The sequence below is a fragment of the Athene noctua genome, chromosome 26 (genome assembly GCF_965140245.1).
Source record: "Athene noctua chromosome 26, bAthNoc1.hap1.1, whole genome shotgun sequence".
NCBI lineage: Eukaryota > Metazoa > Chordata > Aves > Strigiformes > Strigidae > Athene > Athene noctua.
Window position 1 is genome coordinate 4,433,954 of NC_134062.1, and position 135,131 is coordinate 4,569,084.

At 46.2% G+C, this 135,131-nt stretch overlaps 2 protein-coding genes and 1 long non-coding RNA gene across 27 annotated transcripts; 1 reads left to right on the forward strand and 2 right to left on the reverse strand.

Moving 5' to 3' along the window:
• Positions 1-1,807: 1,807 nt before the first annotated feature.
• Positions 1,808-96,504, forward strand: GRAMD1B (GRAM domain containing 1B). Of its 24 annotated transcripts, XM_074927263.1 has the most exons (23): positions 1,902-2,278; positions 14,480-14,557; positions 65,339-65,549; positions 67,053-67,073; positions 70,369-70,392; positions 72,892-72,912; positions 73,919-73,942; positions 81,266-81,350; positions 82,221-82,324; positions 82,474-82,569; positions 83,014-83,094; positions 85,213-85,328; positions 85,797-85,953; positions 86,634-86,823; positions 87,207-87,350; positions 88,011-88,129; positions 89,591-89,733; positions 90,414-90,517; positions 90,923-91,126; positions 91,353-91,443; positions 93,460-93,567; positions 95,507-95,624; positions 96,316-96,504. In XM_074927263.1, exons 1-23 carry the CDS (start codon positions 1,917-1,919, stop codon positions 96,403-96,405), a joined length of 2,691 nt encoding a protein of 896 aa, XP_074783364.1. In that variant the 5' UTR covers positions 1,902-1,916; the 3' UTR covers positions 96,406-96,504. The 24 variants fall into 24 exon arrangements, 19 of the variants coding, with proteins under 19 accessions (XP_074783382.1, XP_074783380.1, XP_074783379.1 ...); XM_074927264.1 differs by lacking the exon at positions 73,919-73,942; XM_074927277.1 differs by lacking the exons at positions 1,902-2,278; positions 14,480-14,557 and adding an exon at positions 30,484-30,503.
• On the reverse strand, positions 32,311-38,096 carry LOC141970741 (uncharacterized). Its single transcript, XR_012635219.1, has 3 exons — positions 37,827-38,096; positions 34,682-34,794; positions 32,311-32,934 (listed from the first exon to the last, which is right to left on the reverse strand). It is a non-coding gene; the product is annotated as an uncharacterized LOC141970741 (long non-coding RNA).
• Positions 96,505-96,578: 74 nt separating the features above from the next.
• On the reverse strand, positions 96,579-111,993 carry SCN3B (sodium voltage-gated channel beta subunit 3). Of its 2 annotated transcripts, none has more exons than XM_074927283.1 (7): positions 111,489-111,993; positions 109,770-109,933; positions 108,031-108,256; positions 106,893-107,031; positions 106,259-106,355; positions 98,892-105,834; positions 96,579-98,103 (listed from the first exon to the last, which is right to left on the reverse strand). In XM_074927283.1, exons 1-5 carry the CDS (start codon positions 111,991-111,993, stop codon positions 106,292-106,294), a joined length of 1,098 nt encoding a protein of 365 aa, XP_074783384.1. In that variant the 3' UTR covers positions 96,579-98,103; positions 98,892-105,834; positions 106,259-106,291. The 2 variants fall into 2 exon arrangements, with proteins under 2 accessions (XP_074783384.1, XP_074783385.1); XM_074927284.1 differs by having other exon boundaries at positions 96,579-97,054; positions 97,945-105,834.
• Positions 111,994-135,131: the final 23,138 nt, after the last annotated feature.

Sequence of the window (135,131 nt, forward strand, 5' to 3'; positions counted from 1 at the left end):
TCTAATTTGTGTATTTTTGTTTCTTGGACTTGAAAAAACTTTAGTGGGTGTTTGTAGACTGTGTTCTGTGTGCACGCCTGATGTGTAGATACCAAGGTGACAGGTGCTCCATAAACTGAAGAATTGCTCAAGCTAATAATTTATGGGATGAGCAGAACAAAAAGGACGGTACAACGAAGTAGAAAATAGCAGCTGAGGATTAAGAAAAGCCCCCAAATTACTGAAACGTTTGTTCTTCTTGTTCCTGCTGTTATGAATCTTCATTTTCTGACATGTTTATCTGTCCTAGATGGCAGTGTTTGATGTTACAAGTTCTTGAAGCTTGTTTTTGAACACAGCTGAGGCAGTTCATGCAAGAAAAACTATTTAAATTTGGGTTAACAAATATTTTCTAACCTGAAATGAGTGTTTTCAAAGGTTCAGGCTGTTGAACAATGAAAACTAAAGCTGTGCCAGGTTCATTTAGAGATTGTTTTTCTGATCGCACACTTGAAATTCATACAGCTTGAATTTTATAGTCACTCCCTTAGAAAATTTAAGTTCTATGTCATTTGAAAGTACAGCTGCATTCAGTGACATCCAGGGGATCTTGATGGAGAATCTGTGACAGTTTGTTTTGCCTGATTTGGTGTCATTACCAGAATCCTGCAAGGCTTGTCCTGAGGCTGTTTTTCCTCCCAGTGCTTGACCTTTGGTTAGACCTTCTTCAGTGTACTGAAATGCCTGGGAACCGTCCATAGTGTGTGTATTTCTTCTGGTCTGAAATCTGTTCTGCATGTCTAATTGTCTTTATGTGGTGTCTTTGTCGGTTCCTGGACCTGAGACCATCCATCACCAACTGCCATTTTGGAAGCAGCGTTGCCCTCCAAGAACTCTTTTTATCAGCTTTTGCTCACGTGAACCTGAGCTAAAAAAAAAACCAAACCCAACCAGCTTCCCAGTTCTGGTGCCTGCTGCTGCTGCCTTTTTAGCTGTTCCTCAATCTTTCTCCTTCTTTACCTTCTCTGTGAGCAGTCAATGGGGGGGGGGGGGGGGGAAACACAAAAACAAACAAACCCTAGTCCTGGCAGAAAAGGCTGAAAGTCCAAGTTTGCTCCCTTGCTCTCCCTCCCTCCTCCCACGGGGTGGGCTGTCTGAGCAGGAAGGTGGGACAAGGGGAAAGCCTGCCCAATGGGCTCCTGCAGAGAGCTCTTATCCCTTATTACCCTTTTTCATTCGGCTGATTTGTAGCAGCAGCATATTTGGTAATATGAACCCCGTCTCTTGGGATTAAGAGTGCAGTTACACTTGCAACAGCTGCCTGTGTACGTCTTACCGGCTACAGAAACAGAACATGCTGCTCCTCCTACTCTTTCGCCTGATTTTATCTAGTATTGTTGCTTCCCTCCCTCTCTTTGTTTCTCTTTGACCTCCTCACAGCTCCAAGCCGCTCCACTCCATACTTGCTTCGTCTCTTGAGAAGACCACAGCTGGTTCCCTAGCACAGACCCAGGAGATTTTCTTTCCTGAGCCAACACTAAGCAAAGAGGACAGAAGGCAAAGGGGAGGTGCTGGTGGGGGGAAAAGCCGAGAGTGAGCCAAGCCCTTGCTGGCACCCCTTGTCTCGGTGCTGAACCTCCTGCTTTGAGAGCCACCAGGCAGGGGAGGGACTTTGTTTTGTAGAGAGGAGAAGGAGAAAAACTTGAAACTGGCTTCCCCTGTGGCATGTCTGCCCTGAACATCCCCTCCCCGCCCTGCTGTTCCTTAAATGAAAGCACGTGAAGAACATGAGGTTTCCTGCTTGAGAGGGAGGGAGGGCAGTGCTGGACTGGGTGAGGGAGGGAGGAGGAAGGCAAGTTGTGGTTTTGTGGTGTGATTTACACCGAGATCAGAGCTAGTGTGCCTGGGGGTGGGAGCAGAAAGAGAAAGGGCATCTGATGCCAGCTGCCAATATGACAGAAACCCTGCAGCTCCCGGCGTTGCAAGTCCCCGAGCAGCCGGTGGTGGAGGGTGGCCGTGCCTGGTCCAGCTCGTCCACCCCAACCCTGCGCAGGAAGCGCTTCAAGATGAGGCGGATGAAGAATGTGCAGGAGCAGAGCCTGGAGGCCGGCAGGTATCAGGATTCTCCTTCCTCCAGCAAGGAATACCTGCAGCTCCCATCCATTGAAATCACTCCCTCCAGTGATGAGGACACTCCATGGTCCAACTGCTCCACACCCAGTGCCTCCCCGCGGCGCAAGCGCTTCCTTCTTCGGAAGTGGCTGCGTGTGAGAGAGAAGAAGGAGTACAGTGAGAGCAGGTATGTGTTTTGGCCACTTCCCTTTCCCTGTTTCCGAGAGGGGCCAGTCCACACTAGGTAGGTAGGGTCTGTGCCCCTAGAAACCTTGGTGTGCTTCTCCCTGGGACCTTGTTCTCATCTGTTGGCCGGATTGGGGAATGTAGTTGACTGGGCTTGCTGATGCCAGACCAAATGGCCCGATCCTTTTGTAGGCATGTTAGAAACACCAGCGCTGGGATCTGTCCTTGTCCGTGGCCCTCTGTGTGCCTTCTACAGGTAATACAGGCCCAGCGTATAAAGAACTTGCTGCTGAGCGAGGGAGGCTGTCCTGAAAGAACGGGTGATAAGACTTAACTTCATTAAGGCATCCCGAAGAGACCTTTGAGAGAGAGGAGGTGACCTCTTCGGGATTATCAGGGCTGGGAGTGATGATGTCAAACCCTTGTCATTGGTGGGGTGGTTTTTTGTGATGGTCATACCTACTGCTGACGCCTTCTCTGAAATCCTTTCTTCAGCTGATCCTATTTTCAGCTGATAATGGGAGAATGTGAGGACAAGAGAAACCAAGTAGCCTTGTGGCTGGTAGGTAGCTCTCCATGTCAAGATGTCTGGGTTCAGTTCTTGGCTGCTTTCCAGACTTGAAAGTCACTCAGTCCTTTGTCTTAAAAGTGGATAAATAATTCATAAAGACCTCCAAGAGCTTGTCAACACAGGAAAATTAATACCTGGGGAGTTATTGTGTGACGGTACAAAGAAAGCTGTACCTCATGTAACCCTCTGCAGGTGCAATCAGGGTGTGCAACACGCAGTGTAGTGTACCTTTAATGGGAGAGTGGAACAATCTGCCTTTCCTGAAGGCCCAAAATACACAAGCTGCTTTAAAAGTTTCTCTGAGAAATTAGCACATTATAAATCCTTATACTGGCTTAGTGTGGGCCAATTTTTCTTTCGTTGCTTTGCAACTCCCATGCAGCCTATGTGTGGGTTTATGGCTGAAAGTATGTACTACATGTCCCTCCTGCATGCCACGTACCTTATGGACTCACTGACTGCTGTGTTGCATGTCTATAGGACAGAGCTTTTTCTTTTCCTAATACCTGCTCTGATTATGTGGTGACTCTTCCTGCGTGAGGTCCCTTTAGCAAGGCCACTCTGTCATGAAGTTTTGGGGAAGTTTCATCAATAAATGCATGCCATCAAAGATTTGATAATCTCTCTCAATTTGACACCGAAAAGCATCTCTTGGTTGAGAAATACTACTGGTTTTCATTTAGCTGGGGTGATACAAGTAGTGATTCAGTTATGGCATAAAAACGAGGGAACTTAACGAATAGGGCATATGCTAAAGTGTCGGAATTGTGAAGTTCAGGTCTGCAGCTCAACAGAGAGGATGGCTGCTCAGCTGAAGGATTTACAGCTTCCTACATATTCATCATTAAGACATTTCTGCCTTAACCCTGGTTATGTTTTTGAAGCTGTGACTGGAAAAAAGCTGAAGTGGTTGATGGATTAGGTGGCATTAGCATACCAGAGCCAGCATGGCACCTCCTTTCTTCATATGTAGCAGACTCCAAGTCTATCCCCTTTGCAATGGGAAACAGGAGTTTTCCAATGGATTTTTTTTCTCTTTCTAGTCCGGTGGAAAAAACCCTGTTTGCCAGTGATTTTGTGCTGAGCCCGTGGGTTTGCAGGATGCAGAGATAATCACTGGGCTTTGAAAATTTAGCAGACATGGAAACAACACAGAGAAAGAGTCTGTGGGGAGTTAGTCACAGAAAGTGATGAACTCGGGAGGATTTTGTGACATTTATTTGAAAGAGATTAGCAGCTACCACTGTGGGGTAAACCTTAGTGTGCCCTGATGCTGTTGCATGTTGTAAGATAGCAGGGCAGGAGCCTGGCTTTCTGTAAAGCAGACAGATCCTGCCTGTCTGCTCTCCTCTACCTTAGACCTGGTCATCTAGAGCACTGGCTCTTTCTTGCTGCTCTTTTATTAAGATGATGCTGTTTGTAACAGGTGCTACTACTGTCGATTTACTGTACTATTAATTCAAGGGTAATGGAGAGTTCTGTACTAGAGTAAAGGCCGGAGCATTTTGTCCAGTGGTCTTTCCAACCAAGCCCTGTCTTGGGGTTGAGCTACGGTGAGGATGGTTGAACTGTCCAGCTGGTTAACCCTAACACTGTTGTAACAGGGATTCTCACCATGGTCAGTGTGCCACACATCTGCTAGGAGCTCAGGTATGCTATTTAAGTACGCAGGTTCCCAAATTTGACCAGCTAAGGGCAGCAGCCATCAGTGTGTGGTTCCCACACCTGCAAAATGAATACAGCTTGCTCCCAGTAACTCCTCTTCTAGTTAAATTGTTAGCAAGCAGTTTGAAAATTTTTGGAGGCCAGTAACCTTTACCCCTATTATGTGGCCAGATGTCTGCCTGTTATAATGGCAAGGTTTTCCCAGGAAAGCTGGTAGTTGAGAGCAAACTGTGCACCAGCTGACTTATTCCAGTGATGCATGTGTTGCTCACATGCCCCTGAGCAAGAGCAATAGCTCTGTGACCATTAGCATACAGTAAGCATCCAAGTGAATAAACAAATGCTTTTAGGACTCGAAATGCTGTCTGTAATGCTCCAGGTCTGATGAAGGCTGGCTGCTTTTTTATCCGGAAACGCCAGCCTACAAAATGTTCTATATCACTCGTTAGTTTTTTACAGCCTGGATAATTTTAAGGTTTGTTTACCTGCTGGTTCTCTAAAAGCTGTTAAGTGGCTGATAGTAGAAGCAGAGGAGAGACTGTTTATTTCTTTCATTAAACAGCAGAGATGGTAAGAGCCTGGCTTGCCTACGACATGGTTTTGTTCAAGGTGGAAGCCGTTTCTTGGGGGCAGGAGTTTCCTTGTACACAATCCTCATGATCCAAACCACAAGTTTGGTGCTCTGGGAGCCTATACAGATGATAAGTAGAATGATTTTTTTGTAAGGGATGCAGATAGCTTCTTACCTATCCTCCTCATCCATCACATGCTACCCAGGTAATGATAGAAGTTATTTACCTGCCTACAACTTCATTAAGTATGAACCCTGTGCCCAAGTTTTTTATTAAGGCATGATGATGTTTCCTTCCTCACAGACTAATAGATGCAATCTGTTAGCATTTTGCTGTGCATGTAACGAGCATGCATTATTGATGTAGGGCTGTGAGAGTATATCTGCTTTAATTTATTATTTACCTCTTAAAGCCACCCTTGCTAGTAGTCTCTGGAACTGCAAGTGATTCTTGATGTGTGAGGCAACAACTGCTGCGAGGGTAAATCACTTGGGCTTAAAGGCCTGCTCTACGTTTGGCCTAAGGTCAGAATGACATCCCATGGTTCTATCTTTCCACTGGTAGAAGCTGAGCGTAGGTAGGTGAGCCCTGCAGTGACATTGCCTGACTTGGGCTCCTGTGTGAGTGCTCGGCAACAGGACATATGTCAAAGGTGAAGTATGGTAAGTCTTTCCTTCTTGAACAGCTTCCTGTAAGTCATTCATGCTGGTCAAAGATCATGCCAGTGGTAATCTGAATGGGCTCCCCTGCCTTGGGAAGGAAGAAGCCAGAATGCCAAGGACAGTAAAAGGTTTGAATCATCTCCCATTTGTTGTTATTCCCTGCTGAATTTCTTCCTGCAGGAGGTCCTGGAAAAGGTGGTGTCCTGATGCCTGCAGTCCGTTCCCAGAGCTTTCTTTCCCTTGAGCTCTCCAAGATCACCCAGTTTGTCTTCTGTTTATGCTTGTTTTACAGATAAATTTGTTTGTTCAGTTGCAGCACTCAGACTTCTTCACGAAATGCAGAACAGTGCTCCAAAGAATGTAAAACCTGATGTGGATTTAGTTGGATCGGTGAGAAATAGATTGTGCTGGATCTCTTGACATTTTAAAGGTGAAGGTACTCAGTTTGGTTTTCTGCTGGAAACTGACACTTAAGCTGTTAAAAAATAAGTATATTATTAGAAGCATTCCATCTCCTCTTAGAAAAGGATATATGCTTAGGAGATGGAGGTGGCTTGAGCTGCCGGTTACACAGCCATAAAAGTTTTTGAGACTAAATCCTCATAGCTTATCTGATAGTGTGATGAACAAATTACACCATTAGGAGAATCTTTAGCACTCTTCAGCAATGCTCTCTGTGCTGCTTCTGTTCACATTCTGCGGCAGAAAGAGGTAAAATTTCTATTTTCTTCTTCCTTAAGAAAAAGGTTCACTTGAAATCTCTTGGTCCCCCTGGTGAGACACATCAGTTACCAGTGGACTGCTGATTTGCTGGAACTTGTGATAAAAATATTATTTACAAATAAGTGTGCTAGGTACTTTGAACTCTATTAGAAAAAATACATGAATCTTTAGTTTCTAGTAGTTCACAATGCTTTTGCTGTCTTTAACAAAATTAAAAATTACTCTGAATGTTTCTGGGAATAAATAAAAGCTTGGTTCACCTCTCTTCCTTCCACATCTAGGAAGAAATATTGCGGCATTCTCTAGAGGAAAAAGCTCTTGTGAAGGCCTGAGACAATGATGTGATTTTTCTCCCATAAATAACTGCTAAATAAGAAAAAAAACAACCTCCAACGAACAACAACACAACAAAAAAAAAAAACCAACCCAGAATGCTACAAGAGTAAAGGCTGTAGAGCCTCTCACATTATGGAAATGCAATCCAAGACAACTACTGTCTTCAGATATTGGTAGCAGTATTTACTAACTGTGAAAAAATACTTGATTAAGAGAAAACTATTAAAACCCTGTGCTGCTTGTGATTACAGAAAGGACTGGAAGGACCCATCTCTTTTTAATCTTTTAAACTATCTTTAAAGCTTTGATTTCTGGAGAAAATTAATGTGAGTGACATTCCTGTAAATTGAATTTGCTACTTGATTACATAGTTGGTTATTTAGCTGGTATCTGTACGCTGTACATCTTTCAAAGGAAAAACAGGAAAGCGTTTTTTACGTAGATCTGTCATAAGCAGCCCATTTTCTCTCCTGTTGGTAGCTTTATAAAGTCTGTAAGTGCAAACTTCCATTATCTGATAATCTCTTCTAATCTGAAATGTGAGAGTGCATGAATGATGGTTTAGTAGCAACTAAATTACAGTTATGTAATCTCTTTCCTTTTTGAACCTGCAAGTTCCTATGAGATCTAATTTGTGCTTTCATTGAACTGATTTTTTAAAAAAATTGATGCATGCATATCTCTTATGAAGAGCACTGATCTGCTGTTCGTTGCAACTGCAGGTTTTTTGTCATTTGTTTATGATAATGTATGCCAAGTGGCTGTGAGTCCCACGAGCTCTGTTGTGGTGGTTTTTATTTTGGTGTTGTGGTTTTTTTTTTTTTTTACTGAATCTAATTGCCTTTTTGCAGTAGTTAGTGTTTTTCTTTTTTTTTTTTTTTAAATATTTGCCTTTCAGCATTTGTGTGGTTTAGGATGACCAGTCACACAAGAATATCAGAAGTGTCTGATTTACAAACAGCCTGGAATGTAAATGCTGTTGATCTTATCCAGTCAGCAAATATTTACCATTGGACTGAATTTGATGTCTTAGGCAGCACTGTCTGTCAATGGTATTTAACAATTAATCATAGTGTTCATTACCACAGTTGTTTTCCACTGGGTTGTGTTTTGAAATTCAAAATGTTGTTCACTGTTGAATATGATGTTGATGAAAGGGCTTGTCTTGACAGCTGTGAAGGCTGATGTTTTCATTTGTGAAACAAATGCAGTGAGAGGAGAAAACTTGCCCATCCTACCCCTTGTAACCCTTTCCAGCAGGGAGGGATGACTCTACTACACATTTCAACTCTGTCTCTCCGACTCGGGTTGTGACTGCAAAGGACACAATTAGTGCTAATTATGATGATGGTCTATATGATATATGCAACTGTCCCTTATCTCTTTTTTATCATCACTAATAGGTTTAGACTGTGTACATTGCTTTGCATCCCCCCATCCATGAATCCAAGAGTTATTAAGAAGGTAAGATGGTCTGGAGTAGGAAGTGTCCCTTTGGTTTTTGGGAATGCTAGCAGTATGTTAGGCTCCAGGTAGGGCATATTTTAAGTTTAGGTTAAAAAGACACTTGAAATTTCAGCTTCCAGCTCTGCCTTCCCTTTGTTGCCCTGATTGACTGCATGAGCTTGGGTGCAAATTTTCCTCTTGCCTCTGCATATCCCCATTCCTACTTCAGTGAAACGTGCACAGAAGCAGGGTGCTTGCCACCTATTTCTTAGAAAAAAAAACCAAAACAACACAAAACCCAAACAATCCCAAACTTCCTTCAGAGTCAGTCCTTAGATGGAGTAGGGCTGTATAAGCAGAAAGGCTGCTGTGATTCTTAAATGTTGTGGTACCTGCCTCCCATAGGACTCTGTATCAGTTCAGCAATTAGAGTTCGCTGAACATAAATCTTCCTTAACTTTTTCAATAAAGCCTTGATGTTAGCTCGCTGCCTTCAGTGTTGAGGATCTGTTTCCCCTGACAACTTTACACTTGTATGCTGAGAGTGTGAACTTGCAGCACTTGTGGGAGAGCCGTATTACTGAAGGTGCTTTGGATTTTAACTTCTAGATAAAGCCTTAGGTCTACCAAAGGACAGCCCGTCTTGATGAGGGAGACTGATGCCCCCTGGAACTCAGGTCAATGATTTCTCATTCATGTCCCTTATCCTCCATTCTCCTTCCCCTCCACCTGACAGTTCCTTGACATTTCTAATGGCAGTCATTTATGTATCCCTGCAACCATAGTAACACTGTGCTTTTGATGACAGGAATTTAATTTGAAAAGGATGATGAGGTGCTGTTAGGCAGCTGGGACTGGGAGGTTTACTTCTGCTGTTTCATGAGAGATAGGAGGGGGGCTCCGTTCTGGGAAGGGTGAGTAGAGCAGGAGGGTTGAAAGACAAAATTGTTGTTTAGTCTGACAAGCTCCTAAAGCCCTTGTGGGAAAACATTCAGAGGGGCCTTTTCTTCTGACACACCTGAGGCTTGAAATTCAATCTAGTTTTATTCTACTGTGTTGATGTTGCCAAGCAAAGACGAGCAAGAACACTTAGCAGAAGAGTTTTCAAATTAAGATTTTGCACATCATGGAATTCACTGTCTAAAATATTCCATTTTCATTACAAATATCTCAAATTAAGTTCTGGCTGCCGAAAATACAGATTTTTCACAATAACAATATAAAAATACCATTTCAAAAGCATGATGTATTCAGTTCCTTTGCCAGCTTGGAAGTAACTGTACCTTCAGATATTGGTACTCCTGTACTTTTTCTGGTGGCAGTTTTTCAGACATCCTGATGATGTTTGTGATCTATTTTAAGGCAGGTAGATTGAAGTCTTTGTGCTTGTAGCTGCGAGGATGAAAAGAACCCTGTAGTTGTTCAAACAGCCAGAAAGCTTTGTAAAGTTTAACAGCAACCTTGATGCAATTTAATTGTTGCACCGATTATAATCTGCATAGCTTTTAGTTAGTTTCCAAATCTATGTTGATCAAAATATGTGTGTCTTGTGAGAGTTCATAAACAGTAGCTTTTAGTCCCAAAAACTCTTGCCACAGTTGCTGGAAGCAATTGTAGAATATACGTATACCTGATTGTCAGTTGTCTATTATTTTTTTAAGTAAAGCTTAATAATGAACCCAAACCCTTATGAATATGAGGGTTAATTAAAATTAATACAAAATATTCACCTCAGTTCAGACTCGAAAATTTTACTAATAGCTGTGGATAACAATACCCTTCTGAAGGCCACAGAATTTTATGAATAATTAACTGATTCTGTCTTCCAGACATTTCTTTCCCATTTTGTTGCTTGCTCCATTCATCTAGTGCTGTTGAAAAGAATTCCTCTGAATAAAAATCTGCCAAACACACCTGCACATATAAAAGTGTGGTGGATTTATCACCCACATCTTGAGGGTATAGAAATCCTGGAAGACTCCTACTGTGAAAATACTGACCTGAGTGTCTGAACTTTGTGAAATCTGGACAAATGCCCTCTCTATTAGAAGACTTGCTTAGCTTCAACAGGCTATTCATGCATAAAATAAGTGATCTTAGCCCTGCCTGATAAATCAGAGACTGAAACCTCAGAATAAAATGAGACATTTAAAAAAGTAGAAGGGTAAGAGTAATACAAAATCTACTTTATAGCTCATAACTTTCCAAGACCAGGTGTGAGAGAAATCTTTAAATATTTAAGACAAAAAAGCAAATTTTGCACTTTTTAGTACCTGCAGTCTGTTTACATTCACTTCTGGCAAGATTTGGAAAAGATGATTATTCTGTGTAAGCGTCTTGCCTGTTCATCTAAGTATGTGTGTGTACATAGGTCACAAATTCAATAAAAATTAAGACTTAAATTACAGATAGTAGAAAAGAAAGGTAACAACATGATTCTCAGGAATGTATTTCTTCTATAGAACGGTGGTTGGGTGTTCTGATGCATTGGGAAGACGAACTGACAACTGAGCTGGTATTGTTAAGAAAATCAGAAATAGAACATTGAATACAAATTTGATTTTGAAGACGTTTGAGGATCTGTTTTGCTTTATACACCTACCAAGACATACTGTTGCTCAAACAATGTAGAGCTTCTTCCACTGCAAAATTTACTCTTATTTTTTCTTCAGTATACTGAAGTCTTGCGAGGAGTGCAAAATTGATTTTTTTTTTTTTTTTTTTTTTTTTTTTAAGTTTCCAGATACAAACTAAGTGAGGTGTGTGTGATCAGAAAACCTAGTTTTCAGTCAGCAGAAAAATGTTCCTTTTGTACTTGGGGTGCCTGGGTAAATTGCTTGGGAGCAGTGACGTGGAGGAGCAGTGGAAGAAGGCTCTTCAAAGATTTAATCGTTAAAAGGCATGGTTAATCTGTATTTAACCTCTTCATCAGTTCCTAAAGTAGTAAGTAATGTTATGAGTCTGAATGTTTGCATGAGAACTGAGGAAAAAACACAGGGTATAAGTCTTAAAGTAATTTTTAGATTCTTTGAAATAAAAGAAAGGGGAACATTGGGGCTGTGTACCCGGAGTTTTAAGCTTTGTCCAAATTCAGGTTTATCATTGCTGAGCTTTTGGGATGAGATAAGCTTGTTTTGCTGATTTCCTGAGCTTTTTTACCAGCTTTTGGCCTTCTCTGTAGATACAAAACTGACCTGACAATCTAAAAGCTTCCCCCGATATTACTCTTCAGTACAAACCCTACCTTTCTTATCTCCTCATGTTCTCTGCAGTATCACAACAGTAGCTTGTTCTTCCACCATCTCAAAGGAACACTGTCATATTAAAAGATCAACTTAAAATGGACTCAAAAGCATAATAAAACAGTAGGCTCTGCACTTCAAATGCTCTGTTTAGACAGTGCAGCTGTTAAATTCTTTATGTTCAGAATGCTGAAATTATTTGCAAAAGTTTGAGCTTTTCACAAAGACAAGCCCCTAGGCAAAACCCCTGTTTTAGTGAAATACAGCTCCTGTTGAATACCACCAGAAAGACACTGGATAAAAACTAATTTCTGTCTCTTGGTCTGAGTTTATTTCATTGCTTGTAACTTCGTGTTCACTAGTGACAAGGGGGTAAGGTGCTGTGTTGCAATGTGTTGCGATATCTGGATTCCATTAAACTTTAAACCTTGATTTGAAGGACTTTCTGAACGAGAAATTTAATGATGGGTGTGTTAGCATGAGAAGGTCTAAGGTTCATCTTCTATAGCTGTCCGAGAGTAAATTTTTACATGGGATTACCAGAATTGCAGGGGTTATTGTTGGGCTGTGGTACATTGTGAATTCTCCTTTGGTAAGTTCTGTTCTATCTGCTTGATCTGAAAGAAATGGCGAAGTTTTGTGGGAGGGTGTTTTATGGAGAAGGAAGTAGTTATAGAAATAGTCCCTGCCATGCTTTCTCATTATCAAAAGGATGATCATTCCTTTGAATTAGGAGGGAAAGTGTGGTTCCTTTTGCGCTCTTTCCAAACCAGTTCACTGGGCCATAATTAAACTCAGAAGTAGAGGACGGATGTTTCTTTGCTTTTTGGGGTATATTGTTCCTATCCAGCTGTTGATTTGGAGCGTGGAGCTAATATAGAATTCTTATTCTCTGATTATACTCTCTACATTGAGATGCTTAAGAATGACTAAGTATGTGGGTGTGGGAGCAGAAAATTAAATCTGTCCCCTTGCTGAGAGGCTTGTGCAAAAATGTTTACCTGTCTTGGGCTCTGATGGCAAAACTATATACTGTGCAACGGGGAAACAAGCAAAGTGTGCTCTGTGGGATTGTGTGTGTATGCCCACACAAGATGCATGCCTATGACTTCCATCCAATGTGCATAAATTAAATCTGTAGCTGAAGTTCATGAATATTGCATGAGTTTTGTGGGTTGGTACGTCCAACCTCAAAGGATAAGTTCTATATTTGTTGGAGGTTTTCATTAATACTGATCACTGACTGCTTTCTTCTGAAAGCTTCAGCCTCTCTCCTTGATGTTAACAGTAAGGAACAGTTTTCTGCCTCGTGTTCTGAACAGAGCAAAAAGAGTGGATGGTGCCAGGTGCATGATGCCTCTCAAATGCTAAGCGGGTCCCCCAGACAGCTTTTTTTTCCAGAAAGATCATGTTCAGTAAGATGGAGTCTTGATTTCATGGAAGCAGCTGGTCAAAATCAAGGTGGTTGATGAAAGTATTAGATGAAAGTAAGACTCTCTGGCTTTTTTGTTTGCAGAGGAAACTTCAAACCTCTTTGGCAAGAACACTTATCTCAAGAGGGAAGAGAAAGTACTTACACCCCCCCCCCCTTTTTTTTTTTTTTAAGAACAAAAATAAGGATGGTTATGTTAAAGGATTTTCTTATTCCTTGGAAGCAGGAAGAAAAGATTATAGATAAATTCATAAACTTTTTCAAGTACTTCCTCTGATAATATACTGTGGTGGTAGAGTAATACTTTTATTTGCATGGGACTTAAGTGTATTGACTTGAAGAAATTTTTACTTTTCTTGAGTTGTAAAGTTGTATGTATAGGTAAGAATAGCTGTAATTTCTTTATGCAAACAGAGTACATCTAGAGAGGAAAAAAATATTTCTGTTCGTGTTCTGTTGAGAAATTCAAGAGGGAGAGAGTATTGCTGAAATGGAAAGAGAAGTTCCAGAATGCATTTTGAACAGCAGAAGCAACTGTTTTCTTCCTATAGGTTAGGATCTTCCTTACAGTGGCTAAAAAGGTCCAGGCCAGGTAAAAAAAAAACAAAACAAAACAAAAAACAAAACCTAGTAGACTTCATGAAAGAATCCTGTTGCAACGTTTGGCTACTGTGTTTTTTTCCCCCAAAAATAGATGTTACTGGCTGAGTAGTATTCCTTTTTGGAATCGAAGTATGCAATTAGTCTTTTTTGATCCTGTATTCTTATTTCTGTGCCTTGGGCTATGTGATGTGCCAATTCGTGTGCGGTGCAGTAGAAGCTGCGAGTGCAAGCATGTGTACGTACACCTGAACTAGTTTTATTTGACCGGTTTATCCTACCAACAGTGAAACCACGGGATTTTAGCACTGCCGGTGTCCCAGGTGTGAGATAAGCCGGTGTTGCCATGACTGCCCAGGCAGTGGTACCCAGTCGGAGCAGATTAAAGCTAGCCTAGCATCATCCGCTCCTCCTGCAGCAGTCTTACCTGAAGGCAGAATTACATTGATCTACTAGGTTTCGCCAAGAAATGAAGCTGTAGAAATGAGAAGCAGGAACCCTGATGAGTCCCTGGAGCAGGTGGAGGCTGGTAGAAGGTAGTAAAGGCAAACTCCACACGATAGATGTACAGGGGACGGGGAAGAGGGGGAATCGCCCCCTAAAACACTCATTTAAAGGGGGAGAGTGACATCTTGTGGGCTCAGCATGCAACTCTCCACCAGAAATTTAGTGTTGGCCATCGTTAGTTTAAGAGTTCGTTTGAACTGCTGTTTCAGCAATGTGCAAGGTCACTTCTGTATGTTGCAAAGTTCTTAGGAAAGTGTCACTAAGGTTAAGAGGCTTCAAACCTGTCATGCCTGCTGTGAATCGGGTATTAACTTCCTTCTGTTTTTTCTTTGCACCCCCAAATACGAAGTGTGAACCTCACGTTGTTCTGTCTTTAAACCAGGCTCTTTCGTAGGGGCTTATACAAATCTCTCTAATTACTTCTGTTTTCTTGTCCGGTATTTCAGCAGCCAGCAGAGCAGCCAGCAGAGCAGTCATGATGATGACTCCTCCCGATTCCTGAGCCCTCGTGTGCGTGAGGACAGGTAAGTCTGCAGCTGACCTGGAGGAGTGCCTAGAATCACTCAGTGATCTTATATTGGCTGGCCTGGTTGGGGTCCTTATTTTTCTGTTTTTCTCAGAATTGTTAAGAAATGTGGTTTACCTTGGTCTTATCAATGTCTCAAAGGATGTGCTTTTCATCTACTTAAAAGTAGACCCTGTGGGACAAATGAATCCAACTTCTGAAGTAACCTGCATTTTCTTTTGAGACTTGCTCCCCAAAACTGTAGCTGGCATAGACAGCATCATCAGGCTTGCTGTCTACTGATGAGTAGCAGCTCTGATGCTTAAAAACGCATGAATGAAACTTTCTATGTGGTTCTTGCCCTCTGCAAAGACAATATTGAGCTTGGCTGTTGTATTTCACTTCGGATGTGCTGTGACAGTCCCGAGGTATCTAGATCTCGTGTAGCAGCAGAGTGAGAACTGCTGTGAAGTTCCAGAAGCAACTTAAGTTTCTTGTACTTGGGGTTGATTAATAACGGATTCAAATTGCAGCATTGGCACAAAAGCTGTTGAAAAATGAATGCTTATTTTTGTCCGTGATTTATTATTCTTGCATTGCTCAGAGCCATGTGATTAAGAGTTTTGCTGTATCTTGTAGTTCGTATCTTGAGTCTGAATCGGCTTCATTTTCTGCTGTGCGTGAACTACTGAGCTACTACCACCTTTCTATCCCAGGCCAACTTCAGTGGGCCTGTTTCCCTACTAACATCCTTGTGTTACATCTGGACTTTGGTTTCTGAAATTCCCATTACTTTGTTAGTGCATTGCGCAGTGGAGTTATGTTGCATCTTACTTACCTGATCCTGTGACTAGGGGTAGTAGCGAGCCCACAGGAGGGCGTATGCTGAATTTGGGAACTGCTTCCTCTGCACTCCTGTGTTGAGGATTACAAGAAGCATCTGAATGTGGTGTCTTCTACTCAGCATGTTTGTATCAGGGCGTGGTCCCTCAGGGCATTGTTTCACTCTGTTGTTTTACATAAACTGTCTCTGAGGTCAAAGGGCTTTCTTACTAACTGTGTAGCAGCAAATGCTTACTGAAATCAGATTCCCTGCTATGATGTTGAAGGCTAATGGACTGGGTAAGAACTGAGTAGCAGCTGAGTAGGCATCTGAGGAATTGACTCACTTGAGAGAACATCCTGACCCTGGAGGAGCTACCTAACATCCCAGGAGAGTTTGGCTCAGAAATAGCAGTTGGTAGTTGTAGCAGCTAACCTTTTCCTCCATATGTTTCCCTCCAATTATGAGTGTGTCTGGTGCTGCAGAGCCTAGTGCCATTGACTAGTGGGGAATGGTGTTTGCAACAAGGAAATAAAGAATCTGATGGCAAAATAGATGGGTGCTTAGGTCATACCTGGGCTTCCTCTGTGCAGTGCATGCTATTACGCCACCTGATCTGGGATTTTGTAGGTTAAACGGGGATAGGCTTCGTTAATACTCAGATGAGGGATTTGAGCAGAGCAAGAAGTGGGGATCATTTGCAAGTGCTGCCTGTTTCAGATACAGACTAAACTGGAACCTTTATGCTGGTGCTAGAGTATCTTCCTGGCTGGAAGGGACATGTTTTAGGTGCAACACAATCAGATCTCAGACCTATTTATGCAAAGCCAGGGTGGCGTTGAGCCTGCTGACCTCTCTTATCAGAGACCTCCAACATTCCTGCTGCCTAGATTTAATTACAAGTCATTTCCGTTTTATGGGGGATACTGATCCTAAAACGAGCCATACAAGTGCTAGGAAATTGCCTTTGCCACTGTTTTTTCTTTCACCTTTGCTAAGGTAATTGCATCAAGTTCCACTCGTATAGTCTTCCTTTAGATGACTGGTGGCTTGTGCTCATGAAACTTAACCAAAAAGTAATTCAAACACATATTGAGTCTCATGTAAGGTGTGAAGCTGGACATGAATTAGTGTGAAGGCTAACGAAACCTTTGAGAGCTTGCTATTTACTATTCCTATTAATGAAGTTGAAGGCTGTCTCTGAGCTGTCTTGAATCTGCTAGACTCTTGAAAACTGAATGAGGAGGATCAGTTTTACTGCTCTTGTGATGGTATTTTCGACCACTGACAGAGTCCTCCACCTGCAGGTTTGGAGCTCTGCTTCCGTTAGAGCTACAGGCAGCTCTGTTCACTTCATCAACTGACTGTTGTACAGCAGCTCTTAACCCCCCCAAAAGCCAAGCAAAACCACAACCACCCAGGGTTTCAGCAGTCCCTGTAAGTTGTGAGAAAAGCTGAGCAGAGCAGGGCAGAAGAGGGCAGAGCAAGAAACCATGTGGTATGTACCGAAAGGTGCACCTGCTCTTGGCATGCTGCCTCTGATATCACGGGCAGAAGGAGCCTGTGCTGCTCTTGAAGGATTAGAGCAGAGAGCAAGCGAGGATCTGCACCATTCTCAGTACATCTGGGAAAGTGCTGAAAGAAGCTACCCCAGCCAAAAGGAAAGGGATGCTGCGTTGCTAAGTTGACTCTGGGATAAAAAAAAGCAGAGGAATACATAGCTGAAGAAGGCTGAAATCTGGACTAAGCATAGCCAAGATCTTAACTGCATGCCTGCTCTTCCCGTAAAAGATGGTACCAGAGGGTGCTGCGAGTGGAGTTAATTTCTCCGTGACAGACTTCCAAGGACTGTACTCCAACCCTCAGGTCTTTCCAGAGAAGACTGAGAATTTTGTCCTGCTGCCGGCAGATGCATTTGGTGCTCCGTAGCAATTCTTTTTTTGAGGTGTGAGCACTGCTGTTGGCTTGTGCGTTGTGAAGTACTGCCATGGTCCAGAACCCGTACCCTGAAAAGGTGTCCTGCAGCACAGCGGTGAAGCAGGCCTGCCATCTGCGCGTGTCTTCTCTGAGGAAGAAGCTTTCCTTCCGCAGAGTCATGTAAGTTGTCATGTGTCTGTCATGCCTGGCTTATGCTGAGAGGGAGTCTATACAGATTTGATTTTGTCTTGGGGTAGCTATGTGCTTTACAGATATTTTTAGAGCCACGGAAAGGAGAAGTTAGTGGGATGGGCTAGGAAGAGTCAGGTTTATGCACTTAAGGCTTAGTTCCTTGCTCCCTGGTTGCCTGGGTGAGCTTGAGCTATTTAAGAAATAAGAATTTCTTTTTTTACTCCCCAAGAAAGTAGAGGGGGTGGATTAAGTCTGAGTTGCTCAGATAATGAAGGCACCACAACTGTGTAAGTACAAAGACAGGCAGAGTTTAGTTTCTGAGTGTTCAAGTAACTGCTCGCAGTAGCAGTTTATCTTAAAGTAATTAAGAGGGTGAGTAAGGTTGGGATAGAGACAGACTTGGGTGAGATGTGTGCACACAACAACCTCCAGAATCATTATAACGAGGCGAGGTTATGTATGAATTACCTTGAGCTTTCATCTAGATTAAGTCCAAGTTCATGATCTTGCCTTCTGCTTTCTCTGAGGACTTGTTCTTTGTTCTGACACGGAGGCACCTCTCAGGTTTAGGATGCAGAGTATGTTTTAATTAAAAGTTAAGCTACTGAACCAGAGGAGAAATCAGTCCTTAGACTTGTACTGAGTCTAAGGAGGAGTCAAACTGTTAGAGGGGGAAGCATGGGAAGTACAAGAATAGAAAGCAATAAGCTACAGGGAAATGAGGGGAGAGAATTGAGTGGCAGTTAACAAAAGATCATACAAAAATTATTTACATTAAAAATTAATAAAAATTATTTACATTAGAGATCATATCAAAATGGAGGAAGTGGGAAGAGCAATTAATTTTAAGATACCTGAGTCCTGTATCTTGGCTGAAGCTTAATTAGTCCCTTACGTTGTGCGGTACCTTATTTGGCTGGTTCCAGGGCTGCAGGGCTGGTTTTTCCTTTGTGTAGGCTAATAAGGGATTTCCCAAATAATAGATCGCAACTCACAATAGAGAGCTTGCAAGGAAATTAAGGAACAGCTTAAGATACAGATAAGTTTAAGAAATTCTGTTGGCTGCTTGTATTCTCAGGAACTTGTGTAAAGATCAGAAAAGAGGTCAGGCTTTGAAAATGTGCCAAAATGACATCCTTGGGGTATGTGTGAGAGGTCAGGAAAAATTCCGTACTTTATCAATGTACCCAGGGCTTGCTTATGCGGCATCTTCCTAGCCTGTGTCCCTTTCCCCTTGGTACAAAAGTTGCCACTAACGTACTGTGCCTGTTCCTGCAAGTGGAGGCACAGCAAAGATTGCTACCTCTGCAGCTTCGGGGAGAGGGGAAGGTTTTTTCCATTGCTTGGGGCAGCTGAAGAGGTGAGAACTGAAAGCAAAACATGGCCTGTTCTTGAAAGGGGAGGGTGGGGGCTAACAGAGACCCTTGTTTGTGTGTCTGGATGTGGTGATTCTGCAAGGAACAGCGTGCAATAGCTCACCGTGCCAGCCAGCTATGTGGCACGGTGCAGGCCTCCTGCGTTATTAAGGAGAAAAGGAGTAAGAGTGCATGGATGCTGTTTTAAAGGTGATGATTAAGTAGAAGCCAGCTGCCTTTTCCTAGTGTGAGTGTAAAATTTGGGAAGACTAGCTGAACTATTCTTTCCAACAGTGCTAGCTCTAAGGGATGCCTGAATTTTGAGTCCTTGGTAGGGAGGCTTGACTACTATTACGACCCTTTGAGTAGCTTTTATTCATCACATACGGGTGCTGCTGCATCAGCTTTATGGAGGTTTTCAAAAGTGGTGCTAAAGATCTTGTTGTGGAGCTTTAGAGGGTAATGAGCTCCCAGACCAGAACCCTCATGCTTTTGCAATAAATCTACAGTGAGTTTGGATTTGGATCTAGCTCCAAACTCCAAGTCAGTTGGACTTAAATAGAAAGTTTAACCAGAATGGCACAAGTCTCACTTTGTCACATAGGAAAGGTGGTTAATATTTAGATTCAGAGCTAGTATCCTTTTTCCCTTCTTACCTTCTGGATCCTGCTGCTTCCCAAGCCCCAGCATTGATTCCTTGCTGTAGAAGATAAGAGCAGTTTAAGATCAGCTCTTCCACTTGGGTTGCCAGGTTGGCTACTGTCGGCTACTACAGCAGTTACTGTGAAAGGAAATGCCACCCGCTCTCTGTTCCCCGTATGCCAACATTGTTTTTTTTCTTGAAGATGGGCTGTTGTTAACTGCGGAGTATGCCTCTGTTCTGCTGTCAGTGGAGGTAAGGCTGTTCTTTTTGTAGAAAGTCAGTATTGGATTTGATTCAGCAAAATTGTGCTACACTTTCAGTCTCTTCTCCTTTTATTTTAAGGAGACTGAATTGAGAGCACTTGGAAGCAAGGGGGGGGATAGTTCCTGTTGTTCTCTCCTCTGTGACTGTGAGGGGTATGGAAAGACAGATACCTCTCCTCTGTTTGTCTTGCTGGGGCCAGAGACAAGGAGGAGACCTGACAGGATTAATCAACTTTCTCGTGCCTTTTCCTGCACTCAGTGGTGGTTGCTCAGTGAATGGGAGCCTGGAGCTTTGAAGAGTTCAGAGCAAACTTGAGAACAGGGTAATTTTATTCTATCTATAGCAATGTAGTCAAATATCATACCTCTGGGCATTAGCTGGTTACCACTCGTGAGACAGCTGCATTGGTATCGTGGATAGTTTTTGTGCAGACGATAAGTAGATTGTGTGAATCCCCACCATCACTAAAAAGAAATAAATTATAAAATTTGGCCCAGTCTCAAGCTGTCATGGCAAAATGACACCTTCCTATTTCCCTTCTAAAAACAGTTAGCTGAGACAGAGCTTGTAGTGTGAGACCATACAGATCAGTGATGTAACTTTGCAGGAAAAGGCGCAATCTTATGCTAGCTGTAACAGCAGGACAAACTAGGATTTGGATCTTGCTTCACCATTTCCTGATCAGTTCTGTCTCTAGTGGACCAGCGTTAGTTAAGATTAGATAAACCCCAGCGTGCCTTGTGTATCACTGTCTGCAGGGGAGGTCTGACAGACCTCACAGGGCTGCGTCACTAGCTCGTGATGCTCAGGAACATGAGGAGGAGGTGAAGAGGCGTTTAATGTCCCTCTCTTATCTGAGACGCTGGGCAGACTCCTTACCCTTCCTTCCTGTTCCCAGGAGCAGAAGTTTGTTGTGTAACTGCACTTTACTTGCAGACCTGAAGTAATGGTCACCCCATTAGCTCTGTATCCTCTGGGAGCACTCTGATTCTCAAAATATTATGGCAGCTGTCTTGACAAGCATGTGAAGAAACAGCAGAGAAGGGGGTGGGAGGCTGGGATGTGTTATAATTAACCGTCCCCTTCCGTGTATCTCCAGTTCTGTATGTAAGCCTCCTTGGCCCTTGTCACAGGCTTTTTTGTGCAGTATGCTGTCAGCTGCCGAGCAGTTTGCACGGTCTCCCCTTGCAGCAAGGCATTCCCTGTGCCTCGGAGCCTTCCCTGGGTTGCTAACAGCAAGTCTGAGGGGGTGAGGCTTCCAACTGGATGCTGGAGAGCATCCTGGTACCTGTAGCTCAGTGTGAGCTAATCCAAGGTGTTTCCCTGTGGTCCTTGGACCGGGTTTCCTGCTGCAGCTAATCTGTTTACAAGTACCCAGGGGTTGCTAACCCACCTCTACCAATGAGCGCTGCAGTCAGGCAGTGCCTGTGGTGCAGAAAGTCTTGATCTTCCAGCTGTGTTTTTCTGCTCGCATCTTCTCCCCAGGACTTTAAGCAGCTATTGCTGTGAGATGCCAACTGGCTGTTGAGAGCAAGGCTGGTTGTTCAGAAGACTAATTCAGATTTGTTCTGCTTGTGTTTCCTTCCGTTTTGTACCAAATGTGGGCAAGGAGGGTGTTCTGGGGGGGTAAGTGTTGGCTTTAAGCCTGTTTTAGGGCCTCTTGAGATAGTCTGAAAACAGTCCAATTGTTGACCAAATGAATGGCAAGGTCAATAAAGACAGACAAGACTACTGTGGGCTTCTGTTTCAGCACTAAAACATCAATCCTACTATAAAATCGGCCACTGGAGATTCTCAGAGAACTTAACTGATTGCAACCTCTTGAGGCCAGAGCTAGGAGGTTTCAAAATGCAGAGAAGAGAGGGTTTTTCTGGGGAGTCTAATGATGAATTATGTCAGTGTGTGGCCAGTTTTATGCAATGATGCAGGGAGTGACTGCTATTGAACCTGTATTGCGGACTTCAAATGTCTAGGCCAGAGTTTCCCCAGGTGTAGAACACATCCCTTTTGATGGGGATGCCTTTTAAAGCTGGGGGGTGGCCTGGGACACATCTAGGGGCTATAACTGTCCTTACAGTTTTATTGCGTGTGCCCAAACTTGAAGGGTCTGGGAATCTTAACTGCACCAGTGATCTGTCCTCTTCTTGATAACGCTTGTAGAAACAAACTGATGCTAGAAACTGGTGCAGGGTTTCCTCAAAAAAAAAAAAAAAAGCACCATGTAGGCAGTACCTCTTTGTCTGCCTGTCAGAGAAACCCACCTTTCCTCATGCTGGGAACATTTTAACTGAGATGTCATGAGCCCAAGATGTACCTGTGAGTCATGTGGTGAATGTGACTGCAAAGAAAAGATCTGTAAGTATATTGTTCCTTGCTTCCATCGTATGGGGTGTGACTGATTAAGACAGTTCGGTAAAACAAAGGTGGTGATAAAATGTGATGGGACTGTGTACAGCTCTTCAGGTCTGCTTTTTCTAATCTCTTTTCCTTGTGAAGGGAAGGGGGATGTTTGGGAAACAGCTGGGCAAATGCTGAAAAAGTACATCTCAAAATATCATTCTGGAGTTCTGTGTTTCTTTTCCAGGCTTTAACCAGGTCTCTTCGTCTTTTGCCCCTCAGATAGAATAGCTGTAAATCTAGTTTGTCATGTGTTACTGAAATCTTTTGTTAATATTATTTGCATATAGCAATGCTTAGGATCCCTTGTCATAGTCTGGGACCTGGTGTGCTATTTAAGTGGAAGCAAAAGGTGATCATAGTTGCACAGTGCCCAAACTGTAAATCTAAGCAAACAGACGATAGGGAAGACAAATAGTATGGGAGAATGCAGCTAATAGAATTTGTCCTTTAGCTTCTCTGTGGCCTTTGGAGCCAGAAAGCCAGTTTGAAAGGGACTTTTCCCTCTTCAGAATACTCTGTGGGAGGTGGAAATGAGGCTTCTGCATCCACTTAACAAAAAGCAAAGACTAAAATGTGATGCCAAATGGGCATTCCAGCTGAAGAGGGGACAGCATCTCAGCTTGTGCTACTGCTGTTGGCTATTCAAGTCACCCGATTGAGGTGCTGCTGGTGGTGTCTGTAAGGAGTACCTAGCATCTCTTTTGCCGTCATTAGTACAGGGGCTTGTAATTCCAAACAGTGGGGTGAGAAGGGTGTCTCAAGGTAGCAGCCGCTTGAGCTGCTAGAGCTTTAATCTGCTTCAATTGTTAATTAACAAGAGCTCAAAGCTTTCAAGTTTTACCTAACAATCCTGGAGATGATGCGAAGTCTCCTAACTTGTAGTGACTTGTTTGGCATGTAGTAGACATAGAGAAGAAGATAAATGCTCAGGCGACGAGGTGAGGTGAAGTGTTGCAGGGATAAGCAAGTTAAAACCCACTTGTTGAGCCAATAAATTGATAGACGGGACGGGCATGTGTTAAAGGGCAGAAACCGAAGATATTTTTTTTCAGCATTTTCTTAATTCTACTACCTCAGTTTGTTGAGAATCTGGGACTATAGTATATGTCTACATTGGAGTTGGCATCATTTTTCATGGCCCTGGTTTTCTAGCTGTTTGCTTAGGGAAGCTGAACGTGGAGGGAGGCTGATGGTTCTGCCAAAGCTTCAGACTGCAGCTGGAGGAGAAAGTGCTGTTGACCCGTGATGCTGCCTCAGCTTCCCCTGAGACTCTGGCAGGTTCTACGACTGGTGGAAGGGGATCTGGGAATAGCTTTTTTCAGCTTGAACGTGCGTGCTTCTGCCCTTACAGAGACCTTTACCGGCCCTTGTTTACAGTGCAGCCATCAGCTGTTTCTGAAAGGCAGCTGCTCCATGCAGGATATTTCTTACTTTTCTGTAAGGACAGAGAAATTCTCCCCAAAACCTAAGGGCACTCTTCTGAACTGAGAATTCAAGTTATTTTGGATTTGCTTAGTGAAACATACTCCTACTCTAGAAGAGATCTGCTCTCTGTTGTACAGATTGCTCTCAGTGTGAGTCCCTGAACAAATCGGCTTTTTCCTAACTTTACAGTCAACACATAAACACTTTATCGTGGCCTCTTCCGTGCTTTTAGGGCTATGTTTCTTTGGTGTATGCAAGTATTTGCAATGGCTACCTTGGAAAATATGTGCATCTTTAGACGTTATAGTTGGCTGTCTAAATAGGGAAATACCGAGCATTCAAAATGAGTTGTAATACAAATTAAACAACGTGGGGTGGGGAGGAGGGGAATTACGTGGTGATGGTAAGTACGTACTTAATTCTTGCTGCATTCCATGACCATAGGAAGTAAGATGCTGTTTGGAAACGCAGTGCACAAAGAATAACTACTTAATGTAAGAGGTAGTTAAATGTTACATAACCTTACAAAGAGTTCCCTGGAACTTTTGTATTCTACCTGTCTCTTTTGCTATACCTTCCCTCCACCCTGAGATTCGAACTCTGTTTAGCAGAGCATTGGACGCAATAAGAGCTCATCTGTATCCCTGGGAAGAAGTGTTAATTGGTTCTGATTTCTTGGTGAGAGAAGGGGGGGGCACCTTAATCATCAAGCAGGAAGCGTACAGGGTCCCCTGTGGTGACCTGGTAGCTCAGACTGAGCTCCTCGGGCTACTCCATTTACCAGTGGATCAGAGAGTCCTGGCAGAAAAAGTTCCTTGTGATGGGTGAGATGGGCTTGGAACATCCTTTTATGGACCTCTGCAAGCTGTACCCTGGCTTCCTTCTGAGCTAATCCCCCATGCTTTTCAGCAAGAAGAAAACTGGTGGTGGTGTTGATGCCCAAGCCAGTTTTTCTCCCTTGTTTCAGGAGACTTGGGAAAAGTTGTGTTTTCACCTGGCAACGCACGGTCTAGTTCAAGAGAACTGGTAGTTAGTTCTGGCCTTGAGAATTTCATTCTGGTAATTATTAACCTCAAATTCTTTTTGTTTTAATAGTGTTCTTAATTTTCTCAGGGTTTTGCATCTTATCCCATAGTAACAGCATATCTGGCAGAGACTTCAAGGCGGCTGTACCTTTAAAATTGAATTGCCTGTGATGGAAGAAATCTGAGAGCAGAGAAAGGAGACCAGTGCCTCTTGCGCAGACCAAGCTCTTTGGAGATCTCTCCATAGCTCTGCCTTCTCATCAGCCTAGTCACTGCTCCTTCCCTCTGGGGCCAAACAGCAGTGACTACAATAATATCCTAACAGCCGTCCTAGAACTATCGTGGTGGTGGCATCACATCTTTCCACGGTGGATTCTGAGGTCACTGCTCTGTGCCGCTTTTTCCCCAAAACTACTCCGCGTGTGTAAACAAGCTGGGATTCTATCCTCTTTCAGTTCAACAGCGTTTTACTCCCTTGCTGCTGAAGTGACTCTTCCTCAGATTGCTGGGGAGCACGCTGGCACTTGGACAGACTTCCCCATTTCTGCAGATGACTGTAACTGTGTGAGTGCTCACTGACCTCTGCATTTCTTCTTTTCCTTTTCCTCTTTCCTTGTTTTTCTTCCCATCCATTTTTCTTGGCCTTTGCAGAGTATTTGTTGTGCCTTTCAGTGATAAGATGGCAGCATGCGTCTCCCCACCGCGTCATGCATCGTAACAAGGTCAGGCATTGTAACGGTACTGGCCAAGGTCTGTCCTTGAGTCCCTCTGCTTTTTCCCACTGTTATCCTGCAAGTTTGACCTAATATTTTTCCTTAAACCTTCTCTGCTGCTTGTTTTCCCTTCCCTCTTAAGCACCCTGTCCCAAATCTTAGGTTGTAGTATGTTATGTGCTCTCCCTCCCAACCCCCTTCCTCTTGTTTACATGGCAGGCCATATGTAATATCGCCCTGTTTGAGGGATGCGGGTCTAATGGTTTCCAGCATTGTAAGATTTTGTTACTTTTCTACTCTGAAAAAGATTATCTGCTTCAAGCTTAGACATGTAGGTGCTCAGTCTTTATTTGAGCTGGAGCAGGCTGTTGCTTTGTGCAGTACCTGCCATTCATCAGTTCTGTCGAACTAGGAATCTTTATTCTGGGTTCCCCAATGGCATGCAGCTTTGTGGTATGTGACACTGTAGGAAAACAGGTGTACTCTGTATTGTATTCCTATCTGCAGCCTACAGTCCTTTGTTCTACCTTGATGATGACACCACTGCTACTGTAAGACCCCTTGAATGTGCAAGAGGTAGGGAGTGACTTGTGCTGTGGGAGGGAAATCTGATGATTGAAATGATCTGAAATCAGATGATGAAAGCTGCTCATCTGAAGTGCCTCTCTGCAAACTGGAAGCTTGTGTTTAACATCTGGGTCTTGAGACCCTACTTCAGCTACTTCCTTCTGTCTCAGGCTTCAGACATGAAGGATTCGGGACCTCTGTCTTCTTTTCATGAGCTTGCAGTCATTTCTCTAGGGTTTTTATGCTTAAAGACAAAATATTGTGGTGTATGTTCTTGCTACAAGTTTTCACCCATTTATCTGACACATGAGGTTAGTTTTTTGCCCAGGATAGGATATTGCATTAGACACCCCACGGCTCCAGATGGGCACAGAAGGCTTTTGTTTCTCTGGTGTGCTACCTGTGTGTGTCTATGGATTATCCCTTTGACAGTGCCACCCCAAAGACTGAAGGTTTTTGGACTCCATATAAAGATTGATGTACTTGAAAGACTTTTACAAAGAGTCCAAAGTGTCTTGGTTGTTCGGCACTTTACTCTGATTTTTTGAGAGACTGGATACTTGGCATTATCCTGAGTGAAAATCTTGTTCTGTTAAGGTATTGGGCTGTGGCAGGACGTGACTTATTTCATGCTGTGAGTTCAGAATATCTTGATCTAAATGAAAAGGGAGATGATTAGGCCATAATATTTCTGCCCAAGATAATCTAAGTCTTACTGCCTCTTCACTGGTGGCTGCAAGTTATTTGCGAAGGAAGGTAGAAATTAAAGATGGCTTTTCATTTCCCGATGAATTCACATCAAGGAGGAATTTCTCTATGAACCATGCCATGAGTCATGAATTATTCTGTTAGCCTGCCACCTTTTCAGAGTGAATATGAGTCTTTTCTGGGGTGGGAGGGGTTATTGCACCATCTTAAGCAAATGGAAGGTTAAGAGTTCAAACATGCAAGACAATGAGGGGAAAAAGAGCCAAAGGACTGTGTGAGAGCAGCAGCCCTCTTTTGTTATAAATTGCTCAAGAAAGACACAGTAGCAATCTGAATCATCCCAGTGTCTCCACCCTCCTGATACCCTCTTCCTTCTTACACAATAGCCGTGTTCTTCCCGAGTCTCTACAGGGAATTATTTTTCTTCACTTCTTGATGGAGGGGAGCTTCTCTCCATTTTCTTCTTCTAGGGTAGCGGAAGGTACCGCTCTTCTGCTGTGATGCTGTTCTACCTTGTCCTCCCTTTCCAAGACCCGAAGTTCTGACTTGCGTGCCGTGACAAAACGCTGCATTCGCAAAGCTTGAAACGGATTACAGGCGCTCTCTGTTCTCTCCAGTGTGACTACAGCTCCCATGATGCCAAGAGTGTGAAATGCATATTTTCTTTCTGGAAATGAAGTCTCACGTGACTTCCCAGCTGATGCAGCAAAGAAGGGAGTCCCTTCTGAGATTGTTCTTTTTCCCAGAGAAATGGATGTGTGCCCTAGCTTGCAGATGCTGTGATTGCATATGCTGCTTTTTTTTTTTTTTTTTTTTTTTTTTTTTTTTTTCTGACAGCAGAGGCTGTAGAGCTGCAGAACACTGCTGACTTCAGGAAGGATTCAGTTTATCCATCTGGCACATTTTCCTGGGGATCTGTACCTCCTGTACACTAAGGTGCATAACAGTTAAACTATTTCTTCCTTACATTCTGGCATTCTTCATAGCAGTTCTTTCTCTCTCCCCATAACATTTCCTGATTTGCTTCGAGTTTTCCCTCCACTAGCTCTGTTACTAACAGGTTTTGTTTTGCATGCGTGTTTCGCTTCCCTTAAGAGCGAAGGGAAAACAAAACAGGTTTGTTTTACCGCTCCCCCAACTCCTGCGGACTCTCCTTTCTTGCCATATGGGAGAAGCAAACGGTAGCTGCAGTGGTGTCTCACAGGTAGCATGCTGCATTCGGTGCCTGCAGGTCACACACCTTTTTTAGTGAACTAATCTGAGCCTTCTAAGTCCCATGTTTCCACCACGGTGGGTACTTGAATCAGTAAATTTTTGTTACCGTGAGGTGAGTCTGCTCTGGTTAGTGTGAAGCTAGAACTGTAATGATGGGCAGTAGTATCTATATAGAGAATCCTTAATTGTAAGGTGTGGCTATTTGAAGGGCTGGTGAAACTTGCAGTTAGTGCTTATAATAAACAGTGTTCTCTAATTTGCAAGGTCTATGTGGAGGCAGTTACGAGCTCAAACCCTGAGCTAACATGACTATTCCTGTAGCTATTTATAGAGACTCGAATTCTTACCCAGACCTCAAGCGTCTAGTGGGTTGTTGCCTTCCGAAAAGCGGGCTTCCTCAGGAGATGTTTCCTGTTTGCTCTGAAGTTCATGAGCTATTGCATGCTGCTGGAACTACAGAGAGCCTCTGCCTGTAAAGAGACTGCAACATGGAAATTAAACTTTTTTTCGAGCTGCAAACTCAGACTTTACTGGTTCTCTAGCTTAGGATTTGCTGAAGGTCCTTCATGAGGCTGTTTTTTTTTTTTTTTTTTCACCCATGCTGTTGTGAATACTTGTAGCAAAATGCTACAAAAGGAGTGAGTAGACTGCCATTAAGGGACTTCAGTGGCTCCATAAGGGGGGCTGGAGTAAATGGTGCACAGTGTGGGCATTGGCTGTTTGGGTCTCTGTCTGCACTGGGTGTCTTAGGGTTACAGTTTGGACTGCTGTCATCGGTGTTACAGCAGAGGAGGCATTTGGAAATCCATCTAGTGTGCAGCAGGGATGACAATCCTCATCCTAGTGAGTGTAACTCAGGTGATGGGGTGGTGTCTTTCCTATGTGACAGTGGGTCAGGTATGGTGATGGAGATGGAAAAAATATATCTCGGTTCATAAGGGAGGCTTTGTCCCTGATAAGCAGGAGATTGGTGTGTTTGAATATGCAGGGTAAAAAGGTGAAATGTGCCAGCCTCGAGTTGGATGAGCAGGTGACCACAGGACTACAGCAATGCATACCAGAGGTACACCGTTCCTGTACGCCGAGACAGCGTTCTCTGGGTGCTGCAGGGTGATGGCCCTCTCTAGAGGTGGTTTGAGTGCCGACTGTTGTTGTCTGTCTGTGGACTGCTGGGCCCTCTTTACCGTTTACACTGCACATCAGCATACCAGTGACATCCGATATATATATATCTATCTGTATATCCCAGTGCATACTAATGGCAAGACAGCAAAATACTTCATAAAACCCCGTGGGTCTGCTCTGGGGGGGGGGGTGTGGGTGGGTGTGCATGCCTGTGCACGAGGGAATAGTAGTGTGGTTTTGCAGAGAGTACATAGCTGCCCTTCAGTGTGTATAAACTGTTCAGTGTGTTGTAAATTATTTGCCAGTGCCCCTGGTCTTTGTGTACTATACTGCGGTGCCTGCTGTGTGCCTGAGCACAGCGTGCTGCACTGTTGTATGAATAAGCACTTTCAAGCAGTGATGTTTCCAGCCCTCAGAGGCTCTTAATTTGACTGAGCTCTGCAGTGTTTTTTCTACCTCCCTCCCAGCCAGGATTGCTCATGTCTGTCTGGTTTGCCAGTGCCGGAGCGCGCTGAGGAGTTGCGTACAACGGTTCCTAGGCTGGCTAATAGGCTCCAGACTGATTTACTGTAGTAAAGTAGGCCAGGAGGAGCCTGCAGGACCGGGGAGGGAGAAGCTGAGTGATGAATGGGGCGGCGTGAAGTCACTCTGCTCCGCCAATCCGGGCTGGCCTCAGCCAGGCAGGGCCCCGGCAGCTACGGATGCTTCTTGATGCTGGGACAAATTTTACCTTAGATGATGATTTGATATTTTTTAGTCTGAGCTGAGAGCGTGCACCAAAGTGTTCCTAGTTTAGGCCCAGTCACTTCTGAGGGTTACTCTGAGGTGAGTGTTCTCAGTAGGGTGCAGATGACTAGCCTCTACCTTGTATTTTTCTCTGCACGTGTGAATCTCTCTCTCTTTAAATGATTTGTCTCTGGTATGATTATTTTGCACTGTTGCTTCCCTACCCATCTGGCTGACCCCTTTCACTCTTTGTCCTTTCAGAAGCTTGCCTCTTCCCTCCCTATTTCCACCTCCTCCTTTCTGATCACTCCTCCTTTACTTGTGCACTGCCCAGAACCCACTTGCTTTCTTCCTTTCTCTTGATTCCTAAAGTACCCGTTTTGGGGGGTGGTTGTGTTGCTCTCCCTTCCCAGAGCGCCAGAGGAGGAAGGAGCAGCACATCCAGGAGATGGGCTGCTTCTCTGCTCCCCGCAGAAGCTCAGACTTCCAGAGGAAGCTGGGAGGAGGGTCCTCTCTGTTCCTCAGCATCCTGCTGGACCTTTGGGTGGTGGCGGGGGGGGGGGGGGAGGAGTTGGGGGGTGGGGTGGTGGCAATGACTCAGGTCTTGTGCCAGACTCCAGTCAAGGATCTAAACTGGGTCCATCTGCCAGAGATGCTTTTTCTGCCCGTCTCTGGGGGCAGGAGGGGAAACTTGGGACTAGCTCTTAAGTGACCTTCTTATTGTTCTCCTCCTCCTGTCAAGTTGTTTGTCTTGTCTTCATCCTCTTTTGACTTTCCCTTTCTCTCCCCTCCCTTCTCCTTCGATGCTCTTGTTTACTGATAGGCCAAGCAGAAAACATGGAGACGTCTGATATGGCGACAGCAAAGGTAGGATGGAAATGCTGCCGGCCTCACTGTGCGTAAGTGGTTTCGCTTGGCAACTTCTTACTTTGTCTCAACCTTTTTACTTTCTCCTGACCCTTTTTCCTGATGCTGGGACTGATGCTAGTGCTGGGGTTGATGGTGGGTTTTGGGGTCTGGGAGGAAGTTACATTGTGTGGCCATAGTTTCTATATGTTGCTTGTCTGTTAGAACTGGGAAAAATCTTGAAATGTTTGATGCTGTGGGGTGAAGGTCGGGGGGGTGGGATGGAAATAGGGGAGTCTGCATTGCTGTCAGTGGCAGTCTGTCCGTGAAGCTGAGGGAGCTGGGATGCTGCTGTGTGAGAGGGACACTAGAGGGTGCTTTAGGGGCAGGTTTCCCACTCCCGGGGACTGCTGTGTGAGTAGAAATGCCTTTTGGCAGCTTTTTTTTTTTTTTTTTTTTTTTTTTTTTTTTTTGGAAAGGATCTCGGGGGAGTGCTGAAGGAGAAAGTAATTCGAGCTTATAGATGCATCCGCCCTTTTCTATGAGGTTTCTCTGCCTGGACTGCTCGCTTTTACCAGGTTGTAGGTTCTGCTTTCCTGTGGGCTGGCAGACTGGAAATCTGAGGGAATGGAGCTGGATGGATGGAGATGGGCTTGTGAGGTAGAAATGGGAGGTGTATATTGTGCTTCGGCACCGTTCGGTGAGACCTGCGAAGCACAAGACTCTCACCATCGAGTAGTTTGTCTTGTGGCAGGAACCACTGATTAAGTCTTTGTAGCAAACGGTTTGCTTTCTAGCACCAGCCTGCTGCCGGTGTGACTTCCCTTGCCATCAGAACAAGGTTAAAGTGCAGCAAACGTGTCTGCAGAATGGATCCTGTGCTTTTATCTCAGCAGGATCTGAAATTAAGCGTGGTTGAAAGAGCTGTAGCTTGGAAAGAGGGGGAAATGGCATTAGTAGTGATAAAACTCCTGCTTTTGAGCTTGGGCTGAACCGGCTGCTCTAGCGTGGTGATGGGTCAGGTTGTTCCAGGAGGTAACTTCTACCTGGAGGGTAGAGCCCATGGCTAACAAACACCCTGTGGTGCTGTTTGTTGGGTTTATTCTTAGGTCTCAGCTAGAGTTGAGCTGGAGTTTTTTCCTTTTCACATTTGTTTCGGCTAAATATACTTTTCAACAATGTTTCCCAGAAGCCTGGGTGACACTGAGCAGCTGCCCTGTTTCACCCTGGCACTGGCCTTTATGTCAGGGCAAGTTTTGAGTTTTTAGTGTCTGTCAATAAATTGTATGAAGTACTTCTGGATAAATGTTGCTTCATAAAGGTGAAGTCATCCTCCCTGTCATGTTTGCTCAAGCTTCAACTGCTTGTCACTGCAAAAACCCAGTTACAGCTGTAGTGCTTGAAAGAAATTACTCCTAGGAATGCTGAAGGGCCAGGGGCATTGGAGCGGATGGGAAAGGACACTCCAGTTACAGCTGTTGTGGCATTTTGGGGGACTCTAGCTTTTCTGTGTTGAAAACCAGACGTTTTCAAGCATAAAACCAAGAAAGTCACTTCAAAATTCTTTTTGGCTCCACCTGTTTTTATAGTTTCTTGGTTTTAATTAAAGGAAAGTGTGATCTACAGTGTTAAAGCACCATCTTGGTGTGAATGTACTGAAAACCTAATTATCTTTTCCTGAAAATCTTGAGGGAAAAACTGATTCTAGCTTGAACCTTCTGAAACAGATACATATTGGAAATAAGTTGATGCAAATATTACTTGAATGTATAGAGATTTATTTAGACTTACACCATGGCAAGTGCTGATGTCTAGTTCCCTGTTCTTTGGAATCCAAATTGATCCTGAATGGTCTGTTTCCTTTCCTGAATTGGGGTCAGTTATCCCTGTTATGGTTGGCATGGAGCCTCCAAGGGATGCTCTTCATTTTGCTTAATTTCTGTTGGGGTTAGCCTGGCAAAGAACTAGCGAAGACCTCTGGAGAAGATTTAACAGATTTATTTTCTCAGCCTGAGGTGATGCCAAAAGCGGCCATGGGATGTAAGATCAGGATGTGACTTATTTCCATGGCTGCTCTCCATTGTGTTGCACTGTTGCTTCCTTTTCTGCTGGGGCACTTTTCAGGGTATCTCAAGAATTGGCATTTCCTGACTTGCCAAAGAACAGTCCTGTATTTAGTGCATTAAAAATAGAGAGGAGTGTAGCTTTTACTACTTAGGGTTTTAATCCTAGGGTAATCAGTCATCCACTCTCATCTGGAGGCTTGTCAGTACTGTTTGTGGAATCAGAAAACTGTCTGTCCCTTGTAGGCTACAGGGCACCCTGCTTTGGTATCGAGACACGGTCCTGTGTCACCTCACAGCTTTGCTTACATGGTGCCCTGCTAAAAGTAGGAGCTGCGATTGGTTTGGTCCCTGTTCCTTGCTGAGTGCCAAGAGTAAAAGTAGTTAACCTGTTAGAGAGAGAGAGAAAAAAAAAAAAAGTCAGGCCAATATGAAGCTAGAATGTTTCCTGGGAAAGCATGAATCACTTTCCAGGTAATCAACTAGTGGAAATGAGGAACATAAATCAGTGAGCTGCCTTTCATTCTCCTGACACTGAAAGGTTCTTGTTCTCTGTACTGCAAGTACATAGATGAGAAGTCTTCAGACCTTTTAGCGTGGTGGTAGATATTTAAGCCCCCAGTTTACTTGTTCCATCTTGAAGGAAATGTGTTCCTCTTATAAACTGTAAAAGGAAAGATGAGTGAAGGCAGAGAAAATGCCTGTTTACAGTAATGCAGAGCTTTTGCTTAGAGACTATTTCCTTGGCTGTTATTAGATAGCACTTGCTCAGGCTGAGATTGCTTGGAGAAGTATATGTAAGAGGAAAAGGACAACAGGGCAATGCAAGATCGCTGGTATGTAAATGAAATAGTGTTAAATATTAAATACTGTTGTATGACTTTTCACTTCTGTAGTTGTCTCTGTGCTTCCAGCTTTCATCCAGGCCCTGACCAGGGAGGTGGTGGAACACCGTGTAGAATTGCCTGTTTCTTGCCACCTGACCAGAATGTGAGAGTGCACCACGAGTGAATTCGTTACTGCCCGTCACTTTGTTCTTGCCTGTGCAGAGGGCATGTAAAGCACTGTCTCATCTGGACAGTACTGTTCAGTATTCCTTTCATCTAAGTTGGAGGTCAGAAAAAAAGGAACTCTGGTTTTGTGTATTACAACCCTAACTTTTTTTAAACTCAAGTGGCCTTGGCAGTTTATAGTTACAGGTCAGGAAAACATCCGGTCTTTTTTTCTAACTCTTTTTTTTTTTTTTCTGCTGCTCGTAATCTCCAAGTCTTTCTTCAGCTTGAGAAAGTTCTGCACGGTTTTTACTTTGTTGCTGTTTTTAGTGATTGTGTGTGCTGTTTGACTTCCTCATCCTGACTGATGGTGGAAGCAACCAGAAGCCACAAGGGAGGCTCCATTCATGGTATTCTTGCTCTGGACCAGAAGGACTCAAAATGTTACTGGCAGTAGGCCAGGATCCAATTTATCTTGTTTAATCCTTTTTGAAGTTTATAAGAATTTTGCCTCGGGGGAGGGACGGAGGATGAGGCAGGACAATGTACACCTTATAAACTTGTCTCGTTACTTATTGTTTTTGCTTAGCAAGTGATGTACCTAATATTTTGCAATTAAAGAAGGAGGTCCCTTTCACAATCAAAATGCTATTGCAATAAAATTCTTTGACTAGATTTTATAGCTAGAGGGGCAAATTATGGACATCTGATCTGACATCCTGTACGAAGGGTGGTGGTTGGTGCAAATACACATATGGTACTCTGAAGAAAGATTGGTATGGGAAGAAATTATGAAAAAAACGTTGGGTTGAGAGACGGGGGTGAAAGGTGATCTGATGACTGAGATCTGAAAGGGAACCGAGAACAGAACACAGCGCTGAAAGATGTGAAGGCAGTCAGAAGAATGTTATGAAATAGCTGATGGAGGAGGCATATAAAGTACACAAGTAAAGGAGAGGAGAAGGAAGTAGGAGCAGGTGTAGAGAGAAGCGTCGTGTTTGGGAAGAGGCAAAAGATGCCGTTTTGATCTGGGCACAGAGGTGGCAGTCAGAGGGCTGTGAGAGCCCCCACTGCAGCATCCCGTACAGAGAGGTGTGTGCGTGAGGGAGGACGGACGGTGGCTGGTGAGAGGTGCGTTACAGACCTTGCAGGCATTCTGAACTTGGTTGATGATCCTGGTGCTTTAGTTCAGCCTTTGTGCTTTGGGGCTATTGCCTCTCGCAGCAGAAGGGAAGGGCACCTCCGTATCCTTCACAGCTGGTGTGGAATTTGGAGATTTTTGGTTAGGCAAGGGAGGAGAGGCATGAAGGAGAAATTGTTGGGGTGTTTTCAGGATTTTGTGACTAATGTTGGCCAAGACGACACCTGCTCTCAGAAATCTTTCTCTGTTTTCAACTATCATACTTGTCTTTATGAATCATGAAAACAGACTAAAAGGAAAACCAATGTTTATGGTTTTTATTACTGTTTTTGCTACTTTTTACTATTTATATGGAAAAATAATTATTACCAAAATAACAATGGCTTGGGAAAGCTGTTACCTTGAAAACATGATCATCAAAGATTATTTGTTGCTTATATTGACACTTATTCAATCCAAACCGATGTATCACTGATGCTTATTACAACCATATAATGTTTCCTTACCACCTGTAGGTACACGGGTGAGTGAAGAGACATGGATTACAGGGTTTACCCATTTTTAAAAAAGAGGTTTGTAGCAGAGCCAGAAGTGGGTTTGGATTTCTCAAGCCACAGTTCTGACTGTACTTTTTTCTACTTCCCCATTTTCCTGTTTTGTGGGATGGATGCTTGGGATGGAGTAGGTAGATAATTTATCTGGAATTCAACTTGCGTGTGACTTCTAAGTATTCTTAGCGCTGCGGAGGTGGACAGGGTGGCTGTGCGTAGCCTATCTCTTAGATATCTACATATGTTCTTTTGTTACCTTATTTAAAAGTTAATATCTTTTTTTTTTTTCCCCCTGGAGTGGTTATGGGCAAAGCATGGAGAAAAAAAGAAAGGGCTTGCCCATGTAGCATTAGCTGACACAAAAAGGCCAGTCAAGTGAATGTGGAATTGAGACTGTAAATGACAGTGGGGTCACCTGCTTGGGGTTCACTGAAGCTGGTGGGTGACCCACAGACTCTTCACCGAGGCTCCTGCTGTGAGGATTTCAGAGAGCAGATCCCAGCTGGACTGTAGCAGAGGTGCCTGTGCCTGCTGGCCGGATGCTTAAACAGACCCTTTCTTCTTCTAAGGGGTCTATCGCCTTTGATAATTTCCTAAAACTCATGTTATTTAGAAAAAAAGTACGTGATTGCTTATCTCTTAATACCTTTCTTGCCTGAGCTTTGATTTCTAAACATGTGACTCTGCAGCATTAGTCTGTCCCAGATTTGCCAAGCTTGCAGGTCTCCTGACCCATTTTACAGCAATGTGATTTGCTTCCCTCCTTGACAACCTGCAGGCTACAGATGCGAAGCATCTCACGGAGAAAAGCTGAGTCCAAGCCAGGCATCCAATATAGGTTGGACCTAAGGGCTGAATGTGTGACTATATGGAGTGAGATTTGAATGCATGTCTCACATTGTCATGTGGAAAGGTGTGTGCCCAGCTTTATGGTGAAGTTAATGCTTTTTGTCTGGAAATAAAAAGGCATGTTGCAAAGTTCATGTTGGAAACGAGTCTCAAAGCAGGTGTTTCAAATCTCTCGCCTAGCATGGGGTGCTCCTGCAGGGTATTGTCCATCCCTTTCCTTCCTAAAGGGAGTGGAGGTCAGTTCTACACAGGATCCAGTTTCACATTAGTTGCTTCCTTCTGCAGCTGCTGCCCCAAGCGTGATGGTATTTAATAATGAAGCAAAGAGTGCAACATGTGACAAGTGTGTGGAAAGCTGTTTGGAGGGACTTAGCACTAAGCTGAGTTTTCCCTTTGCGACTCAACTCCCCAACTTCAGTGTTACTTTGCACAGTGTCAGAAACTTCAGCCCCACAGCCATGATCCTGTTCCCTTTCACGTGCCCTGATATGACCAAAGCCCTGTGGCAGTGACTTTCTGCTGAATTCAGAAGGGGAACTTTGCTTCTGTCCATCTGTTCAGGATTTGGGAGAATCAGAAAAAAAGAGTTAGTGCCTTTATTAAGCAAAATATGAAAGTAGAGAAGCACCAGTTGGTTATTTCCCAAAGGTGATGCGGGTATCACAGTCTCAATGTTTTGTCAGGCAATAAGGACAAATTTCAGTCAGCTTTCTAAACCAGAACAGACTTTGAACTAGTGCCCTCAGCATGCCCTTGTCCAGTGAGAGGTGGACAGAATGGAGGTGATGATTTTACAAAAAATCTTGACCTGTATCATTCCCCTCAAAGACATCAGCTGCTGTTATTGGGACAGGAGTGTGTGTCAGGATGTGTGGACTGTGAGATTGGGTGCAAAAGAATGACAAATAGCAAAAAAAACCCCTCTTCAAGCTGGTAGAATATATTTTTTTTCCATAGATGTGACTCCTGTCTCTTCTCTATAGCGCTGCCATTGCTGAGTTCCTGGAGGGTTCATAAGCACTACTCTGTTTCTGTCCCAAGAACAAAGATGCTCAGAGTTCTCTGTATGCAGTGAGACTCCGTGTTCACCATTGGATCCTACCAAGCTTCGCTTTTAGAATTATTTTAGATGATCCTTTACTAAGCAGTAGTTCAGCTACAGGTTATTTGAAATATACTGCTACCTTCCCTCTTGATTCGTGTGCCTGGGCAGTGGAGCAGTAGTAGGCTGTGTTTAGATCCTGCAACATAGAGAAGAATTTCCAGGAGAAGTGTAGTGTAGTGCAGGAGATGAGGGGGGTGATGCAGTGACTCGTGCTTCTTCCCCCTTTTTGTAGAATCATGGACTAGTTTGGCCTGGAAGGGACTTTAAAGACCATCTCCCTGCACCCCCCTGCCATGGGCAGGGAATTTCCATGAGCCCAGGTTGCCCAAAGCCCTGTCCAGCCTCACCTTGAACCCTTTTTTTTTTTTGGGGGGGGGGCAACTACAGCTTCTCTGGGCAACCTGTGCCAGGGCCTCACCACCCTCACAGGGAAGAATTTATTCCTCAGATCTATTTTAAATCTCCCCTCTGTCAGTTTAACACCATCATCCTTTGCCCTCTTCTTACACCCCCCGATCCAAGGGTCCCTCTCCGGCTTCCCTGCACCCCCCTTTAGAAGGAAACTTTCGGTCGAGCTCAGCCCTGCAGAGGATCTTTATTACGGGGGGGGGGGGGGGGGGGGAGGTCTGGGCTCGCATCTTACCGACTCCTCTGTTGTGTCTGGGTGCGCGGCAGCAGCAGCACATCCTCACCGAGCCCCTGCGTCAGGGCCAGGGCAGGAGCTGGGCTCTTGCATTCCTTAAAATTCCCGTTTCCATCCCGCGCCTCCCGCCGCGGTTGTTACTCAGCGTTATTGGCGCGGTGCGTTCATCCCCCCCCGCGCTCCGGGGAGCCTTGGGGGGGGCCCTGGCCCAGCCCCAGCCCTGCAGGGCCGGGCCGGGAGGAGTTGGGAGCCCCCCTTTTTCCCGGCTGCTTGCGGCAGGGAGCTGCGGGGTGGGGTGGGGGGGCCCGGGGGCCGCCTCCGCGGGGCGGTGCGGCGCGGCGCGGCGCGGTGCGGGGGGCAGGCCCGGAGGCCATGGCGCGCTGTCCTGCCGGCGCCGCACATGCTCAGCAGCCAGCGGGGCGGCTCAGCCCTCGGCGGTGGTAGCGCGGGGAGCCCGGGGGGGTGGGGGGGGCTCTGCACCGCGCTCGGCGCTCCCCGGGGGACGCTCGGCGGCCGCGTCCCCTCCAATATGTCCTGGGACCTCTGGAGCTGTCGGTGGGCAGACAAGGACGCGGGCATCGGATTATCGCGACTGTACTAATGAAAGGGTTCAAGCTCGCCTGGTAAGCGGGGGGGGGGGGGGGGGGGGGGCGAGGCCGTGACACACACACAACCCCCCTCCCTCCCCTCTCTCTTTTCCCGAAATCTTCCTCCTTCCCAGCCCCGCGGCGGCGGGGGACGGGGATGCGCTCCGCTAAGTTGGCCGGTGCCTGCGCTGCAAAGCTGGGGCCGCTGCAGCCCCCCCCCGGGGGCACCCCCGCGGGCTACCGGCGCCAGCGGCTGGCCGGGAGCCGCCGGGCGAGTCACCGGGGATGGATGCGGCGCCGGGCCGTTCCTGTCCGGGTAGCTCTGCATCAGGACCGCGGTGCCGTGAGCCTCCCTCCGGGCTGGCTGCATCTTCCTCCCTGCTGCCGCCACCCCTCCTCCTCCTCCTCCTCCTCCTCTTCCCGGCTTTCGCGATGGTTGTGCATGAATTTGCATCCGTGTGGGCCCGCACGCAGCACCCGCACACCTGAGCGTCTGGACTCGGCATCTGTTTGCACACAGAGAATATAAACATGGGTATTTTTTTTATTTTATTTTTTTTTCCGAAGAAAGGTGCAGAAAACGTTTTGAGTCCGATGTGCAGGGAATGGCTCCCGCTCCTCCTGTCCTTTAAAGAGCTGCTTTTGGGGGTGCACCTTGTCGGCATGTTCCTGTAATAAGGTGTTAGAGTTGGGAGTCGGGGGGACTCACGGCTTCCTGGAAGGTACCAAAGCGCTTATCCATCCTTTGGTCGTTCCTGGGGGTTCTGGGGGAAAACTCTCCAGGTTTGGACAAGCGGGCAGTGAAAGAAAACGTTGTGTGGGTGAGAGTCGGTCAACAAAGCTGTGGGTGTATCTAAAATATTTGCACGTAAATATTTTTGTTCGTCAAGTTTGATATGCATAAGTAAATACATAACGTAATATACACAGATGCAATTATAGATGTATTTAATGTAAACTTGGCCAACAAAAATTTATATAAAATGAGTATATCGAAACTACTTTAAATCTCTAGTATGTCAAAATTACTTAGCTGGAATAAATAGTCTTTGAATTATTGTGATGAAATGGATTTAATCAGAACTTTATCAGATGGGAACGGTTCCATAGTTAATAGTGGAATGTGACTTTGTAATTTGGATTGAAATTGCAAAGTGGATGACAAGAGCAATGTGAAGGCCTGTTTCTTTTTCTTAATCCTTTTTCTCTGTAATGAAAAAGGAAGTAATCACAGAAATAACAGCCTCCCTCTCAAGTGTGCTGTTTTGCATCAGCATGAATTTATTACTTTGAGATTCTTGCCTGTAAAGTGTGAGAAAACAGAGAAGTGATTTTGCATTTGTTGTATTATTTTTATATTTTTTTCTGTGTGAAAAAAATAAAAGCGCTACAGCATAGCACTAGGAAGCATCTTGTACTGGGCCCCAGGGGACGGACTAGAGCCAGGGATGACTCAATAGGTCATCTCTTTTTCTAATTTCTGTAGTTTTGTCTTTTATTTAATTGCACTGAGAGCCTTTGAAATCTTGCTATGTGTACATGCCTGTGTGTAACATGGACTGTACAAATGAGATAGCTATTAGCATTTGGAAATATTACACAATTTTTTTTTTCATCTCTCTTTTTTTTTTTTTTTAAGTAAAGCCCAACTCTTGCACTGATTTGTTGCTTTTCGTGGTATGCAGTTGGGCTGATGAGTTGCATAATAGCTTAGCGTACTACCAGGAGAGCAAGGCGTGTGTTATAAATGCTGGGATCGTGTGTATCTGCAATAACATGGCACCTCACTGCATTCATTTCCGTACCTATCCCTGAGCAACACGGGACGTTTTTGTTAATCGTGGTAATTGGAGAGCTTTTGCATACCCACTTCTGTCACAGCATTTATAGCAAATTAAAGTTGAAGCTGGGCTGTTAATTTTGTCAGACTTCAGAGCCAGGCAAGGGAGGGTGGTAGATTCAGGAGCTGGATGGGGGACAGGATTGCCGGATGAAATGCCAGTGCTGTTTCAGTAGGTGACGCTCTTCCCTCTGAGTTTTCTCCGTCTCAGGGGCCAAGGGGCACCGTGCTGTGCTGGGGGGGGGTGTCGTGGTGAGGAGAGCGGTAAATAACGGGCTGTTCAGTTCCTCTGGCCCTCCTGGAAACCCCTGAAGGGTGCTAACCAAGCCCTGCTTGGGCTACCACTTCAGCATCCCCCCTTCATCTTCCTCTGAATCCCAAAGAGAAACAAAGTCAAATATTCTGAATGCTCCCTTTACTTAATAAAACTGTATACAGTGGTTTGGATCTTTGCGGTAGTTACTGTGTTCACCCTCTAGGATGTTTGTAGGCAGGTTTATTTATTTGAGTGTGCAGCAGTATCTAGGCACAGAAGAGTGAGTTAAGGATGTTATTTCAAGTCCTGTTTCACTTGGGTATGCGTTTGTCACTGTGGGACCGATTGGCACGGTTCTAGAGGAGTACAGAGCTAATTATAGAATACAGAGTTCCCTGCTCTTTGCTGTCTGTGAGACTTGGTTAGAGTACTTTACTGGGTCGCACAGCCTCCAGTATTGGCAGTGAAATGGCTTTACAGGGTTAGTATTTGTCTGAGGAAACAACCCCGCCAGGTGCGTGGCGTACAGACAGATCTTTTGGTCCTTGCTGTGGTGACTCCAGTTCTAGATGGCACTGCCGGGGTTAATGCAGATTTCCTTATGGAGCCCTTCTCCGAAAGACACATGATTTCTTTCTGTACCAGGAAGGGCAGTAGCACAGGGACAAATGCTGTCAGCAGGAGCAGCCCGCTCTGACCGTTCGGAAGAGGGCTCGCTCTTGCCTGTTTTTAGACTGCCCGTTCATTTCGTGCTGTCGGATTGCACGAAATAACATAATGTGTTTTATCAGGGAACCTCTGGCCACCTCGGAGTCTCACTGTGAGCTTGTTTTGGCACAAGACAACGTGCTGCTCTCTAATACGATGTCATGCGTTTTTGCAGCACGCCACCTAATTCTGCCTAAAATGATCTCATCACCATCTGGTACCATATCAGAGCCTAGCTGCACACCGTGGAGTCATTAGGTGGTCACCGTACGCTGCAGCACAGCAGAACCCTGAGGTGTAACCATCATGGCTCTGTGACATCAAAACGTGACTGTAGCGTATCGTGATGCAATGTCCTGATGTACCAGTGCAGCAGCATCCTGTTGTGGTACGACATCCTGGTATCAGAAATGATACTGCAGTCCCCTAGCACGTTGTTATTATCATGTGACAACATGTATTTGTCTCGTCGGGGCCTAGTATCTTGGTTTAATAGGTCACCTTCATGTCACAGTGTAATATTTTAATACCGTTGCGTACGTCTTTCTGTTTTGACACGGCGTTGTGAGAGAGAACTTTTGCTTCCAGTCTTACATCACCGTTATCTCATAGATCCTCAGGGACTATCATGAGCCAGGCCCTGAGCTTTAAATTTCAGAAAGGCAGGAACTGCAACAGCAGGGCTTTCCCTCCCCTCAAATCTTGGGCAGTGCTGCTTGCTGTTAGCATTCCTCCCTGCTAGGAGTTTTGCGGAGCTCCTAATCCAGCATAGAAGGATACTAATTTGGATCTCTTGCGGAAAATGAGAATCGAAGAGTCCTGCAGGGACTAACGTAAGCCGGTAGCTGAACTTGATGTCCTATAAACGGGATACTGAGCAAAACTCCGTGCATCTCATTTTCCTTCTTCTGTGGTTCTTTCTGCATCGCTTGTGCTGATTTGATGATTGGAATAGTTCTGAGCCATAGAACTCGCTATATGGAACCTACAGAGAAAATAAGGGCCAAAGGCTCTACCTAAAAATAAATCTGCAATTCATTTTTCTGCTAGTGCCTGTGGGTGAGGAAAAAACTCTCAATGTTCCAACACCCTACTTATCTGAAGGAAGGATCTATTATATAGTTGTGGGGGTGGGATGGGAACTAGGTAGGGTTACAGAACAGCAGAGCTAAAATTAGAAGTTGTTTGATGTCAGGGAGCAGTGAAGATTAACATTAGGCAGTTTCAGTTATGCGTGCCTTACAAGGCTGCGACTTCAGGGCTTCTTTGTACCTCGACCAGGCTAAGGACACCCCTTTTCAACTGATGTGTCAGTGTCTCAGGGCCACAAGTATCTACGAGGGGAGGGAGGGGGTTCATGAGCTATCACACTAGTCCTACATAGCTCTGTCCTTACAGTCTAGTCCTGCGACTACTCTGAAGTCGAAAATAACAGCTTAGTGAAAAAGGGACAGGAGGAACGCGTGCTGCCCTCAGTTGTAGAGAATTAGTACTTGCTGTAATACAGAAAGGTGACATACGTGGGTGTTTGGGATTCTTGCCTCCTTAATTACATAGGGAAACGATGAAGCCATTTAAATCGCTTTCAATTTCGTATCAATACTGCAGAGACTTAAAGACCTGCTGCGTGCAGCGGAAATGAACTTCGTTCTATTACGTTGCGAATGGAAGATGAATTTCCAAATCAATTCTTCCTCACTTTTTTAGGGAAGGCTGGCAAAATAGTTCCGTAGAAGTTACATAATTGTGCTGTTGTGCATATTGTGCTGTTCGACCTTCACGTTACGGGTTAAAATGTTATGTTTCGGTGTTCTTTCCTCCTCTGTTCTTATTGATTTTTCTGCGTCTACATCTTTCTTCTTTGTGCTTTTTATTCGAAAGGAAGAAATAGGTGCTGATAATCCTTCGCTAAAAACCATCAAAGATGACCCACATACATATAAATATGGTTCTAGCATTTTGGAAAGAAGAGGCTTTCGCTCCTTATAAATTCTGCAGATGGATTTTAGGAATCAGAACGTTCCCGTTTGCTGTCGATGTGGTAGGAAGAGGAAACCATATTAATAGGTCACTCGTCTCTCCTTGCATCCAGAATATTCTGAACATTTTGACTGAACCTCTATCCATAAAGTACTGTTTCTATTCTTTTTCTTTCAACAGGAAGAAACATTATGGTGTTGTGTAGGGTAACCCGGAGAACAACTTTGAGCAATATTGGGAGATTTGTAAATGGTTTTGTAGTACAGTGAAGTGGTTAGTAGCAGATTTTGTGCTAATTTATCTGGGCTTTTCAGTAGTGGGAAGTGATAGTAAGCAGTTAGGAGCCTAATCCAAGTGCACTAATGTCAAGGAAAAAATCTTCCATGCAATTTGCTTGGCCAGACTGTGCTTATAGTCACTAAGTGAGCCAGAAATAGAACCAAGATCAGCTCATTACCAGTTTTTCTCCTGGACTGCACACTGCTACACTGAATTAATACCTTCAGTGGTAATATGGTATAAAGTACAAGTGAAGTGACTATTTTAGTAAAAAAAAAAATATATATATATATATAAAATTACGGTGGAAGGAGTGTATTTGAACTAAAACTGACTGTCATTGTGAAGCCCTTGATCTGAGATTTGGTTTGCTGTAGCCCTATGGGATGATAGACTGGGAAAAGTGCCCCTTTAGTGTTTTTTGTTTGGTATCTGGTGTGCTTTTTGGCCTCAATTTTGGATTTCAAATTGGATAAACATCCATCTCTTTATTCTCTCATATATATGTGCTTATGGAAACCTCTCTGAGGCAACCAGACAGAAGAGTTGACTTATGCCATGAAGATGCTGTGCTCGGGGGAGTTTGCTGCCAACACCCAGAATCTCTCCTTCAGATCTCTCCTTGGGCTGCAGAGCATTTTGGCTAATTGAATCCTAATCATTTGTTTTGCTCTGAAATTGGCTTTTCTGCTTATCAGATGGTAAAAATCACCTTGCTCTTTCTCTAGTCCTCCAGCAGCCTCACAAATGTCAAGTGAAGGGCAAACTGCTCAGGACCGTTCTGGAATTTTGCAGCTGTTGCTTGTTCAGGGCCTTGCAGTGAGATGTATGGGGCTGCAGAGAGGCTCCTCCAGAGAGTCTTTTCCTCGTGTGTGCAGGAGGAAAAAGCATGATAAGAGGCAAATTCAGTCAAGAAGAGGCCGTAGATAAAATTTAGCCGATGCTGCTATTCTCTCTCAAAGCCGAAGTGTGGAGCTGAGACTGTTGGGTGCTGTTTAGCTGTTTGGTCCCTTCAGCTGAGCAGCAGGGTCCTGGCTGTCGGAGCTGGAAGTCACGAGAGGGCACCTTTATGCCTGGATCTGCCATTGCCCGGCTCTGTCGTGGTCGTGCCTCTGCCCTGGTTTCCCAGTCTGCAGTTGTACCGTTCATCTCTTCCTTCTCCCCTTGTGCTCCCTCTCGCTGAGGCAGTGTGATGCTTGGTGTAACACGTGCCGGAGGGGGTATGTTGAGCAGCCTTCACAGTTTGTGTGCGTGTGATTTACCCTGCGTGCGTTAATAGTTCTGTTGAACTAAATGGAAACACTCACATACTTAAAATTTCTGCTCGATCAGGGCTGTTCTGCTCAGAAAGAGCCATTTGGCTCTGAAAGAGCTAAATGTTGACATGGAAGCTCTTGTGGCACATTGTGCAAGACTTGCTGTGTCCTGGTCAAGATCTCTTTTGCTTAATTGCATTTGCCAACTGCACTTCCCTTTGGGAATGGGATGACTCTTTGCTCTCTCTTCTAAACTAGTTAGTGGTGTTCCTTTGGTTGATTAAGCAGCTCCTGTGTTTGTGCTTGCGTCTTCCCTCACGTGCCTCTGATTTCAGTCCTGGTGGGAAAGTGCATCTTAATGGCAGACTGCCTTATTATTGTAATTGATACTATGAATGGTAACTTCTAATGTCGGTATTTTGACTCTGGTGGAAGTAAATTATATAAATTGAGATATAATGACATTAATAGTAGGCAAGTACAAAATATCTAAGTTCAGGAAATAGAGAGACCAGAACAAATGCTGCCTGTAAATCAGAAGCTTTTCTTTTCCTTCTGTGATTTCTGTATGCTCTTGCAGAGCCACAAGCCAGTTACAATATGGTGGAATGTTCTCTGAGCTTCTCCTTTACTGAAGTTTTCCATTTGGCCAGCTTTAGGTCTGTGCTGTTGATTACACTTTATATTTTCCAGTGGTTTATTCTCTGTAATAATTTTTCCTTCACAGAATGCTCTCTGTGGTGCTCTGTGGTCACAGCCAAGTGATCTGGGGGTAGATGCTCTGCTTTTTTTCAACTAACACAAGATGTAAAATGCTGCCATTCTCATTTGACAGTGTCACAGCCTTTACATGTGGCAAAGGAGCAGAGAAGGAGGAATTTGTTGGTTTGGGGCTTTTTTTTTGTGGGAAGGGGAGATATATATTTGGGGTACATATTTTGAATCATTTTCAAACCACTTGGAATACCAGGTTTGGAAGAATGTGGCTTGACCACACCTAATTTCAGGCCTTGGAACTGGAAAAAGGAAAATGGAGGAGAAAATAAGTTGAATGAAAAAGACTCGTGGGGGAAGATGGAGTTATATATTCAGGAGTATAAAAGGTTTAATAACAGAAAAAAATGTCTGTATATGCACATAATATAAGGCACCAAATTAGGGGGGGGGGGAAGAATGACTTGTTTCTTTTTAGTGTAAGAACAGCTCTCTTTAACTAGCTAGAATCATTCCTTTAATGAAAAACTAAGCAAACAAGCCTGTATTTAAATGACAGGACAAGAGATGGCAAGGTCTGAGGATTCCAGAGAAATCGTTTGCCAGGTCTCATCCTTTGTGCAGCGATGACACACGAAGTGCTGGGAATTAGAACGTTTGCACTGGAGACAGAGGCATTTTAAAAAGCTGGTGGAAAGTTAGAGCTGTAATTTGGGTGTATTTCTGACCTTGTCGGAATAGAAATAGAGCAGCTATAGAGGTCTGAAAGAAGTGCCCTCTGCTCATGAGGAGATTGGGTTGTGGCTGTGCAGCCCTCAAAACTGGAATTTTTTTTTTTTTTTTTTTTTTCAGAGCTGTCAGCTATTAAGAAATACTGTACTCATGTGTTGGCCTTCAATCTGATGTCCATTTTATGAGTAAGGTTTGGGAGTTGAGCTATTGCTCAGCTGTAGGCCATGAAAGAAGGTATGTGTCTAGGGGCTGGAGCTTAGAGAATCTGAGCAACATTCAGTGGCTGTATCAAGGCAGTAAAACTACATCATTGCTTCAAATGCCTGTGAAATTATTTTTCCAACCTTTCCAACAGGAAGAATAGGTTCCCCATTGATTCTTCAGAGTTTCTGTTTCAAAGACAGGTGATAGCACAACTGATTTTGGAAATGGATCTATGATTGTGTTGTTTTGCAGCAAGAGAGGCTCTTAAAAGAAGGGCCTTGCTGTGCCAGGAGATTTTCATGCGCACCTCCAGAGACAGTTTGTGTCCTGAAGAGCTTACATCCTAAATAGTCAAGATAGACAAAGGATAGAAGAAAGGAAGTGCTATTAGCTTGGTTTGCAGATGAGGCACACAGAGATCAAAGGTGGTTTTGCTCATAACATGTTTATTAATAGAGGTGTACTGGAAAACTTCCCTACTGGAAGCTTGGCTTAGGTGAAAATTGTTAGAGCTTAAAACAGCTCTTTAAAGAAAGCAAACTACATTGATGTAAGGGGTAGATTCAGAAATACAAACCGGCCAGCCACATCCCCTGTGCTTCTCATAGGTGACTTGTCTAAAATCACCAGCTGAATCCACGTAATTGCCTCGAAGCAATCATATATCTTGCTCGTACTTGGAAATACCATAATGGTGGTAAGGACATTTGTTCTGTCAAGGATCACAGCCCAGATTAAGAACTTCAGATAACTTAGATGTCGCTTTGCAACATTTTCCACATAAACTCAAAATCAGATGGATGTGTTTCAGTTGGAGGTTTTGGGAAGAAAAATACAGTAAGTTGAAACAGTTCTCTAAATTGTAACAGTCAAACAGCTATAACACCAACCAGATACACACCTCTGACGAGTCTTGTATCGCTAGCAAACAGCAGAAACCAAGAAGTCCTTGGGTTGTGCTGCTGCCTATTAGGGAAATTAGAGACAGAAAAAATCTTCATGGATTTGAGGATTGATCCGTGCTCCTGCTAGTGTGGGACAGTTCCCTGTTTTGTCTTTACTAATGGTTACCTAACGCTGTTTATAAACATGACAAGTGAATAGGTTTATACCACTTCTCCCATGCTCTTGAATGCAAGGATTTGACTTCAGCCTAGTATTTTTCCCTCAACTTCATACAACCCTATTGTTTGTTGTTATAAAACCTTTTAGGACGGCTTCTCTTTGGTATTTACATTCTTGAAATATTTGTTGACCACTTCATTTACCCTTCAAATTTCTTCTCATAAATGAACCTCATGAATATTGTGATGTTTTTGTTGCTTTCCCTTAAACTTGCTGCTCTGTAAGAGCATCTTTCTGGTTATATGACACCCTTATAATAAAGTTCCTGGTAGAGATTAACTGATCACACAGAGCAAATATTTCCTTAGCTTCCATGAGGTGTGATTGATCAGACTATGCAGCTCTGAAATGCGTTAGTCTTTCCTGCTCCTCTATCCTGTTGCAAGAACGTGTCTGATTTGCTTTGCGCTCTTGTCCTGTGTGCTGTCAAGCCGCGCTGCTTTCTTGCTTTCTCGATTCTTTGGATTTGGACATGACTTTGTTTCCTCCGTTATAGCCGTTTAGAGCAGGTACAAAATCAAGGACAGTGGCTGGGTAGAGTTCTTCACTCTTTGCCCAGAAGAGAATCAGTCGCAGTCTCTTGTTCATTTTTCTTGGGAGACAGGTTTTTGTATCTGTGTTTATATACACTTTCACTGTGAGTCACATTGTTACCTTCTGCATTTTATAACCTCTCTGTAGAAGATGGCCTTTCAAAGACTTTCTATTTGGCAATATCCATGTGCTGAAGACAAATATTTCTCCTGTTGCTGGCTGTGCTGCCTGCTGTTGTATTAGGGAAATAGATGGTTTGTGCTGTGGCTGTTAAGGTTTAGAGGAGGGTGGTAGTTCCTCTAGCTCAGCAAGATGAAGAGTCGGTATTTCAGAGAAAAGTGCTTTGTTGGGAGGAAGGAAGTTGAATTTAGAGGTAATTGGGATGCTGAGGTCTGTGCTGACTGCTCTGCCTGTCATCACAGAAGTACTCCCTGGTGGTTTTCATAGTGGGGAGTACAGGGATATTTAATAAAGCTCTGCAAAAATGTTTGGGATGCCAGGGGCAGGCAACAACATGGAGCAGCTGTCCCAGGGCAGTAGAATAGGTCAGAAAGAGCAGGAGAAGAGACAAGTCCTGAAATTTCATAGCTGTCATCCGCGAACGGAGTGAGGAGCAGGCAGGGTTAACTGAGCTCTGGTGATGTGGGCTGCGGGGCATTCTTAAAGAGACAGAGGGTGCTTTGCTTTCTAGTGGGCAGCAGCCAGTTCAGATGCCAGAGCTGGGCAGCAAGTCGCAAAGGAGGCTTTGTTTCAGCCATGCCAAGCTGTTATCAGAGCGGGGAATCTTTTTGTCAACTACTTTTGAGAGCATAAAATGCATCGGAGCAGTAAGATTCTTGAATGGTTTAATGATCTCTCCCCCAGCAGAATTGCTTCTGTCTGCAGTTTAAATGGTGGTTTCGGAATCGGAGAGCAGAGGAGCAGGGAGGCGATGTGGTAGCAGGTGGCGATGCAATCATTTAGCTCTTCATTTTTCACCTCCCGGGCAGGCAGGAGGACTCCGTCCCGTGGGTGCAGGTTCCTTTGTGTTCCTGCCTTGTGAGGTCCGGCGGTTCCTCAGGAAAAAGGATGGAGATACAGAGGGTTCGACTGGGAAATGTGAAGTCGGGGTGGAAGGGATGGGGGTGCGGGGGGAGAAGCTGAACAAGACTCTACTGGAGCAGTGTTCTGTCTTCATGGGCGTAGGGGCTGGACTGAGTAGCAGTTTACTGGTGTTAGTGAGTTTCTGGGTGAGCTCAGCAGAAGATTACGGGGGATCTGCAACCAGTCTGGAAGAAAGGATCAAGCAAGGTTAAGAAAGTCAATCGGTGAGAGTGGGGGTGAATCCAATGTGTGCGAGTGGGTTTTGGGATTGAAAATCAGAGGTGGCTCAGGAGGAGTCTGGAGGGTAGAAATTGGGGTAGTGTGTTGGGGGAAAGCTTTAGGAGGCCGGCTTGGTTTGGATTAAACAGATTTGGAACAGTCTGGAGGAATGGAGAAGCTGGCGTAACTGTAACTGAATGATATGACGTAGAAGCTCACACTGCACCAGCCAGTGCTAAAGAAAGAGATCGGACCCTTTTAGTGCCCTTTTCCTCTTACTTCTCTTCATAAATCTACTCACGGGTCTGAGCTGTTCCAGCTCAGTGCAGTGTGGAACAGGGAGCGGAGGAGACCGAAGGAGTGGGGCATGTCTGTACCAGGAGACCGGGTGTAGCCCAGCCCCTGGCACAGAACAGCCGATGTGCATTTTGCTCTCTCCAATGGCGGCTATTGAAGCCTTATCCAGATGTTGGGGAATTCTCTCTTTGTGCCGAGCTTGCATAGGAACAGCATATAGGAGGGGTGCTGCCCAGTTACCGGGGGCAGAGCGGGATGTGGCTTTCATATTCCGAGTGGTATCCAAAGAATGTAATTTGTTTGTGTGGGGTTTGAGATGAAATTTTGCTGCTGCTTGTCCCCTGGTGGCTACCTTGCAATGTAACTGAAAGTATAATGGCGTGATATTTAACTCCATCCTGAAGGGATAAGAAAAGAAGGATACATCAGTAATGGAGGAGGTACTGTCATGATTCCCCAGGGACCTGTAACTAATGGGTGATCTGTTATTTTTTTGTTATTTTTTCTTTGTGTGTATGATAGTTTTCCCCCGGTCAAGCTGTTGTTTTGCCTTTCTTTCATCCTCTCTTAGCCTGGGCAGTGATTTTGCAGAGGGGATGCACTCAGACCTGGTGGTCAAAGGTAGGCTCCCTGGATTGCAGTAGGGTTTGAAATCAGTGCAGCCTCTTGTTTTCATGCCTTTCACAGCACGGTTGAGGTCTTGCACTGTAAGCTCCTCCAGGTGAGGGCCATGTCTGTCTGCAGGCTGCCCAGTCCTCAGCACGTTGCTGTAAAACAAATAAATGCGGGACTTACTTTTAGTAGTGCTCGATCTCAGAGACATCTGTTAGACTTATTGACGTTCTTGTTAATTTTTGAGTATGGGGACTGCTGTATACGTTATCAGTCAGTGCAGCGCAAGTGCTTCTGGGGTAAAATATGCACTAGCTTATCATCGATGCACTAGAACAGGACACATAATGGTTTCAGAGGAAAAAAGAGATGGATTTAGTATCAAGGGGAGACTGGCAGAGGACTTAAGGATTTGTAAGTGTCTTTGTAATGTATGATTAGACAGAGAATTTGTGGGAGGTCAGCTCAGCCAGCCTTTTCTGCTGCATTATCCCCAACTGGTGGTGTCCAGGCCAGGAGCTATTACCTGTCTGTGATCCATGATGCATTTGCTTTGTTCTCTCCATCCCAACTGGGATGCAATGCCTCACGCTGCTGGGGTGTGATTCCGTCGGTCTCAACCTATGGGGCAGAGTTGGGCCTAGAGAGCAAAATTGACTGGTTCCCCTTGTGCTATCCTTCCTTCTCATTTTCAGAGATCACATAGAATCGGAGAGGGCTGAAACTGCATTAAATATCCTCATGGATAATACCATTTATGAAAGCGATAGCTGTAGTTACCTCAGGGATCTTGGACAGTACCATGTGTGATGGCAGCCACTGCTGAAGAAACTGTCTAGAAAGATACTGGACATGCTCAAAATGCTTGTCCTGTGTGATGTAGGCTCTGGCTGTCACTCAAACACTTCACTTGTTGATGCTGAGCCTAACTCCCCGCAGCCTCTTTCCGAACATCGTTTCACCTTTCCTGCTTTTGGCTTTGCGTGTGCTGATTGTTTGAGCGTGGTGTTGAGGACAACAGGTAGGGCTCTGTTTCCTGGGTGAGGTGGGATCTGCTACTTGTGAATGTCTTTAATTCTGTGTGGTTTCTTTTGTGCAATTAAGGAGAGCTAATTAGCTCCTTTTAGTGCAGTCTCCTTGCGGAGGTAGCTGACCTCTTGTTAATCCTGGATTAAGTTCTTACTAAGAACTGGCTCTTTGTGTGTCCCAGTTAAGATGTTGACACTTTGTTCTCTCTCTCTCCTTGTTCTCCTCCTCCCCCTCTTCCTCCCCATGCCTTTGAGCACATGATTGCCTGCCTCCTCCATCCCCCACTACTGTAGGAATCCATGCACTCCTAGCAGCCACTGCATCTTTCTCCGTGAAAATGCCATTGTCTGTTCAGAGTACTCTCAAAAAATCGTTGTGTGATCTGGTACCTGTCTAGGAGCCCACTTTCTGCAAGGGAGAAGGAAGAGAAAAGCAGCTTCTGTGCTCCAACAGTGGCACGAGCAAGAAAATCAAATGTACAAAATATTAATTACCACTCAGATGCATCCGTTACCCACTAATGCTAATCCTACTTGCAGATCTTGAGGTTGTAGCACTACACTGAGTTTTCCCTGAGGACACGCTTTCTTGACATTCCTGGTATGTCTTTGAAGACAAGGCCAGAAGTACTGTGAAAGGCTAGGTGTCCCCTGGTTCTGTTCTGAACTTAGCTGAAAAGTGGAGATGATGAGAAATAATTGTATCATTGGCTTTTCGGTTTTCAGACCAGATTGTTTTGAAAGCGGACAAGGAATTATTGGGGAAGGTGAAGTGAGAAAGCGTATGTGTTTCCAAATCCAGGTGCTCATTGTTCCCAGACATTTGGCAGACAGACTTTTAAGACTGCTCTTTGTTTCCATATCCCTGGTGTGGCTTACAGAGAGGGTAAGATTGCTCTAGCTGGATACAGAGTTTATCTCAAACCCACCCGTTGCTCTGTAGGCCTGGACGTTCGGGCACCGGACTGTCCTGCGTGTATCTGTCGTCAGCTTCGGGCTTTAATTACTTGACAGTGCATCATTGCCTCCCACCTGAGGGATGCAATATGTATGAGTGTGCTTGTGTTACGGCTGGGTCTGAGACTGCAGGGCAGAAACCAGCCCTGCCACTCAGTCCAGCAGGCGGCAAAGGTAGAGCTGGCCCTGCCTGCGTGAACGCTGATGCGCCTGCTGCAGATAGGCGTGCTCTGACTTAGAGCATCCTTGGAGGGAGTGCTCCTGATGGATGACTTTTCCCCTTTCTCCAGGGCTTGGTAGTCCTGTGGTGTTCAGGCTGTGGTGTGTGACCATGTCATGCCATGAATAGCTCAGCAGTCAAGCTAAAGCTGTCCTTCACACATGGAGTAATGCCCTAGTATTTGTGTCGATTCTTTGACACCAGTATCAGGGCAAGGGCTGAGAGACGTGCAAATAAACCCAGTTGACCTAAAATATGTTCTGCGGCTCCTGAACAAAACAGGAACCGGTAGCTTTATGTTCAGAAGAGGTTTCTTAAAGGCCCCTAAAGATCCTCGTCTCAGTGCATTATCAAAGTATTATCACCATGAAACGAGCTGTCTTTATAGTGACATGACTGGTGCTGCAAAGACCCAAAAATGTAACGAGAGTGTTTGTCCTTCTGAGACTTCTGGGTTGAATTTTGCAGATCTGATGGAGTTTGCAAAGCATTTGAAGTGTCGCGTGATTTTTCAAATTACCCCTAACTTTGCCTTTTTTGCACACCATCCCACATAAGCCTAAGAAGCTTTTCTCTAAGTAATCCTTGCATTTTTACTATTGCTCTCGCAGTGCTTTTGGAAGCAGAACTTTCGTTTGATTCATCTTCTCTCCTGACAGTCTGAAGAGCGGGTAGGTCTTCAACTCATGTATTGAACCTGTCCTACCACTTCATAACCTGCTTTGAGCCTTTGTGTGTTCTCCATGGTTCCGGATCTGAAGTAGCCATTATACTGAGTTTCATCAAAGCCTTCGGGTCAGCGTAGCACTCATGTGACTATTGAAAAATAGTATCTTGTTCAAACTTTAATTCAGACAAAACATACCAAAATTTATAGAGGCTGAGATTCACACTTCCAGCTATTTTCATACATCTTTGAAAGTCATAAAGAAAAAAAACACTGAAAGATTCATAGACTGTAAAATGAAATGAAACCATTCAGATATCTCTTCCAAGTCTTATTGAATGCGAGGTATGAGGCTTGCCTGAATTGATCCTGGTTTGAGGTACAGAAGAGTATTTAGGAAAACACAAAACCTTGCATAATATTGTTTGTCACAGATGGATGAGCTAGCCTTGAATTAGTTACAGTGGTTAGTTTTGTTTACTTCCAAAAATGCATGTGTCTAGTCAGAATTTGTCTAGCTTCAGCTTTCAGCACTTGGTATTATTGTGCTTCCATCTGTTACCCAGTGTTATCAAACTTGTGTTCCAGATGATCATTTAGAGCTCGGCACTCCTTGACCTCCAGTCTCCATTGAATGGCTTCAGTGCCACAAATTGTTCGTTGCTCTTCTCTGAACCCTGTCCAGTTTATCCACATTCATACAGTGAGTCTAGATAGTCTAGACGTAGCGTTTCAGTGGGAATCACGATGTCCTGGGCTATGGAGGTACCTCTGCGTTGGACACAGGGAATAGGAAAGCTTGTATGTCCTATGCCTTTTCCTTTAAGCATGTTTGTAAATTCGGCGGTTCCCAGCCTTTTGTAATTCACAGCCTTTTGTAATTTACAGCCTTTTGTAAGCATTTGAAACTTTTAATGATCGCGTATGAAAATGAAAAGTCAAGGTGGAAGTTATAGTGGCTCTGCTGATTGCCTTGGTTTTTCTGACTGGATAATGAGATTTTGCTGTATTCTTAGGTTTGCGTTGGAGAAATACAGCAGTGTTTTTGGTGGGGACCCCAAGACTATTGCATATAGATATCTCCAGCTGCAAAACACTGAAACGTGGTCCAGTGAATTGAAGATTAAAGTCTCAAGGAGGCGTTGCAAAATTGAGAGAGTTCAGTGTTTAACAGAAGGTCAATGTGTGAGGACAAGATGGTGCAGGATTTGGCCCTAAGTCTTCGTTGCCAGTTGTTACTTTGCTTTACAACTTATCCTCTTAGAGACAATGCGTTTCCACGTCGGTAGAAAGCTCCACCTTTATGGGGACTTGCAGATTTAAAGCCCAAATTCAGCTATTATTGGGTGAGGTGACAAATATTGTTGTCAGCTCTTGTGCATGGGTTCATTTTGTTTGGTACTCTTTGTAAATCTCCACCACTTTTAAATATGTAACTATGAGAAACTTTCTCGTTTTAACAGAACTTTCTCCCATGTGAGAAACCTTGAAACTACAACCTGAATCAATGTGTGCTAGTGGAATTAGAGGAATAAAAACCAGGTTTGCTTTTATGAAATTATGAATTTTGAGCGCCAGGTTTTATGTTTGGGGTGAAAGTTGATGTGTGTTAGATGCTTGTGGTGGGCAGCACTGTAAATGGAGAAGGTGAAGAAAGAAGCTTGATCCCAAGAAGGATGTCACAAAATTGACATGGTGCTGATGGATCTCTGCATGGGGCAATGCATTTATTAAAACAGTGGCAGATACACAGTGAACTCATGTGCATCGATGGATATTCTTTGAGTAAGATTAAAAAAAAAAAAAAGATGGTGCTGTTGTACTATCTAGATGAAGGTACGCACGGTGATAACGTTTTTAATTTAGTCATGTGCAGCAATTGAATTGGATAGTGCCCTGAGTCTGCTGGAGCACTGGTTCTTCAGAGCAGAGCATCTCCTGCTCCCGCTGATTTTGATTATAGTGAAATGATGGGCAATCAGCCTTCTGGAAAGATGCTCTTTTGGAATGTTAGCACTGTGTTTCTAAAGAGAAGAGGAAACGGTCAACCCTGGGTATGGAATGGGTGAAAGGCAACAAAAGAAAGCAAAGGGCAGAGTAATGGGTATTTACATCGCTTAAGGCACAGCTCCTTCTGTTGCCAGGAAGTCCTTGAGGGGGTCATTTGCAGCATCTAGATTGGGTTATAGTCACACTCCTGACTTAGGTGCTCTGAATCATACTCTGGAGTTGCCTGCCTGGCTCAGATACCACAGGGAACTCCGAAAATAAACATCTAAGGGGGGTGATGTGAATGTAGACTGGAGACTGCTGAGGAATAAGAAGTGGTACAACGTGTAAATCTGTAAACTACTGTAGCCACACCTGTACAGGGGCTTCTCTGGATTCTCGTTCAGGTTTGTCTAGGCTGGAAAATTATTTCACATTTAAAGGCCTAAAATAACCCAGAGTCCTTCTACATGTGGACACTTGTGCTTCAGATCAAGGCTGATAGTACAGGAGGCTGTTTCAGATCAGTTCCCCGCTATTTTCTTGCACAGACAAGGTCTGATTTCATATACTGAGAGGAAAAGTGCAAGCTAGTTGATTGTTTTGCTCTCTTTTTCACCCTTCAGCCTGTGTAATTTATGTTGTACTGTGCGAGCCCTTGAAAGGGACTGAAACCCTTCTTGTTCTGGTGTAAAGACACGCATGAGCGAGTGTGTAGGGATGTAGCGGTGCGTATGCCCCCCAAATGCTGCTGTAGAGTTGTAAACTTCGCTCGATAACATTTCTTTAAAAATCCCGGGCCTGTTTACACAATAGGTAGGCATGAAAAATGAAACACAATTCTCTTCCGAGGTGAAGTAAGCTAAATTGCGTTGAGGTCACCTTAATTCTGAATATGTCCTCACAGCATTTAATTCAGGCTAGATAATCCACTTCGCCAGTTAAATGGGGTTTCATTTTCCTGACTGTTCTTGTATTGACACGCTTACAGGTTTCGAAACTTTCTCCCACGTGTGGATGATCTAGTGTGTACACAGAGAGGATAAATATGATTTTATTTATTATTTTTTTTTCCCCTTCTCCCAACCTGTAGGTTCTTAACCTGTGGCTTTTGTCAAACTTTATGAACAGCATCTGAAAGCGATGGGTATAATCAGGGGACCTTGGGAGGGGGGAAAAAAAAAAAAAATCATCACAGGAGCCTCTCCCCCCCCCGTTTCCTCCAGCAGATGCGGATACGGAGGGCGCGGAGGGGGTTCATTATGTAAAGCGGCAGCCCACAGGCAGCGTGCGCGCACGCGTGTGTCTGCGCGCACCCGGCCGGCAGCGCGTGTGGCAGAACCGGCAGCGAGGGCGAGAGCCGCGCAGGACCTCGGCCCGGCCGCACACACACACAAAAAAAATCATAATCACCAAGAGCGGGGTGCGGAGGGGGGGGGGAGGTGGGAGGGGGGAGAAGAGAGGCCGAGCCATGGCAGGAGCCCGGGCAGTATGCAGGGGAGCTGAGAGAGGGGGCTGTGGGTGCCCGTGAGGAGCCCCGGGCACCCCCGACTCACGCCCTCGTCCCTCCGGGAGGGGCTCGGCGATGGTGCAGGAGGTGAGTGTCCTCCCACCTCGGCGCTGGCCCACCCTCGCTCTCCCCCCACCACACACGAGTGCATGAATGAATGACTCCCTAGCCGCTCCGCGCCGCACTCCGGTCCCTAATGGCTACCAGGTTAGTGTTACTCTCCTGTTCCTTCTGCCGATGCTTCTCTCCCTCTCCCCTCCGCGTGTGCGTTGTGCTCTCCGCCGGCCCCCGGTGCGTGTGCCCACGCGTGCCGCTGCGCGGGTGGACGCCGGAGCCGCGGGCTGGCCGGGCTGTGCTCGGCGCGGGGTCGCCCAGCGGAGCGACCAGCCGAGACAGACGCTTGCAGGGCAGATTAAATGTGGAGTCCATGTTGGCTGCTGCTGCTGCTGCTGCTGCTGCTGCTCCTTTCTGTTTGGGGGACTTGCAAGCAGACAGCGTGACATCATGTTGCGGAGATGCTTCGTCTCTTTTCCCTTCCACAGGCTGATTCCTTTTTCCCTTGTTCTCCCCCATGCACGCGCCCTACCTCTCCTGCAGTGGAATTGCTAAAGCAGCCTTTTCGATTGTTTGAAACAACCGATGAGCGAATCTGATTTTTTTTTGTTGTTTGGGTTTTTTGTGTGTGTGTGGTTTTTTTTTTGTTTGTTTTTTTTTTTTTTAGCATTCCCCTCACCCCTCCTCCTTTTTTCCCTTTACGCCTCCTGCCTCCCCCACCCCCGAAGGGGCAGTTACTGCTCTCCTGACATCAGGGTACGTGGAGGGAGGCGGAAGGGGGTTGAAGTTGGATGAACTGGCAATGCGTCACCCGAGGGCAGCTGGAGCTGCTGCAGAAATATGGTGTATTTGTTTGCCCATGTGCTCCCTTTGCTCTTCAAAGGGCTCGGAGCATGCACACTGATGTCTTGGTTCTGCTTTGCATTCCTCTCTGTGTTTGTGTATTTGCAGTGATGGGGAGGGACAGAATTTGTTTTGTGCTGCTTTTTCAGGCTGTCCTCCAGAGTCCATAGAGGTGGCTTTTTATTTTTATTTTTGGCAGGGGAGAGCAGTAGGAAATCAGGGCTTATTGCACTGTGTGTGTTTATAGGCAGTGAGAATCTGATAAATCCCCATTCACTAAAAAATTGCTTTTTCTCACATTACTGATGACTAGCATTGTCCTGTCCATCATGGAAAGCCCTGATTCAGTGAAGAGGATCGATCCTGTTTCCTTGCTTTATTAAGTCACATGTATCTGCAGGAGAACTCTTTTTGAAGCTGGTAGATTTAGGATGGAGCTTGTGATTTTGGCTCAGTAGGATGAAAGGAAACTTCAAGCTGAATCTGGGGGAGATATTTTACATCAGTGCAGTAACTTTGGATGCCCAGTGTTCTGCCAAGGGAAGCCCCCAGCTGCCCATGCCACTGAAACCCAGAAAGCTGGATACAGCAAGAGAGAGTATCTCGTGGGGGGGGGAACAAACCTGAATCAGGTTGTCAGGAGAAATGACTGTGTATGACTCTTGCGCTGAGGGTGTCTGACTCTTCCCAGCATCAGCTGCAGCCCTTGGCCCTCTCTGGTTTTAACTTTCAGCTGGGCAGTGCTGCTGCGTGGAGGAGAGCACAGGGGAGAGATTGCGTGGAGGCTGTCAGGGTGAGGGGATGTGAGATTGATGCGTCGTCGTTTCCAGAATGGGAAAGGGATGAGCAAAAGGAATCACTTTGATCCCAGCTTTGAAGATCACGACATCTTCCATTAACTTATGAAAGCTGATGCTGATGAGCAGCAGGAGGGAGTGGGAAGATGTAAAGCTCTAGCTTTGTCTTCTGCTCCCGAGATACACAATATCCCTGTCCACCCCCGCTCTGCCGCTGAGAAGATGTGGTGTGAGGCTTCGTTAGACGTCGAATCTGTGGTTTGTGAGAACCCCTGCCACGAGATTGGAATGTGTTCAGGGGGACACTGCCAGTGCTGGGAATAAAGTCCTGGGATGCTCATAGCTTTGCTGATGTTGTAGCAGGAGATGGGCAGAAAGGAGGAGAGCTCGTGCTCTTCTTGAGGTGTTGTATCACACCTGTGTCCTCACCTGAAAATGAGTGTGGATCTTTATCACTCGCTATTCACTGCTATATTGCGTTTTTCTCACTCTCCCTTGAAACAGTGCACATGGTTTAATGTATGACAGCCACGTTGCATCTCCAAACAGAAAGATTTTGATGTTAGCTTAGAAATAATACGGTTTTAAAATAAAGGTGCTTGGATTTATTTTAATTTTATTTTTTATTCTTTGAGCTGTCAAATTTTATTCACATCAGAGATGGCTTAACAGTGTCCTTCATTATTATGTTTATTTTTTAAACAAGACTTGCAAGCTGTCTCAAGTTCTAGGCTCTGAGATTTTGAAAACAGCGTCAGATATTCCAGTTTTGTGGTTAATGACAAGAGCCATTGGTGTTGTGGTGGGGAGTTGAGGATAAAGGCCTGTATCTGTTCCTCCTTTGGAACTCCAGCCAGAGTCTGAGCGACCTGGAGGTGACCGTGATGGGGCAGTGTCTGAAACAGCCATGCCCTCAGCTTCAGAGGGATGTGAAATTATTATTTTGCATTATCTTCCCTTTATCGCTTCCCAGATTTCATTGTATTATCCATCAGACTTTGTTCCATGTGGTTTATCTTCCTCTGGAGCAAATGGAATGATACTAATTTATGAGCGATGGAAGGGTTTAGTGTGTGATTTGTAACACATGTTGGTTCTCTGCAGATTGATGGCCCTTTCTAAATTATGACTGTTGCGTTATTGGACAGAATTATTAAGATCTGTCTTGTTCCAGTTTGAAAACATTCTCCAACTTTTTCTTGGGTTTTTTGCAATAGCTCCAAGTAGGAAGGGAGCAGTGGAGGGATTGTTTCAAACACAGTACAGTGGGAGTTTCTGTAAGATATCAGACCATTTGTCCATCATTGTTGATAGTCTGTCTCTAGTGGTAACCAGTATCAGATGATTCAGAGAAAGACAATGACATTGTTAATAATACATTTGACCAACCTTGCACTGCTGTATATGGGCAGAAGGCAAATTCCTTCCTAATGCTTGCAGTGATTTGCTAATCCCCTGGAGCATAATAATTGCATTAATTTTATCACATGAATATGTAAGCATGCTAGTGACTATCATAGGAGGAGGACACTATTCCGTGAAATGTCAAAATGGTCAGAGTAAATCTTTGACAAGGATGGAGTTTTCTGTTAAAAACTAGTTGTTTAAAAAACATGCAGGAAGTATACGCTATTCTTACTCTTCTTTTTATAGCTGTTGTCATGAAACACTGCTCGGGTTTCTGAACAACTCTACAGGTATCATTGCTTTTTAATATAATGCTTTATTTTTTGTCTTTTTTACTGGGAGATGTAATGTAAGTATAGTATTTTGTTATTGCTTGTATTGCAATGGCAAGCCCAGGGAATTGCTTGAGGATATGTGGAGGTTTTCATTCTTGGATTATCAATTTGAAGTGAGTGTAGGTTGGTGCTGATCAAAAGTTGTTACCATCTGCTTGCTGTTTGGTAGACTGCATAATGAGTTTCTGAATCTCATCTTTTTCCACTGATGTCAGACTGTATCACAGAAAAGTATCTTTGTAGGCGTTTAATTAACCCCCTTACTAGCTGTTTCTGACAAGAATTAACTCATTTTGTACTACAGCCAGGCTTGAGGTGTCTTCTTGACCTTGTAGCTTCTGCTCTTTTCAAGACTTCACCAGTAGAGTTCTGTTGCGTGCTTGAGCATCTCCTTCATTGTTTAGAGAAGCATTTAAGCACAGGCCTGACTTTGCATAGCCCATAGACTTCAGACATACAGAGTTAAATATGTGCATAAATTCTTTTCTGGTTTGGGGACATAGTGCTCAGTGCTTTCCAGAGTTAAGCCCAAGGTTTACAATGCTGTCAGTAACCCCAGTTTTGGGCCTTGAAGAGCTTACTATTAAGTAGGTGCTATGGGCTGCAGGGAGATGTGAGCCACTTCAGCACATCTACTCTGGTAAATTCTGTTGAGAACTCTGGTGGACGTGGGGGCTGCCGGCTAACTTTCCAGATCAGAACTTTCTTGAAGTCCAAGGAATTAGAAATATAGTGCAGGAAATGGTGGCCTTGCTCTGTTCCTGCCATCTGAGAGGCTGGTGATCACAACAAATGTAGGAAGGACGGTGTGCCTGACGCTGCTACTTGTTTAGATGAGCTGCCCTCTTTATAAATCCTTTGAACAAAGTCAGGTTTCTTGTTGAGTTCTCCATTAGAGAATTGCAAAGAATCCTCAGGGTTCTTTCATAGCTGTAAGAATCCCAAGCTTGTGGGGTACAGACTGTACCTTTCCCAAAAACTACTGCTTACTGCAGTCTCCGTCCGTTCATCCAAATCTCCAAATCTTTACAGGAAAAACTCCGTTGGAGGAGGAAGTTTGGCCTTTTTGCATCTTTTCTTTGCTTTGTGGAACGTCCAAGGTAGGGTGTGACCAGGTAGCTTGTCCGTGCACGACCAAATGTTCGTTCTTTTTCCACCACGTCAAGAAAAGCTCAATTCTTCACTGTGAACATAAACCAAGATTACATACTGTGCCTTCTGTGCTTACATATACTCTATGCAGAGTTTTCACCTAGGAGCAAGGGGCTGCTGCTTAGGTGGGCTTGCTTGTGTTCTGTCCCAGACTTAATGTGTTGCCTCTACTAAAGGCTACGCTGCAGGGGTATGCGAGGCCCTGAATGCGCTCTGGTCAATTAGGTCTGTAAAGCATTATTTATTACTATTATTTTTTTTTTCAAAGTGGGTCAAGCCGTTTTGGCATTTCAGGCGTTGATTCCTGGTTCAATTGCAGGCCTTGGTCACTATGGCAACTGCAGAAAGCGTTCGTCATGGTTGTGCTTTGGGTCGGATTCAAACTTCAGGGACTGAGCAGGAGCAGCGAGAGGTTTGAGGGGCTCAGGGCAGGGGGAGGCGAGTGGGACGGAGTCGCGGGCTTGTGTTTTATCGTGCCTGTCCTTGTCGCGGTAGAGCTGAGAGACTGAATTAACAGACTTTTCATGTCCTTCATTGTGTGCCCACCCGTGGAGTCCTTCATGTGAGAAATACTCAGCAGTGCCCAGTCACCACATAGCATGAGGTGGGTTCAGACCTGAGTTTGATCAGCCCTCTGCCACTGCCTTAAGGGAGGGCCTAAGAAGGCGCCCCCGAAGCTGCCTTTTTTTCCCTATCTCTGCCAAGGTGATAATCCATACACAATATCTATGTATGGATTTAGCTTTTCAAGCACGCCAGAGGTGCAAAGTGACCGTAAAAGGAACTTGGAGGCCAGAGTCTGCCTGCGATTGTGCTAGGCAGAGCTGGCACCGAAACGTGTGGCTGCAGTGGTGTGAACTGAGCCCGGACAAAACATATACATGCTGGCATTAAGCTAGTTAGTGCTGATGCTGTTCCTGTGTAGCTGCAGCAGTGTGGGATGCTCAGCTGTGGCTGAAAAACCCACCTGAGGAGCTTTGTGAGATCTTGGGTGATTAGCTTGAGTTGGCCGCTGTAGCTGCCCGCTGCTTAGCGGTGGCTGTGCTAGGTGTGTTAAGCCACGTTTGGAGGATGTGCGTGCTCAGAGTGTGAAAAATGAGACTTTATCTTCATGCCTGTGCAAGTGAGTGTACGTTGGAGCTAGTGTTACTGTATTTATTGCAAAATTTATCTCATTTCTCATTTGATTATGATTTGACTACTGAACTTTTTAGTGGGTTTAATCTGAGTTTCGTATGCACATGGTGCAGCTATACCCTGGTTTTGAACTGGTTGTTTTGTGCTTTACTTTAGAAGCAGTAGAAACACCTTCGTAACTGTAACCTGAAAGCAAGCAGAACCTTGACTGAATTTGACTTGGTTTTTATAGAGTTGCTTGAAGCTGAAACTCAAAGCGAAACTTGTGAGTGTGAACTCGCATGAACTGAAAATGAGAAGGAGTTTGTGCATGACAAATTCTGGTTTTGTAGAGCTGCAGAAGAAAAACGAGTACGTCTGTTTAAACAAATTCAGTGCAATGATACGTGACTCGGGAACATTGGCTTCAAATTCTTGCCTCGTATTTCTGGGGACCTCTCACATAAACTAGTTTATGTTGAATCAAGCGTGCTGGGGGCAAGATTTAGGAAATCTGAGGTAATGCCAGATAAGCAATAACACAGCATGAGCAGGAGCAACACAGCCTCAGAATTTAGAGTTCTTAACCATAGGTAATGGCAATTCAAAACCATTTCCATCTCTGGAAGCATTGCTGATGAACTTCAAGTCTTGGTACTATTTGCATAGCATCTCCTGTATGTGCACATAGTTACTGATTGCAGTTGGTACGTTAGATGCAGCTATGCTGGGCTGTGAAAAAAGCATCTATGTCTTCAGTTTAGCAGGAGGACAGAAAAAGTGAAATACTTGCTTTAACTGGATTAGCCAAAAGTGTGAAGAAACCAGATACTTTTGTACATGTCAATAAACTAAAAAAAAACCCTGATAATTTGACTTTGTGATATACCTGAAGTGTTGCAGGCAGTGCTGCTGGGAGAATGGTCCAGATCATCTTTGCTCAGTCTTTTGTTTTATTTCAAACATGATTTGGAGGGATTTAAGCTTGAATATTGCTGCAGTTGTGCTGTACGTGTAGTCAGTATTCAGTATTCCTGTGTCTTGAAAAAACAAGCTAAGGGGGGGAATTACACTGCTGGTCTTCACGCTGGAGCCAACTTTGGGTTTAGGCGGTGTTTGAACAAGCAGCTTTTTATTATTCAATATCTATATGATTCCCAGTCTATTGAGCAGAAATAGGTAACAGAGCAGAGTCTGTAATTTAATCGGTCTTCTACTCGCAGAACACTTTGCAGACCTGTTTTCTCTAGACTATTCATTATCTATATGAACTTCCACGCTTTATGTTCTTGAAAATACCTTCTCAGGGTTTTCTGCAAAGTGCCATGCTTCTTGCATGCTACACGCCAATTGCAGTCTTGTTGTATGTAAGTGTGACATTTGATTCTGTTAATGTTTGCATAAGCCACTTTGTTGTGTGCTTTCTGCAAATTGTTTAGGGAAAGTTTCATCACTTCTCTGTTAGCACAAGCAGCGAGCAAATAAAGGATAATTTATAAGACCAGTTCATCCAGTATTAAACCAAACCAAACTAAACCTGATTAACTACTGGAGGAGTGTATTACATTATGTACTTGTATCTGCTAACTAACATTTGTCAAATGGTTTTGGCATCTTCAGAGGTAAGAGGCGGACATGATTTTTATTTGAGAATTAATGAAACCTCAAACATATATTCAACTTTTCTTTTTTTTTCAGAAAAAAATGATCCATTTTATCTACCTCGCTGTACAGCCCACTGTGAGAAGCAAACTTCGGTTTGCTATATATGTAATTGGGCTTAAATTACAGCCCTTCAGAGTTTGATTGTACTAGCTTCTTTAACTCAGTCCCTTACAGCTGTAATTCCCTCATCCTTTTTCTACTGCCTGCTCTTCTGTCGCTCAGATGTGGCCTGCTTTCTAATGCTCAGAAGATAACAGGGTACCGTAACAACTCAGTGTGGCAGAATTAGCACAAAGTTCATCCTTGGATCAGCCCAGGTTCCACTGGTACCTGCAGGCTGCAGAGTTGAAAGGTACCAGCTGCAAAGGCCTCGGAGATGTTTGGGCCAGTCATAAAGAGATTTGTCTGCCGAAGGAAATGAGTTATGTAGGGGAAAATGGATGTAGCATGTGGAATTTTGAAGAGTCTGGCAGGAAGAGGAGGCATCAAAAGAGAAGGAACAGTGAGGAAATCTGAGTTTTCCTGTTCTGTATAAATATACTTGTAACTGGCTTTCTGTTTGAGGCGTTAGGGCACTTGCTAAAGGTATGGGATGAGAAGTTCCATTCCCCTAAATGTTTCATAATTTCTGTAAAACTCTGAAAGGTCTTGCTTTTCCCCATTATGAAAGGGGAACTTTTTTTTTTTTTTTTTTTTTTAAATTCATGAGAGCTTTTATGTTACACTGAAACATTTTCATGCCCTACTCTAACTGGTGTGGGCAAGGATGATTTGGTACAGGAAATCATGACTGCGTTGTATGTCGTCACAAACCCCCTCCCAGCACCCCATCGTTTTTGATGATCTTAAACGGAGTGTTTACTGGAAGATATGATTCCATTTTTGTGCATCCTGTTGAGAGTAGTTACACTTGCTGAAATAAAATAAAGGAGGGACAGAGTGGGACTGTATCAAGAACACACTGACATCTCCTTCATTCCTGAGTGCAAGTTTAGGTTTTCTAAGCTCAGATCATCATTTTAAACTCTCAGAGTCGACAGGAGAGAATGAGTTCATTCTCAGCATTCATCTGTGGTCAGATGAATCGAAGAGTGGGTGGAGAAAAACACTGGCAGGTCGTTGTAGTTCCCTCTGCCACTGATAAATGATAAGTGTCTGCAGCCTAATTTTACTGGGGACATAAGTCTTAAGTGTGGCGTTGAGTGCATTGCTTTGGGAAGCCAGATTTGTCCGCTGTGCTAGTGGAGAAATCTGTGGGTAATGCTCCAGCTCAAGGCATGGGTGCAGTTGCTTTCTGTTGGAGCTGAAGATTATTAACCCTGCTCTTTCTGTCTTTCTTTCTGCAGTACTGCCAGTAACTCAAACCGCAGCACGCCTGCCTGCTCCCCGATCCTGCGCAAACGCTCCCGGTCCCCGACACCGCAGGACTCCCAAGGAGACACCATGGTGGAAAAAGGCTCGGACCACTCCTCGGACAAATCCCCTTCCACGCCAGAGCAGGGTGTTCAGCGTAGCTGTTCCTCTCAGTCAGGCCGCAGTGGGGCCAAGAACTCCAAGGTGAGGAGCGAGCAAACAACTTGGGCCAAGATGTGCACGTGTCCCCAGTTCTAAACTCCCTAACGTGGTACACTGGCTTTGTCCTGTGCCTTTTTTTTCTCTGGCTAACTTTCCTCCTTCTTCCCCCATCATATTTCTGAAAATTCTCCTAACTGGGAGCCCTTTGCGTCGGTCAGACTTCAGCACAATCTATCTATCAGCGAGCTGAGTCTAAGAGTTGCTGATGGCTTGTACTGCAGTTGCATAACAGCTTATGTAGGGTAACTTTTTTGCAGTCAAGGCCGTGTTTCCTTGGGAGGCTTTGTGCTTTTCAGAAAGGCCTTGAAAATCAGCTGTTGCAATTACATTTTATCATCTGGATCATGAAGGGTCACGGAACAAATGAAGGTTGCTCTGTGCGGACAGCTTGAGAAGGGCCCCTGCATTTCTCCAGTCCTGTCTAAGCCCTGTCTTGAGATGAGGTTCAAGTTGCACAGAGTCTGTTTGCCATTCCTCTGCACGTTACCTCCTCTCGGTGCAGCATTATGGCTGTTTCAGCCAGGGTAGATGATATTTTCCCTAGAAAGGTATTGTCTCGTTTGACTGTATTAGAAACAGCCTTGACTTTGCTGTACTGAGAAAGGGTTTCAGGTTTGGCGACTCTTGATTTTCTGTGAATAGTGGGACCTGGTGAAACACACGAGGAGCCAAACATAAACTAGATTATAACCCCATTGTCAGTGGTGTATTATAAGATAGTTAGCTGTCAGGAGCACTTGTGTTTTTCTGGATTTTGGAAGTGAAGTATTTCGGCCTGAATAACTTCATGGTGTCACAGGCATAACTGATGGCTTGTGTGAAATGAGTTGTTAGATCTTTGCCCCATTTGTTGCTGGGTTGTGTCATGCACACGAGAAGTCTTCATCGACTCCCCTTTGTCAGCAGAGGAAACTGGATTCACTGGGCTGAACTGATCTCTTGCCGCTAAGGGGGGGAGTGCCTAAGTTCAAAGAGAGGCGAAGGGTTTTTTTCAAGATGAAGCATTTGGGACCTGTCAGTTCTGAGGTTGCCCTTGAGGTCAGACTTGCTTCCTGTGCACACAGTACCCTGCAAGCCCTGCCCCAGGGCGTGGGACTGGATGCAGCCTCCTGCCATACGGTGCCAGCAGCCTGTCCCCAAAAGGAGGGGGAGCAGGGGGGAGGCAGGCAGGGTGCAGGACGCACCGTGGCTATAGCCACGCTGGGGATGCTGTCAGGGAGGTGGCCGCCCTGGTGAGGGGGAATTACCAAGATGAGTTGCACTGCCCTGGCCCACCAAAAGGCCGTGGGAGTGTGTTTTTTACTCACATGGTGACTACTAAAGCTTGACTTTAATTCATGGAGCTTTTCACAAGGAAGGAGGGGGGAGGGTTTATAATGCTTTCTTTTGGGTTTGCGGGTTTTCCTTCTCTTGATTTGCGAGGTAATTTTTCTTCTTTCCTTAATTTCTCTCTTTTCATTCCTGCATGCTTACTCTCCGATTAAGTCACACAAGCGCCTCTCCAAAGTAAGCCTTCTTTTTTCTCTCCTGTCCCCTACTGTAGAATTGTCTCATCACTCAGAAACCCTCCCTGTGGTACTGAGTGGTGACCCCAGTAAAAGGCATTCTCCTGGTGCAGCTGCGAGAATGTCAGCAAGAGCTCAGCCCGATGCCTGTAGCCGAGAAGCTGGTTTCACTTAGATCACTGGGATCTCATTAATATTTGCTCACATGGTGTGAGAACTGGCCTGTTCGTCACACTCCTTCAATTACTTCCAACTAATTTTAGCCTTTGTTTTAAGGTTTGCTTTCCCTATCCCTTGAAGTTTGCTGCTGTCTTTGCCAGGGAGAAATCTGCTGGCTTTGGTAGGCTGAACAGTGCCATAATCCCTTCTCCTTCCTCTCTTCCTGCTTTATGCCTTTCAGAAACAAGAGTTGATCTCCATAACTTCTTGCCTACTTTTTACGATGGAATAGTAGTTTCCTGGCCAGTGATCTCAGCATACTGCCCTTGCACGCTTTCCCGTGTGATGTAAATATTAAAGATCAGTGATTTCAAATGAACCCAGCTTAAACCTGTTAGAACAGACCTGTCCCAAATGAATTGTGAGAATTCATGGGCTCGCTCTGAAAGGTAATAAGATCCTTCTGTGGGGGCTTGGATTGGAGATAAGCTCATTTGAGATTTGATCTCACATCTCTATGCTGCCCTCAGAAGAGTGTAAAAAACAGAAATGCAAATGGGATGCTTATTGGACAGAGTGCCAGGCTGTTGGCATTTCCACATGTACACAGAAACCAGAATGGCTTGGATGGCTTCATAATCCACAAAATCAATGCCTTGGCCTTTCCCCAGTTGATGCCTTAGATTTCATTCTAGGCAAGTTCTCAGAGAGCAGTGAAGTCTACAGTTCTGGCTTACTGTTTATCCTTGGTCGTAATGCCTCTTGTAACCAGCCTGACCTTGCTTGATTGCTGGTGTCTGCTGGAAGCTTCTTTACATCTTTTTTAGACAGATTGTCTTGTGCTTGGTGACTGTAGCTTGGATGACTATGAAGGAGGACTGTGGGACTGATGTCTCAGGTGAGGTGTGAAAGAAGTTCTATGGAAAATGCAGGTCTGGAGTAGCAGAGAGCCCTGGAAGGATTGCTGGTGAGTAGAAGTGTATGGGTCAGGACAGGTCGTGGTAAGCTGGAGGTGCTTTGCCTAAGCTATGGAGAGATTTGTTAGGAGAGGAACTGGTGGGAAGAACATCAGTAGAGAGAGATGTATGTGGAAAATGTATACATAGTGGTACTGTGATGTGCTTGCAGCCAGCCCCTTGCTTTTCTCAGAGGAAAAAAACCTAACCACTTTAAGATGATTAGAGAAACAAGAGGGACGTGGACCTTGGATGAGTTCCAGAGCAAGGAAGCCGATGTACAGAGGGAAGGGGATCCGGGCATGACCTCCCCCAGCCTGCGCCCAAGCTTCCTGCCCTGCTCACCCACCCTCTGTGCACAGGGTGAACCCGAAGTGGTGCGAAAGCTGAATCTCCTCTGTGCTCCACAAGGTGACTTTCTCTGGTACAAGTGAGGAATCTCAGGCGTAATAAACCCCCTGATACTCCCCACACAGATGATGATGATGATGGTATCTGTTCAAGACAGGGAGAGGTTAGGAACAAAGAACTTAAGGACAAAGATTTAAAAATCTCCTTTCTCAGCCTCCTCTCCTCTCCCCACCCGTCTTCTGCAAGAAGAAGGGTCTATTTCCCAACCTGTCTCACGAATGAAATGAAACAGCTTGAGCCCATGAGTTTGATGCTGTGTTTATACAATTTCTGACAGATCTGCTTAAAGTCCCTTGCCCTCTTTTGTCTGTTGTGTTAATTGTTGTGCTGCAGTGGTGCCATCAGAGGGAGTGCTTCACCAGGAGTTTTTAAGCACTGGATTACATCTGTAGGAAATCTTTCCTGGAGTTTGCTTTTCCATGCTGTCCACCAGTGTGCCATGGACCAAACCACCTATAGGCCTGCGTCAGCCGTAGGCTTTCACTGGCGAACACTGCTGCTTCTGGAACAGCTTTCTGAACTCAGAAAAAAACCCTTTTTGCTAGTAACCAACAATGAAATACATATTTTTAACTCATTTTCCTTGGCCAAGGATAAAAGTGATTTCCTCTCCGTTGCAAATCCTTCAGATTCTTCCCACTGTCTCTAGCTCATAATGAATACTTGAGGATAAAGATCAGGTATCAGGTTAAGGGAAAACAAGACTTTTGATGTAGGCCCTGGAGACTGTAGAACAGTTTAGGTCGGAAGGGATCTCAGAAGGTCTCTGTAGAGTCCAAGCCCCTGCAAGGCTGATGTGGTTAGATCAGGTTGGTCTGAAGTCTTGGCCAGCCACATTTTCCAAGCCTCTAAGACTGAAGATCCCACAGCCTTGTTGGGCCCCTGCTCCAGTGCTTAACCACTCTTGTTGTGAACACGCTGTTTCCTTCTACCCAAATAGAATTTCCCTTACTGCAGCTTATGACTGTTGCACCTTGTCCATTCAGCGTGCGATTATGAGAAAAGTTTGGCTGTATCTTCTCTTTCACCCTTCTCACTGCGTGGTATAATCTCCCTTTAGGTAGTAGGTCATGAAATTCTGGCCGTTTTGGACCAGGGTGAGGGATATGGGAATAAATTTCATCAGTTTCTTTGAGTTATTTGGCCATGGGCATTTAGATGCCAGGTTAGTAGTATAGATCTTTGGAAGTACACAGGTCAGGAGAAAGGGCTCCGGAATCTGTTCCGAGTTCTGCCCTCACCCCAGATCTGTGCCTCTGTTTCCCCAGTTGTAAAATGGACTTAGGGATACTTCTAGAGCTCTATGGCATGTCATGCACTTGATGAAAGGTTTCCATTCCCCTGGAAGCAACAGTATGTAGGGGTGAGTTGCGATCCTGCTCCCAGTACTACCGCAAGGTGGGAACTTCTGTTGGCATCAAGTTATCAGGCTGAACTTCCAGTGTGTGACCCACTGCTTCCCATCTGCACTGAAAAGCTGTAATCTTCCATAGCAGTATATGCAAATATGAGATCATTAACCCATGAAGATTTAGAGGCCATGCTGTACGAATTAAGGGCTCACAGGAAATTCCCCATTTTTCGCCTTCCTCGGGTTCTAAATTCTTCCTGGTTACAGCCACTATGTAACTACGAACGCTGGTGTCTGCTCCTATAGCATCATCGCTGCAAATCAGTAACATCTTTTCCACTTCTGTGTGCAAATTCATACCTGTTACTTATTTTTTTTTTTCTCTTTTCTGTTCTAATGCTTATGGTTTCTTTTTCCAGTATGACAGACTTAACCTGCTCAAAGTAAGAATATGTTTTTCCTCTTTCTTTCTCTTTCCCCTACATTATACCGTCTCTTGATTTTCACAGTTTGCATCCCCCTATATTCTGACTCTCAGTGAGTTAAAAAAGAAAAAAGTTAAATATAATTGAAGATAGATTTAAGGACTCGGGTAGTCTCCTTCTCTGGGGACTTCCTGTTGTCTGTTCTACCTACAAAACAGGAGTTGGGGGAAGGAATCAGCTCATGTTTAGAAAACTTGGTGGAGGCAAAAGATGAGGCTTGGATGTCAGTATAATTGTGTGAATCAGGAGTTTAAGAAAGGAGAAGCTGCAGAGCTCCTTCGTAGAGGAGCAGCAGTTTGGGGAAATTGAAGTGTGAGGGGGGGAAAAAATAGTTACTGCAATTAATGCAGCAGAGGGGAATGAAATCCTGTTGCAGTGTGCTGACACCACAACACGTGCACCCTGATTTAGAAGACACAGTGACAGCAGTGCCTCTGTTTTGCCTATGCCAATTATAGTTTGATTATGAATTTTTTTTTTTTTCCTCAGGAATTTCTGAGTTATGCCTTTTGCTCATTAAGGCAGACAGATGGCAAAACAAATCTGCAGGAAAACTCACTCCATCTTAGAGCATGTGCTCCTAAGGACAAGGTGGTGTTGCATGGATTAATTCCCCTGAATTTTTTTAGTATAGGCTGAATTGCATAAGGCCTTTTTCCATGTCCTACGTGCAGAGAAGGATGACTTCAGCCAGACCCTTTATGAATGGAGGGTATGGCCAAGTATGGAAAAGTGTAGGCAGTAACAGGAAATTTCTCTGGTTAGTTGATGAGCCATACTGTGTATTCAGTCCTTCAGTTCATATCCTTTCCCCAGGATTTGGGGAAAGGCGTTATGTGTGTTCCTCTCTTTAATGTCAAACTTTAGGATTTTGGCCTGTGGCGTGTACTGCGTTACTGTAGGGGGTTTTCACCAGTGCAGCAAAATGCAGAAATGCCCAAGGTTGCAAGGGATCCTTTAGAACTGTTGGCTCTGTGACTGAGATCCTCATGCCAGGAAGGTTGTCTACTGGAGTGGCATGTAGGGAGCATAGGAAGCTGAAAGAAGGGGGTCTGGGAGCAGAACAGTGTAAGCAACCCCGAGTCTTCATAGAAATCTCTGGTCCAATCTGATCTACTTAACACTTTGCTCTTACTTTCCATGGGTAAATGTCCTGTACGTCCTTGGTCCTGTTGTGGGCTATCCCGGCGTGGGTAGCTTCTGTGTTTCTGTGAATATGAACTTAACTCCCTGAGTGAAACTTCCACAGGCTGTTACAAGTTGGAGAACAGTATGTTTTCCTTCATATTCCAGACTGGGTGTATAAAACTGTGAAAAATACTCCCAGTCCAAGGTCAGAAACAAGATGATTTCAAAGAAAGAAATGCAGTGAAATATTGCTTCTGTCCTTGTCTATTAGGCTTAACTCCCCCAAGTGTCATGTAGATGTGCCATTGCTGGTGGGGAGAGGGGGACGGGCACAGCTCTGTGGCTGCTGGCAATGGGCACCTTAGCTGACCACCCTTAGTGGTGCAAGGCTACAGTGCCCCCAGGCTTCGTGGTCCTGAGGCAAATCCACCCTAAAATGGGGGATGCCTATACTTTCTGTCAGTTCTGCTCAGTGTCCTGACATTGGAAAGTCAGCCTGACTGGAGTGGGAGTGTGAAGCTTATTCCTTCCTCTCTGCAGATAAATCTCACCTCCAGCTGAAAATTGCCAAGTGTGACTTTCCAGGCTGAGCTAGCTTTTTCATACGCTCCAATGTGACATGTGGCCTGTCCTCTCAAACCATCTGAAATGCCATGATAAGGACAAAAAAAAAAAAAATCACATGTGCAGATGAGGAAAAACACTGTGCACTGAAATTCTGGAGAAATTTTTTTTTTTTTTTCTGAGCTTCTCTAGTGATTTTCTTTAGCAGTTTTCCTGACTCTGTTAAGATTCTCCCGTTTAAAATTTAAAATACTATCAACAGTTTTGCCTGATGGCTTTTGTGAGTAAAAGTGTGTCCCTGCCTCCCGATAGTTCTTCGAGGGCTCATTTGCACAGGGTGCGTTCAACACAATGTGATTTTTGCAACCTAGCCAGCAGACGTGGAAGAACGAAGCCTCTGACAGAAATGGCTGGCGATGGTTCTGATCAGCTCCTCTGTTGCTAGTGGGCGCTGCTGTTCTGCAAAAATGATGACAGCACGCGCGTGTGAGTTTGTGTGTGTGTGCGTGCATGTGGACATGCACACATTAGCCTGAATTGTTTCCTATTACGGACTCGTGCTTCTGGATTTGTTCTTTGTTCCTGTAACTGGAAAGAACTGTGTTAGAGCACACTATGAAATCCACTGAAATCTTCCGTTTAATCCCACTTTCACTTCACTAAATATATACAAACCAGATTGGACCTAGTTTCTCTGTCCGTCTTTCTTTTTGATCTTAAGATCTCTGTGCTAACTAATGCTTCTCTTTTATTTTGTCCTTACAGAAAAGCCAGAGTTGGTATAATGTAAGTACTCCAGTTTCTCTTGTCCCTGGGTGACTGTGGGCTGGGCACCTGGGTGGGGGGAAGGTGCAAAGGGGCTTTGCAGTGGCACTGGGGCATACTGACCATTTCCAAAAAGAGGAGGTGGAAATGGCTCAGAACTGGCAAAGGAGGACTGACATCCTGAGGGAAAGGATGCCAGAGGCAGAGAACAGAAGCTTTGTCTTTTCAGTCACTCTTCTGATGATCTCCCCGTCCTGTACCTTCCAGTTTCCCAGCAGAGTCGGTCTTGATGTGGTGACAAACAGAGCTGCCACTGTGCAAACCCTTTGCATCTCTCAGGGTGGTATGGGGCGAGAGAGGAATTATTTTCTATTGACCTCACAGAAACACAAACCATCTTTTGCTTCTGCCTTGATCTTATTTTCATTCCGCAAGCACTAGTGGCAGTAGTTTTGGTACAACGCTGGTGGTGTGCAGATTTCCACAATCGGTGTTACTTTGGCACGGTTGAACCCTCACCCCTCGAGCGCTCTGAAGTAGATTGTAGGCAGATGCAGCAGCCATTCTGTGTTCAGCAGCAGTTCCTACGGTAGAACCAGTGTGGTCAGATGGGACGGAGGAATGAGAGGCAGATTTACCCTAGTTGCTGTGTATAATCAGCGCTAGGATGGTAGCAAGGACAGGAAAAGACACGATCCCAGAAGCAGAGAGAAGCATAGAGGCTGTGGCATTAAGAATGAAGTAGAAACCATGGTAGGCCAAACTGTTGGGAGAAGTAGCAGATAAAGGAACGTGGAGTGAGGCAGTTTGGGCACATGCACAGCCAGGCTGCTGCAAAAATGTGAGTCTGCGGCCACGGGTAAAGGCGACTTGCTGTTATGCAAGAGCTGCTTCTGACGGTAGCTGCTGAGATCCATACCCCGCTGCGTGATGCTTTGCTGTGGTCTGCTCGTGTGGGTCTCTTGTGTTTTCATGTCCTCTCTATCTTATCTTTCTGTTCTCTTGTTTTTCCTCCATGTATTTTCAGCATGAGAGACAGTACATCCGGAGAGTAAGCACTGGCTGCATTTTTTGTGGTTTCTTTCCCCCCACCCGCCCCATTATTTTCCTTTAGAAAACAAAACCAAACTAAACAGTATTCTCGTTAGTAGGGACATTTTGGCCAGATAAAAGCAGCAATGTGGAAATAATGGATGGGCCACAAACTCCAGGAAGGCAGTCAATCCTACTTGGCAGTACTATTACCACTAAAAGTTTGCTAATGCATCTCCTTAATATAGTTTCTCTTCTTTGCCAACTCCTTCCAGGCAGGATTTTTCTGGCATTTGGACCATTTTGATTACTCTGTTCCTTTTCCTGCTGAGAGCAGCTCTAGAAATGAATCTGTGGAGGCCACCCCTTCATGAAGCCTTGTGATTTCCTGTACTCACTTTCCCCCACTTTCATTTTACATAAACTTCACTATGCTCAGAGCAAACACCCTCCACATTGTTCTTTGTGCCAGTTCAGCAGCCCCGGGTGCCAGGCACTGTACAAACATAAACCAAAAATACAGTCCTCGCCTCAAAGAGCACACGGTCCTCAAAGATCCCCAGAGCATCGGTGGTCAGAATGCCAGTTTGCTAAGATGACTTCAGTTTTTGCTGCTTTTAACTGGTCTTTTTGTCCTTGTAGCACTGTATCCCTCTCTGCTAGTTGGAAGCCTTCTTTTTTCCTCTCTTGGATTCTTTTTCCTTTACTTTTTCCTTAAGATGCTACCAAGTTCTCTCGCCTTATATGTTCTCCTTTTGATCTTACCAGTGCTTTTGGGATTGACATCCCTACCAGACTGAGAAGTCAGAGAAAAGGGGTGAACCAAGGTCATGGATTGGTTTGGCAGACCTGTCCTTTCTTGGTCTTGGTGTGCTTTCTCTGTTTCGTTTTCCAGAGGACAAATGCAAACTGGTCCAGGGGCACTGTGAGATTCAGAACGGAACACCAGTTTGAGAATAAATATACTCAACCTTACAGGGCTTGCTTTGTGTTCATGTCCTCCTGGTGGAAGAGCAGGCCGTCACTGGGCTGACGGAGTTCTCTAGCAGTGGAAAGAAGAAGTCCTTCTTCTTCACCAAAACAGGAGGTGTTTCTCATGCCTTTAGTGAGGAACCACAGATGTGGTGGGGACTCTAGTTTAGAAGAACTGTTATTCTTATGCAGTAAAACTCAGTTTGCTGGTCAGCTGTGGTTTAGGCCCCACCCATCTGTGCTTAGCCATCAGGATGCAGTTTGTGCATGTCTGCTTTGGACTCGTATGTCTGCATGTTGAATTATTGTTAATTCATTTATTATTTAAAAAATAATTTCAAACAATATTTTTTAAAAAAAAAAAAAAAACAGACCTCAAACCCAACCTTTTTTCCATAATTTTTTTTTATTGAAGCAGAGCTGCAACTTACTCTGTAGACCTGATGCGCATAGAGAGGTGGGAAATTTGTATTTCACTTCCCTGATGACAGTAAGGAGGAGGTCGCTCTGGCTGTGAGGTGGCAGGAGCTCCACAAGTTGTTAGAAGGAATTTATCACCCAGCAGACCTCATTAAAATTAGAGATTAACTGGAGATATTTTCCCATCAATGGCAAAAGCTGTCTCCTTTGCTCTCCTCTGTGGACTTGGGGTGAAGGCCCCATTTCCGAGCATGGAGGAGCTCTCGGTTTTTGTGTCTTGAGGTCAGTGTACAGTTGAGGCACTGACCCTAGCAAGTCTGCCTTGTTTTTTTCTGCCTACTTCTCTCTCAGTTGGACTGTCGATCCTTCTACTTCCCTGACTGTTCCTAAATTAGGGTGTATGACTCCAATTTTCTGCAGCATTTCTAGCTGCCACTTTATAGCAAGTCTTGCTTCTGTAAATTGTCTCCAATAGTCCCTGTGCTGGTACACACCAGGCATCAGGAGAATCTACAGAGCATACTCCTGGAAAAGAACATGAGATGGTCTTGAAAAGTTAGAGCAAATGCAGTTGACACCAGGGAAGAGGTGAGATTTATATCTGTCCACGAGGTTTTCATTTTACTCTTTAGATCCCAAGGCCCTACTCTGTACTCCTCTCCTTTGTGTTTATCTATACACATTCCTTTCACCTGCCTTCTCTTTTGCAACCATGCTTGAAATTTTTTTCTTCCTACAGCGTCTCCCTATAGCTGACCTGAACCAGACTGTCTCCACCTATGTGCAGGCTAGCCCCAGAGTGGTTAGTGGGGCAAAAAAATTACAATGAAAAGACACTAATTGTCTTTTGCAGGTATTCTTAAGTACTACTAGAAACATTTGCTGTCCTGAAAAGATCAACAAGAGCACAGTTCTACTCACTTGTCTTTGGGAGAGCAAAGTTTGCACTGAGGGTTGCACGGAGTGGGACAGGAGCCCTGCACCTGCAGTTCTGCAAACAAATGCTGTTCACACAGGACAGCTTTCAGTTTGGCTTGCAAGATGTGAAAGACTCAAAAATAAATCTGGTCAAATGCAAGTAGACAGCCGTGTAAAGGAGAGAACCCTCGGTTTTCCTTTGGGAAAGCCGTGGCAAAAGCCTGTGCGCTAGGAGTTAGGAAGAGGCTGAGAATCCGTGGTGGGCTGTGATGCTGCAAAGGGCCTTTCGTGGTGGAGACCTCCGAGCAGTGCTTGCAGCTTCTTAAGAACAACCTCAGGCGATCCCAAGACTGAACACCGTAAAAAATCAGCCTTTGCTGGTCTCAGTGGGCTGTCTTTTTTTTTTCTTGCAGTACCCTCTTGGAGACTTTGTAGATACCAGAGTGGAGGGGGAAACCCAGCTGTTGCAAAGAGTAAAATGTTCCCTGTAAAGACAAGAGAGAGAAATTATGCATCATTTTAAGGAAAACATCAGAAACAGCTTTCCAATGGGTAGCAGCCGGAGTCTGACTCAGCAACAGCAAACATGTAAACAAGGTTTATTGCAAAAATCCAGGCCTGATGATGAGTTAGCAAGGTGTGGAACAAACAGTCTTTTTCTCTGTAAATCAGTGCAATCGTCTTTTAAGTTCCATTAACCATTTTGTGAAACTTTTCCTGGAGCGATGTTAACTCATTGTCTTTCAGGTATTTTTCCTCCCTTCAGATTTTCCATGGGTTTAGGTGTATGGATTACCAGGCCTGGCACAGTTACCGTGGTGTGGGGGCACTATGTTAGAAGTGAGCTTTTGCTGCAAGCTCATGTGATGATGAACTATCAGCCCCCAAATGTCCAGTTACTACTTTGAAGCTTCTTCCTTTACTGTTCATTCACTTTAAAAGGAGAAAAGAAAAAAAAAAAAAAAAAAGAGGAAAAAAGCCTGAGAGACCAGACCGGGTTTGGAAGAAATGCTGCGGGACAGGTGGCCAGTTCCTTTGCTGGCATCAATCAGCATAGCGGTCCTGCTGTCAGTGGGGTCTAAACTCTCCCACACAGGCAGGGAATGTTCTTTTCCAATAGTTTCTCTGTTCTGTCCAGAAGCAATGTCAATCTTCCCTGAAGATTTAAGAGCAAGTCCATCAGTCGTGCAAATGGGATGAGATTTTCCTCTCCCTTTGCCTCTCTCCATCTCTCCCCCTCACCTGTTTTCTGTGACATGTGCTGTACAAGACCATACCTGTCTCAGTTCTTGTGTTGTCAGACTTCCCTGTCCTGTCCCATCCCCCAACAACAGTCCCTTCAAATTTGCTGTTGGAGGATTTATTTGTGTATTATCAGGGAGATCTTTCCCTGGGGAGTCACCCTTTTCTCCCCATGTCCAACTCCAAGCCTCTTCTCTCCACCCTGCGCGGTGCCATCCTGTCCCATCGCTCTCTGTTTGCAGTAGAGTTAATGTTTGCTGTCTCCACCTCCTGGTTAGCTCTTCCGATCACTTGTGCCATTCATCTCTGCAAAGAGAGGTGGGTGGGTGTGTAGACAGAAGCATCCTGGTGGGGTTTTTTTTGGAAGTAATCCCATAAGCAGTTTCCAGCAAAGAGAGCCATTCAGTAAAGCCGTGCAGTTACCTCACAGAGGCCTGTAATCCTGATTCTTTGTCCTTCCCAGGCTACAGAAATTTTCTTGTTCCCTCGTCTTGGCAGGTTGGATGTGCTGCTTCCTTCTGACAGGGCTGAACGGAGGGACCTGTGTGCTGTCTAGCACCAGCAGTGCTTCTGAGGCGCATCTGAGCAGACAGAGTGCTCCTCAGCTCTTCCTCTCAGTGAGCAAGCTGCAGTCACTGGCCCTGGAATTGAACCAGTGGCTTTGCAGAGGCTTGGTTTGTTGCTGTTTTTTTTTTTTCTGTTTTCATTTTTGAGATCTCTGTGCCCAGTTTGGTAGGAAGAATTGAGGCTTTTAGTTTAGTAAACTTATTTTCATGGGCTCGGCATCATAGCTGAGCAGCACTGGTGTGGTGGGGACGTTTACCTGTGCATTTCTGCACTTGAGTAGAGAGGTGGAGAGGCCGGGACCCAGAGCGGAGGGATGTGGGGAGTTCCAGTGCTCCAACCAGTCTTGTTGGGCACCTGCAGGGAGTTTATGTGCCAGAGCCTGAAGGCAGCCCTTTCCCTTCACTTCCAAAGTGACCTGACTAATGAATGAAACCTAGAAAGACCTGTGCTTTTTGGGGGAGGCCCAGAGATACGTACAGGAGTAGCGGAGCCCTTAAGATTACGGACTGTGTGGGTCTCATCCCTTACGGTCTGTGATTTCTCATAGCTATATTCTTCGAACTGGTCTCTCCTTACTCCCCTTGCGCCTCCCCCAGCACACTCTGTCCAGCAACTTTCCATTACAGGAAACATCTGTGGGGAGGCAGGGCTGAGCCTGGGTTACTGCAGGGCATTGGCCGACAGAATTACCCAGCTACAGTAACTTAAAGCATGTGCGAGTCATTTTGGTATCTTCCCCACCCGCTCCTTCCATGAGAAACGTTAACAAAGGCTGAAGCTGCCTTTCAGAACAGAGAGGGACTAGAGAGGAGAGCCTGAGGCAGGCACTGAAGGAATAAGAATAACTTTTTCTGGTTTGAAAGGGGAAAAAAACCCAAGCAGCTGAAGTCTCTGAGCCGTTTATGGTTCTGTTCATTCCTGGAAACCGCAGCTAGATCTGTGAATTACGGCTGGTCCAGTGGGGTCCTGGCGGTCGGAGCTGCCCCACTTGGGAGCTCTGGCAGTCCTGGGTGTCGGGCCACAGCTGGGAGTTGCAGATGCCTTGCACAGACTTGCCTGGGACTGCTCAGGCTGTCGGCACTTTTGCGGTGCTTTAAGGGATGCCCGCAGCAAGAAGCTGGTGAGACTGGAGCAGAAGAGCACAAAGGTTGCCCGCCTGCACGCTTACCCTAATGAGCCACTTTGTCAAAGTCCTCTGGAGGGCAAATCCTCTCTCAGATCCACAGAGGCTGCTAGGGCAGATGACCTGAATGTGAGCAGGGAAGTAGGGGAAGGCATGTAAACTCCTGCCAAGCTGCTTGTATCTCTTTCGACTTTGAATCTAAACAAGAAGCGGTGACAGCAGGAACAGGAAAAGCAGAGTTTGTCTGCGAACGCGGGGAGCTGTGCGGAGGGAACGCTATGGATTCCGTGCTGGAGTGTGGGGCTCTCTGGGCTCCTGTGCTGGATCAAGAACTGCCACGCCTGCTGTGGGACCTGGAGAGGCTTGACTCACCGCAAGAAAACATCAGCCACGGATCAGATGAAATTCCAGCTGTGAGTGTCTCTAAACAGAACTGTTTGTCGCTCTAACAGAAGTTCTGGTGCTAAGCAGAAGCGTCTGTGGTAGTACAGGTTTGAGACAGGTCAGAACATCCCTTATCGCGGGGAAGGGAGGGAAGTACCCTTCCACATGGAAACTCTTCTGCTGAGTTGGGTTGCTGTGATGCATTGAACCCAAAGCACAGAGCTGATTATCATCTCTGTTCCCCCTCCTTTCCCATCATGTCTCCTCGTCCCAGGAAATCCTGGGCTTGGGCTCTTGCTGGAGCCCATCTCTGACCAGGATCTTTTCCAGATGTTCAGGCTAGAAGTTTGGTAAGTAAAATTCATATTTCTGTCATGTGCTGGTGAGCAGATTTTATTCAGAAGAAAGATACTTTCCTTTGGGCCTGCAGGACTGGATCAAATATCTGAAGTGCTGAGTTGATGTTAAAAAATGTTATTTTCAGTTCATTGAATGGGTGCGAGGAAGAGGGAATGCTTGGGGGGGGGGGGGGGGCAGGGGGTTGTCTGTGTTTCCTTCTTCAATTTGACAGCATTTGATGGTTTTGTAAGGCTAATGCTAAATAAACTTCATCTTCCTCCCACCCCTGTGACCCCACCAACACCACTCTCAGAGAAGCTACCTTCTAGAATCACTTGGATTTTGGGGCCCTTTGTGGGAGGCTCTGAGGTGTGCCCACCTTTCTGCTCTTGGAGATCTGTCTTGCGCAGTGAAAGTGATAGGAGAGGGTTGTTGAGAGGAAATGGGGATAGGAAAGGAAGAGGTTGTACCTCAGGTTGTTTTGCCTTCCCTGCATTTGTGGGAGAAAGAACATGATAGATCAGATGGGAGATACGGGGCTCCTGAACTTGCACCTGCCTCTGTTTTGGTTAACTGCCTTCAAAAGATGTTCTGGCTCTTGGCAGCGGTGGTCAGCAGGGGCATGGTGTGCAAGAGGTGGTCTAACATGGACAGGATCACACGATAGCTCAGTGAATGTCAGAGAGAAGCCAGCTCCTGGTTTCCCTCCAGCCAACAGCTCCGTTTTCTCTGAGGCCTTCCATGAGGCCAGGTGTCTGCAGATGAGCACAAACCATGGGTGAGTCCCTGCGAGAGCCGCTCGGAGGCCCGCAGCGGTTGTTTCGCACCGTACCAGCGGGTAGCTGTGTGTTCACTGTCTGCCAGGTGGAACACTTGATGGGGAGAGGAACGGGGATGACTGCATTATTTCTGAGCATTATTGAGGACAGTGATGGTTCCAGTTCCTCTGGCAGGGCTGCAGCTGGACTGTTTTCCAGGGTTGCTCTGTGCTTCCTGGAGGCGCCAGGGATTGGCGGCTGACTGATGCATTGCACACAGAGCATGTGTCACACCATGTACAGTCTAGGATTGCAGGAAAAGAGATTCCTCCTGCAGCCACAGCTTCCATGCGATTCTGTTTTGCTGCCTAGCAGATATGGGTATAGCCCTTCTACTCTGTACTTGCTCTTCCAAGTCAGGTTCTCCTCTTCTTCTCACTTAATGCACTAAATCCCAAATCCTCCCGTCTGTGTGTCTGCTGTGATGGGAGCTCCTAGCCTCATGCTTTGTAAGTGCATCTGATCCCCCTTCTCCTTACCAAGGTGTTCCTGTTTTCCCACTCCGTTTCTCTGTACTCATGCCTGCCCCTCTCTTTAACAGGCGCTCTGTTATTTGCAGGTGTTGAGTCCAACATACAAACAACGGAATGAAGATTTCAGGAAACTCTTCAAACAGCTTCCTGACACGGAGCGCCTCATCGTAGGTAAGGCCAGCCCCTTGTTGCACTGCTCTGGCCCACGGTCTGGGGAGGAAATCAGCACACGTGCATGCAGCGTTTTCTTCTTCAGATTGATTTCCACCAAGGAAAGAGCCCATTGTGCCTTTCTTGTGCACAGACGGAACTCCTCCTCACCATTTTTTATGGGTTTCATTCATTTTGCTTCAGGGAGAGCAACGCTGATTTGTGTTGGCTACAGCTCTGTTCTCTCATGGTTTGAGGGGTGTGTTTTCCTCCACAGTGCTCCCCCGAACCTGACAGTGTGTTAGTGTTTGAGCTCTTTCCTCGTTTGGTCAGGGTTGCGTGTCTCAACATGCATGCCACTGAGCTTCCCTTTTTTCTACCATCCCCAGTGCTCCCTGCTCACACATGACTGCCCTTCCCGGGTCCATCTCGACTTTGGCCTTGCAGCTGATTAGTGATTGCCTAGTGCGTTGCATCTGTTCTTTTATGTAACTGGTGATCTCATACTGTTGAAAGATGCACATCCTAGCAGAGGAGTAGAAATTGTTTAGGGTGATTAAAAGGGGGAGGGAAATGAACAACAGTTGTAGAAGTCAAAAAAGGAAAAGACGGATAAAAATCTGGAAATAGTATATAGGGTGCTACAGAATGACCAGCTAATAAGGCAAGATCATGAGTTAGTGAGAGAGATTGAGACGTGCCCTTGGGAGAAATCGTAACTGAGTGGGCAGAGCGGCGGCTGCGTCTCAGTTCCTTCTGGCTCTGCCTTGGACTTTCTGCAGGATTGTGTCAAGTTTCTGCTTCTCTTGATGCTGCTGCCTATCCTCACCTTGAGGCTGTCCTGTCTTTGGTTTTGGTGCTCCTAAATTCCCATCTGTTGTCCACCCACAGATTACTCATGTGCGCTACAAAGAGACATTCTCCTGCAGGGCCGCCTCTACCTCTCTGAAAACTGGATCTGCTTTTACAGCAACATCTTCCGCTGGGAGACACTGGTAAGGCTGTCGGGCTGCTGCGTTGAGCATGTGCTTTGTGTCAGCGTATTTGCTGACATTGCTTTAAAAGCTTTCTTTCCATTGTCTTTCTTACCTGTTTACCTGTGTTCTTTTTCTGCCTTCCCCTTTCTGCATGGCTCTGACTGTAGCTGACAGTTCGCTTGAAGGATATCTGCTCGATGACCAAGGAAAAAACAGCACGGCTCATTCCTAATGCCATCCAAGTTTGCACTGACACTGAAAAGGTACCTCCTTGAAGCCTTCACCTCTGGGCCACCCCTTATGGCTGTTGGGGCAGGGAAATAGAAGGGTGTTGCGGGATTTTTCCAGACTGACTGCTTTTGCTACCTGGGGCCTGGGAGGAAGCACCAGAGCTTCTGCAGACTTTGGGCTGAGCCTGGAGCACAGGTAGCTTGTGCGTGGTGCGTGGGGCCAGGTAGAAGATCCGGGTTATGTAGTAGCACGTCTCTAACAGAACTGTTTCTGTGCTCAGACTCGCTCCTTGGGCGAGAGGCGCTCGGCAAGTCCGTGCGCTTCAGTCTGTGCCCAAGAACTGAGCAGCTGTGCCGTATGGCTTGCTCAGTCCTTCTAGGAACTGTAGCTGGAAAGCAATCCAAACAGGTTTGTCTCTTCTTCCCTTTTTTGGGACTTTTCCAAACTGATTTTTCTCTCCATCTCTTCCCATTCAGCACTTTTTTACTTCCTTTGGGGCTCGAGACAGGACGTACATGATGATGTTCAGACTCTGGCAGAATGCTCTCCTTGACAAGGTACAGAGACCACCACCTCGGTGTTGGGGTGGGGTGAAAGGGGGGCGATGAATATATGCAGAAACGTAATACCTGTGGCTAAGGTATATGCATAAAAAGATGTAGGGACAGTGAACGTGTCTAGGCAGAGCAGGTACATAACTGCAGGTGCAATTCCCTCTTTCCACATGGAATTCCATGTACAGACGTGTCTTGCACACCCAGTAGACGCCCCTTTGCCTCTGCTGAGGTGTGGAAGGATGCATCTCAGGAAGGAGTGTTTTTGAGGTCTGTAATTCAAGTGAAACAGCCCGGAAACAAGCAGTTCAAAGTGCAAGAGAAATAGCTCACTGCCCAGGCAAAGCTCTTAGTAACTCTGTGCTTCAGAAGCGCCGAGTTCAAGATAGGACAGAGAAGGAGCATGTGTTCAGGGCATCCCAAAACCACACGAGAACAGTGGTGGGTGTGGGGTGCACTGGGTAAGGGCCCAGTGTGTTGGATTTTAAAATAAAGCAGGGATGTGCACCTGCTATGCCAGAGGCCTCATATAGCCTATATCTGATCCTGTATCTGTTCCACAGTCCATTGAGTATTTCTGGCCTCACCGAGGGAGTAGGAATCGTGAACTGATGTTACGGTGCTACCAGCATTTTGAGATGTTCTGGCTTGAGTTCATACCATACTGGAAGGCTTAAGTAATCAAGCACCCAGAATACCCTGTCCTGAAAATCGGGGTAGTATTTAGTATGCAAAAGGATCGCTTTGCATTGGGCAACTTGTGTTGCCACCATATGCTGTAATTCGATCAGGCTTTTGAAGTTCCTAACAAAATTCAGTGCCCTTGGTTTCAAGGTCAAAGCAAATGGGAACTGAGACATGGAGTGATAAAGGCAGGGAAACGCTTCCAGAGCTTTTCCCAAATGTAGGATCCATGCCTGGCAGGAGAGAGGGAGAAAGAACCGAGTCCACTTTTCCTGATAAAACGTGAATTACAGTGCATGCATGAAGAAGGTGAAGCAGAGTTTTTTCTGGATGACAGTTTCTATTTGAGGTTTTTCCCATGCTTTTGATGGCTACTTTTGGGAGCTAGATTAACAATCTCTTGCCTTATCCCTTGCAATAACTATGGGAAGAAATTCAAGCCAGCAACTTGGAAAAAGTTCACTAGATTTGCTTTCCCTCATTACCAAGAAATCTTTGTCACTGGTCATAAATTTCTCATGGGTAAAAGTCCATCCCCTTTCATCCTTGTACCACATATTTAAATCTCAAGTTCTCCTGCCCCGTTTCTTAAGAACGTCAGAATGCAGTCGTGTGGTGATCAACCGACCTGCTTCCCTGAAAAGCTGGGCTTTTGTGAATGGTCTTGATAATTAATTTTTTCTTTTTAACTGGAATAATATACAAGCTTTCCACAAGAGTATCTGGTGAGAGGAACTCTTTTTGATTGTAAACTGCGACAGGAAATTATTTTCTTTGTTGCTGTTTCAGATCGTTTTTCCTGCAGCTGTAATTCTTCAGGCAGCTTCAATTTAAACAAACTTGTAGGGGAAAAACCTTATGAGGTGGTGGGGTTTGGTCGTAGGAGACATTAAATGGAGGCACAGCAGAAGAGGTGGGGAGGACATGTGGAGGGAAATGGAGGTTTACTGCTTACATTATTCACATGCACAGCGTTGTAGCAGCAGGAAGTCTCATTTCACGTGCTGCTCTGGCTGTAGCCTCACATTGGCTTCCAGATAGTCTTAAGTAACATGAGATCGTGGCATGGCAAATTAACAGAGTCTGATTTTAGGGCAGAACTTGGGCTGATGGTGAAGGCTTACTTGGCGAAAGGACCTCTTATTGCTTGATGGGGGTAATCTCTAAGCCAGCTTGGCCTAATGATGTAGGGATACATACACCCACGGAGCTGGGCCAGCCTGCCAGTAACACACAATCCACCTTGTAGCATCACTGGATTGAGAAGAGGTGAGCCTGTCAGAAGGCTCTCACTCCTGCCTGAGGCTGTGTCAGAATCTCTCGCTTCTGCATTCAGGGCAAGGAATGTAATACTCCTGGCAAGGGTAGTTCCAAAAATTCATTATATTTTAGTCCTCTCAGGTGAAAATGTACGCTGTTCTCTGTTTCCTCTTTTAGCCTCTCTGTCCCAAGGAGCTCTGGCACTTTGTCCACCAGTGTTATGGGAACGAGCTGGGTCTGACCAGTGATGATGAAGACTATGTGCCTCCTGATGACGACTTCAACACAATGGGGTGAGTGAGGAGGAGTAAAATCTGCCTGTGATGAAGAAAAGATGGCCACAGGAGAGCAGGAGTCCTGATATATTGCATACCTCAAACTGCTGACTGTCCCTGGCGACAGATTCTGGGTTCTGGTCAAATATTTGCCCTTAAATATGTAATGTCTAAAAAGTGGGAAGTGGAAGTCATTAGGGACTGAAATGTCACCTCTCTACTTGCTGAGCTAGAGGAGCAATTCTAAATGCCAGAGTGTCCCAGTCACAAGGCCAGTCAGCACGTTACGTGGTCAGAAAGTGCTGATGCTTGTCAGTCTATATAAGCACTTGAAAAGTTTGGGCTTGATCTTCCTTGCACTGAGCCATTTCTGCTTCCAGTCAGACTGGAAACTTCATAGAAGTATTCTTACTTGCTCTGTGTGTCCAGTTGTAGCTGTACTGAGAGGGGTAAACATAAAAACCTGTGTTCTCTGTGGCGTCTCAGCTACTGTGAAGAAATCCCTGTGGAAGAGAATGAAGTCAACGATAGCTCCTCAAAAAGCAGCATGGAGGCCAAGCCAGAAGCTAGCCCTCAGCTGCCAAAGAAATCTGTCACTGCCAGCACACTGACATCTACGGGAAGCAGTGAAGCGCCAGCCTCGGTGAGTGTCCTTCCTCTGCTGCAGTAATCCTTTGCTCTGGCTTCCAGCTGGTTGTCCCTGAATGTACAAGGTAATCCTTGAGCCTGCAGCTCCTCTTCCACTCCAGCTCACCTCAGTCCTCGGGTCTGTGAGCATGGGGTCTGGTCAAGAGAAAGGGAGCAAAGCCTGCCTCTCCTAAAAGCCAGTAAACAGGGACTTCTAGCAGCAAGTGCATTTTCCTTTCTATGCTTTTAGATGAAAGGAAATGGAATGTTGGAGATCAAAGGGTTATAATTTCTCCTCAGCCTTCGGTTATTCTCTCGGAAACAGTGTGTGCCCTCGTAGGATACGGCAGAGCAGACCTTGTTTGGATACAACCTCAGATTTTCCCAGCTGTATAGGGTTTGCTCAGGAGCAAAACCAGTACTGTTTGTGTGCTTGTCTGAACAAACAAAAAGCCTTATTTATGTCCCAAGCTTGAACTGTATGAGGTTCTTGGGGAGGAGGTGATCTAGCATGTCCATGTCCATACAAACACTGTATGATAACCTTCCTCCTCTCTCTGTTATTTCATTTCCAGACATGTTGAGGCCAAATGTTCAACGGTCTAAAAAATTTGCCCACAGATGTAATGTTTTCAGAAATAAACCCCAATTTCCAGGTGCTGATCTTGCCCTTGTTGTGGTCTCTCTTTGCTGCAGTTTGATGGAGTGCTACCAGAAGAGGAAGAGGCAGTGGCGGAGAGTCCTGTGGAAAAAGACATTGGCATTGCAAATATCATGGGAGAGAAGATAGAGATCATCAGCCCCGTGAACTCCCCTTCCCTAGACTTCAATGACAACGAAGACATTCCCACTGAGCTCAGTGACTCATCAGAGACTCATGATGAAGGTATGTGGGGCAGGGCTGTTCCATCGGTGGGGTTTTTAGCCTTCTCCCGTTCTTCCCAGTGAGGGACTGAAGCAGCAAAGGCTGAATCCCTTTTCTGGATCCTAAGGGTTCAGAAGATGCAAGGAATTCCCATCCTGGGCTGCAGAAGGCAAATGTGTGGAATATTTAGAAGGATGCCCCTAAAATAACCTGTGTAGTTAATAAACCCTTCTGATGTTCCAACTATTGTCCTGGGATCAGTGGAGAGAGAGAGGCTTAGCAGTGCCCCCTTTGGGTTCCTTCTTCACAAAATAAAATACTAAGGGCCTGGTGCTGCAAAAGCCCAACCTGTGATACTGGCATGGAGGCTCCTGGCTGAGGCTCCTGGGCCTGTTTCCTCACAGGGGAAGTCCAAGCCTTTTACGAGGATCTGAACGGCCGTCAGTATGTGAATGAAGTGTTCAACTTCAGCGTGGACAAACTCTACGACTTGCTTTTCACGGACTCCCAGTTCCAGAGGGACTTCATGGAACAGCGCCGGTTCTCTGGTGAGCTGCTGGTGGCGTAGCACGGTCACTGTCGGAGGCTGCGTTCCCTGCGGGGCAGAGAGGCCTGTACAGGAGAAAAGTCTCAGCCTGTGCCTTGGAGGTGTCCCTTTGCCTGGTGATAAGAGGGATTGGGTCATATTCTGAGCAGATCAGCTGTAGTCTCTACTGACAGTAATCAGAAGCAGTTAGACCCAGCCATTTTGGCTATCTAGTTTTATTTTCTAAGAGCCAGATCTGAGTTTATGGAAGAAGCAGAATCTCTTTATTTTGTAACATTGACTAAGGCCTGATCCTGTCTTCAAGGCTTAATGGTGTGAGGAAAAAGCTCTTGCAGCTCCCCACCAGGCACTGGCACGGACTGTGCTGTTGGTGATGCAGAGGGTCCCTTGGCACGGTGTAGTCCTCCTTCCCCTGTAACTGTGGGTTTGCTGAAGGAGGTGAGTCTCCAGCCTCTCCCCCTTTCCCTGCACTTGAAAGAGCGGAAAAATATTCACATTTAGTATAGGAGACCTTTCTTTCACAGTTGAGCTCTAGCTGCCAGCTCTCCAAGGGGAAGGAAATATTGTCCTGAGCTTGGTGATATGGTTATGCCTTTCCCTAGGGAACTGACCCGAGATCCCTCTCCAGTTACTTGAATGGAATATTGTTTTGTCCTCTCAGATATTATCTTTCATCCCTGGAAGAAGGAAGAAAATGGCAATCAGACCAGGGTGATCTTGTATACCATTACCCTCACCAACCCTCTGGCCCCCAAAACTGCCACTGTCACTGAGACACAGGTATGTGAAAGGGGAGCGGGGTGCAATGCTTTCTAGAAACAGAACTCTGATTTATTATCTTGTCTTGGGCATGCTGCTTCGCATGTTTTCATTCTCACTATCCATTTTCCTTTACACATTTTTCTTGTATTAACTTGCTACCCAGTATTGCTGCAGATATGAAAAGCTAATCTTACACTCGCACTGGATTGCGTTGCAAAGAAAAGACCGTGAATTTTCCCAGCAAAAGCAGATGACTTTGTAAACACGCCAGCACATTTTAACAACTGTCTGTGTGACCCAGACTGGTGTTTCTTGAGCTGCAGTCAGTCCAGCAGATGTTATTCATGAAGAGGGCACAAGAAAGTCAGATACTGTCTGGCCCATCCTTCTCACAGCTTTATGTAGAGATGTTCAGGCTTTTTTATTACAGGTGAGAACAATTAGATGTTTTGCCTGTTTAGAAAGGTGAAAAAGGGGAGCATCTGCAATGCACTGAGAAGAGCAAGGCTAGCTGTATCTAGCTAGTGAGGGAGGAAAAGCCTCCTTCTGTCTCCAGAGATCTGAGTGGCCAAAGGTACGTACTGGGAGTTAGCTTGAGGGCATACACAGAGGGAGCCAAGGAAAGGTGGGGTGTCTGTGCATTACATTTAGGGGAGAGGAGAATCCCAGTGGCACGGTGTACCTTGTAGGGATGGGATGAAGTGTGCTGTTCAGAAGCAAAGACTGTGCAGGGAAAATAAGAGAAAGAGAACAGGAGAGCAAGGTGATGGGCAAAGGGAGCAGTACTCTTCCAGGCAAGCAAGGACGTGGCCTATTTTGTTCTGGGTTTGGGGTTAAGCACCGAGGCACACTTTGCTGTATGTGTCCTCACTGCAGAGGTAAGTGGAAATTGTCTGTAAGAAAAGCCATCCTTTTGCATACAGAGCTGCAGTTAACTGTGTCTGGCCTCTTTGTGAGGTTTGTTCCGGGGCAGAGAAAGCAGCAGATCAGAAGCGCTTCAAAGTAGTAATTGATGTGTTTTTTATGGCATTTAGAATTGCAGAATAATTTATGCTGGAAAGGACCTCTGCTCAAAGCAGGGCCACCTCTGAGTTTAGATTAGGTTGTTCCCTGACAAGCCAGACATCAGTTTAATGGGAAGAGCTAGCACTGGCAAAGGTCCTGGAGAACAGGTCCCCACACTGCAGCGTAGGTAACCACGTCTGGCACAAAACACTGAAGGTTGAACTGCTGCAACTGAATGGCCCTTTTGAAATATGTCCTTGAGAAGCATCTGAGTGAAACACCTGGTTTCCTCGAGGGTGCCTTCCCTTAAAAATGAGCCGTTCACAGGAAAATTGCAGAGATGGGGCTTGGGTGTGGGTGCGGGTTCCTACTTGTGGTAGAGCTGGTTTTGTAATGTGCTGGTGAGGGTGCCAATCTATCAAAGCCGCGTTCTAACCAGACTAATAATTGCCTTGCATGCTGTCTTTTATGCAGACAATGTACAAAGCCAGCCAAGAAAGCGAGTGCTATGTCATAGATGCAGAGGTGCTAACTCACGACGTCCCCTACCATGATTATTTCTACACCATTAACCGCTACACGTTGACTCGTGTTGCCAGAAACAAAAGCCGACTCAGGTACACTTCTTGGGGGATAAAGAGCTTTACTGATGACCAAAAGTCACCTTTGGGTGGGAGCTCTGCGGTTCGGTGTGGTAGAAGGGGTGGAGGAGAGCTTAGCCTTATGCCTGTCCTGTTGCCAGAACGCTCCTCTGTCACGAACAGTTAGTGTAGGGGCAGCTGCCTACTGTAGTGACATCAAGCAAATGATAGACCCGATGCAGAGGAGTTACAGCTGCGTCAGGGAGAGGATTTATAGACTTTTCTTGCCCTCTTGGAAGCAGTGGCGTGCAGGCCCAGTTGTCACATGCAATAAACTACATGTGATAAGCAACAGGATGCACTTCCAGGGACCGTGTCTCTGAGATGTGCTTGGGGGGGAGAGCAGAGGAATTTGGTAGCAAGCAAAGCTATAGGCTTTAGTGTGTGACTTCGATAAGTAATCTAAATGTCTTCCTGCCACGTGGCTGAATGTCTCGGGAGGCCTCTTGGGGGAGGCTCTCTTGAAACCTTCCTGCCACTGCTTTTGGAAGGATGTTTCATGCAGTGCTTCTCCTTGAGAAACACAAAAGGCTGAGACCATTCCAGAAACAACAGGGTGTGTGATTATTTCTCACATTTACGTTGACAAAGGATTGTGAATTGACATCACCTCCAGGAAACAAAAGCGGGAGAATGACTTTTCTTTCTTCACACAGGGTTTCCACAGAGTTACGTTACAGGAAACAGCCTTGGGGGCTGGTGAAATCCTTCATTGAGAAGAATTTTTGGAGCGGCCTAGAAGATTATTTCCGTCATTTGGGTAAGAGTGGCAGTGGCTGGAGCTGCAGTAATGACCCACAAATGGTGGAGCTCCCTCCCTGCGAGTGGGCAGCATGGCCCTGTGGTACCTGCTGCCAGCCGACTGGGGATCAGACCTTGGGGTGCCTTAGGAGAGGGACCAGCCACAGTCATTACCACGGCGTTGGTAGCACTTGCTGGAATTAATCGGGTCCCCAAATCCTGCTCTCTGGCAGGAGCGCAGGGGCAGTGTGGGGTCAGGGTTTGGCAGAAAGCACAAGGGCTGTGTAGTGTGTCCTCTGGCATTGGGCCTCTTACACCCTGCAGACTCCTTTGGCCCAACAGCTGTGCCATTAGAGGGCTGAACTCTGCATCTCCGCCAGGCCAGTGCCACTTCTGTGAAATGCTTTCCCTTGTGTCTCTGCAGAGAGTGAACTGACCAAAACGGAGAGCACGTACCTGGCTGAGGTCCACAGACAATCCCCCAAAGAGAAAGTGAGCAAGCAATCGACCGTGCGCCGGAGGAAACGGGCCCATGCCCACCTGCGGGTGCCACACTTGGAGGAGGTGCTGAGTCCCGTCACCACCCCCACGGATGAGGAGGTTGCACATCGAATCAAGCACGTGGCAGGTAGGGAACTGCAGACACCTCACGTTGGGGATGGAGAGCTGGCGACTTCTGGGGAAAAAACTGGAGCTTTGCTTATGGAAGGTTAATGGGAAGAGGGGCCAGGAATTTCTGGGGCTGGGAGGATGTGTTATGATTGATTGAGGGAGATGGAGGGCTGGGTAGAGGGAAAAGGGTTGCCCTCTACATCAGCCAGCATTTCTTGGCCTAAATGCATCTGTCTCCTCAGGTTCCACTCAGACACGGCACAGCCCCGAGGAAAGCCCCAGCGGCTTCCACCTGCAGAGTGTCTCCAAGATGTTCCTTGTCATAGGTTTTGTGTAAGTGAATTTTTTTTTTTCTTTCCTTCACAGTCAGCCTTTAACAACTTCAGTCCTTTCATGTTTCTGGTGTTCTGTGTTCCCCTGTGCTAGTTTTTCCTCTGTTATATTCCTCTCTGGTCCCAAACACAGCACAGAGGAGAGAAAAGCGATGACAAGCAAAAAGGAATTAATTCAAATTTCCCCCAAATGCCCCATCAGCTGTTTTGTCTGGCTTTATCCCAGCTTTTGCCAGCACTTCGCTGGTCACTGATCTGGTGGTGCTGTAGGTTCTGGATCTTATTTTATCAAAATCTCTCCTTTCCCCTCAGTTTTAACCAAACACTGGCTTCACAGACCTGCATGTTTCTGGGAGTCGTAAGTGCAGGTCAGCTGTGCGGTCTGGGACACAGGTGACATTGGTAGTGGCAAGCAGGGAGAGGGGGGTCAGGACTTAGAAGAAAATACAACAAGCAGAGTCTTTTTTTATTTCAGGGACTCAGTTTAGAGGTTTTCAATGACATCTAGAACCTGTGGGGTGTGTTTAAAATTTAAAATAAATCATTTAATGTCTTCTGCCAACAAACTAGTGGTTGTCTTGACCATGCAGACTCTCTGGGCGTTGCTGTGCTATCCCCACAGGGCCCAGTGTGTGAGAGGACTCTGTGGCTTCTTTACTCTGGTTTGGCAAAACTTGTTTGGGTCTGGTCCTGGGTGATGATTTTGATGAGAGATACCCCCTCAGTAAGAAGGTAGAGATGATTTCTGCCAAAAAAAAGGGTAGAAACACATGAAGCACCCACTGTTAATCCTGGAGGAAGAGCAGAACTTGGGCTCATTTTTTTTCTTAAGCTCCACACACCTTTTAGTGAGGTGGGAAGAAGCTGAGATGTGTTCACTCAGGTTACTTTTCAAATGGAGCTCCTTTCTGCATTTCCTTTTCCCAGTGGGGATAAAGACTGGAGAATTTTGCAGCAGCAACCCAGGCAGTTGCTGTAATGGTAAGTAATCTAATGAGAAGATACCCTCGTGCTCCCTTCTGCATCTAGATGGGTGAGATGCAATTAAAACTTTGGGTAGGAAGGCACAAAAGCTTTACAGTAATCTCTCCTGACAGGCTACTAGCTTAGCTTAGAGTGGTCAGAGCCCTCCATAATGTTTTCAGAATACTCTTCTGGCCAGTTGCCATCCTCCTGACTGAACTGGGTGATAGTGGGCCATTCTTCCAGCAAAAGAGCTGCACTGTTCAGAGACAGGCACGAGCATGTTATTTTGGAATCTTTTCCCTGAGCCTGGCTGACGGGAGGAGTGGAGATGCCCAGGCATGGCAGTGGGGGGGGCAAGAGGAGTGGTACAGGGACTGGTGAAAGCGCAGGCCCGTGGCAACGCTCCCATCCAGGTGAGGCTGGACATGAGCAGGCTGCAACGTGCATTTCTGTGTCATGGTGCCCCGCCTGGGCCCGCTTTGGCCTTGTCCCTGAGGGCTGCACACAGCTCCTTTTGCTGAGCGATTTCACCGTTATTGCAGGCACGTGGTTATTTGTCTGTCCTTCTTGCCTCTCTCGCCGCTCTTTCTTTCTTCCTTCCTCCCCCCGCACATATCTGCACTGTCTATGAGCCTTCTCTGCTCAGCCCAGTTTCTCCTGTTCTGTGTCAGTCTGTTTCTAACCTGCAGCTACTCCGTCTTTTCTCTTCCCTGCTCCCATTAGGATCTGTTTCAGGTACTGTCTGTCTCTTATTTTTTACCTCTTTCACTCCCGTTTCCCTCCCTTTCTCCATATTCAGCACATCCACTCATCCAACCTGTTCTGTCTGATCCATCATCGCTGGCTTTCTCTCTGCCTTGCTCACACATTTCTCCCATGAGGTGAAGTTTTGGGTTCTGATCACCTGGCCCTTACTCAGATGAAATTCCCACTCCCATACAGCGTGGACCTGAGCCCCAGACACCTTCGTTAAAGGCTTGGGCCTTTTCCCAGCTGTGATTGGCAAGCAGTGGGCTATGCACTTCTGCTGAACTGTTTTCTTTATTTCCAGTCTGGTGATGCTGGTCATTCTCAATATGATGCTGTTCTACAAAGTCTGGATGTTGGAATATACTACGCAGACGCTCACGGCATGGCAGGGCTTGCGGCTACAGGAAAGGTACTGTCACACCTGCTTTGTCTTTGGCCTCCTCTTGCATGTTCCCTAGGGATGTCAGAGGCTTTCCCAGGATGCCAAAGCTCAGGGCGCTCCTGTAGATTGCTGCTTTTTTGTGTAAAACAGATGAAGGAGGTAGGTAGCTGAAGCTGTGGGGCCATCAGCATTTCCAGATCTGACACTGCTGAGCAGTTGCAGCAGAAGACAGTGCGTTAAGGCAACCTCTGCTTCTTCCCAGCATCCCCTGTAACGGGGGATGCTCTATAAGTACATGTTCTGCAGTCTTGGGCCAAGGTTGTCACCTCCCCTCCTTTGGTGGCTAAGCTTCCCTCTGTATGAGAGGCAGTGCCTGAGAAAGAACCCTTTGTACGCAGAGGAGAGATTGGGCCTGTGACACACAATCAGCTGTTGGAGAAGTGTTTTGGAAGGTGTGAGACCCGATATCAGCACGTTGTTATAGCGTGGGAGGCAGAGAGACATCACTAGGAGCACACAGGATGCTTCTTAATGACCTCAGAGTTCCTGGCACCGAAGGGTCATTGCAGACTGACTTAGTTTCCTTAATAATTGGTAGTGTGGAACCTTGTCCAAGGCTTCTCACACATCCTATTTCAGTGCAGTGTGTGCTTTAGACTGTGTGGCAGCATTTCCCCCTTTCCTTTTGCATGCTGACATCCCCCTGGCCACGCTGAATTTATTGTTGGGATCAGGCTTTAGTATGTAGGTCCTCCAGTCTTGTCTAGGGTCAAAGGCAGACCTGCCAGTCTGCATTTCCCAGCACAAGCCCAGGATAAGTCTCAGTCAAGGAGCAGAGTCAAGGCAGTTGGTGGAGCAGCAGCAGCTCTGCCTGTCTCTAAGGTAAGAGGGGGACAAGTTAGACTGTTAGGAGAAGGGAGGAGCTTATCCAGGGAGCGAGTTCTAGCTGGAGAGGAGCTCTCACTAACACAGGGGCTTCCATAAAGGAAGGGAGGGATTCAGCTATGTTAGAAACCAGCAGAGCCCAAAGAGGTAAGCAGAAGACAAAGTAAGACAGACTCTGAGCTGTGTTAGAAAGCAGCATGACTGTCCTGAGCCATACACGAGCCATACAGCCCTCTCGGGGCACACGGGCAGAGAGGAGCGCTGCTCCTCGGCTCCTCCTTGCTCCCCTCGACTGAGATTTATCCCTGGCACATGTCCGAGGCCCGTTAGGTGGCCCTGAGTGGCAGTTCTGGCAGCCAGTCCTGGTGCCTTGAGCGCTCACCTCTGCCCTCCTTCGGCTCCACTTGGCCGCTCCAGCCCTGCTCTGGAGGATTAATGGGGCCTGAAGGCAGGGATGGATACCTGCACTTACCTGCCATTAAAAAGAGACGGCCAGTGCTGCTATTCCTCATAAGAAAGAGAAAGACTCACACAGCACGTCTAGAAAAAACAAAACACAGAAACTGTACAGGGCTACGTGTCCGCGTTGCGTTACTCCCCATCGTCAGCCAGGGCGCCACCCTTCAGCACCCACCTCTGGCAGGCAGTGGGAGCATGCTGCCTTCCATCCTCGCCTTCCTCTCCGGCAGCTGGGCCTTTGGTTCCACCCACACTACAACAACTTCCACAAAAGGCACATCTTTGCTATGAATGAATTAATTCATTACCATGGTTAAGACAGAGTAACTGGTATTTAATTTAGGAAAATACTGAGCACATTTAAATGCACTTCTGCTCCAGAAAACCTGCCCCTTTAGGGTGAAGAGATGGGACAGAAACTGATACAATCTACACCCTCCCCAATACACTTTTCTTCCCCTTGACTACGGGCTGACCCAGCGCTGAGGGATCTGGTGGAGTTGGGAACAGTCAGGGTGAGGTTCATGGTTGGACTGGAGGAGCTTCAAGGGCTTTTCCAACCTCGCTGGTTCGGTGACTTCAGTTTCCCTGGATTTACTCTTGCCCATATTCTGCCTGACAGGTTACCCCAGTCGCAGTCGGAATGGGCCCAGTTACTAGAATCTCAGCAGAAGTACCATGACTCAGAGCTACAAAAATGGCGTGAGATCATCAAATCCTCAGTGATGCTTCTAGACCAGGTGAGACTGCGTGGCCAGTTAACCCTGTGGCTAGAGGGTCACTGTGTCCTCCCAGCCACTCACTCACAACCCTTCAGTTCCACTGTAGTCCATCAGGTGTGTCACCTCCGCTGCTGTCACCCTTTAGATCCATCTTCTGACGTGGCAGTGGGCAGCAGGTCCCAAGGGCTGTTTGTGGGATATTGCGGCTTCTCTGTCACCTCACAGGGGGTCCACACATGTCAGGGAATCCTACAGCACCAAAAATCTTATATTAGCACATCTTATATCTAGTCTCTGGCATCCCAGTTGAGAAAGCAAACGTTCTTACCTCAGCCCTGGATTCACACGTAGCTTGGGGGGATGCAGGGGACACACTCTGCACAAAGCACAAAGCCAGGGGTTTTGGTATCTGCTCCCTCCAGAGCCAGTTGGACATGGAGCTGCTTCGAATGGAGCTCATAAATAAAAGCTGCTCCCTCAGTACCTCATTCTGCTCAGCCCCTTCTCCATTACCGTGGAGAATGGTCTCTCACAGGCTCCCCTCTTCCCGGTCCCCATTTGTACATCCCAGCCCCGATGCGCCGCTCCCAAAAGTTAATTGTGGTACCAACACTTTACGTGGGAAAAGGAGGCACCAACAGGAAAGGAAATCCCAAAGCGCTCTCAGCTCTAGGGGAGCATCACAGTGGAGAAATTTCTTGTCTTGCAGATGAAGGATTCACTAATAAATCTTCAGAATGGCATCGGGTCCCGGGACTTCGGGTCAGATCCAGAGGAGAAACGGAAACGTTTCCACTAACAGGCAGGAATGCAGGAGGCCAGAGGACGGTGTGCAATATGTGTAAATAGGATATATAAATATATATATATATATATAAAAATATATATATATACAGAATATAAATATATATATTATATACAGATTTTAAGAGAAAAAAAAAGCCTACGTATCGAGAGGAAGGATTGACCTCCAACACTGGCTGAAATGGAGCGTCTCGGTGGTAGCGTGGGGTGTGTGTGGGGAGGGCTGTGCTCTCCCAGCACTGAGGTGCACTGAGGGGTGCACCTGAGTGTGCTCCCCTGGGCCCATGCACCACTCTTCTGTAATATTCCTGGCTGTTTGTCTGTCTGTCTGTCTGTTTTGTTTTTGTTGTTTCAAAGGGAAGCATCAGAGTGAGTGCCCTCCCCTCCCACCCCTCCCTGTGCATGCAGGTCCCTGATGGACTCTATCTATACGTACAAAGGGGACACTGTCAACTCTCTTACCTTGCTGGCTTCAGGGCAGAGAGGTTTTGGCAATCTTCTGTCAATCCCGTACAGAACTATTCCGCATTTGGAGAGGAGGCCTCCGGAGGAGTTGCTGTAGGTCTGTAGAGAGCAGATCGCACCGGCAATCACCTTCTGTACTTCCAGGAGCAGAAACAGAATTTGCTGTCACGCTGGCCAGCCTGGTTCAGAGAGCAAAGCACAGAATGTAACTGAGCCGAAATGCTTTCTCCAAACGCTGGTTTGCTGCCTCCTGGTACTGATACTGCATTAAGAGCCGAGGAGAGGGTGGGGACGGGAGTATGTGCCTGCAAGGGGTGTGGATGGAGGAAAGGCACACCGCAGGAAGTACGCTTCCATTCCCTTTGACAGTGTCCCCTTTACATCCGCTGTTCTCTGCTTTCTGTGTGCTTGGGCCCCTGCCATTAAGCCATCCCTGTGCTGAAGATCTACATCGGTGCTGAAAGGGCGACTACCCGTGCGGCTTCCCACAGCAGGGGGAGTACCCCGACTTAAAAAAGAAAACCAAAATTAGTATTTATTTGCTCCCTCTACCTTGCTCAGTAAATTTCCCTCCAGCCCCTGGTCTGCGAGACTATTTTGCTTGTTACCACCTAACCTGTACCTTGTCTTAGAAACTCTGCAGGAAAACATTAGGGAGAAAAAGAACCATTTCCTTCGCTGTGGATGTTTACATGACTGCATCTATAGAGCAACAAGGTGTCTGAAAGCCCAGACAAGGTTAGGAAGGGTCATGGGGACCAAAAAAGAAAAGAAAAGAAGGGACTGTCCGTGGGTGGCAGGATAGGTCTGGGGGGGTATCCACAGTGTGAGGCGTCTGACTGGTATCTCTTACAAGCTGGATAGCGAAGGATTTGCTCTGTAAGCAAAGGCAGGTGGTAGAGCTGCATTAAAAAGACAGTATTTGTTTTCACTTGGTCTGGGGGATAATTCCAGCCTCCCACTAGCAGCAAAATGAGGAAGAGGGGCGGCGAGGCTGCGCTGTGCTAAACACCGCTGTGACTGGTAGGGATGCTTGTTTGAATGTTTAATAAATGCTTTCTCATCTTACCCAGCCAGGGAGATTAGGTGATATACAAGGCCCTCAATCTCCACCTTGTTCACCACCAGGATTTTTTCCACCTTCTGAACAGCAGGAGAGAGTCAGCTGCATCTTCCCCTTGCACAAACGTTGCAGTTCTGGCTTGTCTGTCTCTAGCTGCAATGGGTGCTAAAAGAGCAGGGACATAAGGATGAGTAACTGGTCTTCGCACCTCTGTACCAGAAACCCTCGTGGGCACAGCTGTTTGACAAAGTGGAGTCTAAGGAAAACCCTCACAAGCTCTTGCTCCTGCAGTCTAATTAGGGAAAGGTAATGTATGTAGAAGTAACCTGCTGATTTCTCCCAATCTGCCTAAAATTTTTATGACCAGGTGCTAAACACGACATGTCCGACAGAAGACGACTCACATTGAAGGAGTGTGGATGAAGATGGGTTATCAAAAGACATTTAAGGGTGTGAAAGCGAGGTACAATAGGGAAAGAATGTGTCTCGGCAACTAGAGAGTAACATGTATTTATGACTATTTATTTAATTTAATGCTGCTGACTACTGTACTGCTCCCTGACTTGTCTCCAGGGAGGCTGCTGAAATGGCTACTGTACAATGAAACTGAGGTGCTAGTGCCTGGGAGGGGCATTCTGTGTCTCATCTTGGGACAGGAGGGCCCTGACTCTCCACTCTGACTTGCCACACAGGCCGGGAGTCCTGTTTCCCCATCCCATAAATTACTAAGCACAGAAAAATCCCCTGCTGCCCATCTTCCACTTTTCTAGAATTTAATTTCAAGCATCAAGAAAGAAGACAGAGGGGAAGCCCTGTGCTTGCCACCTTGCCCATGCCAGAAGAGAAAAAAGCCACCTGTTGAGAATAGAAACCTGGAGCGTGGCAGGTCTCTGCCACCTGGCCAGGAGGGTTTTGTAGACAGACATGACCCATCGAGAGGCAGAGAAACCCACCTGTGTGAGAGGGGTGAGAATAAATGCTAGGGATCAGGGTTGGTTTCTTGCCCATTTCACATTCCCTTGGTAGTTACAGAGGAAAGAAATCCATTCAGCCATCCTTGGGTGCTTCTTCCTCTGTGCGTTATTCCAGAGTACTGTCCCGTTGGATTTGGGATGTTCCTGCTAACATGGCTTCCTCAGGCTTGCTCCTGCAGACAGAACGGCACAAGCTCCGTTAAATTAATGCAAGGCCACGCAGAGCCAGCTGTAACAGTCTCACTGGGTGAGCAGAGTGAATATTGGCGATTACTTTAAACTGGGTTTAACATGTTTGACATATCCTGACGCACAGTCATATTAAAATCCTTCAATAAAGAGCATGAAGGTGGTGGTCACCCAACAGAACCTTGCACATGTGGTGCCCTTCAGGCCGAGGAAGGTTTCTCTTTGAGGCCTTAGGTTTCTTTTTCTCTGATTCCTAGTTACTGACTTTCTTTTTGCCATTTGGCAGCAAGTCTGGCTTGGGAGTTGGATAGGAGTCATGATCTTTATTGCCTCTTAATTGTATCACAGTAGTAATAAAAGAGAAAAGCAAGGTGTTTTCCTTAAGGCAAAACCCACAACGGCACTAAAGGTGAGGGCTTAAAATAAAACCTCAGCATGTTTTCATCTAGATGCCTTCCTCTAGAGAGCTGTGATAGGGGTCACCTGCTGCTGCAGCCGAGTCCCAACTGCCAGATGAATTCCTTTTGCAGCCATAGACCGTTTTGGACCCATCATTTTTTATTTCCTGGAGAAATTAGTAACGCTTTCTAGGAGCAAGGCCGAGCAACCTGAGCAACGTTACAGGGGGTGGAACTTCTGCCTTCCCTAAGCAGTCAGAGCCAAGTTGTAGTTTGGCTTCCAGTGTCAGAATTCTGCTTCTTTCCTCGCTTGCCTGTGCCAGAAATCCCAGGGCAGGGGTACTTTTTTTTGCAGCACCTCACAGACGTGGTCCCCTGCTGAGTCCTCCCTCTGACCCTTCTGCTGCTGCTCAGCTGCCAGGTGAGCGCAGCCAGGTTTTGATTTGCAGAATCTGAACAACTACGAAAGAAAATTTTATTATTTTTTTTTTAAAAAAAGCATTTCTCCAGCCAAATGTGAAAACTAATGCCAACAGCTTGTAGCCTAATTCTCGCCAAGTAAGATGCTACCTACTGGGAGGAGGGACTGAAGGCTCTGATTTGCCAGTTTGTGTATCTGTCTCACCTGTTTATATGGGAGAAGAATACACTCACTAATCCTAGCTTGATACAATCTCACTTCTGATAATACATGCCGTCCCATGCTTGACCTTAAGAGAGGTGTTTGGATTATGGCATCTGGGACCAGCTCAAAGTGAATTTGAGACCTGGGTAACTCCTACGCAATCACCCGTTCATAGATACTGAATATATCTAGTGCAGCACCTGCGTGTAACATCTGTGAAGGACCAAAAGACACAGGTTATTCCAGGGGGTAAGATCAGAAGCATGTGCCCAAGGCGGGGGCATTGCTGGGTCTGCACGTGCTGCTTAAAAGAGAGGAAGGTACCTGCAGGGGTAAGAATGGAGCTGGCTATGAATTCACTGGGTAACCATGCTGTTGTGGGGCTCAACAGCTAACCAGTAATCCAAGGCACACTTCAGGCAGAAAACTTTGATATTAATTGATATTAACTGCTACTAACTTCCGCATAAATCCCTTCTGTCTCTCGAATCCTTTGGGAGAAGAGAAAGAAGCCGCATCCCTTTGCTCTCCCCTGACATCCCTCCATGATGCTGCTGACGTAACCTGTGTGTAAACGCACGCTCTGCAGCCAGCCGTGGTCTGGGGCAGCAGGCTGCCGTTGGACCACCTCACCCCACTTCTTTGCTTTAGAGCCAGCAAAAGGAAAACCTTTATTTATGATATGCCACATGCCTTTATTATAAACGTGAGCCCCTGTTGAAAGAGGCAAGGTTTCAAAGCATGGTGCTTTGCTGGATTTAAAGCACCATCTCAAAACTGCCTCTGAAAAAGATGCCTGCATTGCCATAGCCCTTCTCAGAAAGCCTGGCCTGCTTAACCCGGGTTCTTACCAGACAGACCCCATTGGTTTCAGCAGCTCACCTGGGTGTGGACGAGGACAGAGTTTTTAGCTTACGTGTCTCCTCAGGGTACTTGAAATAAGACTTACTGGATACGCTCTACAGTAATTTCTGTGCAGATACACCGAGGTGAACAACGTTGTTGCAGACCTCATGCTTTGGTTTTCCACATGTCAGAGAAAAAACAAACAGAAGGGTGTGCATAGAGGCAGGTTTTGGTGAACACAGCACCTCTGTGTCGCGTGGCCTTAATTAATCCCTCTCCCTTTCCTGGTAGCTTTGCCATCTCAGATGTGTGTTTCCGTCATCTTTCACTGACCCTAAGGCACATAAATAGAGGAGATGGACGAGAGGGCAGCCCGCAGCTTTCACACTAAGACAGAGGGCTGGAGATCGTCTCCAACCCTAAAAAGACCCGCGCTGCTCACACGGACTGAGCTGCAAACAGGAGGTTAGTGTCAGGGGTTTGGGGCAGTGAATCCCTTCTGGATAGTTAGAAGGGACTTTCCATGCTCCTAGGAGTGGGAGAACATTTGGGACTCCTCTTTCCCTGAGGTTCATTTAGGTGAGCAGTAGCACCAAGCCAGCAGGTGAGCTGATGCCTGTGCAGGCTGGTACCCAGGTGCACGTGGCCTCCGGGCTAGCGCTGTGAGCTGGGAAGGGGCTCTGTCCCCAGTCGGGGCACCTGGGCACACACCAAATACTCCTCTGCCATCGGGGCAGAGATGCTGCACTCTACCCCTCAGCTTCTGCTTTCCCCAAGGGCGAGAGAAGCAGTTCCCAATTCAGAGGTGGGACTTCTGGGTCCACAGTACACAGAAAAGCGGAGTCAGTAACAAACACTTTAAAGCAAGAGTGCCGGGCTCGGGGGAGGCAAGGTTTGTCAGGGCAGCTGCTGCTGCCCCACAGCTCTTGACAGACCAAGTGCTGAACTCCGAGACCTTTCCGAGAGGATCTCTGCCAGGCTTGCTGCCACTGAGGTGTTCCATGGCACGGTCAGGGGGACTCTGGCTTAGTCTTTTCAGTCTGAGCACTAGCTAAAGTAGCTGGCAGGGCCTTGCTTAAAACCGTACTCAAAGCAGAGACTCTTAAACCAAAGCATCCGAGGTAAGTGGCTCACAGGACGTTTGTGTCAGTGTAGTTTCCGAGACGCGGCTGTGCTGGCTCCCCGGCCCGTTCCCCCTGCCCGGCATGCTCCGACCTCTCTGTGCTTGCAGGCTCCACGCGTCTCTCTGTGCCATAACACCTTTCTTTTTCTAGATGTGCACACTGGCCAAATAATCTCCTGTCTTGATCTACTGCCGATTGAGCTTATTTCCCAGTCTAGCCAGGCAGCATGGGCTTAGCTCGTAGCATGGGTACGCAGCGCGCCATGCCCTCCTCTCCCACCCCCGTTTTGCAGTCGCTTGCTACAGCTTTTCCCTCTCCCCTCACACCTTCACTGCTGGACAATCATTCCCTGTGTCACAGGCGGACTGACCTGGTGCTGTCCCTGCTCGCCTTTCCTTGCCGCAGTCTGTATGCTCTTTAAGTGAATGTGTTTTATTTTTTTTTTCAGTAGGGAAAAGGTCTTCCTTCTGCTGAAGGAATTGTATTTGCACATGGCTCAGGGAGGTACCTCCTCTGGCCGTTTCTGTTACCTCACTCATTTAGGCCAGTTCCATTGCTAACGTTAAATGGCCACCTTCCCCAACCCAAACTCCCGGATTAAGTTAGGGAATAAAACCAAGGTGCAGCTCAGGTTCTAGAGCCATTTGGTCGTGTCTCAGTTTGGGCCCAACCTGCCTCGGCAGCGTTAGGATTTGGGAGAGCAGCTGTCACAAAATGGCAGCTTTATCCAGCAAAGAGGCAGAGCAGACACTTACCGGAGCAGACACAGAAGCACTAACCTGGCTCCCGGCCCGACGCGGTCAGGGCGGAGGGAGGAGCAGCAGAACCATCGCAGCGTTACAACCGCCCGGGCCTGGCACCCTTCTGGCAGCACTTCATCTCCCATTGCACGCTCCAGGGCTGGATAAAGCTGCTAAAAACCACCCAAGGCCCTGGATCCTGCAACCCCAACGGCTGCGCGTGCGCCGCAGACGAGCGAGGATCGCCTCACGCCAGCGCGGAGGGGGAGCGGGTCCCACACTCGCCCTGCGTGTCCCTTGGGGGTGTCACCACCGCTGCGGGGGGCTGTTGGCCGAGGCCGATGCGCCTGTAGCGCTCACCTGAACTCCAGGGTGGGGTGGGGGAGGAACCGTGGTTTTGTTTGAGGAGTTGTCTAACTGTCAGAAACTTTGCGCTGTGCGCAAAATGCGGTAAAATGATAATGAAACTTACCTGCTAGAACCTAGGAATTGTAAAGGCTATGCAGCCAAAACTTAATGTAAAGTAGCTAGTACAATGGAAGTACGGTATAAATTAAAAAAAAAAAAAAATCTACCAAACAAACAGTGCGACTTGTGAGTGCTTTGTTCTTTTTATTATCCTGCCTATTCTAAAGTCTCTTCTGTCACTTCCAAACACAGAGGGAGTCTTTTCAGAGACCACCCAGGACCATCTCTCCAGGACACTGCCTGCCTTTAACACCACCCTTGAAAAAAAAATCCCAATTTTGGGGTTTGTTGTTTGGTTTTTGTTTTTGTTTTTTTTTTGCTATGAGAATCTTGAGCAAAAGTTACACACCGTTTTCTCCTGCCTAGAACACCACAGGGCAATAGTCATATCTGTCTGCAGGAACTGGAAAAGTGGAAGATAGGTCCAAAAAAAGCATCTTGAAGATGCGTGTGAGATCTAGAAGGTGCAGGACTAGAGGATGGCCCTTCTTTACCACCTGAGGTAGCTCTCAAAATGTTCTGCTTTTACTCCTTTTTTGACTTAACAGTATGACACCAGAGAGTTTTCAATGCTTCACGGGGTCTGAGGAGCAGAGTTGAAGTGGGAGAGAGGTTACATGACCTTACCTAAAAATCACCAGGGGCGTCAGTGCCGTGGTCAGTGACGGAAACTCTGGATTTACAATCTAGTCCCTCCTCTGTTGCTGTGGGTTTAGAGTGAGGATTATGCCCAAGATCTCCCTGAGGCCAGGCAAGATGGCTTAGGGCAAATGAAGACATCCAACTGGATTTTTCCTCTTTTGGATATTAGGTTTTAAGGAACCGGTGCCCAGACTACAAATGTGCTTCATCTGGAAAATGCGCTCGAGTTGCCGGACTCGGCTCTAGACTTGAGAGTGATCCTACTGTGAAGATTGCAGTGTGGTAGTTCACCACTAAAACAGGAATTTTGAACGAGTGCCAGTTAGAAAGCTGGCCTGGGCCTGACTGTGTCATGGAGTAATTTCTGTGATTTCAGCAACACATAAAAAGCAGCGGAACAAAGCAGAGGAAATTCCATAGGTGGAAGCATGCCTTGATTCACAAGCACTTTGTAACTATTTAGAAGCGGTCAGTGTAGCAAAATTCGTCAACTCTTGCAAGCAGTATAGGCTCCATTGCAGCAGGGATGTAACAACATCTGCTATATGAAACAAAACAACCTTCCCCCGTCTTGTCTTAAGGTACAATTCCACCCTGGCCAACATTTCTGGTTTGTTTGGATTTTTTTTTTTTTTAATTTTTTTTTCTCCTTGTAATTCTAGTTGTTGAGCTCAACTAATCTATATTTGAAGCCAGGAAACAAGTTTTACTCTGGTTTTAGAGCACTACAATAGAAAAGGTAAGTTTGCCTGGGAAACACTGACTTTACGGTGTGATTCCTGTGCAGTGGTGGACGATTGACAATGAATGCTGACTAGTCAAACCAGTGCCTAATTATCGCAAGAAAGAATTAACGATTAACTAGGAAAAAATAAGCGGTTTCTGTCTATTCCTCTAGGTGGTGCTACATTATAGTATGAGACTACTATCACAGTTACAAAAGGTACTACCATTTTACAAAGCCGTCCCTCCTTTCCCTGGGAGGGCTGTGTGTGCTATTTAATTTCCTTGCCTACTTGCATCAGGCTGTTTTCCTTTCGGCAAAGCTCGTCCTACTGGCGTGCCTGTCCTTGCAGAACACAGCTCCGCGAGTTATTCCTGTCACTGTGTCTCCATCTACTTGAAGAGTAAACCTGCTGTGCAAGGCAAATGGAAGAAACTAAGAATTTTGACACTTGCTCAATGAAGGGCGGGGGGACCATACAGGGGATTCTTATACTTACATCATATTGCCTCCCAAAGTAGCAGTATTTCAGGATCTATATTCTCAGTTCCCTCCTCCAGAAGCAAGTGTGAACATGGCACAGGGACTCATCCTTCCTACTACACATTTTCAACAGTTCTAATGCATTACAGTCCTCATCCTACTCTGCCCGCGCGCAGGCATCCCAGAGTCCAGAGCAACTTGCCAAGCAGCAGCTAATTAATTAAATTTTTTCTGTTTTAACACCGAGAAGGCTGCTTGGGCTGTAACACATGGCAGATCACCCTAAGATGACCTCACTCCGTCCTGCAGGTCAGAGTAACATGGCATACATACCCTTTACCTCTGCAATGGAGAACTAGCATATTTAGCAAATAAAGGTGGTGGTGACAGCAGCTAAGAAATGACAACATTTACAAAGCCATTAACATGATGATGGGGCTGAAACTTGGGAAGGAGCCGTGCTGCCCACACCCCTGTGCCCTTTGCTCAGCATGCTTCAAAAAGAAGAGTCCTTTAGCAAATGGGCTGGCAGCTCAGAATGGAGTCATGAGGCCAAAGTCAAGGCTGTACAGAGTCCAAGGCAAATGGAAGAGAATTTACACTTCCCCGTATTTCCTCCCGACGGCGCAGAGCTCCCCCTCAAACCTGGCTGGCATGACGTGGTCCTTCTGTCTTCAGAGCCCCTGCAATCGAGAGAATTCCTCTTGGAGCACTTGACCTTACTGAAGTGAGGATCGTGATGTAATTAGCACGATAACTGACAGGACATGAACAAGACTTTACAAGATCTAGATTTTGGTCTTTTGCACACAGAGTCCTTCCTAGCAGACACTTCCTTGGCAGACAGTGCCTATTCCCAACTCCACAGGAACAGGCAAAGGAGGCGTAATTACACCACGGCTGGGAAGCGACCATGTGTGTTGGTTAGAGGTTTAAGGGGATGTTATAGTCCCACCACCTAAAGATACCTATATTGCTTCTGAGGCCCCTGGGGAGGCTCCGGGAGTCTCCCCCCCACCGTTTCGCCAGCCTCACGCACACCCAACCCGCTGTGAGCTGACAGGCTGACGGACTCGAGCAGGGATCGACCGACTCCTCATCGCCTACCTTGGTGCCGTTGGTTCCGCTGGCTCCTCTCTGCTATTCCTCCACAGGCACAGCACAGTTTTCCTTGTTTTCTGATGGAATCGCGAGATAGTCTGTCCTGTAGTCGGAGGGAAGGAGGAAAGCATAACCTCAAGTGCAAAAAGCAGTTTGGGTCCATTCACCCTTGTACTGAATGCCCATGAGTATATCTAACGTAACAAACGTCACCTGCAGAAGATGCTCGCAGTAGGAAACTCTCCTCGGCACATTCAGGAGCAGACACTGAGCCTTCCCTACTGCTAGATCCTATGCACGCAGCTTCCTACCACATACAATCCCCAAGCCAAGTATGTAGAAAGATGGGAACAGGCCAGTATAAAAATCAGAACATCCCTCCTGTGTCAGCTTTGCCTGCGAGAGCTCTCTGAGGCAGCCCTGCCAGGAGAGCACCTCTGCGCCGCTCAGCAGCGGGGCCACGCTCCCTCCCCGGGGCACTGTGCAAGCGTGCTGCCTCCTTTGGCACTCCCACACCCCGCAGTGGTGTCAGGCAGCAGCATCAGCTGGGGACGGGCAATAGCAAAGTTGGGTCTTGCAGTCTGAGACATCTGAAGGACCCTCACACAACAGCTCGTGTCTGGAGGGATTTCACACTTACGCGTTTTCCTGGGCAGCCTCCTCTGCCTTAGAGACTTTCCTGTAGCAATACACCATTTCTATCAGCAGCCACAAGGTGAGGAAGACCAGCAGAATGTACATCATAATTTCGGAGATGACCGAGGTGAAGTCTTCTCCAGCTGTTAAGAAAATGAAATAACCTCTGAGCATTTACACACAGCTCCACAGACACTTTCCACCCTCCTGTCGTCCTTCCTGACCCGCCTTGCCAGGGATACCCAGGTGCCACTACACCACGAGGGGGCAAAAGAGTGGGAGCAGGAGAAGCTCCACACAGGATACGCCAGCAGCGACCCCACTCTGTGCTTCCAGAGGAATCAAACAGGCGCAGGCTTGTGTGTCTTGCACTCTGCCACCCACACGTTCACAGGGATCGCTCCCCGTTAGCGATCTCACCTCCACACCCGCTTTCCTTTGTGCGTTCCACTCCCTGGTGTAACTTTATTGTGTCTCCAGTGATTTGAAAGAGATCAAAACACAGAGATGCTTGTGGGGAAGAAGGGAAGGGAAGACACAGCAGAAAAAGATGAGGGCTAAAAGCTCACATCCCTCTCTGAAGGGAACAGCAGAATTCCCACTGGTTTCCAACAAGCCAGGATTTCAGCACTGAACTCAGCAAAATCAAGAGGAACAAAGACTGAGGAGCATCGCAGAGGGAAGGAGGGACTGGGAGAGGGTGGAAGCGAGGGACTGATATCAAAATGGAGAATGAATCCTTCCACGAGGGAGGGGGCGGAAGCAAGGAAGCAGCTGCTGCGGGTACCCTGGCAGAGGCTGTGCTGGAGCATCCTGGAGCTGCCAGGGGACAAGTGAGGGTTCTAGGCAGAGAAACCACAAACCTCTGCTTCCTTCTTGTGCCTGCCCAGCTGTTGCCCCAGCCTGCCGAGCTTATTCTACCTTCCCACATTCACACACAACCACTCGGAGCCTAAAAAAGAGGCTGCAGCTGGCAATCAAAACGCAGGGCTTTCCTCCTAAACCCTGCATAGAGTTTGTTGCAGACAATTATCTGGCAGCTCAGTGTCCCTGCTTCTGCAATGCAATGACAAACCCTACCCCTGGATGACAACACCCACGGCCAGTTAAGGCACAGCACGCTTTCTGCCAGTCCTTCGTACCCTCCTCCACCACGGTGAGGTGGATCAGTCTGGAGCTGGTGAAGAGAGGTCGGTGAATCTCAAACTCAAACTCCCGGGTGATGTTACAGGTGTAGATACCCGAATCATTCAGGGTCACATTTAACACAGTGATGGATACATCCTGCATGTCTTTACTCCCGTTCCACTGTAACCGGCCACTGAAGCGGCTTGGAAATTCATGGTTGGCTTTCCTGTACTCGTAGATCTGTGAGGAAATGGGAAGGGGTATTCTGATTAATCACCAACTCGTATCTCGGACAACGAGACAGCATATGCAGGGAAGAACATCATCCTCTGGCTACACACGTGTACGCTCTGGGATATGGCTCCCTTAGTAACAGCAGCTATTCAACTCTATTGTCTTTTACCTCAAAAATCTGAGACTACTTTACAAAAGGCAGAAAACCGAATTATCTCCGTCACAGAGGTAGAAAAACTAAGGCACAGAAAAACAGACCCACATGTGGACAATGACACAAAAGATCAGCAACGGAACTAAAAACCAGGATCCTGCAGTCTTCGTGCCTGGCCTGTCAGTCACTGCGTGTAAGATCATCTTAAAAAGGAACCACAGAATAAATAAAGCAAAGACAAACATCCCTTTTCGGCCAGCCCTGAGATGTTCAGCTGAAACAGAAGTGTTGCGGGATAAATATAACCGTGTGAAAACGGCACCTCAGAAGAGCAGAGCTTGGGTGGCTTTCGCAGGCCTAATCTCCTGCCAGTTTCTGGCTGACCATAGTCCCTCTCATTAATCTTGCCTGCCCAGTGCACTTTCCTTTGCAAACTTTGGCAAATGTATCACCCAGGTCGCTGAAAGTGAATTCCTGTCTCTCATTTCTTAGCGCGGCCCCTTTAGTTCTCAGAATATTTGTCATCTTGCCTGGCCCTGCTCAGTCCCAGTGAAATGCAACCGCTGATCTAATGCTTCATACTCAGATAAACCTGCTAGAAACGTGTGCACCCAGCCTTTATCTTGTTTTCCATTTTACCAGTTACCCCTTGGTCTGTTTTGATTCTCTCTGAAAACAAATTTTACCTTTTCCTGACAGGGATCCAAACCAACTCAGAGATCCTCCCACCATCAGGACACCACTGCTTTTTCTTTGAGGCAAAATGTAGTAAATTCCGTCCTGCAGATGTGTCAGAGCCCTACTTAACCTCTAAAGATCAGCTCTGCGATTCAGAAGTGTCCTAAGAATAGAGACTTGGCCCCACACTATTTCCCTTCTTGATTTCCTTGCATACTAGACTTTAGGTATTCAAGGAACGGAATTGGAGGTGTATGTACAAACCCAAATGTCTGAACTCAACAGTAGGTTCTGGCTCTGCCTGCTGTGTGCCCAAGTATGGAAATCAGCTTAGTGAGGAAAAGACACTTTAGTTACTGCTCAAGAGCGGTGCTGTGGAACCTCTGGGGGAAAATGCTGCAGAAATTGTGAAGATCTGCAGCTTGGAGCTGAACTCCAAGCTCCTCTCTCCTCTGTGGTATGAAAGCAGCCTGCTGGGCACTTCTATAGACTTTGAGTAACAATGTGGCAGAAAGCTTCTGTTCATATTTGGGTCTCTCCTTCCCTTAGAGAGTCCTCCTTGGGGATCCTGCTGCAGGACAAACTTACACTCCGAGAAATACTTTTTGGCTTCTCCCACATGAGTTCACTGGACTGTTTCACAATAAGACCTATGAAAACAAGGCTTCAGCTACCAAACATACATACAGGTTCATCTTTTCCACCCTCCGGCCTGTAGAACCATTCCACCACCGTGCTGGCTGTCACCTCTTCCCTCTTCATGCAGGAGATGCAGAGAAGCTTCATGTGTGTTCCTTGGACAGCCTCTGTCTCGGAGGGAACTTCAACACATACTGCAGAACAAAAACCAGCTAGGGAAGAGGAGCAGCAGAGAAGAAGCATAAGACAGAATTAGAGAGACGTCAGTTATCCACATCTTGGCATTTATGATCACATCCTCCCAAACGGAAAACTGTTTCATTCATTACTAGCACCCTCTGACAACAGATCAGTCTCAAATGCCAAATTTTACCAAGCTTCCTTCTCTGAGATATACATAATTCATAATAATTAACAGAGGGTGATCGCTTCATGCGGATTTACCCTCTCTAGCATCTGCTTTGCCACAACTTTAATTTTTCCCGTAGTAATTAATGCCACTTTAGAGGCATTGTTGCTCTCTCCCATGCCTGCTGAGCATGCTCCTCCTAGAGTAGCAATTACAGACTAGAATGAGAGAAAGCCCAGAATTGAAGCGTGGAGGAGCAGCTCACTCTTTGTGCTAAGTTAAAAGGTCTGGACCTTATAATCTGGCAACGTGTTCAAAACTGGGAGGATTTGCCACCCTTCCTGTTTCTAGGTTTCATAAGCAGTACTGGGAACCGAGACGCTTGGACTCGAGTAAATTTGGCAGCGGGAAGAGTTATTGATTTTACATGCATTCCTGTTCAAAATGCTTCCAATCAGATCTGTGGTAACACTGGCAACTACAAAATACTGCTCTCCCCCAAAACGACAAAAATCACCGTCTGTGAAGGCACATGCTTGGTGAGAAAAGGCATGCTTCAGCACCACGTCTCAGACTAAATCCCTGCTGACATTTGGGCTAAACGAAACTGGGTTCTGTCTGTCCAAACCTGCCCCCGAAGCCTAGAGGTTAACTCATGGAAGGTGCTGACTTTGCTGGCTGCTCCCTCCTCCCCAGCCTCTGAGATACCGTTAACCCCTTCCCTCGAGCGCTGTATTAGCCCAGACCTAGCCTAGAAACAGTCCGATTCCAATTCTCCGGTACTACCGGCTCCATGGGCAGCACCAGCTTTCTAGAAGAAATAAGGAAGAAGCCACTGGACCATGCTTTACTCTGGTTAAACGAGACACGCACAGGCAGATACGCCCCACGCAGAGCTGCGGGTGTACGTGTACATCAGATGTAGCTGCCTTGGGAAAAACTAACCAACGTTTTCTTGGCTGAAGCAGAAAAACCATAATCACCGCGGAATAGTTTTACTCCAGGTTATATTGACTGCACGGAAAATTAGCACTAACGTGCGCTGCTTGACGGTTTGCACGTCCTCCCTGAGGCAACTAAATGTTAAATTACCTCGCAAATTTCAGAACAGCAGCCAAGGGGCAACAGTAAAGGACTTGCACGAGTATTAAAGCACACGCTCTGCGCCCTGAGCCTACTTAGCGGTACCGTATTTTCTCCGCTGGCGTTAACTCCGTTACATCCCTCCTAACTCTACGGGAACGTTGTTTCCTTCTCCCTTTGTAAACAAAAAAAGCCGCTTTGAGGCTGGGTCCTCCCGGGAGCGTTAAGGGAACCTCGGTCGGAGCCGCGGTGCTTGCAGACCCCTCCTGCCGGGGGCGAGCACCGCCTTCGGGGGGCAACCTGGCTGAAGGGAAGAGGGAAGGGAAAGCACCTACCCCAGAGCACCAACGCGAGCCAAGAGGCACAGACCAGCCTGGGCGGCGCAGCCATCGCTCCGAGCCGGGGGCGACTCCGCTCGGTGGCCGCGGGTCCCGCTCCCTCCTCACCGCGCAACAGGATGCGCCGGGCGGCGGCCGGGGATGGCGAAGGCGCCGGTTGCCCGCGGCCGCGGGATCCCCGCGGGGCCGGGCCGGGCTCCCCGCGGCAGCACCACGGACAGGGCCGCGGGCGCGGACAGCTCCGCTCCGCTCCGCGCGGGCGCGGCCGCCGCCTTCCTCCTCCTCCTCCTCCTCCTCCGCGGAGCAGCAGGTGGCTGCGCGGCTCAGCGCGGGGCGGCGCGGCCCGGGGCTGGGAGGTGGCAACCGGCGGCCCTTTGTTCTGCCGTTGGGCAGGGGAGGGGAGCGCGCATCGCTGCGCGGGGGCGCAGATTCTCTGCGTACCGGCAACGTCTGCGCGGAGCCCAGCCTCGCCCGGGCGGGGGGCACGGCCGGCCCCAGGCATGCGCGGCCGCCTCCCTCCCTCCCTCCCTCCTCCCACCCGCCCTCCCCCGGCCCCGGGCTCCTCCCGGCCGCGGAGAGGGAGCCCCGGGCTCGGCTCTCCCCACCGAGCCAAGGGGCTACCGGGGCTCCTGCGGGGCCACCGGAGCGGCCAGCGCCCGGGCATCCTCCTGCAGGCTGCACGGAGCGGAACGGGGGCACCGGCTCCAAGGTAGAGGCAGGGGCGGGAGTTATCCACGCGGGGTCACAAAGGCCCCCCCGCCCCTGAAATAGGGTTTGACACAAGCGCCTGCCCAGCTCTGAAGGTCACAGGGAAATCCTCTCTGCTCATGTTCCAGCCTGATTTCCCAGGAGTTTAATACCAGCAGCAGGCTGGGCTTTCTCCTCTTGGACTGGGGCCACTGTGGCCCGAAGGGCTTCTCCAACTTTGAAGGTCACAGTGGACAGAAAGGGGGGAAAAAAAAAAAAAAAAAAAAAGCTTGTTAAATGTGCTCTCTCTTTTTAAAGCATCTGCTCCGATGGCAGCTCGATAAACAGCACGATCTATTGAATTAAACCTGACCAGCCCCAGCAGAGAACCACACGTGAGCAACTCCCTGTGCCAAAACTCAGAGCGCAGACAGCAAGACCCACCCAAACAGAGACATCTGCAGTCGTTAGAAAGCATCAGCTTCGAGCCCTTCAGCTGGCCACAAGGCTGCTGGTGGTGGCCACCACCACAGCTCTGGGGCAGGCTTGGTGCTAAGGGCACACACATGCAGTCCAGCCTCTACGCTGCTTAAGCAGAGCAGGCGCAGAGCAGAGACAGCAACACTTTTCCTAGATATCATCGAATCATGTTTGTATCAGCAAGTGGCATTCATCATCTGCCAGTAGCCACACACAGAGCAACTGCCTCCACCTCACCCTTTACAGCCTCCCGTGACAACTCCAAGTAATTCCTAGCTAAGGACATCTTCCTGAATCCTCGCTCTGCTTCGTTTTACTGACAGGTTACTCCACCCTGTTCCAGGCCACCTCTGGTTGTGACCCCCAAAACCTTTGCAGCCCTGAATATAACAGCAGGGCCTGACCAAAGCCACACCAGTCCCCACACACTGGCCACCAGGCTGCCAAACCTCTTTGGGTTATTGCGCACTCCTACCAGCAAATTACTCAAAAAAACACCTATTTAACGTGTCTCCCAAGAGTCAGGTGTGACTACAGGGACCAACAGCTTGCGAGTCAGTGGCCTGTGGACACGAGAAACAGACTTCCAGTTGCCCCCTTAGAAGCCATGAATCTCCCTACTTAAAAACTGACTTTTCTCCACGGGAAGACAAAGCGGCAGCCACGATACCCAGAGATGATAGAAGGATGTAGCCTCCTCCATTGAGCCATTTGTTTGCCTCCCGTTGGCCCTTGCTATATTTGTAACAACTCAACAAAGAGAAGGGCAGGCTAAGCACAGGGCTCACTCCTATCTCTTCTGGAACAATCCAGCCCGTGTGTGGCGGATGAGAGTGCTGATGGGGGTGTTTTTTTATAGACACGGGAACTACAGGACGATGTCCCCAGCCACCTCGTTTGACAACCACCTGTTTCATGAAGTACAGTGGAAATCACATCTGTTCTCAGGAAGCCAGGTGCACCGCCAGAAAACAGAACGTGGATCAGCAGAGCTGTGCTCTTTGTGCTACGGCTGCTCCAATTACATCTATTATGGAAAATCCTGCCAGGGAGGAGAGAGAGGGTCTGAGAGGATTAAGAGGAAGCGGCAGCTCTACAACACGGATTCTGGCAGCGGCCTGACTGACCCTTCAACCCGTTGCACTCCTGCCTCAGCACAGCCCTGCCATCAGGTGCCTTGGTGCTCCCCCAGGTAGAAACAGGACCCCTTTTCTCCTCTCACCCCAGGCACTCCAGTACTCACCTGATAATCAATTTAAATGATAGCGACAAACAAACATCCTAAAAAAGTACCAAGTTGTCATGGAATCATAGAATGATAAAAAGGTTTGGGTTGGAATGACCTTAAAGACCGTCTAGTTCCAACTCCCTTCTAGGGCAGAGACACCTTCCACTAGCCCAGGTTGCTCAAAGCACGTTGCTGGCTCACAGTCAGTTTTCCATCCACTAATACCCCCACGTCCTCCTCCATGGGGCTGCTCTCAACCCACTCGGGTCACTCGTGTACAGACCCCAAGCACCTCCTGCTAGACAGGTGTTCTAGCTGCTCTGTAAAGAAGGGAAATTGGGCCCAGAGGTGAAGAAAACCTCTGGTGAAACTGGGCTTGGATTTGGGCAGATTGTAACACAAAAAGCCAGGGGTTAGGGAAGCAGATGGAGATCACACCCTCTCCTCAAGCTCTGGAGAAATTTATTTTTCACCTAGAGCATGCTTCATGTGCTACAGACAAAAAACAAAGGTGATTTAAAAATAAATACTTGTAGTTAGTCCAATTTATTAAACTTGGTTTTTTTCAAAGAAAAACTTCTCTGGACGTATTCAGGGATACTGTATGTTTTTAGAATGAAAGGATAAGATGCTTTCATTGTTGCTATAATCTGGGCTTAGCTGGGAACCACTCCAATGCCTCCATGTGCTTATTTTGAATGGACAAACGCTGCTCAGCCCTCTTCAGGAAAACTTGCAAATAAACGGGATGCCACATTGGAAACCTGTTTTAATTTTCAGCCCTGGTGTGCTGCAAAAGAGATGGAGAGCACGTATTCTTCAAACGCAGGGATGCAGAGCTGCTCTTTCTCGCCTTAACACAGCCCTGATGCCCCCAGTGAACGGGCTGGAGGAGAGGTGCAAGCCTTAGGGTGTAGGATGCTCGGCACCACAAAGCCCTCAGCCATTTTGGCACTCCAGAGGAAATGGTGAAGGGGGCTGAATCTTGAGAGAGAAATCTTGAATGCTGGAAGAAGCAGCCCAACTTATCATGCGGGAGTTGCTATGGCAACCCACCCAGTTAATGCTTCGCAGGGGAAAAATAAAAAAAAAAAAAAAAGGGGAAAAAAAAAAAAAAAGAAAAAAGGCTGGCACTTCTGCACAGGCACAACAAGATGAGGAGATAAAAATAATTTCAGCACCCTGCCCCCACTAATTGCTCACTCTCGTGGTCCCTGAGCCAGGCTATGGGAGTGGGAACACAAAACCCGTGTCTGGCTGCCCTGTGACAGCCGTCTCGGCGGCTTCCTCTGCCATCCGCAATCACATCAGCTCGCTTCAGTGCAAACATCCTCTTTATTGTGCAGCTGAACATCCGCACAGCTCCTTCCTTGCACAGCCCCTCCTGACTGTCAGGAGCCAACACGTACCCACCGCCGGGATCAACCGCTCCTCGACAACCATCCCAACCTCAGGGCCACCGGAGCTGGGCAGCCACCAACTAACAGCGTGTGATCCCCTGACACACAACTGCTGGAAGAACGAACACGAGAATGAAGAGAGCAGCCCCTTTCCTCTTGCTCGCTGCTGCTCTCACTGAGCAGCCTCTACCCGGTATGAAACCAGTAACGGTTTGCAGAGAAGTCATACAGGATAACATTAAAAATGTTGAATTTAATAGAGGTAGGCGGGTAGGCATCCTTCCCACGCACTTTAAAAAACCATTGTACAGAAATCTACAGCAAGGGAAGAGTTCTCTAGTTGCCTTTACAGGGTGCCTGGAGGGTTATACAAGCTCATTCAATTTTCTCTTTTCCACGCTCAAGTTTTCAAATGCATTCTCCGTGTACCTGCCAACGTCCGGGTCCCCGTTGGATCCTCTGCACTACAGACAACTCCAGCTAAACTCCTCACACCTCTCTCCATCTGCAGACCTGCAGTTCCAGCTGATGTGCAGTTCCCAGTGCTGGGGACTTGGTCTGTAGCATTCCAGTGCACCCAGCCCCAGCTGCATGCCCTTCCCACCCCCCAATATTCTAGAAGGTCCGTCCCCATTAAGGTTCTCCAGATGCAGGTACCCAGAGGGACTGTGCTCTCTCTCTGTACAAACACCTGCCTGCATTTGCGTGGCATCATTTTTTGCCAATTCTGCCATTTCCCCATGCAAGGTGAGGGGGTTCCCCACGCGCATGCCGCCAGGATCCCCGAAAGCCACGCTCCACGCTGAGCCACTGCTCACACACAAGCTGCAGGGCCTCTTCCCACTACACACAGGTTGTGCACGTTCTTGATTTACTGCTGCTACCTGAGCTTGGCTCGGCTTCCTCCATGCCTGCAGAAGCAGCCAACCGATTTCCAAGGCAACATTCTGACCCTTTAATGCCAGCTGCTCTCCCTTTCTGCTTTCGTTGAGGAGCCCCAAGGCACAGTCCCTTCGCCATCCTTATCTCCCAGAGCAAACACGGGCTGTTCAACATCTCTATTCTCAGCTGTGAATTGTTTTTCTTTCAGAAGTGAGAATAAGAAGGATATTAGAGTGTGACCAAGAAGTGACTGCCCTGGCAAGCAGACTGCCTGAGCTGTTTGTGACCCTTTAATGCTTTTCACAGCAGCGCTCCCTGTCAGAAACACTTGCTCGGATGCAGAGCAGTCCTGTGGAAGCCAAAGCCTGTGCACGCGCAGAGGACTGCCAGGGTCTGGGGACTTGGATCCCTTTGGGCAGCAGGTGTGCTCCGAAGGCTGGGTTGAAAATTCTCCCCTCCATGTCCAAGAAACGCACCGAGCTACATTCCTGCACGTTGCTAACACTTTGTGGTCAGCAACTAAATAAACACATTTTTTCAGACCTCTAATACAGGCTACATTTAGAGGTGTGTTATTGTATACATCCTGGAAATTCTAAGCCCTGGTGTTGGTCCAGGTACTTTTGGGGTATTGTTTTCTGGGACTCAGTGCCAATAAAATCAAGTGGTGCACATGCACATCAACAAACCTTTGTGTGCTGTAACTGAAGTGCTGTTTTACCAGTCTGGAGTCTAATGAGGTGGCACTTTCACAGACGTGCTTTTAGGCCTCTCCGCAGCTCATTCACTTTAGCAGTGGATGAAAATCCATTAGCCTGTCAGATTGCCACACGTATTCATTCACATTTGCTCATTTAATTTCTGAATTCTTACTGCTAGTAAAACACACAAATGCCTCAATTATTTTAGCACCGTGCAATGATTGCATCTGTGTAAAGAAAAGCTTCTTCAGCAAGTGTTACTGTCTTACCTTGCCTGGACCAAAGTGCTAGCCACTGCTTTTTATTCCTTAAAGGTGAACAAGGCTGAATCTCCTCCCAGCTGTCAATAAACACAGACACACACCTTCAGGTTTGTTTCCAAGTCCCCTAGAAAACAGCTCCAGGCTGCTTCTCAAATGCAGTTTGTTTTCACAGGAGTCTAGAAAATGTGAAGGATTCTAAGAAACTTTTATATTGGAGATGTTTTGTCAGATGCACTTATCTTGCAGAATCAAGTCTCCCATTGTGAAAAATAAACTTTTTTGGTCTTTGGCTATGTTGTACATCTTCCGCCTGTGGGTTTCCAACTTTCTCCTTCTAGTAGCACAATTTGTCATCATCTTCTATCTAAAATGACAAGCACATTAGACATCACTCAGAAGAAAGAAGAAACAATATTTCCAGCAGCTTCGATACAACAGATTTGAAAGCTTTTTTTTTTTTGGTGACAATAAGAACATCTCCCCGGTCAAATTCAAAAGGTGCTGTGTAAAAACAGTGGAAATTACATGGAGCTTTGAATCTCTAAAAAGTCACTTTCTCCTTCAAAACCACCATTTTTAAAAGGGAATCAGGGAATCCCTTGCTCGCATTTCAGTGTCTAAGCAGGCACCTTCCCCTGGCTAGGCATTCTGCTAGAGTTTGCTTATTTTTCATAGTTGTTTTATTAACTTTAAACAAAGCAAAAAAAAAACCCCTAACAAATTTAGAGTAACGGTAGGTTTCCATCCAGAGGCCAAAGGAGAGATTACGTGGAGAAATCCCTAGGGGGGGCCCGGGGGAAGGGGAGAGAGGGAGAGACAGCACATGTGCGGACGTGTACATGTGTATGTAAGCGTGTGTTGCAGGCAGGAGATAAAATAAGGGTGCTGTGCAATCCTGGAAACCAGGGGCACTGTCCCACAGGCCCGGCAGATAGCGCTGTCCCCTCTGCAGCGCCGAGGTAAAGCCAAGCTCCTCTTTGCTGAGATATTTTTCAGGCAATACAGACACAGCATCATTGTTTCGGTGTTCTCCTCATCTTTCTAGCTGCATCCCCTTCTCATCTGGTGTTATTACTGTTAATGATTCACCTCAGAGAGTTCCCATCACACACAAGACACTTTACAAACGCTGGACTAAGAGCTCAGCGTAGCCTTTCTGTCCCGTGACTTAATGCCTGTGAGCTGGTCGGTGTCCCAGCTGGTGACTGATTGAAGTCATTTCTCTGTGAAAACTCTCTTGAATTTCTCTAACAAACAGGTGATGCTTCACTTACACCTTTTCCTCAGTTACTGTGAAACACTACAGGGGTACGTCAATTCCCTTAGCAAAAACCAGGGGTGCAAACCCACATTAAAGTCACACACGGTGAGTGAATCGGCTGCAATACTTTACACTTTGCATGCAAGTGAAAATACTCCTCTTTCACCCCCAAAGATAAGTTATTGATTTAACAAAGCCACGATGAAATCCCTGCAACAGAAGAGCTCTTCCATTGGTGCCTGTCCAGTTCAAAAAGCACGTGGCCATAAAGAGCTTACGCGACACATAATGTGGGCTTCGGAAATAAATGTCTGTGACACGATAAAAGCAAGAGGGATGCAGAAATTCCTCTCCAGACTGAATCCTGGAATACAGTACCAGCTCTGCTCCACTCCACGTGCTTGCCTTGCCTTCCTCCTCTCCCTCACTCCTCCTGCTTCACCTCTTGCTGCCCTCTTTGCCCTTCCCGACTCCTCTCCCTCCCACAGGAACCTTTACTTTCTTGGTCATTCCACTTTGCCTCTGCCTTGGACAACTCGTGACCATTATCTGCAAGCTTTGCCTGCCCTTGTCCCCTGACTGCCCAGCTGATGGGCACTCAACTCTTTGCTCCATGGTGCCTCTAAAGATCAGGTGATTTACATTGAGCAGAGAAGACACTCCATAAAAATAGACTGTACTGCATGCAGTAACCAATTACAGTGAGTCACTACTTTTTATAAGAAACTGCAGACTAAATAAAACACCGGCCTTGTCTATAATTAAAAAACCCCAATGTTCTGAGAAGAATGAATCTGTAACTGTTGATATCGGGTACAGATCTCTGTGTGTTCCTGCCAGATATCATCCAGTTCTTGAAGATAAATAAAATCATAAGAAATCAGAACATGTCTGTGAGATTGGACAAACTGGAAGGTACAGGGAATAATTCAATTCCACCAGCAGCCCTTGAACAAAGCATAACAAAAGCGCCCTTAGCTCTGCAGCCAGGACAGCCAGCTATCTGAGTCATGTAATTGCTTGAAGGTCACAGAGGTTGCTTATTCCAAGGTCAGCTGAAACCAGGTCATCAGCTCAAGTCTATGTTTTGGCAACGACTAAAAATCAGTGCCAACTGCCAGCAACGTGTGGAGGATGAATCAAGTTCAAGAGCATTCTTGGTCCTAATGGTGCCATTATTACCTGCCCACCCTCAAAACTAAACAAACCCAAACCCAACTTTTTTGGAGGGCACTTACTTTGGAAAGAGAAAGAGTTTCCTTCTAGTGCTGGAGATGAGGCTGTCCCCCACAAGAACGAGGGACACTGTTGATGTACACTCCCTGGTGGCTCACACATGCAGAAATAGCCATCTGATAGACTGTCTACAGAACCTGAAGGTACACAAATCCATGGGACCCGATGAGATGCATCCAGAGGTTCCGAGGGAGCTGGCAGATGAAGTGGCTAAGCCACTACCCATCATATTTGAGAAGCCATGACAGTCTGGTGAAGTTTCTGCTGACTGGAAAAGGGGAAATGTAACCCCACATTTAAAAAGGGAAAAAAGGAAGATCTGGGTAACTACAGGCCAGTCCATCTCACCTCTGTACCCAGCAAGATCATGGGGTGGATCATCCTGGAAGCTGTGCTGGGGCACACAGAAGATAAGGAGGTGATTGGCAACAGCCGACATGGCTTCACTCAGGGTGAATTGTGCCTGACTAATTTGGTGGCCTTCTACAGCGGGGTTACAGCGTTGGGGGATAAGGGAAGAGCAACTGACGTCATCTGCCTGGTCTTGTGCAAAGAATTTGACACCGTCCCACATGACATCCTTGTCTCTGAGCTGGAGAGACATGGATTTGAAGGATGGACCCCTCAGTGGATGAAGAATTGGCTGGATGGTCACACCCAGAGTTGCAGTCAACAGCTCGATGTCCAAGTGGAGAGCGGTGACGAGTGGCGTCCTCAGGGGTTGGGACTGGTGCTGTTCAACATCCTTGTTGGGGACATGGACAGTGGGATCGAGGCACCCTCAGCAAGCTCACCAACGACACTGAGCTGCATGGTGGGGCTGACCCGGTGGAGGGAAGGGTCCATCCAGAGGGACCTGGACAGGCTGGAGAGGGGGGACTGGGCAAACCTCATGGAGTTCAACAAGGCCAAGGGCAAGGTCCTGCACATGGGTCGGGGCAATCCCCAGCACAAACACAACTGGGTGAGGAAGGGATGGAGAGCAGCCCCGAGGAGAAGGACTTGGGGGTGTTAGCGGATGGAAAACTGTGAGCCAGCAACATGCAGTTGCAGCCCAGAAAGGCCCCCGTGTGCCGGGCTGCACCCAGAGCAGGGTGGGCAGCAGGGCGAGGGGGGGATTCTCCCCCTCTGCTCCGCTCTGTGAGACCCCCCTGCAGGGCTGGGTCCAGCTCTGGGGCACCAACAGCAGAAGGACACGGACCTGCTCGAGCGGGGCCAGAGGAGGCCACGAGGATGCTCGGGGGGCTGGAGCCCCCCTGTGAGGACAGGCTGGGGGAGTTGGGGGGGTTCAGCTGGAGAAGAGAAGGCTCCGGGGAGACCTTAGAGCGGCCCCCCAGGGCTGAAAGGGGCTGCGGGAAAGGGGGGAGGGACTCTTGATCAGGGGGTATGAAGTTGTGGCTGCTCCCTCCCTGGAAAGATTCAAGGCCAGGTTGGACGGGGCTTTGGGCAACCCGGGCTAGTGGAAGGTGGCCCTGCACACGGCAGGGAGTTGGAATTGGATGGTCTTTAAGGTCCCTTCCAACCCCCACCATTCTGATTCTGTGAAATACAGAACATCGACACAATACTTCCAGAAGGCCATTATTATAAGTACCACTTGCTATCAAAAAAAGTGGCGTATTTGTTATTACTCATACTTGAGAGAGAAGCTTCCTGTTCTTTCCGAAGAGAACTAAGTTTTATCATCGTTATTCTTATGCATACATTTGAATCATCAAAACAGGAAACCACTTGGACTATCATCTCTTCTTCTTTTATATTTGTATAGATTCAGCATCATAGGATCCTTGTCCAGGTACAATTATCCAGTGATAACAACTGATTATTGAGAAGGAATCATGCTGATCGTACCCAAGAGAAAACACTATGGGAAAGAAACACTGAGCAGATATATTCCACTTGGGGAGACACATATATATTGCTCTATGTAGAAGTGGTTATGCTGGGAGCCATCCACATGGTCGCAAACACCCTGTAAGAATGAGGTGAAAGGCTACTTATGTGACCCACTAAGCAGTGGCATGATCATTGTCATTCCAATGGCACTACACATGGCCACCAGCCCCCAACAGTACACGAGTTAGTAATTTCTGATCATTCATGCTTGCAGAATGTTTGTAGAACATCTACATCTAGTTTATACTTCTGTCATGCAATGTAACTGATCTTTGATTAAAAACATTCTTGGAAGTAGAGTTTTCATTCTACAACCCCAGGACATTTTATATTATCAAGACTCTCTGGGGGCTTTTCTGTACAGGATCAGCAGAACAATAGCTGGGAGGCTGCGGGAAGCAAAGGTTGCTCTGAACCCTCATGAGTGGTGAGCAAACAACAGTGGGGTGTCCACTTTTTGCCAAAAGTGTCTTTGAACAAAGCCTTTGAGGGAGAGACAAAATTATCTTTTTCGATAAAATACATAAGCTTTATGGCAGAAATTTTGTTATATTAAAACCCAAGCTGTGCACTACAAACCAGAGCCCTAACAGCTGTTCTCAGTCAGCTGCACTTAAATGTGCTCCATTTGCCTGGCAAGGATTATGTTCTCTTCTCCTGGACAGCCATGGTGCAAGGTGCTCCGTGGAGTTTCGGTTGCTCACTACAGAGGGCAATGCCTCCAGCTTTGACAAAAGGCTTTGACAATAGGCGTTCCTTCTCCTACACCCATCCTGACAGAAACCATACAAGAAATGACACTTCCTAACAAAGGAGAGGCTTGATCTATAAATAGATTTTTCCTCACATACCACAGACATTACCACCCTCTCCCAGAATCTAAGAGCAACAACACACAAAGGAGTATCAACACCGGTTGTTGATCCAAGAAATGAAGAAATAAAGCACATCCGTGGTGCGGACTGAAGGCCCAAGCATGAAGTTATTTCTGAGGCAGAAACCAAATTTCACACATCCTCAACAAAAGCTGGAAGCTTATTTCAGTTTAGAAAGAAATGTGCTTTCTCTAAAATGCCAGAGTGCTCCTAAACTGCAAGAGAGTATTAAGTATGATTTTCTTTTCCCAGCTGCTGTGGGGGTCAGTAAAAGTAGAATTTGACAGACGATACAGGTAAGCAGGGTCAGTTCTGCACCTACTCCTGATTTCAGTGGGTACTGCATATGTCTCCATCCATAAAATAATAAAGTGCCTTGCCATCTGAACCCATAAGGTGTCAAACCCTCCCTCCCACGAGGAAGAGTGGAAACAGAGGTAGATTAAGGTGACGTGATTTGCTCAAGGCCACAGATTAAATCTGGGGTTGGGGTGAGGGCCCTTTGCTTCCTGTTTCCTGTTTTAATGACCAGGTCATGGAGCCTCCACCCCACCCCTGACCCCCATACCTTCATTGTTGTCCCATGATCACACACGGGCTTCTTTAGCAATATTTGGTCTTTCTCCTTCCTTTATACATCTTGCTCAGCAAAACCTTCTCACCTCATTTCCCTTTCTAGGCAAAGCTTTACAGTCTCTTCTTTTCCCCATCTTCTACCATCTTTTTGGAACACACGGGTGCCAACATGCAAACGGGAAACACTTTAGTACTTTGAAGTACTGAAAGCCTTTACCTTTGTCTTTTTAACTTCAGAGAGTCCTTGACTGACTGAAATCCAGTAATAAAATCAGCTTTCCTCTTGGGGCTATCTCAGAATGAAATGTTTCATATTTTTTCTTTCCATACGGCTTTCCTTCTTGGGGCATTAAGTTATTTGCATTTAATTACTAAATATGCAAATAGCTTCAGTTGTCTCTAAACTGACCCCACGTTCTGCTAATTTACTGTTTTCCGGTGAATGCTCATCAGCCAGCTTGATGACATTCCATGCCTCACACTCAAAACAAGCACGAAACAGAGCAACACTGAAGACAAGTCTGGGAATCTGCGGCACAATTCCAAATGCGGGCTTAGACTGATAAGGAAGGTCTAATGCAGTCAGGAACATCTCCAGCAACATATAGATTTTCCTGTGCCTTATTTTAGTCTCGAAGCTAAAATGCTGGCTTGGAAAGTTCAAGTCTTGCGATTATATTTGGAAAATACAACACAGACAAAAGTCCTGCTGCGAGAAGGAGCCACCTCCTTGACTTGTTCTAGGTTTCGATCCGAGTATTGGCATTGTCACCAAAGGGATTTACTTGCCCTGACAGTGGCAGTGTTTCCTTGTCACATGGAAACACTATTAAAGAAAATAAAAGAGCTTACACTTCGAAGAGCCCACACAAACAGCTCTCAGACATCAACACCTTCTCTGGCTCAGTCTACTCGAGCAGGACTTGGGCTTAGCAATGGAAAGTTTGCCTTTTATCAGAGCAGGCAGAAAAGCTCATCAGCTGCATGTTAAAACTGTCAGTTGCTCATTTCCTTTTTCCAGATATTTAAAAATTATTTTAAAAAATACTTTGTTAAAAAAAATATACTCATTTATGCTGACACCCCACCAGTGTAATTATTAAGAATTTGAAAAACATCAGCCAGTTTCAGTTCCACCAACTGATATTTCATGGGGTGTCTCTACATTCCTTAAAAATCTCCCTAAGCATCAAACTGCAAATTCTTTTCAGCTCAAAATGTAATAAAATGGTAGTATCACCAGACACGTATGTGCTAAACTGCATCAAAGTGCTGAGCAGCAGCCAAGAGAAAAATTCAGGCAGAAAAATCAAAAGGGAGTACCAGGCATCGCTAATGCAGGTTGCAGAAGATAGCACAGTCACTGGATCACGAAAAGTGGCTGGATGCATTGAATAGCAGACCCCAATACTCACCCCGGCAACCAGAAAGGAATCTTGGGAAAGGAGATGTTTTGCTGCCCGTGTCCTGCTCTAATGGGGCCAACCCAGTCTTGGTTTCGACTGGAATTTCCTACTGCAACCAGAACAAAGCTTCCCAGCCCTTGCCTGAAGCGGTCTAGAGTGCAGTTCACATGTGATAGAGGTTCTTGTTTTTTAGTGCAGTTCTCGGAAGTGGGAAGGAAGCAGCATTCCCACAATCCTTACTCCCATTACCAGTTGGTTGTTACTAAGCATTTTATCACCCACCTATCTCACGTGGCGTAGAATACTTTCCATAAGGAGGCCGGCAAGTACAAACTGGCACACAATACTAAAACAGGCCGCGCAGCCCTGATGAGCGTTAAGATAGAGATGGCAGAAAACTCGCTGTCAGGGCTTCAGATATACAAACTACATACACTCTGGTTCACTCTACGTGTTTAACCCCTTTCATACCTTCACTTCTGCAGGGAAATTAATAATTTGCATTTTCTTCCAGCAAATTCTCAGGAGGCATCCTGATGCCCCCCCTAACTCCATCATTGGACTCTCTTTCACTCCAGAAGTCTTCCAACCCCCTATTACCATCCCTGTTTAGCCACTCAGTTTTCCCATTCCCCAAAGCAGTGCTCTCTCTCACTGCTTGCGGGCAGGTTTTGTCCAAGTCCTTTAGTTGCAACCAACCTCTTTCCCCTTGGGGCGTAACAACCTGCTCAACCCAACGTTTTGTTCAGATCTAGGCACGTTGTTCAGAATCAGTAGGAGACAAATTAGTTGTATAGGAACTATATATGTCGGTATGACAAGATTTCTGGCACTGAGGCAGAGGATCACAGGAGATTTCCGTAAGGCAGCGGAGTATTTTGTTGGGAAGGAAACACCTCAGAACTGGGATGGGTTTCCAGGAGCAAGGGAGGTGAGACACTGAAGAGTGCACGTCAAAGAATCAGGCAGGGAGTTTGAAAATTATGAGGTAACACAATGGTTTGGGACATGCTCCAAGGCAGCGTCCTGACGTGCCCCGTGTTACAGAAATCTCTACTGGAATCAATGCCCAAATCTCATCTCCTTTCACTCCTCAGGAAACAATCTGAGAAAAAACACAGTGCACATCTTAAGAGAGAATCAGCAATAGAGTACTGAATAAGGACTGTTTGCTGCCACGGCCCTGAGCACAGTCTGAACCTTGGTTGGTTCAGACTCCCTTGCTGGGAGGGAATTATGCCATTTAGTCTTCCCAGACATACCCAGGCTAGGAAGCCAAGTTTTGCTGTTTATCAAATTACAATGTACGAACAGAAAGTAGGTCAGAACGCACAATGTCTCAAAAATGAAGAAAATGATCTCCCAGTCCCTTCTCCCAGGACAGTTTCGATTGAGGTATGTAGGCATGAGCAGAGCTGATTTTTAGAATGAAAAAGCAGAGAAACTGCATGAGCCCAAGGGCTCAAGTGGCTCCCCCAGACTAAGTCAAGTAGCCATGCAAGTAATTCGGTGCTCAGGAAAGAAGAGAAAGATGTTCACACCTAAGTTCCTGGGGGCTCCAGGCAGAGGCACGTTCCCAGCTCTGGGTGCTGTAACTGCATCAAAACTCAACCCAATGTACAGCAAAGCAGTGATTATAACATCAGATTTAGCACAGGCACACACAGCTTTAAGCTATTCTTCCTGAGTGTCCTACATAACAAACCCAAACAAATTAAGGAATGAGTAATGAAAGGGTAGGAGGTGGCAAGTCTTGTTTTGGTTCAGGAAAGGATTCCCATCCCTTGCTTGGAATCTAAATTAGATTCAATTTAGATTACAGTGAGGCAAGGCCAAATTCCCTTGATGAATGAGCTGCTGCAGTAGATCACTTGTATTTTGCAGCCATTCTTCAACAAATGTATTTTTCATCTCCTGCTTCTACTTTTGTTTCTGATCTTGTCAGCTTCATGCCATGCCCTCCCCTGTTCCTCTGGGTTAGGATATCCCTTATTATCTCTCTCTCAGTAAGGAAAGAACTAATTTGTCGCCTGGTAGAGAGAGAATGTGTTCTTGGCCTGATAAGTGGATTATCTCCATAAACATGCTTTCTAATGCAACGACACCCCACACTCTCACAAAACCAAAGGAATTAATCTCAGCCAATGATGCGACATCCAAAAGTGAAAGCTCCCTCTCCTGCAGGATATACCGGTATTACAGCCAGGTTGTTTTGCTAAAGGAAAAAATCTAGGAAAAATGCACATAAGAAAATCCACGTTTGTGCTTACCACAACTGCAAAAGAATCTCTGTCCTCCTAACAGACTTGGTATAGTCCCAGCGCTGCGTGTCCAGGGCAGATACACAACCGCAAGGCAACGTGTTTTACACCGGCAGCACTTCCACGGTTTTGACAATCAAATCACACGATGAGCAGTTTCAAAGATTCGGAAACTACCTTTAGGTTGTAAATGACTATGGATAGACCAGTATATATTGCACTGCATGAACTGAGCACTTCACAAAGCAAAACCTTCAGCTGCAGAGCATTTAATAGGCTGGAAATATAAAAAGAGAAATGATGTCAGGAGTGCAGGACAGAGAACACCAAAGGGACGGGAAGAGCACAGGGGAAACAGGATCTATCTAGCCCTGGCAACTGGGCAATGCTTAGCCAGAAGCTGGTGGGCTTGCTGCAGTCCAGGCTAGTGACTTCTTACTCTCCTGATACTCTCCATCCCATGGATTATCATTTGAGATATCAGTGATATCAGCTAAGATGTTCGGTCCCTGCTACCTCCCTCTGAGGACAAAGGTCTAGCAGCTTAAAAGAGAGATTCAGTTCCTCACTGGACTGAAACTCTTTAGCCTCTGACTCATCTCCATGAGGAAGACAGGCATATGTAAATCATATGTTGATCCAGAGCAGCGTACCTGAGAGACCTCTACATGCCACCTGCTTCAACAGAGAAGGGATTAATTCATTTCATACTTCCCAAGTACTGATTTACATCTTGTTCTTCCTGGGCTTGTGTAAGTCACTGATGTGCCCTGCAGGAAACTGGAGTGCTGAAAAGCATCTGTGTGACTTAAAAAGCACTACCTACAGCAAAGCTAATGGGAACTGGGTTGAATTGTTTAGAAACTCTGGACACACGCCTGGCTTTCCTCTCTCAGACACTGAATATTTTAGCAGTGCTGCTCCAACATATGCATGGCCAAAGGGGAATCGCCCTTCAGAATTTTTACCTGGCAAACAGCACATCCAAATGTTGAGAGGAAAACTTATCTCCAGCTGACAAACTAGATGCTATACTAGATTAAAGATTTTTTTTTTGACAGGCACAATCGTACAGCAAGTTATCACAAAAGCATGTGAGGCAGCTGATAACAAAGAGGGATGTCTCCAAAGGCAGACAGTATTTTTGTCAGAAGAAATGGGAAATGGGTCCTGACCAGCAGCACCTTCAAGTCACCATGCGAGATAAACTGCTCCTGTTGCTATTCGAGGTTTCATAGAGCCCACGGAGAAAGACAAAGCCTTAAGGGGCAGTTCAGAGCAGGCGACTTGAGCAGGTCAAATCTCTGCTTAGAGGGAAAACCTGCAGCAGCTAGGCTCCTAATTTTAATTCCACAGTCAAGCGGCTAAGGTAGCTGAGATGATTTCTGGGGAAAGGGCATGAGCAAGGAACTTATCTGGGGATATCTTTCTGATGTGCTTCCAGTTTCCTGTGATGACTCAAAATTAAACTGCTTTATTTCACCGGTCCAGCTTCCCTGGCAAGTATTCTAATTTTTGCCTCTTCCCTAGAGAATCCAATTTCACAATGGGCAGCTGCAAAAACACTAAGCTTTCATTTTTAGTGCTAACGTTTTGCTTAAACATGCTACCTTTGGCAGAATCGGTCCATTAATCATTCTGGTGATAAGAAAAATACAGAACTACTTTTCGGACTACAAGACAATTCCCACAGGGCTGGTAATTTATTAAGACTGATTTTCTTTATGGTGCTATCTTTTCTTCCTGAACTTTGGTGGCCTTTGCAGAACTGTTTCACTATTGTATTTCAGTCTTTGTTTCCTACTAGCATACCATATAATTCTTCCTTTCTGATGTTTGGTTTCACATGCATTCGCTTTGTGATAAAATGATGCTCATTTTGTAGTATCACTTCAGCAGCTGAATAATATATTTTATAATGATACTGCAAGACAGCAATATTTGAATGCAATGCTGATTTTGTGCAATAACTTGATAAAAATAGACATTGTTCCAAGGAGCTACTCTCTTGAATGAATTCTCAGAAACTTCTGAAATCATTAATCTTAAAATACATTATGTTAAAGCGTAATCTATTTCCAAATGCTGCAGTAGCCTAAACTCCTACACGCTATGAATACAAAGCCTTATTTTGCCAAGTAGTGTAAATTTTCAGGGTTCTGAAATAACTACAAAGGAAGTATTATTATGTGCATGTGAAATATCAAAGTATCCGACTTCACTTCCAAAGAAGAAAATACCAACTCATGTGTTTCATAATTTGCCACAATTACAGTTTCCACAGGAGAGAGGAATAATACATGTTTTGGAACTTTTCTAGTCATCCCGAATATATTATCGGTGTATATGGTGCTGCCTGCCCAAACTGCACTACAATTTAAAACAATTACAGACAGAGTTTACTCTTGCTAAAAAAACCCCATGGCTAGCGTCCAGTAAAACCCCAAGCCAGTAACTAAGCCAGGCACATTTCCAAGTTTAAATTCACATTGACACCAAGAAGGATGAAAACTTCTCAAGTAAAGTTAGTGTCATGGCACTAAGCACCGTAAATCCCATCACGCAATGGCTCACATTAATAAACCCGAGCACGGCTGTTTCCATGGCTTTTAGGGCACCTCGTGGAACCAAGATCCCCAAGTGCTGTACATTCCTTTATTAACAGTTCTCTAAGCTCAGATGGTTTCACAGCCCGTCTACACACATTTGAAGAGGAATAAGCCTGTCTAGTCAGAACCAAACTGTAAAAGAGATGTTTGGTTCAATCCTTTATTTTAAATTCATAACAAGTGCCTAACTGCCTAATTAGCTGAGAGGGCAGGCTGGAAGCCAACCTATCTATCATTTGCATTTAAGCAATGCTTTCATATTTGCGAAGTGCTATGCAAATACCAATTACTGCCATGATGCAGCAGAACTCACTAACACAAGCACAGCACTGATGTGATTATGCTGCTTCCAGCTCTGGAGCTGGCTCATCTGTCAGCAGACCAGCAGTCTGTGCCCTGCCTGCCTCCTGTTGCAGGGTGTAGTTATGCTACGACACCCCCATCTCCCTCACACTCTCCTGGAAAGCGCCTGGAATAAAATACATCAAAATTAACTTCCAAAGCGTGAAGCTCAGGTTCAACACTTTGCACGCCCCCGAAACTTGTGCAGCAAGGACAGCTCTGCAGCCAGGCAACACAGCAGCAAGGAAGAAGTAATCAAGCTCACTTAAGAGCATGTCCCAGTTACCCCCTGCTTTTCCATCTTTCCACAGGGTTACCAAGCGCATGAGCATATGCTGCACTTCAGTCCTTCGCCTTGTGAAGTTCAGAGCATCTCCTGTAACTTGGTTCACTTTTGAGGCTGTTACCCAGCTATTTGGGCTCATTTGCTTGCTTCTGCTAACACTGTGCTTACCCGCATGTAACTCACGGGAGACCTCAGCCACCACCTACTTACTCATCACAAAGCTTTGCATCCTGAGCATGGACTTGGTGGCAAAGGCAGCCTTTCATTCATAGTTAAGCTTCTTCACAAAGCATCTCACCCTGGATGTGTTCAAAATAATTGACTCTTGAAGCAAAACTTGACCGAACTTGCAAGATCCTCTTTTGCTAAAAACCAGCATTAGCAGCCAATATTTCTGCGTGGCAAATCAGCATGACCGACTGAGGTTCAACTCCTAGCAAAGTGCGTTAAAAGGAAGCCCCAGGACTACGCATGCTCACATCTGTGACTAGCTCAGACACGTCTGTGCACAAAAGCCAAATCCAAACAGTGCAAGCTTAGGAAAGGCTTGTTTTAATATTTAAACCATGTCATCTGGGCTCATCTACACGTATTTGTTCCCAAGGACGGGATTCATCTCCCCTAAAAGCTGGGTATTTCATCTGAAGTATTCTTCCAGGCTGGTCCTTCATTCAGGCAGAAAACAGTGTGCTCCTACGGGGTAATTATGATCTCGTATACGCCTAACACGGACGAGACGAATTGCTGTTGGGACATGCTTCTTTCTTCCTTTTGGCTATAAGGACAACCTGAGTGACTAGTGTAGCCTCAGAGTTAAATTAGATGAGCTGTATCCCATCCTAGGCAATTTTATACTAGGAGATCTTATTATCTTTTGCAGCTACCAAGCAAATTGTATGGGGAAGGGACACACAAATGAAGCAAGCAGAAAACTCAGGTCTCCTCCTTTCCCTGGGACCTTACTGCTGCTATTGATTTCACTGAGGAAGGGCTCAGACTGTGGGGACCACCCACTCTAAAACCCCTGATCCCCCACAAACAGTGGTCCTCTCTGCACTGCTTTACACAATAATGCAGCGAGTCCACCCTTAGTGCCTGAGGTGGCAATCAGAAAACAGAAGAGGCAGAAGCACTTAGTGGGGGCTGCGGCACCGTCCCAGGTTGACACGATGCTCAACTAGGACCCCAGATCTTGTACAAGTTGCTGCCTCTCCGTGCCTCAGTTTCTCCATCTGCAAAGGGGAGATGATGCTCCTGACCTCCTTTGCCAATTATTATTAGATCTACCGATGGAAAAAAAACCCAACCCTGACACATAGGTGTTACTACTCACTAACTAGGGGCATTTTACAAACGCCTTTAAGTATGATACTGAAAAGGTCCAGTCCTGTGACCTTCCTCGAGCTGAGCACAGTAAAAACAGATACTACAGAAAGGAGAAGAGCTAGAGGGAAAATCTCAACTCAGCTACCATTTTCTATTTAAGACAACATTTTGGAACCGTTAAATACAAACGCTTCCCTAAAACAAGACTACAAAACACTTAAGTACATCTTGCATCTAACAAAACTTTGCACTGTTGGGGATAGAATAACTTCTCAAAACATCAACCACGCTACCCTGAGCCACTTCCAAAGTCAGACTGTGAAAACTGGTGAGTTCCTTGCTGGCCAAGCCCCAATCCTATAACTTTCTGTATTTCTTACTTAACTGACTTTACTCTAATTTGCATCAAAGGAGCAGTTGGACTGGTTCTCAGCAGCAGTCAAACAATATCCAGTGTAAATCAAAGTCAAGGGCATTTTCCCAAGAGGAAAGTAGGTGAAAGGTAAGGCTGGATTTTCCTACAGCATTAACTGCCCCAAGACAGAAAGCACAAGGTGAAGCTGCCCACACACAGGGACACGCTCAGCGTTGGTGCACGGGGAGGTGACGGCAACTCACACGGGCTTCATGGAAGGCTCCTTCGAGAGTGCAAAGCCTCCCTGCTCTCTTCATGGCCATTGCTCCCTTCAAGGCCACCACTTCACACATACAGACCTACACCGTGTAAAACTTACTCTTTCTCTGCATGGAGCTAAGCGGCAGGGGAGTTTTTTCATTGTGATTTTCAGGATCACGGCAGAAGCACGAGCAACGTACATTAGCAGCGCACAGCCACAATAGCTGGCCTCTTAGAAACTGCTGAGGATTGGCACTGTGAATTTGTTACGCTCATCTCACAAAGGCCCTACGTCACGACACCAATGCTTTCTCTAATTCTGCATTTTACTTTTCAGATTGCTCATCTCCCACCTGCAATATCTCAGCCTGCCTGCATGACAACAAAGCCGGACACTGGGTTACGAGTACAAAGGATGGTGCGAGAGCAAAAGCAGAGGCACTGGTGGTAACGGCATGAAGACTTGGCTAAGCCTCTTCACGTGGCTTTGACAAATATGAAACAAGTTTTTCTTGACTCTAAGTATTTTCTCTATGAGGCCAAGTGCAAGATCTGTACAGGTAAGATGTCACAGTGCTCTGGGCTGCATACAAACCCACGTGATTTTCAAATTCCACAGGTAAAATGCTGCTTGCAACTTCATATCACAGCTCAAACATCCCAGTTGTGTAACACCTTGAACTATTTCAAGACCATTTTCTCTTACCCCAGAAGCCTTCTCCGAATTTTACTCAAGGACACAAATGTGACCATTTTTGCTAGAGGACAGAGTTTCAGAAGGAAATACAAATGAAAAATGAAATACATGCAGATTCTCTGAAATATCTTAAAAGGTATCATGCATTGAGTAGAGAACGCTTTCCCTCCCTCCCCACCTTTTAAAGCTGCCAACAGATTTCCACTGCAATGATGCTGCATGTAAATAAAAATTAGAAAAATGAAGGAAGAGGGGGACACAGCATTCTCTATTAAATGCTTCAACAGATGCCTACTTCCTTGCCTGCTCTGGTAGTAGCTTTACACAATCCACCCACTTCCTTGGGAATGCAAAAATGCGAAGGCAAAGTGAAAAAATAGTTTTAAACCAGTCATTTTTAAACACGGTTTACTCTTTTCTTCCAGTAAGCCACCAAAGCTGCCCACAGTTTTCAATATCCTTTTCAACTACTGGCCATTTCAACTTTGCTTCCTGCGTGCAAATCTGCTAGCAGCGTTACAGATGGGACTACAAAACAGAGAGGTCAATCTGTACCGGAGCAATGGTCGCCAGCTGTCAGCTCTTGTAAACCATGAGCCATCACTTTGTCAGTCTCAGCCTTTGGCTTTGCAAGCTGTGACTAAAGATCCTGACTTGCTCTGCTAGCAGCTGTTGCAAGCTGTGAGCCAGCATCTTGGCATTCTCAGCTGAAACACTCACCACTTCTGCGCTCACAAACTGTCATTTTCAGTTAGCAGAACTCTCGGGTGACATGGCAGCCATGCAAGGACATCACAGGACGAGAAAAGGATCATCTGTTTGAACGACCCACATTCAACCAACTGACTCATTTTTTTAATCACTTTCCAATAGAGGTCATCCAGGCAGTAAACATCTGGCTGTGGCACCTCGGCCATCTTCTAATGAGAATTATCTTGCTAAAAAACATCTAGTCCCGCTGTATCAGTTGTCAATTACTTGTGCAGTCGCATCAGTGCAATGACCTGCTTTTCATCAAAAAAAAAACCCCCAAACAACACCAAGCCCCAAACCAAAAGCCACAGGACCAAAATTTTCTAAGCCAAAGAGCATCTTTGCCAAATAACGCATTTCCACGTGAAATTAGGAAATAATTCTTGCCCATCTGACACATAATGCACAACACCCTTCCCGAGGCTGTGTACGGAAGCCTTTGCTGACCACAGACTGCTGTTTCTAGGCAGCATTACTTACAAACATATAGCACACATGCCATGTATTTTACAAGCGAGTCTACCCCAAAGCTTTTCCCCCTACATTTGCATAGGTGCTTCGGGGTAAACATACCTCTGCATCACCATCCATTTTCTCTTCCTACACGTCCAGCTTTAGCTACACGTAGGGCCCTACTTCCATCCCTCTGTTAACTGTCCCCTTTTCACCCTGTCTTCATCCTGACGAGTTAGCCTGCCTCTGCCACTTGACAGGCTGTGATGGCTGTCAGGAATGAGGTTGGGTGTGTTGTTCTAGAGGAGCAGATCCAGACTGCAAACTACAGGTTGGCTCTGCAAGTCTGAGATGCGCTGGTTTGGCACATTAACCAGCACATCAGGTAGCATTTTAAAAGGAAAAATTTATTGTTTTCCCTGAGGATGATGAAAGCATCAAGACAGCAGCTGTTTGAAAGAAAGACTAGAATTTACAAATTCCTATAAATCATTTATGATTGCAAATGACACGTTGGAAATATCACCACATTTCAAGAAGAAAGTTATACTGTGCTTCCACACCAACTCCCAGTCCTGACTGTACCTTTGTACAGCTCCTGAAGGTTGCAAAGAGGAGGATCAATTTTCCTTACCATTTTTATACCATGTTCAATATAAATTCAGTAATGGTTCATATTAATAGCACTAGGAAGCAGGAAGATAAAATATCAAGAAGAATAAGCAAGTCCTAGATACTGTGTCTCGCTTACGGCTTCTGTTTTCTTCCGTTGAGACAGAAAATTTCAACAGAAGATTGCTTCTAAGTAGTATCCACCCCCCACCTCCTTCACAAGAAATGTGCAAGTTTTACTTCTTATCCCTCTGAACTTTCTTTAGGCAGAGAGCAGCCAGCTCAGCAGTTGATAGCACGCCCTGACAGACACAACTCCAGAGCTCACTGCTTCCAGCAACCCAGGATTACCTTCGGTATATTAGAGACAGTCATGGCTTCTTGATGACCGACGGGAAAACATTTTGAATGGGCAGTTCTCCACATCAGAAAAGTGAAGGAATACAAATGGCTGTATTGTTGTAGGAATCTAATCAGAAACTCTGTAAACAAGGACTAGAGATGAAAAGACCAGTCACTTCCCTCAAGCTTAACTAGCTCTTCGTCAGATGAAGTGAAAAAACCCCCACATGATATATCGAAAAACAGATATGAAATGTCACATTTCAGCCATGTTATCTCTTTGTGGATATACAAAACTCACCCTAGCAGTACATTAACTTCAAAAGAGTAAGGGTAAGCCAAATCCTTTTTTAAAATCGAGGTAAAACTTTCCCTGAAGCAGACTATAGCTGCGGTGACTGTGCCAAGTTGCTAGGGATAGCAAGTCAGCATGGTATTTATAGTGAGGCATA

Coding starts and splice junctions, on each gene's coding strand:
- GRAMD1B (XM_074927263.1), top strand. CDS start 1,917: ATGCCAGCTGCCAATATGACAGAAACCCTGCAGCTCCCGGCGTTGCAA. Junction 82,570..83,013: donor TTTGCACTGACACTGAAAAG/GTACCTCCTTGA, acceptor CTTCCCATTCAG/CACTTTTTTACTTCCTTTGG. Junction 85,954..86,633: donor GCAGTGAAGCGCCAGCCTCG/GTGAGTGTCCTT, acceptor TCTTTGCTGCAG/TTTGATGGAGTGCTACCAGA.
- SCN3B (XM_074927283.1), bottom strand. CDS start 111,993: ATGCCTGGGGCCGGCCGTGCCCCCCGCCCGGGCGAGGCTGGGCTCCGC. Junction 108,257..109,769: donor AGGGTGGAAAAGATGAACCT/GTATGTATGTTT, acceptor ATTTCCTCACAG/ATCTACGAGTACAGGAAAGC. Junction 107,032..108,030: donor CCTCACCGTGGTGGAGGAGG/GTACGAAGGACT, acceptor TTTTCTTAACAG/CTGGAGAAGACTTCACCTCG.